Source organism: Bombus vancouverensis, chromosome 3 (assembly GCF_051014615.1).
Source record: "Bombus vancouverensis nearcticus chromosome 3, iyBomVanc1_principal, whole genome shotgun sequence".
In the NCBI taxonomy this organism is placed as follows: domain Eukaryota; kingdom Metazoa; phylum Arthropoda; class Insecta; order Hymenoptera; family Apidae; genus Bombus; species Bombus vancouverensis.
The window spans coordinates 13708168-13852346 of record NC_134913.1 but is presented as its reverse complement, the minus strand read 5'-3'; the positions used below and the strand labels follow the sequence as shown (position 1 = coordinate 13852346).

At 37.5% G+C, this 144179-nt stretch overlaps 1 protein-coding gene and 1 long non-coding RNA gene across 2 annotated transcripts; both read right to left on the bottom strand.

The window, feature by feature from the left end:
- Positions 1-26079: 26079 nt before the first annotated feature.
- LOC117153905 (uncharacterized) lies at positions 26080-27232 on the bottom strand. The gene is made up of 2 exons (XM_033328419.2): positions 26310-27232; positions 26080-26243 (listed from the first exon to the last, which is right to left on the bottom strand). The coding sequence occupies exon 1, from the start codon at positions 26973-26975 to the stop codon at positions 26331-26333; it is 645 nt and encodes a 214-aa protein (XP_033184310.2). The 5' UTR covers positions 26976-27232; the 3' UTR covers positions 26080-26243; positions 26310-26330.
- Positions 27233-43779: 16547 nt separating this feature from the next.
- LOC143302471 (uncharacterized) lies at positions 43780-115688 on the bottom strand. The gene is made up of 3 exons (XR_013058014.1): positions 115629-115688; positions 83388-83424; positions 43780-43819 (listed from the first exon to the last, which is right to left on the bottom strand). It is a non-coding gene; the product is annotated as an uncharacterized LOC143302471 (long non-coding RNA).
- Between the last annotated feature and the right edge of the window lie 28491 nt (positions 115689-144179).

The window sequence follows — 144179 nt, the reverse complement described above, 5'->3', positions numbered from 1 at the left end:
TCAATATACTCTGATTATATTATTATTATTCCAAATTATTACAACGTTTGTGTTCACAGAATGTTTCAAGGATAACAGACAACGTACTATATTGACCGACGAAAACGAGTTAACTCGGTCCTTGGAATAATAATTTCTTCATTTAGAGATCCCCTATCCTTCTAAGTAAGTTTCATGCTCGTTACAAACAAATTATATCGCGTTCATATTCGCAAAAATTAAAATTCGCCTAACTAAAATCGATCTGTCTTTGCTGTTAATTTTGAATTTCATAATTATAGAAATGTCCAGTTAGGGGATAATATGCTTCACAGTTTAAAACTGATGGAAATCAATAACGTTAAAGTTTGATTTTCCAAGGAAAACTACCGGGTACCTAAGTATCTTCGGACTTTGGAGTTGCATATCTCGGACACAGGAACCATCTGGCTCTTCGTAGGGCATGCATTTGCTCAAGGACGTTATCCAAGTGCTTGGTAAGCACACTGCCACTCCTATGAGGCTTTAATCGTACACAGTCATCGAGAATTCTCAGGGCACGTTTGCCAGGCTGCTAGAAATTAGCAGTAGCCAAGCCGAATCGTGTTTTGGAAAAACAGACCAGATCCTCAAAGACTTGGTTCGCTTAAAGAGTCAACTTTGCGTAAACCGCGTTGACGCGCGATTCTTTTCATTTGAATTTTCAAATAATAGAATAAGCCAAATTTATGTGCATATACGATGAGAGACAGAAATATTTGCAGTTGGTTTATTTATAGAAATAGGAAGAGAAGTATTTTCCATATCGTTAAATGTATTCAAATATATGTAACTGTACGTCATACATAGATGTGTATACGAAACGTTATGCAATGTGTATAGGAAAAATATACAAGGTTGAAAGTAGATCGTAAAGAAATTTTGAAAAAGGAATGATGAAATGTAGAACCAAATTTTGCCAAAGGATTACTATTGGGTCGACAACTAAGTGATTGCTAAGGTATTGACAAAATCCACACTTAGTTACCAACCCAATATTATCTACGTTCAAATAGAACGTAGGCAGTTATTTGTCAAAAAGGGGAGGTCCATTAAGTATAACACAGACATTTGTTGATAATACTGTACGAATATTTTTGTCTCAACAAGATGCTATCTTTTCTCATATAGGTTGCCAAATTGTTCAATTAATTGTTCTTTCATGTATATTTATTACTGCTTCTGTGCATTAATTCCGTAGTTACATACAGTTACATATATTTATTATTATTTATAAACAAAATATATATATATATATATCGTAGGAAACTGTGAGCTGTAAACGATAAAGTGATAATTCACTGGTAAACATTGTATCGTCTTTTCGCTTGATTTATTTCCTACCGAAATCGCTATAATCATTAACGTCTATGCACGAGAAAGTAGTTCGATTTTGAGTCTCTGGTAGCCCGCGTTTGCCACGATAATTGATTTAATTGATCTCACGCGTGTGCTACGTCGTTATTGATGCGTGGTAACGCAGACGAGCTGGACTGGCGACACATTAAAATTACCGATCCAATCAAGTTGGCAGGCAATGACGCGAGATGCCGAGACACGTAGGTCGACACCAATTGCGAGCAAGGTAGGCTAGCTTTGAGAATCAATCGCGCACGAACGAACATTCAAACGCCTCGAAATGTTTCACCACGACTGTAACGCGTCAACTGGCACCCTTTTTTCCAGGGATCTTATGGCAATTGTTAGGTTGCCATCCAGTTGATAGAATTTGAATGCTACTCGTAAGACACGACCGCGGATAACAGCAAGTTTAAATATAAATGGTAGAAAAAATAGCAGAATTTTGCAAAACAGGTTTGTATTTGAGAAGAGCTGTGAAATCCGAAACGCAAGAAACCAATTTCAGTTTTCTATTCTATTTTGTAATATGGAAAAAAGATATGGAAAAAAATTCGATCCAGAAATATGAAAGCAGAGGCTTCTCCCTTTAAAACGAGGCTGCTTCTGTCGCGCGATTTCTTTTCACGAAGTTACAGCAATTCAAGACGACAATTTTTTCGTCGGAATTTAGTGATAGTTTAATTTTGTGAAGTAGCGTTGTATCAAGCATCAAATATAAATATATGTAATTAGCAAAATTTGTGGTTTACCGAACGTTATAAAGAATTCTCTGTACAGTCACAGGTTAAAAGTTAACAGTTCTAAAAGATTTTCTTATAATAACGCGAATGTCAAAAAAGATTACATCGAACAGCACAACGATCATCTGGTTTGTAACTTGTAAAATTTATTTTACGACGTACAATTATAAAATTGTAGAAATCGTTTGCGCAATAGTAATTTAGTCTGTAACTTAGAATTTATCGCGCAGTAAATTATTGTGGAAAAATCTTCCATACTTTAAAAGCTTTTTTCTCGTAAATCTTCTTGAGTTCCATTCGTGCCAGAAAATAAAAATGTACAAGAGAAGCTGGACGCAAGAGAATCTATTTTTATTTCAATATACGACGCGCTGGAATAATTCCAGTCTTTTTTAACAACTTGCAACACGTAGAAAATAGTTTCTACAAGTGTATATCAATGCTGCATTGATATATATATCCGTGACATTAAACTAAAATATTCATTTTATACAAACCCCGTTTAATATTCGCATGTTTAGACGAGATAACGAATACTCCAAGGCAAAATCAATTTCTTCGCGATCTAATTTCGAGCTATTACGAACGATACAGTGATTTATGACATTAAAAATCGTGCGTATAGGGCGGCTAGGAAAATCATTAGGAATGATCAATGACGAGTAACGAAGCTCCAACCCGGACAAACATAATTCATCACTGATGAAATATATTTGCGTAAGGAATTCGCGTTCCACTTCAACGTATTTTTAATATCCTCACGATGATACATTAATTTTTCCTGGAAGTAATATTGACGCACCGGATATTGAGTTTCCTTGGAAAATGGATCGCATCGTAAATAAGATAATCCACGATGACTTCGACGATCTATTTAATGTCTTCTTGGTTAACAATTATTAATTTACTCTACTTTGGTATATTATAGCTACAGTGATGTTACTAAACTGTGGATCTTTGAGCGAATACAAATTTACATTAACAATTCTTCAAAATCGATCGTATGCGAATCATTCGTCGCATAAATGTGAAAATGAATGCAGATAGATCTAAAAATCAGTCCACACGATTTTTCAGACACTTCCGATAGTCGAACAAAGCGACTATTCAATCGACTACAGACTGCAATATCAAGAGCATTCAAAAATCTTCGACGAAAAGTTGAGCTCACCTCTTTTATCTTTCTTAAATGGAACGATACATTTTTGTCTACACCGTTCGATGCATTTTTTAATTCTCCGCGAAAAAGTATCGAGATACTTGGATCGAAAAATAATTAGTTTGGAAGATATTTTAACTTTAATATCGCCAAACTTATCGTACGAAGAAGAAGAAGAGACAGCGTAATACCTCCCCGTCCTCTTCGTTTTCCTTGTCTTTTATACGATAAGTTATCCTCGAACGTGTACCGGATACGTCTATCGCGATACACGTATCGCCGTGTGTAATATAAATCGAATACAAAGAAAGACAGAAGGAGGAATCAAAATGGAAGAGAAGATCGAAGACGGACAGTTTTGTCGTTAGAATCGAATGATTCTGAGAAATCTCGAAGCCCGATTTGTGGCTGTGCTTAATTCCACGTACGAGTAGCGCGTTCCGGCTGTTTCTTTCTTCCTGCTCGTTCTCGTTCACGTACATACATATACATATTGCAATGCCAGGTTTTACGGTCAGGCTCGTAATCGAACTGGTGGACCTCGACTCCTTTCATTGCCCGCGTAAAACGTTTCGATTTGCAATTTCGTCACTTAACTGCCGTGCTGTCTTCCGAAGCCGTTTAGATAAAGGAGGTCAGGTAGCTAAAGGGATCGTGCTTCTACTGGTGATCGTACACGTGCTGTCCTTTTCTTTTCCCAACCAACCGAAGTACGTTCGCCAATTCTAATGGATCTTCTTCCTTCTGCTTGCCCACGACGTCCGTCGTTCCTATTTTCCGGTATCGCAGCGGTAAAAGTGCATCACGAGGCCGTGAAGTCGCGAACGATTATGAGATTTCATGCTTGTTCAGCTGACAAGGTGGGAAATTTATCGTGATTCGATTCAAAGATACTTGGCGATCCGAGCGAATTTGGAAATTTGTTCATTTTGTCGTTTACCTTTTGTGGTGTAAATGAAGAAAAATTTCTATGTTTTTAGATAATTTCTAAGAGCAATAAGAGATCATATCTTTTTATGCAAAATCCTGTTCGTAAATATTACGGCATTTGCCAGTTTCGTATAAAATGTAGTAATTAGTTTAGGTAATTATCAAGCAAACGATTGATCGATTAGAATTTTGCATTTGTGCGAGGTTTCGATTCGTTTTAATGTATAAACGCAATTATCTGTTTGAATTGTTCGTTATTCGAAAAATGTTTCATAACGTAACAATTTAGCAAATTTCCGCTTTCTGTAGACGGACTCGTGAAGGAAATTGTGAAAATCGATATCCTTTTAAATGGAATCATATAGTTTCTGACGCAATAACCGATCCATCCCAGCGTTTCCTACGAGAAAGTATCGATCTATTTATGTCAAAAAATCATTACTTTGGCGAATATTTTAATTACTGCCTTGTAAAACCTATAGTACGAAAGACAAGAGAAACAAATACAGAAAGTAGCGTATTATGTCTTTTGTATAGTTTGATGAAATTAACGTGCTACAGCTACGAATCAATCAAGATGTCTGAATATTTATGAGCGATAAGATGTAATTAATAAGTATAACAGATTTAATAAGTTTCATACAGTTAAACGTAAACGTTTATTAAGAAACGGCACTTCGCACAATATAAACATTAATTAGACATCTTTCAATTAGATCTCACTGATTTATTAATGAAGCTCGACGTCATTTGTTCAAAGAATACTTCTGTAATTAATATAATTTGCAATCGTAATGCTCATTGTTAATTGTTCAATGAAAATGACGTAAAATCCATATTGTGCGAAATTAAAATGTTAAACGAATTGCTTTCAAAATGGTAACATTTTTCCGTGTCTCATTAAACGCGAGATTTCAAAATGTGCAACATTTTATGTAAAAAATTGACGTATCAATATCGAATATTTCGATGAAGCAAAATAATGATCGTGTGATTGGAATATTAATAACATTTTATTATAGCTTCAATCAAAATATCAAATGTTAAAGCGTAACGCAACGAAAGTTATACCTTTGATGGAAACGGTGTTTTTCATATTATAAAACGCGCCTTCGTGTTACGGGACGTATAATTTTATTGGCGCTTAATATTTCTCGTTAAATAAAACCGTTTAGCGTAAACATTGACCTAAAACAAGCTACGTGTGTAACATGAAAGGTTCGCTGACTCAACGTTTTTCAATTTAGTATATTTCTTGTACATGTAAATTGTACAAGACTCAGTAATATTTTACTTAAAGGGAACAGAAACTTTGTAACAACAAATTTATAAAAATACGAAACATGTAATCAAGTCGACGTTCGATGCTGAATTGATCTACGCGTGGGAAAATATTTTGGGTATCGTTTCCATTTCATACATCCGCTGTGATAGCCTCTCAGGATCATTGCATTTTCCCGAAAAGCCATTTTCCCTAATCATTGATAATTTTAGCCATCCGTTTCAACCTTCGATCGTCCGAACTTCGAACCTTCATCCTGACTCATCGGTTCCTCCAATTATTTTGCCATGTTATATATATCAATCTGAATTTTTCGAATTTTTAGATGGATTTTACAATGACAATTGTACATACATTGTCTTATGTTTCCTTTAGTGTGAGTTAACGTAAAGATTATGCAAATCGCTAATAAGAATTAATAGAATCCGTTATCCGTATATTACGTGTACGTGAATTTCAAGGGAATATAATCTGTTATTTTATATAAACGCGTCCCGATTTGTTCGAAACCTCGTGTTTACTCAGTGAATTGACAATTTTACAAAGAATACTCGAGCATACATTTAGCGTGGTAGACTGTAAACCGTTGAAGCTCGCTAGCCCTGAGGATGCAGCGAAGCAAACGACGTAATTCACAGCATTTTCTCAAGTGTCTTCTTCGCTATCTCTTGCTAGTAGAACCTTGCTAGGGATGACGAAATGCAGGCAGCGGCTCCGGGCGTTCGAAACTTCACATTTTCTCACGTATATATTTGTTACGGATGATTACGTTTAGAGTCTACTGCTTGCTACGTGCGAGATGGTTCAAGTGATGTCAGAATTTAGGTGCTTTAGAGAGCGTATGAAGCGTCTAATTGATAGGTTCAGCATGGTATCTTGTACTGTTGACGTAGCTGCCTGAGTAAGTACATATATTAGAGCAAAATAGCTCTTAGGATCAGCTTTCTCTCGCGGCAGCTTGAAGCGTGTGTATTTTGTAAATTTTGCAAATTTGTTATAATCTTTATATTGGGCATCCTTCTTGAAAATTCCGTGTCATTTGTAATAATCGCATAATATTGACAGAGCACTCGGGCGAACGTAACGATACGAAACTAATTTCTATTTCCTATGTACTTCTAATCTGATTGTCACATTGCACTTCTTTTTTATTCACATCTATATGTGTATATAGAACAATTAGTTTATTTACAATAAATGGATTAAACAGGTGTTGGTTAAACAAGAAACGATGTTGTTTAACGTGAACTAATCACAATAACGTATTATAATTAAGACAACTAGATAGTTAATTTGCAACTCTCGTCATCACAGATCCAAACGTTTTCTCTCACGCGGACCACACTCTCTCGAGAATGCTAGCAACACTATCTTCCTGACTTCTCGATTCACAGTCTCTGGCTTCTCAACTGACACTCTCTGACTTCTCAACTAACACTGACTGTTAATTCGTCTTTCTCCCTTAGCATCCCTTTGTCCTTGAGGTGTAGTTGTGTTGTCCGTAATGATTGTAGCTGCTTGGCTGAAGATGTCGCTGCTGGGGTAACTGCTATTCTTCTTCTAATTTAAATGCGTGGAAGAAAAATAGAACTACGGGCGCCGGAATTCCAACCCGAGTCCCGAACGTTCGTAACCTAAGGCGCTAACCACTGCGCTACCGTCGTCCGGTCGAAGTTAGTGTCGAGTGGCGGTATTTGTTATCGGGTGCCGCCACAGTCTTTTGTCTTAGCTCCACCATGCACGTGTTCCGCGACAGCTCGTGGCCAGGCTCACGCAGGCCTTTTCCGCGAAACTATTCGATCGAAGGACCGACGATACGTTGTTCGGCACTTCGGCTTTCTCGCGACATTGTTTATAGTTCGCTCGATATCTCTTAGGCCTTTCGTCCACGATACTACAATAATAAATGTACATTGTTACTTGAAAGCATTTCTTCAAAAATGAATTAATACTTTGCGTAATAAATGGTACATTACACTTGAAATTAATGCTGTAATTTACTTTTGGATTCAATAAGTAACTTTTGCCTCAATCCCTATAGTTATCAACCGGGTAAATACACGCGTGTTTAATTATTTGAACAGTTCGATTTTCCTCGACCACCTCGGTCCCAATTGGTTCGGATAATTGACGCTTTACCATACATCCACGTATAATAAAACGAGTATTTTACTACGTATAAACGGGAGTCGGGGGAGCTTGTGTAAAGCTCCGTGCACAACTGCATATGCGAGGCTGTAGGAAATGCCTGTTATAACTTAATTAAAAGCGAATATTATCAATGTACTGTGTTTCAGATTGGCATCGTTTTCTCGATCAAAATATTAACAAATCAATTACAATATTTTTAATAAATTCTATATACTACAACTGCTTTCCTTACGTTTATACCTAATCTAATATTACCCTTTACTTATCCTGATACTTAAAACTTTTGCCAAATTACTTCAACAATTATATTCGTAAAAATATGAATTCGCTTAAATATCCGCATTCTAATCAGTCACATCTATGAAAATACGTTAAACACAACAAGTTGCAAACCCCGGGGCGAATGAACCCCTAGAAGTTTCGGCAGAGCGTAAAACGTGCGAGCGGCATCGATCTGCAGCAAGAAATTTCTTCCGTAATTGCGATTGTCACCACAATCGTGCCGCCGGGCTTCTCTTTTTTCTCTTTCTTTCCTTTTCTCCCTTCTTACGTGGTCTCCTAAATTTCGGACGCAGAATTGCAGGGCGCGCACACGGCAGACAAATAGCTTTCTTACAAAAACTCGTAGTTCCATGCTGCTGCCGGCTGGGCCATTACGATTTAAATTAGTTTCCTCGCGGCCTGGCCAACGGAGAAAGACACCGGGCGGGGTGGGCACGAAGAGAATGATAATTGAGGGAGGGAAATAAAACGAGGGAAAAAGTGGAAGACAGAAGACGGCCGGCGTATTCAAAAGGTCTTTCGCCGTGAATATCAACTGGTAGATATACGCGGCTAGATATTTATCGAGCAAGTAGAATAATAACCCTTTTAATCATTCGCTTCTTGCCACTGCTCTCTTACCGGCGAAACAGATCGGCCAGAGGGAAGAAAAATCTGCGCGCTGTTGCGAGAAAATAGAGTTTATGATAGTGGAGAATTATTAGAGGTCGCTTCATCGTCCTGATAAAACTCGTTAAAGAATAGAACAGCGAATTAAGAGGACGATCCATAATTCGAAATTGTTTTGTTTCGTGCGCGTGTTCTGCGTGCATCGTTTACAGCTCTCATTCCGATCGAAAATCGTTAAGGCTTATTTGGAATGGTTCTTGGTACGGTACCAATGAAACTATACACAGAGACTTAAAAATACCAACAGTTAAAGAAGAAATTTCGAAATTTAATGAACGTTACAACACACGCTTGATTAAACATTTCAATCCTCTAGTCATACAGTTTCTAAACGGAGCAGATCACCGGAGAGGACTGAAAATGTATCATGCGGTGGATCTACAAAACAGATTTAAATAGCAACTGATACTTTAATCTAATTTATTAAGACACTTGTCAAAAGAAGTGTAGCATTACCGTAAGATTACATATTATGGCATGGTAATATCCTATCATAATTACTAAAAATTCTCTGTGAGAATTGATTGTAATATTCTACCGAATAAAAAAATAATTATATCTGTTGTAAGTTAAACATGCAGTTACATAAATATCTGGACACGGTACTGTCTCTGTATTTGTTGCTTCGTACAAGTGAGAGTGTTTTGAATATCGCGTTGTCTATTTTATGAAAATATGAGCCACTTATCGTAGCCTGAAAATATGTGACCAATGTCTTTCTAACGATAATATTTAATTTAATTTAATTTAATAACGAGTACTGTGTTGTAGATTAGTCGATCAAGAAAGACCAATTCGTTTTCTTGTTGTGTTTGTCTTTATTATATCGTTTACTCCGGCGTTTTACCTTTTACATTTTCTTCGTGCGTGTAATGCGTATCAATCTGTTTCCTTTCAAAAACAGGCGAACACAGCCCTCCAATTAGCCGAATATACTTCAATCAGTCACATTACTCGCGTCGAAATTAATGATACAACATTCGTCGCCGAAAAGGGAACCACCTGAGAATTTGAATTTCTTCCGAATTTACAAGCGACCATCTAAAACAGCACGTTCCCAGGGACTGATGATTTATTAAGGCGGCTCAGCTACCGGTGTGTTTCGGCCTTTTCGTCGGTGATATATCGTAGGAGCTGATTTAAAGTTCTCTGCCGAAAAAGGGCTAAGGGAGTAAAAGGGCGAGGAGACGACAGGATATAAATTAAGTCGCAATAAAACGGATCACGTCATTCTTTCGCATGTTTCTTCTCTAACGTTCTCTAGGGGATGGTGTTCAACTAGTGAAAATCACGCGGTTTCATCCGACAAACCGTCTCACAGTGTTTTAACGTGGCTCACAGCGAAGCAGTTTCAGTTGTGAGGCGGTAAAAATTCTTGTTTACCAGAGAAAAAATTCAATCAAAAAATTGTACGCGTATATTTGATTGAATATTTATTTTTAATCTTTTTTTCTGAGGTTCATTAAGTCATCGAGGACTAACGTTGCGTTAGCGCAATATTTGCAATTTCTTCTCAGTAAATTCGCATCTTAATTTTATCAAGTTCGAGGAAATCGAAGTATTTCACGGTATTTTTGTGCCTCTAATCTGCATAATGGGTTTCTGTAATGTATTTATTCTAATGAGCCTTAACAAGGCAAAAAATCATTTTATTCGACGGTGTTGCTTTCGCGTAACTTCGACGTGTTTTTCATTGCTTGGTCCTAAATGGACTAATTTAAAACACGACTATACCATCGTAAAAATGTGAACGTCGAAATCATGGCATATACAGAGAGCCGGAAATAATTAAAGAAGGAACCTTTCTTATGGCGTTTCTCGCGGCGAGAATTCGAATCCTACGTTGCATTTTCCCGTTGGCAAAGAGCAACGAGCATCGAAGAGAAAAGAAGCAGCGAGGAGAGAAAGGAAAAGAGAAGAGAAACGTTTCCGAAGCTTTTTCAAAGAAGATCAGAAAGTTCTTCGAACGTGTCCCTGTAAAGCCACGAACCGTCCCCCTCGAAAGTAAAAAGAGTCTTGCCACAGATAAGGCAGATCAAGATCCGAGGCTAAGAAGAAAAGCCAATTTAAGTCGTAATAGGACGCTTGTCGACGAGTTTTCTCGCCTTTTCGGAAGCGATCGCGTTTCTTGCGGATCTTTATAGAAAGGCGTAGTTACGACCGCCGTTAATTACCTTCCAATTAACTGCCACCTTCCCCACAAAGCCAAAAGCTTCGGAATATCTCGTGATTTTACGACGAATTATCATCGATACCACGAAACTTCATAAATAAGGTAGAAAATAGTCTTCAATTGGAACGATGCAAATATTGCAACGATAAATGTACATTTAAGGGGAAGCAATTTTTTGAAAAAGTCTGGTGTTAGGTATAGATCCTTTTCAATAGAGACTTTGACGTGATATCAAAGAGTCGTTAGTGGAATAATATTCTTGGTAATACAATTTACATTGGCTGCTTATTTCACAAAATGGTTTTTGTGGAGGAGACGATTTCGCGAGGAAAAATAAAAGAAAAATGTCACGTAAATAAGAGGTTGATAAACGCTTTATTAAGAAGTCATAACAAAAGTACGAAGTGGAAGATTTTCACGGGTTTTGTTCGTTTATCTCAAAGCGTTATCTGTTTTTGTTAATGTAAGGTCGACGTCTAAATAAAAATTGAATTGATTACAATACGAATTTCGTGATTTCTTTTAATTTCAGTGTCTTTCTGTACGAACGAAGAACCAATTACACGATGGCTAATGATTATGGAAATCAACTGGACTTTACTTGTTCCATGAATTTCGGTCCGAGCCCTATACATATGGTACTTCGTTCCATTCAAATAATTCTCGTTTAAATCATTGAGAAAACGCTCTACGTAATTATAACGTAATTTTTGTAACTGTCTTTATCTACATTTTTCCACGATAACTCGTCGAGATCGCCGATAGCTAGGCATCTATAACCTGCTACTTGAAAATTCCGCGTTGCTGCCGCGAATCACGGCGCCTCCGACTGGCAACTTAAACGTTTAGTCACGTTTAACGGACGTGATTTAAAAGTTTTTGACGCAACGACAACGAGAGATCTCGTGGCTGAAAATAGGTAGAAAATGTACGAGTTCTTCGTTATGTATAGAATATGCATGCAAAGTATTTAAAATCTAAAGTTGTAATATTCATATTTCAATCTTTTTCGTCTCCTAATCTCATAACATATTAGCAAGGAAACTATAAACATACGGGCACTTATGATACTCCTTCGTTTTTCATACGAAGACCAAGTTTTACAAAATGAAGGTTCCAAGGAAGTAATTGAAATGTCTTTTACGTTCTATATTGTAGGATCTTCACTACAATTAATTTATTTACAATAAATGTTGGTTAAACAGGATACGATGATTATTTAACGTGAACTAATCACACTAACGTATTATAATTAAGACAACTAGATAGTTAATTTGCAACTCTCGTCACCACGGATCCAACGCTCTCTTTCACGCAGACCACAATCTCTCGACAACGCTAGTGTGACATCAATCACATCTCAACCTACATCAGTGATAAGACATCGACCGCCGACCTTCGGACACTTTTCCACATCATAACCTACACCTAGCCCCTCAACATCCTAAAACCAAAACGGATATAAACCGAGACTTCACCCAGCTCGGGCAGTTCTTGTTCTTGTTCTAGTCGCTGTTCTCGTACAACCCCTTTCCTCCGTTTCTCCGGTGTTATTCTTGTAAGTGCTAAAATTTATAATAAAGTTTGATAAACGAAAATTAATAGTTGGGTTACGACTCAGCCTTTTTTCTCTTACAAACCAAGTATCAATTTTACGCGACACTAGCAACACACTCTCCACAACGCAATTCGCACCTCTTGACTTCTCGATTCACACTTTCTGACTTCTCCACTAACACTGACTGTTAATTCGTTTATCGTCCCTTATCAACCCCTTGTCTTTTGTCTTAGCCCCAGCACGCACATACTCAGCAACTGCTTGTTTATAATTCGCCCGACACCACCCAGGCCCCTCGTCCACGACACTACAATATATAAACATTTTTCGATACAAATATCATAATTTTAAATTCTAGACTTTTTCATAGAGAATAAAAAAGAACGTACCAATTAGTAAATGAAAGAATATAAAATTACGTTTAAAAATACAGCAACGAGCCTGAAATCTGATTAAAAAGAAGTACTTGAGAAAAAATTCCTCCCATTCCCCTTATCCTCTGAACGTGATCCTCGTTCCTTTTACGTGAAAGGAGACCTTTTCACGCGTCTCCTGAAAAATAGTATAACTTTGTCCTAAGTAGCTTTTTCATGCGACAATAGATACGGTAGATATTTAGGTGATTCCATTTAACTAGGCCATTCATGGACGGTACGAAAGAGAATTACACTGAACCCACAGAAAGGTACAAATATTTTCTTCGCGTTAGATCGCCAAGAACAAAAGGCGGTATATATAAACCAAACAATCGTATCACAGACAATGGAAACGAGATCCTTGGAAGTTGTGCTAGATAAAAGTTTAACGCGGGATCTTCGTATAAAACGTATAAGAAAGAAAATAGCATCGGCCATGAAACAACTGCATTGGTCGATCAGTTGGAAATAGAAATCCGAGATTATCAATAAAAGAGAAATATTTGTAACAATGATTAAATCAATATGGCCATACGGGGTACAGTTACAAAAAGCAACCGGAAGAGAATTAAAAATGCACGATCGAAATTATCGAGAATAATGATCGATGCACCGTGGTACGCGAGGAACGACGATATAAGGAAACACCCTAAAGATGCCATCGGTCGAACAAACTCCTCGAGCTTCGATACTTCTTCAATCAAAGGAAAGACATTGGACCAGAATCAACAAGCACCAAAACGCGATGGCAAAACACTGTGTTACCACTGTTACAGTAAAAGCTTAAAGCGTAGGAAATGTACACTTACTAGTCAGTATATACATTTATTACGCTTTCAGCTCTTACTGTAACATATATCCAACGCAAACCTAATCCTTGTGTCTTTTGTTTATAGCTTATACAGGTGGTGAGCGTATACATTTATCGAGTTGACGTTTCTACTGCAACACTACTGGCAAGCAGAGTACGTAGATTGCATCTGCTGGATAAATGTTCAGTGCGTTTTCGCTGCGACACTGGTGAAAGTCAGGAGAATACAATACGAAGGAAGAACAAGGCCCTTTTCCCACTTTTCCGTGCGACTACAAAGTCTACCGTAGAATACATGGAATATGTATCTATGTGCTGTAGTCACACGTGCGGCTGTCGCAAGTGGAAAAGAGACTCAATTGCGTAGGTGGAATGAATGAACGAATCGAGTGAATGATAGTAGAACAAGTACTGCAAATCATGCAAAATGCCTATTGACGGTAAGGCTGATGCGTGATTTATAAAACATTTAGCTGGACATTCTGTTTTCCTTCAACGATTATGCCAACAATTATACACATAGCCAACATTCGTGACAGCGCGCTCGTATCGAAAAATAAATACCAAGTCGATCACTGCACGGTAACTTGTTCGGATTCTCGTCAGGATTTTTCGCTTCTTTTCCTCGATCTCCACCGATTTTATCCCTTTCGCCTCGAAAGGGATGCCAACGAGGATCGTAAATAACGTTGTTTATTCGGGAATTTGTTTTTCCCGGAGCACACGTCAGTGGCGCACGATATGTCGGCCAACAACGGTGGAATACATAAAACAGCTTCCACACCGTTTTTCAACGTAAACGCGGTCTGGATGGCCGTACCTGAGGCAGGGAAATTTTCCAGTTGTTTGAACGGGAGATAGGGAACGTGCGATCCTGTGCGTGAATTTCCTTCGATAAGTTCGCTGCTGCTTTTTCGCGCACCGACTTGTCACGTTAAGCAGATATTTCCATTTGAAATTGTCGAAAAATCGATTTTCGTAATTACAGGTACGTGTCTCGATGTACGAATTCCCTGGTTTTACTAGTTTCTCGAATTATAATCATTTTCTAATTATTCGATTCATCGCGAGGAATTTCGTCATTGTCGTTATTGCTATCGATATTATTACTTTTATTTGAAAAAAAAAAGTATATTTCTTCGTCGTTTCGAAACATTTTAAGCTTCTTCTATTTCAACTAACAAAATTCTATTCAACGAAATATTATTTTGCGAATTGTTTGAGCTCGACTTGTTATTTCGGTAAACCTTGCAAAAAGCACAAGTAAAAGGAATCATTTGTATCGCGTTTAAGCGCCGATTAAATTAAAAACAAAAATGAAGTCGCGTGACAACGGTTGTCCAATTGTTAAGAATTCGTTATCTCACCAAAACAAAATAAATAGACAAACGGCTGGTTCCATCACAAAATCTCCGAATAAAATCCGTTTATTGTTGAAATTTCATTGTTACCACAATGAGATACCGCTGTCACGATTAAATCGATAAAATTTGAAAGAAATTTCAAGATGAACGTAGAAATAAACAAAGGATTATCAATTTATGAACAGAATATTCGAATTGTCATCCTTCGTATATTTCTTATTTTCGACGCGCAGATGCAAGTATTATGTGTTTTAAATAATTCTGCTATCCTCTTTGTCGTTTCATAAGTTAAACACCGTTCATCAAATCTCTTACAATAGAGAAACAACCCGTTCGTTCGTATGGCATCGGTAGTAACACGATAATTCGTTTTCGTGCACACTGGATTAACCAGCAAATCCGATTTTTTCCAAAACAACGCGCCGGAAGTCGTGCATCGTAAAGCCGCGTAGATCCTGCTGCGAAACAAAATGTGCAATCGACTATGTGTACCGGAGACGATGCATGGATCGTTTGTTCTATTAAATAACGATCACGTCGCCCGATAAAATCCTGATTTATGCTTTAATTAATAGACGTTTAGAAACATTCCGAGCGCTCGTATCGTAACGTCCGATCCTCGATAATGTTGCATCCTGTTTGCAATGAGCTATTTATACCGTTTACACCGACGGATTGATATTTCTTATTGAATATAAAATAATTTACTACGATCAAGGTATCCAATTGAATTTTTCGAAGAATAAACGTTACAAACTACGCTATCAGTCGAACCGAATGAAATTTTTTACTGTCGATATTTCTTGTAATTTATATGCCTTTTGTAACGTTATATATTTATAATATTTCATGTTTATTATGTTTCACGTAAGTATGTAACGTATTCATTTAAAGTATCGTAAAGAAACACGTTCTTGCGTTAAGATGATTTCCATTTCATCAAGTATCGTACGTATAATCGTTTCTTTTATTTTCAAAAAATAAATATGTATCTTTTTATGGTACACTCCGGTATATAAGTACGAAGAAGAAGAAAACTAGAGTAAATGATCCTGAATGTTGTTACCAGAATCATCGTGTAAGTCACGTAAAGGAAGATTATCTATACAAGGCGTGATATAATGGACATACGACAACTGCACTGTGGATCTGAACAACTCGATGGTTTTTAACATCACTCGCAGTTAGATCAAACGCGATGCTAATACTGCACTAGGTTTTAGCCACGTTGAAAAGAGGGAGAGATTCTGTTTTACTATTAATTTGAGCGAACTCTATTTTTGTTAAGTTTCAATTCTATTTTTGTTACTTTATATTTCTATTTTTGCTACTTACGAAGGCATTTAATAAATACAATTTCGATTACACAATTTCATCAATCAAAAAGTTATAAGTCTAGGAAACTGCAAGTACAAGATGTTCCTCGAGTGACGCCAAATTGAAGATAAAATTCGGCAAGGGAAAAAGGAAAGGCACAACCTAGTGAAGTATTGTAATATGGAACAAGAAAAATTAGAATACGAAAAGAAAGTGGAAACAGTTCGATTGTGTTAACGAACGAACGCACGAGTCGGTCCAAATGAAATTATTGATCGTGCATAGCTCAGGATCGGTTTGCAAGAGTGGCCACGTTAATTCGCAACACATGCGGAAGTTCTATGCTAGGGGGTTGCAGTCGCGCGGCCGGAACTGAATTTCGCGAGTGCAATCGACTGATCGGCCAGTGACTCGCCAACCGATCTATCCCCCTGATTCTGCTATTCCAGCTAATGCGCTTTTGGCGAGCGTGTGCAGTTTTGCCGGGTGCAGAGAACGTGGCAACGGACGACGACGGGTATCAATCTTAAGCGAAGCGAGGAGATAATCAGCTTGTGGCTCGTCACTCGCGACTACACCGCGTGGCGATTCCGTTTCAGCGGCCACGGACGTTACGAATCATCTTACCGTCTGATTTATCTTGCAGCCGCATCTCGCTATTCATCGAACAGGACCCGATGAACCACCGGACAACGAGATACGTAATGTTCGAATCGATCGTTTCGTGACGCTTAACCTAACCCGAATGACGCACGATCAAGCGCGTTGTTTGGACACGAGAAGGAATGATGCATACTCGACTCTTGAAAAATTAAAAACTTCTAACAATTGTAACTCTGTAGCATAACAACACGTTCAATGCGCAGTCGATGCATGTTTCCGGGTAGGCGGAGTAGTTCTTAAGCGGCGCTATTATTTTTTTTATGTTTAACAATCTTATCACTTTTTAGGTAAAAAGTTTTCAATTTTTTTCATCGCGAAAGGCAAACATCGTAGAAATTAACGCCTTAAAGACAAATTAGAAATCCTCTCTTGCAATCTTAGAGAATCTTACACTCAAGGTATCACGAGTGAGATACAACCGCGAGCTAACTTTTTTCTATTACGTTTTGTAATAAAGAATATGGCAGAATCGATCAATTTAATAATAACGTCGTCGTTACTGACAGTGTCAATATATGCTCATAAAGTTACTTTAGAGAGTGGTTGCCTCCTCTAAGATTAAAACAACATTTTCATGGGGCGAAGTTTCACCCATTGATAGCCTACAAGTTTTCAGATTGTAACAGACTGCACCATTCGTTTCGGAGAACTATAAATTGTACGTATAGTATGATACGTTCTCGAACATCAAGAAAAGGGTACCGATCTCGGCGGACCTCGCAAGCACAGATTCAACTTTTCTTTCGCATTGTTCCCTGTCGAATTACACTGCCTGGGTCGGATTTATTACATGTTTCGAGGCGTTGACGACGTGTCGATGGCACGCCACCCAGCAGCCGCTTGCTGAATCGACGAATCGGTTCCTAGTCGAGGGGCCATTCGCACAACGCTACGTTTTACGTTGACACGCCGGCTCGCGGCGACAGCTGCGGACGATCGTCCACGAAAATAGTAAAAGGAACGAATCGACAACGATCGAACGACCGGCCGGCCGGATGAGAGCGTTATGGGGCCTCATAAACTGTTGAACAATCTTGACATCGAATTCGACAGCGGTTCGTACGACGGTGACCGATCTGAAGAAGTATTGCCTAAATCCAGCAACTTTGCTATCGTTTCCCGGTCACCTTTCACTTCAGACTTCCTTTTTCTTCTCGTGGAAGTGTCATGGACAACACACGAAGCAGGACATATCGTATTTTGATTAGGCAAGATACGAAATGACGATAATTATATATCGATTGTTTCAACAGCTATCACAGAATCTGTTTTACGAGTGGGTTATGTGTATCTCGAGTAATTTTTTGAAATTTCATCGGCACCGCGGAGATACCCGATTGTAGCGATTCCAATAGAAAGAAAATTTGAAACGAATTTGAAAATGTGTATAGAAGTTACAAGATATTTGTTAAGACGTCAGATCACGATGATCATATTGGTCAAATTTGAAATCGGTGAATTTGAAAAAATATACAGTGGCTCGTTGCAATAATTATCAGAGAATTTTCTTATGAACGCATTATGTGTGTTCTATGTCAGTGCATATTAAGAAGAAAAACTAGCCAATCTAGTTTCATGGTAACCGCTTAATCAAACGGCAGCTCGTTCATTATTCAGGAACCGGGTTTCTTTGATGGTTGTTAACAGTCTCGGTACAAGGTCCGCACACGGTTTCACCTATGAAATAGTAGCTCTATTTCGCTTACCCCGCTTGAACTCCTTAGTCGGGAGTTGAAACTTCAATCTTGTCTCTGGCTCGAGTTTCACTCGACATTTTCCTCGTCGACCAACTTTGACTTTAACTTCAGATTTGACGTTCCTCAGCCTTATCTTTGTTAATATACACCACGGATCCGCACTTGGACGAAAGTTCCGTGAGAATCAGAAACGAATATCATCCTTGTATAATATTATAATGTGGGCAACTGGGAAAGCCACGAACACAGTTTCGAATCCTTTCCGTGCGCTTTTGCGATCCTCGATAATAGTTTCGAAAAATACGAAACTCAATAAAAGTGAAAATCATAAAAATAGAAGAGTGGAAATTAAAATTCAATAAAAAAATTATTCAACATATTCGGAAGTCGATACAAACATATATCGAGAAGCAGGGAGAGTCCTTTAACGAAATTACTTTTTCTTAATGTTTGTTACAATATCGTTAATTAACATTATTTCTCTAGGCACGTTTGAAGGAAAACCATGGAACAGAATTTTCTTCGATATTTTTCGTCGTCCTACCACCCCGAACGTGTTAATCAAATTAAGATTTAATCTAAATTAAAACATTTCTCTGGTAAGCTATCTTAGTAGTATCTGCCATTATACAAATCTAGAGAACAGCTTCCGGACACTTACGGATAGCAACGCAGATCTGATACTTAATACCATGAAATTATTTCACAAATCAACGTTACATCCCCTTCGACGTAACATGCTCACTGTGCCTCAGCAGGATACCGTCCTACGACATATTTCACGAAGGATTCCTTTGATCAATAGTTACCTAGCCATTCCGATCTGCGGCTTACTCTCGCAATTTCGCAGCTCGCGCAAGATTTACGTTCGCCGCAACTGACAATGCGAATCCCCTTTAATAACCGTGTCCGTCTTTATTGCTGCTCGGTTTGCACCATTTGTATCGTTGACTTGAGCCCGCCTACTTTACAATCCGTCGTAGATTCGTATTATTAGATAATGCGACAGCTATACGACGGAGTTTAACCATTCGTGCAGTTCGCGTTACCGCACGTGCGGCAGTTGACTTCAACAAACATAGCTGTTAGGCGACTAACGAGAGCGAATTGTAGAGATTAATCGTGTTAGGCCACTGTTCCTGTAAACGCGTGTGTTGTAACGGTAATCGTCTTTCGCAAATTGTATATGTTAATCCTGCTGCGGTTCTCAAATGTTCAGATTTCGATCTTGTTCTCTACGCGTGGTAAACAAAAAAAAGAAATATCTAATGTTTGAAGAAGATGTTTAACACGACACTGAAACGAAAGATCATGGATATCGATAACAATTTTCTGATATTTTCTTCAAATATATGTGTCTTTTAACGTTAAAGAGATCTCAGAAATTATATCACTCACGCACATCTTTATTTCATAATTTTTTAATTCTTTATAGTTGGATAATCTACAGAAACCTCCGTGGCTGCAATTCCAATGAATTCCAATGAAATTCCAATGACCTAATGAAACCTCAAAACGTTCTATACGTGCAACTAGTGATTGTATCGATACCTATATATTTGTATAGCACACGTGATATTATAATACACAACAATACGTAATAATACACAATAGTACATAATTCATAGAAACTTTCTGTAAATGTACAAATGTCTTCACTGTAGCTACCACGAATCTCCATATCGAGATCAGTATCGCTATCGATAAAGAGTGAAACTTATCATCGAAATGATTTTATCTTTGCCAGTTCGGATCAAACACCCCAAGTTAATCAAAATTCTATGCAAGAACATAGTCCTGGCGACATACGCCAGGTTGAGCGTGCCAGCATTGAGAATCGACTTGGACACACGTGTTACCTTTAAAACCTATCAGCGTGCGCGGTCACTATAGAAACCCTTTCGCCTCCCATTTCGTTTCCAGCACGATTCGTATATGTACATGCAAAAGGATAGGGAGACGGGCGAATAAACGGCTAGGGGACGAATTCGTGTTAGGTGTTAACGATGAGTTGTGGCCAGCCAGAGGATGAACCCCTCTTCTCAGCCACTGTGAGAAGATCAATGATGAAGCTGTAACCCCGTGGCTCGTACTTTTGCACGGCTCCTAATGGCTTTGAAATCGAGCCTCGTTCTATTCGTGAAAATTCGTCTGGCTTCGACCAAGGGAAGCGATGCTCTGTTTCCGTAGTTCGGTTCTCTTCCCATCTATCTTGCGGTATTTTAGCTTGTGTTTCGGGTTTCTCGGATAACTGTTTTTCAGCTATCAGCGTTCAGGTGTAAAAGGGATTATCACTGAGAAATATTATCAGGAATATTGTGTATGTCACGAACGAAAATAATTAAGTGCTATCGGACAAGGGCCTATGTGTCGAACGTTTCATACAGGATTTATTGGGTTGGCAACTAAGTGATTGCGGATTTTGCCATTATCACCTAATGATAAAATCCGCAATCACTTAGTTGCCAACACAATGCTTATTGTCTTGGTAGATTTAAATGTAAAATTTGAATAAAAAAGCGAAGCTTATGAAAAACTTTAATTACAATTTTTAAAGGAACTTTCCTATCAATATCAATTTCAGTTATTGGCGTTTAGGTATAAAAAGGGACCCATACAGTCTGTTCATAAGTATTTTCAAAAAAGTTCAATTATAATTTATGAATGAATTTTTCTGCCAATTCATGGTACTATGGATTTATTATTTAACTATAGATGTTAACTGTATTAGATCTTTCTTAGTAGAAACATTAGCTTCTTCAATAAAAACGAATAATAATATGCGAGGCGTGGTAGAACGACGAATAACTTACGAATTGGTTTAACGTCGGTATCGTTGACTTTAAAATAACGAAACACAGCATATATATCAGAGTCATAATTTTCAAGTGGTTTTATGATTTTTAAATAAATGAAACAACTTGTTAAATGCGCGTTAAATGACATTTAATGATATATTATGCTACGATCAGATAGTTTCATTTTCTGAAGATGATAATCACAGTCTCGGTGCATTTGCAACACTTAAAACTCTGTTGTATCATCGTTGATTATGTGAGAAAAGTGGAGGATGTTTAGAATTCCTGAACGTTTCGCGAGGGATGCATTCGAAGCCGCAGATCCAAAAGTTAAAAGCCACGATCAAATAGACGATTTCGAGAGCGAAACCGAAAATTACAGCGTAACGAAGAGAAGAATGCGTGCCATGAGATCGTGTGGTGCAATCGCGGAAAAAGGAGGGTGAATGTTTTCATTAAGAGCAAGCCGTTTAAAAATACGCGAAATTTTAATCACAGCCGAAGTCGCATTCGAAACGTTACCCCCGAAAAAAAGCCACAATTCCTCGGAGTCGGCCGTCACAAAAATATAAAAGGTACAGCGAATAGACCCGTCCATTGATAACGAACCAACCAAAAATATGTTTCGTAGCGTTTTCCCTATTGGAACAGCCATCTCGATGGGTTTTTGCCCTTGTCGGCCGAAAATTGCATGGTCAGAATTCATGCCTCGAAAAATACGACGAAGGTTGCGCCTTTGAAATTCCCTGCGGATCGATATGCAAACTTTCGACCAACCAAAGTCTAACTTGCCAGATTCATTCGCACGATTCTTAATCGGTTCCTCGGACCGAATTAATTACGTTACTCCGTAAACGATAAATGCAATGACGTGCAAATATTTTTTGTAGCAGCTGTATATATATATATTTTAGCAATCTGTAGGATTATCTCATAAGCTTTGCTTTTTATCGAATTTTATATGAACGACGTATCTTGTACAAAACCTTGCTCCTATATTTTTCAATTATACTCTGTTCAAAAAGTTCATAGAATTACATCTGAGCAAACCGTGGCACAATCCTAGCACTAAATGCTCGCATTTTTGAAAGAAGAAAAAAAAATTAGAATTAAGTGCGCACTTCCTAAACTGATAATACTTGGCAGTTCTTCAACGATCATCCGGACAGGGATTCGCCGATTTGATAATACAAGATTATGAACACGTTCAATGTTCTCATCGGTGTGCGAGGTAAAAGGTCGACCCTCACGAGCATCATCTTTCGCATCTTCTCTTCCTTCTGGAGACCTTTTCACCGATTTGTAAATGGTTGCTGGCTTCGTATCATTCTCCCCAAGTGCTTCTTCCAGCATATCAACCACTTCAGTTCCCCTTTTCCCGAGTTTCATAAGACATTTCGCATTAATGCGTTCTTCTTAAACATATCACCAGATATTTTCAAGACGCGTGGTGGCTGAAAGAAACACGGACAATATGGATATACTAAAAGGAAATTTCTTTTCTGTTTCTAGAAAATACTTTAATCTCCATTTTTCTGTCGATCGTCGCGTCGTTGCTGAACTAGCAGAAAAAGAATCATCTTTCGAACCTTCAGAGCCGAGGAACAGATATCCCCTTTCAACGAGTACGTATCTAAAACACGCATTCGAATCAATTAGAAGGATATTTTCAACGTTTAAAAAGATCGAAGAACGAGTATCAATGAAATTCATTTCCAGCATTGGATTGAATTAAGGTAAAAGGAAAAAGAGTAATGCAGCTACAGATGTCGTTAAAGATACCAGTGACGTGTATTCAGTACATGTTTTAAGCGTAACAAAAATGTCGAACGTGATTTTCCACCTTTCCGATAAATCAAGATCCAATCGACAGAAAACGTTTGATATCAAAGGGCTAGGAGCTGTAATTGAGACAGAACTTCGTTTAACAGTTAGAGAAGTACACAGAAAGATTAAACAGCAGCAGTAGCACTGTACATCGACATTTCAGCTGGAAAAAGCGACCCGGCTTATGGAATGGCCGTGATATGGACGTCAATACTCGAATTTCCAATTTTCCAATCATCCTCTGAATCGTCTAAAAAATATACGCCGTAGAATACGAGCAACGTTTTCCGCAGAAATCGCGGGACACAAAGTTTCCTTTCCCTTAACGGTAGAACGTTCCCTTTCTCCGTCATTGTTTCGTCGCACGTGACAACCATCGGGATGCGACGAAGATTAAAAACCGTGTCGTAAGAAATTACCAGAACTGCGTATTCCGATGGTATTCTTCGACCGCGAATAATCGGCGAGCTTTCTTCGCACGGAATTGTAACGCGATTTCACGGGATTTCAGGAAACGCCCTTTTTCCACGGACTGGGGCGGCAAGAATAACACAGACAAACAGAGAGAGAAAGCATAGGGTTCGCCTTAATGAACGTCTCTTGTCTTTGTCCCACATATTCGTCGGGACCACGTTGCTCTTCCTTATCAACATTAGCCAGTGAGACGCCAGGGAGAATAACATTGGCCTCTGGCGAGTAATATATCCATACTTCCCGTCATCCCTTAATGCATTATGCATAAGGGTTCGATATATCCAGGGCAATTGTATGTGTGTTCACGTACAGGGTGTTCCAGTAAGTTGCTGCCAAACTTCAGAAGAATGTGATATTTGTCAAAACAAGGAAAAATGTAGGAAACGTGGGTTCAAATGCCGTTAGTTTCGGCCGCAGAAATAACAAAGGACTACGACACACGAAGAAATAATTAAGATAGCTAGTAGCTAGTAAAAGAAGGATCGAAAGATATCCTAAACCTAAAGTTAAATAATATGTTAAATTGTTAGCGGTTAAGTAGTTTCCAGTTACGGTTTTGCTTCATTAAAAATATATCACAGTGTATTTCTAATGCCTCGAAGAATGAAATACGAATAAATTGCACGTTTGTAGATAATGCAATCCTTTATTCTAACAAAAACGTAAAATCTCACTTATGATAAAGTAATTGAATTATTAAAGTATTACGTATCAGGCATCTGTCAAGTCTTAGAGATAAATCGTAGAGATAAATCCAATTAAGTGGCATTTTTAATTTGCACGAAACTATCAACAGACAGCATAATCGAAATAATTGAGATCGCGAGTGGCACGAAAATTTCAAATTCGTCATCGACGTGAAACAGTAAAGAAAACTTCTAGAACGATCTAAGTTTATGTATCGACGAGCACGGTGGTAATTTTTCACGGTTTCGTGTCGCATAATGGCGCGTCTCCACGAAACAAATCCTATCGAAATTCGAAGCACTCTTCCATCGTCAATGGGATTTTCCAGGCGTGCTGCGTTTTGTTGAGAATACGGAGAAAGAAGGTACTTAAACGGCCTTAAAAAGGAAGGGCGAGAATGGTGATAAAAACGTGGAAAGTAAAGGAAGAGGTAAATTAAAAGAGGCAAAGTAAAGAAGAAACGAAAGAAACAAAAGTCGTTTGGATGAATGGGAAGCAAGTGATATTTTTGAAATTTTTCACTTGAGGGCAGGAACAGTTGATTTAATCGTTAAAAATAAGGTTGCTTGGACGATGGGATAGCAGTTACGATCCAATGGTACCAAGTACAATTCTGCACGAGAATTCTTTCTCTCGTTATGTACATAATTAGCACAGTTATAAAGAGTATCACTGTATCTGGATACTTACCACACAAAATTTTTACGAATACGTAACGTGTATCGTACGAGACTTTGGGAAATATCGTTAATACTATTATCGACTATATGTATGTAGATAATTTTGTAACTGTTACGAAGTGCAATGTTGTTATGAATATTTTCTGCATATTTTTATTTATTTCGTTATTTCTATATTTCCCTCCAACTTATCAATGTAATCATGATAGGTGTATCATGTCGTATGTAACAGAAAATCTTTTGTATAACACACATAATATTATTACCAAAGATTCAAGTGTCTAAACATTTTTACGTCACACTATAGATGTATTATATTCAGCTATTAAAATTTCGATAAAGTCTAAGCTATATTATACTACCGATATTAAGCTACCGAGTGTTTTCTTATTTTAATTATCAGTTGTGTTCGGTTCTCGACTTACTGCGAGTACAGCAGTATTTGCTGGTACGGAACCACGTAGCAGAACAAACTTATGGCGATTTTAACGCGCTGTAATGATCCCTGTGTAGAACTTGCGCGAACGTGTCCAGCAAATTCGGTGTAACATTTTGCACGAATCGAAACAAATGTTCCCGTATCCATATATTCATACGTGCGCGCGTACTATACGACGTTACTGTACTAAAATCTAATACACTCACGTTGTAATATGTGAATGATATGTTTCCGATATTAACGGTTACGTGGTGTGTAATCGGCAAACGGTTCTCTGTTGCATTCCCGAGATATAATTATGGCAAAATTATGACGAAAAACGTAAAAGAACAGCATTGCGATTGCTTGTGTTTGCAAACGGAACTTGAATCGCGTCGTGAGATTAAAAATATTTTATCGCTCGTTTTATCGCGTCACACGCGTTACACGAATGATACTAAAAGAAATTTTTCAGACGTATTTATAATATGAATGTTGCATGTTTGAATTTTCGATCGAGTTAAAAAATATAAAAATGGGAACTTCGGAAACGTTAGGATAATGTTTTTAATATGAAATAATTTATCGGTACAAGTATAAGTATTTTCTTTTATTTGATTTATTGACAGAAATCTCTTTGCTGATATACATTTACGTTAATTCTTGCAAAAATCACGAATAATATCATGCATAATAAAGTGTTTTAACTGTATGTAAGCATTCAAATAGTACAAAGCGTAAAGTCGTCTTAAGAATCCAAATGGCACCTGAAAAGTTATATGTGATAATATAAATATCATTAATTATATATATTATTATAAAGTCAAACTCACTTGGGGTAAACATGTTGAGCTTTATCTGATTTCTATTTTTTCATCGTAATGTTTTCTGAAACTATTAAAAAAAGTATCGATTCCTTTCACAAAAAATGCGACCTCTGTTTTTTCACAAAAGTCATCCATCGCTCTTATTATATCTCCATTATATTTTTTATGTTTATTTTGAATATGTCGATTAAAGGCTTTGAACAAATAAGATCTGGTTGGTGTGTCTTGTTCAGATCCCGGTGGCAACGAAACAATCGTGTAGTTTTTTGCTCTTATATATTTATATGTATCCACCGTGAACTGTGGGTTTGTATAGTCTACTATTAAATATAATTGTTTGGCAGAATATTGTGAATCGTCACAGAATTTACGCAGCTTTAAATTTGCGTTGTCAAATGATGTATGAAGCAGTGCGTTTGTGGAACTTGTAGGTGGTTTAACAAAATATTCGATAATCCCGGTTTTATTCCACCAAACTCCAAGTTGCTCCATTTTTACTTCAGACTTACAATTATCATTTGACCACTCGATCTGGTATGTACCGTCGTCATTATATGAGATCCATTCGTCATCGTAGAACATAATCGAATTCGGATCCATAGTATGTAATTTTAGTATATTTTCATACATAATGTAGTGGTGGATATTCCGCACTCGCGAACTTGACGCCATGGTTCCTTTCAAGCACTATATTATAATCTTCTAAGCTTTGACAGAATCTATGTATACTAATTGAACGTTGAACTAGTACTGTTTGATCCTTATGCGCGCCTACTATCATACTGAAACATTTGTTGCAAGGGAAACTTTTATATGTTCCTGCATTTTTCTTTATCAGCTTCTCTTCAAGGAAAAATAAACATTACATCCGCTATTTCTGTCTCTGTCTCTCTGTCTCTCATTTAACTCTTTTTGTTACGCCGCGAGGCTTACTATAGGCCGTGTTCATAACCGTCTCCCTTGGTACTACAGTGTCACAGACGGATCTTGTTACATTTTTTTTTTTATTTGGTAGACTTTTTACAATCAATTCTCATTGAGAATTATAAGTAAATTATTTTGGCGTGGTACTGTAACTTGGATTATTAGAGTATGTTTGATTCTAGTTGAATCTAATGCTCAAATCTAAAGGGTATCGTCTTTTTAATCTGCGGATCTGATCCGTCGTGTCAAGTAATTGGGTAACTAATGGGTTTTGGTGGTTGTTAACTCTTATATTATATCTGAATATATATGAATTTGGATTTTTCTTCTTTAACTGTGGGTATCTTAATGTCACGATGTATTGTTTCGTTGGTAACATGCCAAGATGCATCTATTAAGGATCTTGGAATCGTTGGAGAATTTCTATGTTGGAATTACTCGCTGTTCCCCATAGTTGGATTCCATAGGTCCAAACAGGTTTTAATATGGCTTTATATTCGTTTTACATGACCGGCGAAATATACACAGTGTGGCGATGGGCGCCATAGCTCTCTAGTCGCATAGTGTAGAGTTCTAGAAACATCGATTCGCCTTCGGTCCGTTATTTATCTACACAAAGAAGGTGGCATGCGTGATCATAGGCGCGAACGGTTGCGAGAGTCCAGCATGGTGGGGATCGTCTTCCAGAGAAGACAAAGGAAAAAATCGAAGGGCAGTCAGTATCATTTGAGGATTCAAACCGAATGCATGAAGAGGTTCAGAGGAATAAAATCCACGTCGCCTAGTCAAACGAATACGTCGAGAAATACCATAAAGTCGAGTCGAACTACAATAACAAATTAATCATTTGTGACATGTTAATTATAATTTTAAATATTGTTAAATATAGAAGCTTAGTGTTACGATCATTTGAACTAGCTCTATTATCCTAATCGAAACAGGAAAACGACTGATTCGCGGCATCCATTATCAGGATCGTAGCGAGAATTTACGCCTCTCGCTGACGCGTTTCCTCGCGATCGCGTCTCTTCGCGAACGATCGTAACACTTTTAGTTAGTAGAAGTTACGAGAACAGGTTGCAATCGTAAAGTATTTAATGCCTATGCGTAATATTAGATTAAAATAAACATAGTATGCACGAAAATAGTTCTGTAACATTGTAATTAAGCGAACCGCGGATATGCAGAAATGGTCACGATTAGGCAAGAAAGCAATACTGTTCTGTTAAGTATAATGTAAAAGGTCGCTATACTGTTTTATTGTTCTTGACATTCTCGTTGACACTAACGAGATATATTAAACGTGGTGCAGGCTCTGACATGCGACGATAGGCATCCTAACTAATTTCCAATTGTCTTTAAACATGTGGTCGTTGCGATTAATCAACAATTTTGAGTCTGTCTTAATGAAGACTGAGCAGAAATAAATGCATAGGAATAGTCCAAATTTGCATGAATTATAAGATACTTAATAGAAATATTATTTATTATGCACATATAATATGTTCGTATGAACGAACGACTGATCCTCTCGCTAATTAACTCAGAGGCTGTGCTGATAATCATATCGCAGAATATGGGCTTTCGTTTTACGTATACACATACGTATATCGTAAATGACGATGTATGTACAATTAAAATTTTGATAAACGTAAAATTAAAATTAGATTTATCGTTCTCGACTTCGGAGCATTACAAAGCCACCGGTGTTTGCCTAAAGTGACGTATTCACTGGTGGAACAAGTGGTTCACGAACCTTTGCAAACCGTTTAATTGGTTAACAAACTGTACAAAAGCATTTCTAAGCAAATTGCGAGAACGTCTCGTTACAGTATTAATGGAATTTTTAATGTTTAATGATTTTTGTAAACATCAGGATATTGGCTTTTCGAGAACAATCCTGTAACTGTTGCACTTGTATTTTGTACTTGCATTTTGTACCAACGTTCCGTAGACACTGCAGTGTATTTCTTCAGAGCAGACCTGAAGCTGAAGGTTTCCGTTGTTTCCATTTATACCGCGCGATGTTCTGGTTGGTTGATCAAACCGATAACTCAACTCGCAAGTTCTAACCGCATCTCCGTTTCAGGCCTGTCCTGAAGAAGTAGATCGCAGTGTTCACGAAATGTCGGCGCAAAGTGCAAGGACACAGCGCAACTACAAAATGCAAGTGCAAAGTACACGTGCAACAAGATTGAAATCTAAAATTTTTAGAAGTGTTCGATATGCGCGATTCGGGACGCAATAATGTCGAATGTGCAGCATGTTTTAATACACGATGACTTGAAGTTGACGATAAGGGAAGAAATCTGATTACAAGTTAAATATTACAACGGTAAGCGTATGAAGAGACCGCTGAAACACGATGAAGCTAAGGTTACTACGGTCGAGTCTGTAAATCAAGCGAAATGCTTTGGAATTGAATTGTGGTACTCGAGGGACCAACGCACCACCTTACCACTAACTATGCCTGTAGGGAAACGAGGCACTGGTTATACATACATACACATCGTGGAAGAACCAAGCAGAGATGAAAGGCCACTTGGGAACGAGCTATCGTCTTGTAGATGTTCGATCTGGGTCCAAATATCTTCGACAGTTTCACCAGCTCGATTAAACGTTCTAACAACTTATTTAATAGCACTGCATATGGAGACCTTTGGCCCGTAATCGTCGATTCAATGGAACGATTAAATTATATTATCGCGAGTTTCCTTTGAAAGTAGCGATTCTTTGCATTGTCCAAGTACTCTAGAGAATAATCCTTAAACTATTCTCACGTCAGGGTGAGGCTGGATCAGAGCGAGCCAAAGATCGTCTATTTTTCGACGAGATCCAAAGTACCTTTTTAATTATTTAGTTTGCACGTATATTGTACGATTTTGTCAAAAGCGTAACTGCGGCTTAGCCTGCCTCGCTTGTTTGCCTCGTGTACATTACGTCACGTGATGGCACAAGGAAACAAGGCAGCCATCGAGTGAGGCAGTCTCACGAGTCTGCCTCGCATTGTCTTTACGTGTATAGGTTTAAGATTACCCTTTGCGGTATTATGTCGAGTGTGACATCACATTTCGAATATAGTACGAAATCTTAATCGTATTTACAATTACGACGATTATGAAAGATAAACGTTGTAGCTCGATTTGTCGGTAATTTTGTAATTTTAAAACATATCTTGCCAGAAATGAGCAAATATTTGAATCAGCTTAGAAATCTTCATATACTTTCGAAGAAACACTTCATTTTATTTTGAAAAATTTTAGAAGTAATATATATATTAATTGTACTATAAGAATAAGGATATTGTCGTTTCTTAGTTTGATTAAGAAAATGTATTTACATCAGTAAGAGATACATCGCAAAAGCAAAGTTTTTAACAGAACGAACAACCTTCTATTTATTCCGAGATTTAAGCTTCTATTTATGCGTCTCGTGTACAGCGTACGTACGTATGTTTGGCTCGCCATACACCTTTATATTTTATTCTGCCGATAAGTTAGTTGCTTTGATACGACCACGTACTGAATTACCTGCTTTTAAATTATTCAGCAGTTCATGGCGCACCGTAGCCTATGGTATCCTACATTGCGACCATATTTTTTTTCTTTCGCGCGGTCGTAACGTGCTTTCGGGTTTTCATTAATTTCTAAAAGCAAGCGACCTTTCCCTATCAAATTAGAAACTGCTTCATTATTGTTCGTAGATTTTAACGATACGTATGTAGTCAACGATTAATTCAATTCACGCGGTATCATTTCAGTCGGTTCGAATACCTTGATATTTTCAAAACTATTTGTTCTCGGAATTTTGCCGCAGAGCTACGAAAATGTTCATGTAAAAACGAAGCTTTTCATCTTACTTTACAAGATTTCATACGTGTATACTACGATCTATAATTATGAAAAATAACGTTAGTTTTAAAACATTTATTCCACATTTATTCGATTGACATAATAACGATAATTTTCTATCGTCTAATGATTGTTATTATTCAACGTTGATACACAGTGGAATCTTGGTATTGTTTTGGTATAGTTTTTATCAAAATCTCAACAATACCGGTGGATAAAGGAAAGTAGATATTCTAAATATATTTATTTACACTGACTCATTAATATAATCATGATAGTCTCATAACAGCGCTAATAAAATTTCAAAATATCTCGTATAAGACACACTATAATTTTGTAAAAGGTATATGCAAGTGTTCAAATACTTTCGTGAGCCTGTACACGTCGTGTTACGCTACCACTTATTTATCAAACTTAATTATTTGCCTACATTAATATTAAATAAATTAATGATAAATAATAAATAAGCTGTTACCTTTATTAACCATTTTGACGATCCACGAGAAGAAAAAGAAGCTATTACTCTGGCAATTCACGTTCCCGTTACGAGGAACTGTATCGATGACAAATCATTCGAACGACTTCTTTTCCCGTATCACGCGAATCGGATTTGCCGCTGTTTTTTCGTTCGTGAAATGAGTAATGAGCGTTTCGTGAGACGAAACGATTGGGAATCGATTTGTCGCCAGGAACAAGGGGAAATTCTTTTCTTTTATCTGTCCCTCGCGAAATACGCCGAATCGTGACGAAACTCCTCGTCAAATCGAAATCGTGCCGATCAGAACACGCGCAAGTTTATCGCTCGGAACGATCGGTGACACAAAATGTTTTTTTTTTTTTGCGAGTAGAAATCGATCATCTCGGATCAAAATTATCTTGACGATCATTTAGTCAAGTTTATATGGCATGTTTATTTTCAATGAACGAAAAACGATATTTTCTATCGTATAGGAATAAATTTCACTCTTTGTATCGATTATTCCAACTTCGTGATAGATCGTAAACAGCGGAGAAGCTGGCAGAGGGAACCGAACGTAACGTGTTTTCACAAGCTCGTCGGGAAGCTGGGAAATATTCAGCTACTTCGGTACTGCAATTTCATAAATTGTCCAGTCTGGAAACGTCGTGGCACGACGCGCGATTTCTCCTTCCGCAATTCGAAATTTATGCCCGTGCATGTCGAAAACCGGACCGATGACAAATCATCTGGCTGCGAGGTGCGCGCTGTTTTACTTGCTGCATTTTGTTTGCGTAATGGTATCGGTAACTGCGCATATATTAATCGACTTGGATGACGATTATTTAAAAATAAATAGCGGAAAATACGGCAAGATTTCAACGGTAGAACTATCAATACCGTAAAAATGACGGATAGCAGATTTGGTGTTTTTGCGATGACTAAAAACTTGTAGATATTTTTGATAAGATTGAACCGCTCAAAAGAGTAATTAGTTGATTAACCCTATAAATCAGGAAACAAAGAAGAATATGTCGAATACTTGTTAAAAATTTCCTTGGAATTTATTCAAGTTATTTATGAAAATTTATTCAATTTATAATTTTAATACAATGTGATTAATATTTCAAATTTATTCAAAGTTATTTATGAAATCTTCTTGTAACAAGCGAATTTATTGAAACGGATAATTTGATTTTCGGAAAGTTCAATATTAATCATATGTCTGGACCATGAAACTGAGAAATTGATAAAAAGCGGAGCTTGTCAATCTGTATCGTCGTCGATACGATCATAATGACGGTATCTCGTTATAATGATAATGAAATTTCAGAATGTTTTACATAAACCACACAATGCACATTTAGAAATCGTCTGTGACAATTGTTGATGTACTTACACCACTGTCCATAAATCACCGGACTGTTACTCATTTTCAGTACAATGGTTATTATAACAATACAACATGAATCTAATTTTCCCGCTTTATTCTATTGTTTAATTTTGTGATATGTAGCCGCTTTACGATAATACTCGAATGCGAGATTAAACACGTGCATGTATAATCGGAATAAACATTAAAAAATTCACTGCATCCATAAGCATCTGTTTGAAAATTCCTGAGACAAATTATAATAAATGGCATATAATAAATAGAAGAGCAAGGCAAATGCATAAACTAGAGAAACACAGTTATGACAATTATTGGAGAAGGTTGAAAGATAATCACGGCGGAAATATTACAAAGAAATAATCGACAGAATGTTACAATTAGTTCAAGCGACGATATCGACACGCTGTTGATTGAAAAAAAAGAAAATATATTTCTTTAAAATTTTGTACGCACAATTTACATATTCTTTAAATTATAAACGATTAATAAACGCTATTTTATTTCATAATGTGCGACCTTTCGTAATAAGAAAGTCGCCTGTATCCATATTTTATCAAGTGTCTGGTGATTTATGGATATGGACAAGGTATATGTATATGAGCAAGCCAATGTACGTCCGATGAGAGAACACGAAGATTCGGAATTTGTGTGCAACCGATTCGCGCCCAGTTCTCCTGCGATAAACTGCGTCGTGTTTCATAAACTTCCAGCGACACGCTTCCTTTGTCGGCGCCACGGTAAACACACGAATGCTTCTTTCGCTCAGCGCCAACTTCCACTGTAAGTCACCATAGCCTGTCCTCGCGAATAGTGTTTACAAGCGCGTATCTAGCGAATAGTTTGCTGCGAACGGGCATAAATTGAGCAGAGAATGAAATTTCCCGCGGCGGATTCGACCTCGATTTATCGTCGGTGATAGTGACTTGGGAAGGAATGGAAAAGACAATATCTCGTGTCGATAAACATGGGTAAGGAATTCGTTAATAACGCGAAGATAAGAAGAATTACTACGTAAGTAACGCAACTACATACATATTCAAATAGAATCATAGAAAAGCAAATAATTTATTTGACGAGTAGATACGCTGTTTAATTAATTCCTTCTTATTATACAAAGAGAGAATATTGTACTTGAATTATAATTCGATTATAACGACAATCATTGATTTTCCTCTGCTTTTTTCTGTTTACAAAATTTGTCTTAATATTCACGTTATAAGATAATTCTTTAAGATTTATCGCGCACAATTTACATATTCTTTAAAGTATAAACGATTAATAAACGCTATTTTATTTCATAATGCACGACCTCCCGTAAAAAATCAAGAGCTGAAGATTTTTGAAAATTTTAACGTCGTCCCTATTTCTCAAATTGAAATATCAAATCGATCGTATACATCGATCGACGCGTCTCTTCATTCTCTTTAAAAAATAGTATTATAGTACACTTAGGTCGAAGAACGAGATTAGTTTAAAAGATATTCTAATTTTAATGTCGTCCGATTCATTTATCGTACGAAGAATATGAAACACGTAAAGCAGTGCGTTACGATGCTATATATACTTGCGAATAATTTTATTGTAAATTATAAAGCTTCCAGCTTTCTTTGCCTTTTTTATGATACAAATAACGGATGGTAATTAATTATAGGAATTATTTGGCCGAGCCAGTCAAACAAACGTTTGCGTTTAATTGACATAAAATAGCAATTAGGGAGCTTAAAATCGGCTTTGTCAGTCGCATGCCCAGGGATATACATAAAATTCGCTCGTTCAATATTCTTCTTTCATGTCGGATTTGCTTCGGCGATGAAATATCAATGACGGTCGGGCTTCCGTAATTCTTGTGCTAATTACAGGGCAAAGGACGAAGTAACCAAGGCATCCTTGAAATGACATGCTTTCCAGCGTGCTATCAATGCACGTTCGAAGAGGACGATAAGAAACCAAACAGAAGGAGGAGAGAGCACAAGAGAAAGAGAAAGAAAGAGGCAGCTGCACCCCGCAATGCGGCACAGTTCCTGATCCGATTGCAAGCTCAGTCAGCGTCCTCGAGAACAACCCAAGAATCCACCGATTTTCCAGCAATCTTTGCGTGAAATAGAAAATTCCAAAGTTTACGATACGGTCGAAAATGTTCGTTATTTTTTAGGGCTTAAATATTTGAAAGTTTTACGAAAGTGCACTTACTGCAGAAAGTTCTTACGAATGTACCTACTACATGCGCGTTATACGAAACTTTTTGAAATTTCGCTAGTAGTATAATTAAATACAGCTATCGTGAATATACTGGTAAAATCTGTTTCTACTTGGTTAAGCTTATTTAAGCTTCTAATAATTGTATCCAATCAGTGACTTCGTTATATACGTTGACTTGTTCTTTCTTCTCGACTTATTCTGTCGATGTTTGGCAACGAGCAATTGTTCGGCGCAAAAGGTAGTTGGTTTGATGAATGTTTAAGAGAAACGTGCCATTTGCGAACGCATTAGCGAATATTTATGGAGACGTTAAAAGGATGTACCTTAATGACTCAAAGCATTAGCTTTACATACCGAAGATGCGATTGCGAGCAAAGAAACAGTCAACTAAATTCTTTCGTTATCAATCTCCCGTATCTTAAAATAAAAGCACGAAACCAATTAGAATAGATTTATTCTGACATTTACGATTGAACTTTCGTAGAGTAAATCGTGTTGTATAGAATAAATCCCTATAATCCCGCGTAATTTTACTAGCGAAGAATAATCGATAGATCATAATCAACGATTACTACTTTCAACCGAAAGTGATAAATCATAATCAATCGTAATCCCTTCGAGCAAAAATATTTCTTCGCTTTCATTTTCTCAGAGACGAAGCCTTCAAAGCAAATTCGCCTTACTTTCGACCATAGAATCTCTCTGACTTCGTTTGTACCGCGAATTTACGCTCGCCATGTACAGCTGCATCAACGATCGAAATTCAAACAAAAGAACAGCCTTCGCGCTCGTTCGTGCACTTGGCTCCGGATGCGGTCACAGGACAGCCATAAAAGCTACAAAGAGACCGGTGGTCAGAGAACAGCATATTTCGGATTCTATCGTGTTCGAGCCGAACAAATATCGGCTGGTGATGGTTCTGCCGAAAAGTGGAACTTCGACGATGACTCGTTCCGATCATAGACAAAAGAGGAGAGATACAAAAGGACCGGTGACAGAGATCGTCACGATGGACAGGCACGCGACGAAGAGAAGGCCAAGGGTCAGGCGCGGGATAGCCAGCGAAAGAGGATGGGGTCGAGCGGATGATTCGCCACCGAGGCCAGGAATCCCGTAATTTCTGCAACAAAGCGAGCCGTCCATCTCGCCACTATGCACTGTACATGGCACACTGCCGCACTACCCTCCGTACAACAGGGTTATTAGATCGTCGTGATGAACGAGCTATCACGCTATCACGTTGGCTCACTCTTCACGGTGCATCGCGAGGATACGCGTAATACGCAAGCACTTGTATAGCACCGTTCCTCTTCCACGATGCTTCCCTTTATTCGCACTGACTATGTTTTTAGGTTTTGAAATTGGCCGAGTTAATCCTTTCGCCGATTATCGTACTTTCAGAAACGATTAATTTGCGATTTGCATACGAATAATTAATGAAACGTCGAGTTACTTGTTTTTCATGAAACTGATATCGAATTTTGGTACATTATATCTTAGTTACAAAACCAGTAAAGAGAAGTATGTTTCTACGACGTTAAATAGTACGAATAGTTTGATACTTTGATTTATCTTATGGAGCTTTTTCTAATACACGTCGTAAAATAACTTATTTCCATAACTTCTTTTTAAAAAAGTTCCCAAAGATAACATTGCTTTCCGTAAAAATTATGCAGATATTTTCTTAAACGAAACGCATAAGACGTATCAGAATTTTGTTCCTATTAGGTCGTCCGGAAAGTTTCTTTCGTTTTATAAGGAAATAATGGAAGCACAATACTTTTCGTTTTATATTATTTTATCGAATTACGTACGGTCCATTTTGTTCTATCAAAATAAATATCACACCGTTCGACAGATTAGGTTTCATGTTTGTATAAAAATGCACCGTTGTAAAAGACACGTTCGTAAAAGACACTTTTCGGACAACTTAATAAAACGAAGGATAACTGTTTACTGCAATCCATGCTCGATAGTATTCCATTCTACAACGAAGTAATCGGATCGAAATCTGGCAAATTTTCGTTTCTATCGAAAAATAAATTGATAACTGGAAGAACACGGTGCCAGGATACGTACAACGAGGAATCTCGATCTTCCGGAAGCTCGCTTCTATGTATAATTCGGATGAACGTTTAAAAAAATACCAGCCACAATGAACCGGTGCAATTAGATGAGAAAGTGAGGGGGGGGTCGTATTCATTACGAACGTCGGTAATTTTGTCCGCGAATTCGGAGACAAAGCGCACGTACCCTGGAACGGCCGCTCGTCTCTTTCACGTACCCTGTCCTCAGCCATGGCAGCTCGTTCATCATGCTGATCTAATAACTGACCGCGGCAACGAGCATCGCGGCGAATAAAATTAGCCGCCAGTGTATTTATTGCGAGCGCAATTATTTCGCCGCGAGTGACCACCGCCTGGAAACGCGAATTCGTATTCCGCGCTCGTGGCCGCTGGCGCGCGAGTAAACGGATTAAGTAATTACGCGAAACGATGCCACGCTGCTACGAAAACGTTGCCACCTGCGTACGTGCGCCTTGTAACACGCTAGGGACTTGCCCGTCCGCGCCTGTTTTCCCTTGTATCCCTCGATAACGTGATTAGGCTGCTGGAAAATTTTCGAGAACGATTGGACGTTAGGGACGAGTAGTTGCGAACAATTTATTCCCCTTCGAGATCGTGGGAACTTTGATAGATATCGATGATCGAATATAAGAAAATTGCAGTGGTTCGTGAAAATATTATGCAAATCTTCTGTAAATACGTGATGCGCGTTGTAGGCAAGATTTTGTATAATACGGTCGTCACGATCATATTGGTAAGGTTTGAAACGAGTATAAGAATATACAGGGAAGTTACGAAATAGTCGTAACAAACACATATTTTACAAAAATTACGATTAGAGATTCTTAGTTATGAAATTGCTATATGTAAATATGTGCTTAATTAAAAATTACTATACAGCGTGAATAGTGATTTTAAATATATAAATTAGTGATAGAGATCGGTCCGCTTTGGTAATCTTTGCGAAGCGTATGCTTATGACAAACGTCTTGCAATTTTTATGCTCGTACATTTTCCAACTATTTTCAGATTTTACAAATATCATCACGATCATCGTGCCCCGTTACAATATTAATACAAAGAGTTCCCTATAACGCATATAATGTGTCCATCGAAATTTTCTGTGGCAAGTGTCTCGACAGTTTTAGCGAATCGCTGTATATGAAACAAAAATCTTCCGATCATCGTGGCGTCTAAGTATCGATGCAAATCATTGCAGGTTTTAACCCATTTGCATCCAAGCGCGGATTAATCCGCGCGCTGCGACTATTTTCTATCACCAAGCGCGGATTATTACGCGCTATTATTATTATTACTTATTATTATTATTATTACGCGTGCTGCGACTGTTTCTTTTACTTCCATTTTAATCTAAATGATTTTTTTTTAAATAAATAATTTTTACTTTTTTCCTCTGTTATAAAGAATATAAGACGCGATGTTTGCGAAGTAACATCTACCAATCGTTTTGAACAGTAAATTTTCGATAAACTCCATGAAGAATTCCTCTTAAGTAAGGCCATGATGCAAATGGGTTAATAGACGGTTAAACGAGCGTATCAGAAGTCAAACAGATCCACATCAGTTTTCACGAAATTCTCCATCCACGTAGCAATTACGCATAGCGTAATCGTGGTTCTTCAAAAACCAAGCGATTTACTCTCACGAATTTCTTTACCGTGAAAAAGTAGCACGTCTATGTATACAAATAACCACACTTTGCAAGATCAATTTTAGAAAACAACGTTTGCAATCGGCATTTCTCTGCGCATTTTAATTGACGGAGAAGCTACGAGAAATTTAAGCAAGTTGATCGGCGTGGCTTCTGAGGACGCGTACGATCTTACCCGTCTTCGACTTGATCGTTTAATTTAATCGCGTGTAGCCGGAAATCGAGAGCGGCGGATGTTGGCGGAAAAATCGACGGCCGCGCGTTCGTAGTTTCCGCTTCCTGGTCGTTACGGTCTCGCCGCGATGCGCGTCCTGTGAAAGAGTCATGGACATCCGGTACGTGAATGACGTCCAATTTCATGGGACAATGGTTACGCGGTGGCTGCCACGATGAAGAGAGAGGGACAACGGCTCAGAATCCGGGGGATGAACGAACAGTCGGTGCTCGGGGAAATTCCACAGAAATACAGAGAGACTTGCTGTCTACGGTCGAGGAGGAAGAACTAGAATGCACAGTGTGCATTCGCCGGGCGAAACAAGGAAGAAGAACGAACGAATAAGAAACAGTGAGAGTCGGCAGAGACAAATAGTAGATACATAGATAGATAGAGAAATAGCGAGAAATAACGTACAAGGAAAGACAGAAAACAAGGAACGCAATGGACAGTAGAGAAGAAAGATGGCAAAGGGAGGGAGAGGAGGAGGAGAAGAGTGTTATCGGTGGCGGAATTTAGATGACAGAGTCATGGTCCCGTGAAATCGTTCGGCGATACGTGGGTTTCTGGGAGAAGAGGAAAAAAAACTGAAAAGGGCCATCGCTCGCTGCGATTCCGCTCGATTCTCGACGCGTCTAACGGCTGCGCCAAGACGATTCTCTGTTTCGTAATGGACAGTGATGGATACGCTGGTTCAACGGTGCGCCGAGCGTACAACTGTGAATTAATGTTGGGCCGTGCGAGTCAAGAAGTATGAACGTAATATAAATGTAAAAATACAGGGCCACGTAGATGGCACGCCCTGGCGAGCGTATATTTCAAAGGAATTCAGCAATGGTCGGTGAATTTGAACTCTTTGCCTCTGACAATCGTGTAATTTTATGCAACAACCGTTACCAATGCAAGTAGTTGATGTCCTAATCGATTGTGATAGTGGGAACTTGAGTGGAGTTTGATGATAAAGTTTAAAGGCGGAGGACAAGTACGTGATTGGAAAAATAATGAATTTTTGCCATATCCCCGATTTCCGTGAATTTACGCGTTCTTTTTTCTAGTTTCATGCAGGCCAACGTGGTTAAGTGTTCTTCGCTGCCTATTAAAAATGTTACATTAACGTTGGAAATAGAACGACCGATTTCCCTGGTGGTACTGGGAAAATTAACTTTCCTCTATTTTACAATCCATTTGAAGAGGACACGTTTAAATCTCTCGAGATTTTTAACGTGTTAAGCAGAGAGGGAGAAGGAGAGAGAGAGAGAGAGAGAGAGAGATTAATTTTTCTTTTTCAGACGCGTTTAGAATTAACACGAAATTTTTACATTTTTATTATATTTCAGAATTATATTTCTATCAGCGTCTTTGTGTAATTGTTAAACAGTTTAATCTACCGTAATAGAAATTTACAATGGTCTGAGAAGAAAATCTTATTAATAAAGAAACCTGCGACAATTAAAGAACTGCATTCAACGTGGAATTTAAAACAGAAATATTAAAAACTGTGACGGATATTAAATGCGAAGATCACATAGGAAAAATATGATAAATTGAGTTTCTCAACTTTTATATTACTCGATGGAAGAGAATTATTTTAACATGAAATATACATACAGTTTAAAAGTGTAAGATTTCTTGAAGTAGCTGATAAATCCACAAAGTTCTCTAAGAAACCAAATTAACTTTTTATTATTAAATTATTATTATTAAAGGTTAATTATACGTAACTAATATCATCAACGATTTCTTTTAATCTACATTTTTTTTAATTTTGCTCACCTGTAGCCCTCAATTCTACAATTTTGTATAAGAATTCGCTTATCAGACAAATAATTCGTCACTCGATCCTCATTTGGACATAAATTACTAACGCGAACAGGGGAATACAGGCATTGAAAAAGCGTATTATCATTTGAAATAGTAGAACGATTCAAGAGGCTTTTCTCCGAGTAATAAACAAGTCGTGGAACTTCGATCGCGTTCGCGGGGATCCACGGTTAAGGAGTTCAAAGAGAGGCTCGGCCAAGCGAGGGGAACTCATTAACATTTCAGCCGAGTCGTATTTTCTTTAATTCCGTTGCAAAGACTACGAAGAAACTTACCGTTTGACTACGTCGCTCGAATTCAACTCGAACGAACGAATCGAGGCCGAGGCTTTGCCCGCCTTCCATTTCTCGTTTCCCGAGGAATGATGTAGCCTTGGCAATCTCCCTTAATTCGTTTCGTTTCGATCGCGTTATTGTTTTCAACTTCTTTCAACAACTCCAGCTTTTTCGCAATTCGCCATAGATAGCATCGTCAAGAGTAGATAAAAACGAATGGAGTTCGACGAAGAATGCAAATGCTCCAGAAACACGCAATTAAATGCTTTTACTAAATATTGTTTCTCATAATTCGATCATTCCTTCTATAGTTTTCATTCCACCTTGTCGATTTACTTTCGAAATTTACGATTCACTCGAGAAACTCGTAATTCACTTCGTACGTTTTAATTTTGGTTGGCGGAGTCGAGCAAGTCGTGTTAATTTTCTCGAATGCAATGCCTTTTATTTTAAATAATTTTTTTAATACCTCCGGATGCTTGACGATGTATCTTCCTTGTTTCTTCGATCGGAAGTCACTTGTTTTTCAACAAATTGAACGCTAGTTACTTGGATACTCGATAGATTGGATAATAAAAATGAGAAATTTACAGAAAGTGGAGCTGATCGGTTTGTGAGTTATGAGAAGCTCACATATTCTAGGAATTGTAATAACTCTTTATCTTTATATTATAACCATGGATCAAATATACTTAGAATCTGTCTAACATTCGTATCTACGAGAAAGAGAATTCAGCATTTGCTTCGGGGGATGATTTCACCCCCCTTTAATTGTATTATGGCATCGAGAAAAAATAGGTTTGTCTTATGAATGATCTACTCTACTTCCATGCAAACATTTCACAATTTTCTGTAATTCCGGCTTTTCTAATCTCCCTTGTTGGAATATATTGTTATTTAAACGGTTTTCGAATACGTAGAATAAAAATTGTACTGAAAATGTCACAGCAATATGATCCAAAACTTAAAAGGCTAAACCAACGAAGTTGGGGTTCTCTTCTTGTTGGAACAGCGACGACGGGGGAAAAAAAGGAACGAAGCGTTACAATGGAGGGATGAGTGGAACAAATGACGGCTGACGGACCTCATAAATCACGGTAAAAAGTGACGTTGCCGCCGCGGTACATCGCGTCACAAATATTTGACGTTCGTTGTTTTGATAAAAATTTCGTCGCAGCTGCCTCTGGACACCGGTGTCCGCCATTATTTGCGAATTCGTGCGTTCGAAAGAATTCGATAGTCGCGTCATACTGCGGCATTTGAACGGAGATTCGGGACAAAAATAAAAAATATGTAATATAATTTGCAGTTTCTCCGAAACTTGTTATTAGGGCATTCGACGCGAGTAAAAGTCTGTTTATCGAACCTTTGTTGGTATTTTCCCTAATCCCTGGCTCGATCTCGAATATTTATTTCCTCGTTTAACGACACACGGCGACGCTTGAGCGAATAGCGTCTATGGTGGAAACAATCTTTCCATTTTTTCGTAAGCGCCGCGCAGAAATCATTTATCCAAATTTTAAAAAATTCGAGATAAAAATTATACGCACCTTTGTTCAAATTCTCCGGATTTAAGGCGTAACAAACGCTATTGGACGAGAATTAACAAACAAGAGCAACGAATGAGTGATTTTCATGTGCTATTCGTCTAATTTTTACTAATTCTCTACCGATCTTCGGGGAAATTGTTGTGACTGACTGATCATCGAATAACAAGATCGGAATCGAACAATGAATATTTTGATTCTTGTCCACTGCGTGTCGTCCTTGAAAACAGAGATCGAGGAAAAGAAGACACGTAGAAAAACACGGAGGAAAAAAGTCGTCGCGGAAACGCTTGCAAATTTATGTAACCAACCGGTTGTTGAAATATTGATGCAACGTAATTTGATCAGTTTATCGGGGGAGGTGGGGGTGAAGCGATTTCGAAATAAGAAGCAGCACCAAACGAACGGGAAGTTTCTTCCGGCTACGCTGGAAATGTAAACGGAAAGCTCCTCCTTTCGCCTTGCTCTAAGTATGTACAGAGGAGCGTAATTTGCATAACTTGAAACCTTAACTGATAGGCAAGCTTCTCGTAGATTGCTTGTAAAAGCGAGATTCCCTGTCGTTTTAGAAGATGGCGGCCAACCTCTCCCGGCGAAGCAGTTTTTCTTTGATATTTCGCGCGGTTACTCAGGCAAATTGTAGAATTTCTAATTACACGTACTTGACTCCATCCTTATTTGGCTGATTAATAATTCTCTGATGAGAAACTTGTTTTGTTATGGCCACAGCTATCGGAACGTTCCAAGTCCCGTTTGTACAAAGCGTAATTAAACGTAAGAATCGGATTTATCATCTTAAGAATACGTCCGGAATTATTATTTGCTTTTTGATTCTCAATTATTTATAGTTTAATTAGTTGCTTCATTTGTCTCGTATCGTATTTCAAGGAACGTCTCATGTCCCTTTTTCAAACTTCTTTCTTTCCGGAGTCTCATTAAAATAAATTTAAAGTATTTTCAGAATTATCAAGTTATCAGTTACAAAGTCGGTTAGAAACAAAAATTCTAATAAATTTTATTCGCGTAAAAAATTGCAAATAATAGTCGTTACTTACATCGAGTGACGGATAATGTGGTTCCCTAAGAAATGCACTTACCTGAAACAGAATAATTATGTATTTAATCGGACAGGCTATAGAAAAGGTACGTGAAACATAGAAAAAGAAAATGAATATTTCACATTGCTCCAATTAGTGTAGTATATATTTACAGAAAGAAATATGGTAGAATTAAACTATTCATAAGGTAAGTTATTTCAACGATGTCTAATTACAACAATTATACAACACGTTGATTATACTTGGTTTTGAACATTACCGATATAATCGTGATAGTCGAATCTTATAATAGTGTTAACAAAATTTTAAATTGTTTCATATATAGCGCGCAACGTATATTCGTAAAAGGAATATATGAAATTATGGTGGGCCGGACGATTTCTAACCAGAAGGATCCACGAGAGGACGAAATCCAACGGTCGGTGCATCAAAATGCATCGGCCGATGGAGTCCATTGTCCTACTTCCGTCGTTTTGATTTCTCGCGCGCGTTTGATGTTCCATTGGCTCGCATTCGCGCCGCCGCCGGACAAAATAAATCATTCGGCCGTCTCCACTTCGCGCGAAATCCGGCCGGGATCAATTCGATTTCACCGAATATAATATATTACAGGCTGTCGCTCGGCCGACAGTCGTTTCACATTCTCAACTTGTATGCTGCATTGATAGAAAAAATCCCACTGTCTAGCTAATCGGACGACATCGTTTCGCAAACGTTATGGAAAATGCTGTATTATCGATATGCATCAACGTGATGTCTGCTTTTGATAATAATTCATTTAAAATTCACAGGAAAAGATAGGACAAGTATATTTTTGATTCGATTTCGTTGAATTTTACGTTGCTTTATGACTAAAATCGAAATTATTTTATATAGAATGGCTAAAAGCGGAAAGAGTCTGTTAGCTTCAGGTATAATTGTATAATAAATTTTCAGGTATAATAGAAGATATAATTGTCGAGATAAAGGATATTTTAAATCGTTAACGAGCTTTTCTCTTGATCAAATCTTGTTTTTTTATATATTCCTTTCTTTTTTATTTTTCTTTTTTATTTTCCTCTCCATCACATTCTGTATTTTCATTTTTCTGAACCATTTCAGCAGAAAATCTTCTTAGGATTTTCTTGGTCTGTGTCACTGCACATTTTGGTAACCAAGCCAACGCAAACATAGCACGTGCTGTTTCCTATTTGCTATACTTACCGCTCGTTCTTCTTTACCTTTTCAGCGGTTCTTGTTTCTGGATCTCGCTTTTTCTTTATTTTCTCTCTTTCGCAGACTTACTCCTGTAGCGAGTGAAAATTCGCGCAAAATATTTATGTCGAGAGGAGCATCGCGTGAAAATGTCAAAGTCAGATAAAGAATTTTGCGTAAAGAGCCGATCTATATTGTACTGTATTTGCAGTAAATTTTTCACGAATATTATACGATCGTTATATTTTAAATATATTTTTCTTTAATATAATTATTTACTCAATATCGAAGCCACGTCTTTTCTTTATCCTTTCATCCATTTTTTTTTTCGCAAGGGCGAACTTGCGTCTTAAAGGACTTGCTGTTTTTTTAAGGATGCATCGTAATTCACATGCAACAATATAAAATTTATGGCCAATTTCTTCAAACGAAGGGATTCTGTGCAACATCTTCCGAGACTTTGGGACATACACATCAGCATTTTTGTAACGAGGAAACTGCACCAAATTCTCCATTAAATCTTCCTACGTGTCGTCTAGGTTTATAAAATTTCAGTAATTAGCTTCAAAAAGAGACAAATCTTTGAATTTGCAATATAAAGGCAAAAATATACAAAATATAAATTCCGAGTATAAGAACAAAAATACACGGAATACTTAATTCATGTGAGAATTTAAACAAATTAATTAATTATTTCTATATTAACTACGTTTTTCTTTATAATCAACTCGAACGAGAAAATGGGAAGCATAAAAGTTTGATTGCATGTACAACGAAACAAAATTTACTGTATTACAATGTTCCTGTGTTTTACAGATAGGTACTGTGCTTTGGCGACATCTATTGTAAAAAGAAACTTGTTAAAAATTTGTCAATTCACAAAGGTCCATTGTACTTCATCAATTTCATTTTCAGATTTTTTTATCAAGAGTTCTGAAAATATCGAGTGGTTCCTTCCACGTATTTGTATTTAAACATGTACATATTTTTCATTTTTTATTTTATTTATATCATCTGGTCGCTAGAAGAATTTCAAATACATCAATTAATAAAACAAACTTTTCGCAAGTATATCGTTTTAACATGGAAAATTATGTACAATACATATCCGTTGCAAGGGTTATTATTTGTGAATGTTTTATGGGAAATAAAAATACTGGAACATCCTGAAAAATTCGTGCAATATATGGAAATGACTCGACATACCATCATAAAAGTATTATAATATTTTAATGCTTGAAATTACAGGTTGATTTCATCGTCTGACATTATACTTTCTCGTACTACTTGTACATATGCCTAGCTATTGCATACGTATATATAATATATATTGGATGTTATATGAACAAGATACGCGTTATAAATATTTTAGAAATATTCGTGGAAGTGATAAACAGAACAATATTTACGAGACAAGAGTTTAATACTTGGAATTAAAAACTGATTCTATCGTCTGATATATTTGCTCGTATTACTCGCACATGTGTTTACCTCCTGTATATTTATACATAACACATATGTTGGATGTTTTATGAACATAATATCTACTACAAATACTTCAGAAATATTTACGGAAATGATAAACAGAGCGATATTTATGAGAAAATAGTTTAATACCTAATAGTTTAATTCGTTTGCCTGATATTATATTTATTCGTACTACTTTAAAATCTTTAATATTAAGTACTTTAAAAGTTTCATTAATAAAATTGATTTTACTATTTCGATGATCACGATCGCAATAAATCTCAGCGACGACGAATAACAAACTTTTATTTTTATATATATAAAATTTATATAATCAGGAACACTGTGGCAACCGCCGAAACTTATTCAGATGTTACGGCAGACAGATTAACTCTGATCGGGGCGGTTATCGATGAAAGCTGCCGTTGCCAGGGTTGTTTGTGTTATTGGACCATGTAGTTGTCCTAACCTGGTGCTGGTACAACCAGGTTGCGATAATAGATGTTCATTAGCATACTGCATAATATGATAGGTATCTAGGTCGAAGAATAACTAACGTGATGGATGAGCGTAGCCAATTCGTGCAACGGCAGTCTCTGCCAGATAACGTTATCTCGCTAACGATACTATCATGACGCTTAAGATTTCCGAAGTAATTTGCGAGTATACGTTAACCCTTCCAGTCTTCAACTACGTGACCGGAATTTTTTCCAAGTTAAATTATATTTCCTATAGAAAATGATCTGACAAAATGTCGTTAGTAATTGATAAGAAACAATTTTCATTCGTAAGTTAAACAGAAATTCGTCCCTAAGAGGGTTAATACAGGAGCTTCTCCACTAGATCGTGATAACGAGGTAAAAATTCGGGCAATAGTCGAGGATTAAATTCGTCCTCGATGCATCATAGTTCATTTAGATAAATTAGTTTCGATTGATAATCGATTTTCAGATTTTTAATTCTCACGATGGTCAGATGATATGTATCTGCGATTCTTCGAGTTTCAATCGCGTTTGGGTTAGGTTTTGGCTCACGTCTGAACATAGTTCGTCAGAATCGACAATTCTTCACGTCTGGAAACTGAAAATGTTCACGAAACTTTCGGAAGAAAGCTCAACTTACTAATAAAAGCACGAAGCCCGAGCGAACTAAGTGATTGCGGATTTTGTCATTAGGTGGTATTGACAAAATCCGCAATCAATTAGTTGCCAACCCAATACAAATACGTCAATAATCGACTTGTAATTACTAGATATACAGGGTGTGCTGGTATCAATATACAAATCGGTACAAACGAGAAGGATTCTACATAGAGAAAAATAAAAGTCGAAAATATAAAATTTTTTCCATTTGAGGCTTCGTTCTCGAGAAAATCGAATTTGAATGGGTTGTACGAGTTGCGTGAGAGTGCAAACAGAAACAACATTGTTCCTCGACAGCGAGAACAACTACAGAAACTCGAACGGTAAACGAGACAGCATAGTTGAGAAATATTATAATTAAAGATTCGCGAGTGTATTACAGGCCTCAAGGAAACTTCTTACGTGGCTAGTGTATTTTCGCGGTTGCGTTTCGCAGCTTCCGGAGGCCGCGTTAGCGTGACATTTGTAACGAAGTGTGCAAGTTGGACGAACTTGGGCTGAATGCAACCGCGTTGGTACCTGTTGTTACGAGCGTTTATTAACGTATTATACAACGTCGACAGATGCACAGAAAGGAGTGGTGGAGGTAGAAGGAAGGGCAGAATAGAACAGTCGGACGAACAGCTAGTTCCGGCAACAACACCTGCTACCGAGTACTTTCGTCCCCGCGGTGGACATAAATTATTCATACGCTGCGCCGCGAGAGCTGCATTAACGTTCGTCGAAACTTATTTTTACTCGTTAAGAAGTTCCTAGGTACAAGATGCTGCGACGTACAGGCTTCTCGGTTGTTTTCGAGGTTTCTTGAGATTAACAACCAACGCGTTTTCTCACCGAGAACTGTATACTATGTAGTAAGTATGTATATGATACATTTGTCGGTCTGGTTGAAATTATCAAACTCTGTGATGAATTCTATTTTGATAAATATTTCAAGTTCGGAGATTCTGATTTACTGGTCTTTAATTAGAAGATTTCTTTTAAATCAACAAAGACTATGGTCGAATAAATTGAAGTAAATTGAGTCTGTGATATGGAGGATGTTTTTTAATGGAAGTTTTTAATGCAAGAGACGCTTATCGATAAGTTTCTATTCATTGTCCCTACAACAATATCCGATCACTTTGACGAAATAAAACAACTGAAAAATATTTCAATTGAAAAAACAATAGAAACAAGTATTTTGAATTTTTTTGAAAGAAATAAATGCACAGTATCTCGTGATAGTATGGTACATATCTGCACATTACTAACCAGACACGACGATACTGATGTAAAATTGAAGATCAATCCGGAAATGTACATATATGTAGAGAAGATAAGAGTCGTTTATTGCATATACGTAGAAAGAAATTAGTATTCCTGCTATATATCGTGGGTTATTACTAACGAATAATTGATAACGAAGTATTAATCGTAATAGTTTGATGATTTAGCGAAATACATATATAAGTACTCGTCACTTCCATCTAAATTTTTCGTCTCGTTTCAAATTTTATAAATATATATCCATGTTAGATCTTCGACAATCTGGATCTCGGCTGAAGCTTGGGCTGTGGTGAGTTGGTAGGTGCTAAGCTTTTTATTCAGTCCTCTTGCCACAGGGTTCATCACCCTTCCCATTCCGTGGCCAGGTTCTTCTAGAAAAGCTTTGTCTCTTTTCACGTAGCAGGGAGGAACGTGACCTCGAGTCATCGGCCTTGTGCACGTGATTCTCGGCGATGGACAACAGAGAGCATCGTGCCCCTTGTTGATACTTCGAAAGTACAGCCACTCGTGACCGTACCGTGAACCGCGGCAGTTCTTAATTAAGAGTCTAAACCCTGAAGACACATTTATGGCTGCGGCTGTCGACGATACAATATTTTTGAAAATGGGTCGACATCGCGCGATGCATCGACCTTGGCACGTGCTCAGCCTTGACGCTAACAGCCACAGTAGTTGCGTTTCATTAATTACGGCGTTAATGAATTTCAAAAAATGGTTTATAAAACGTCTAATGAATATATTTGTAAAAAATATTTGTACGTATGGAAATACATTCACAGCGTTGCTATATCATTTCGTTCGTTACAAAGGAAAATCGCGATCGATGATAGTCGATTGATTGACGATTGCAACTGTAGAGAAACAAATAAACGAAATTCTATTTCTTCTGGATTTCGCCATTTATTAACTTATCGTAATACGCGTTTAATTTATCCTGTTAGTTGAAACCACGCGCTACGTTGGTTCTGACCCAGGGTGGAATATGTTGAATGATGGAAGACTCTCGGCAAGTGGTAAGGTGTTTCGCGTAGCGCCGAATGAATAATTTATGTTCGCCAACAGTGTAACGGGCGAAAGTGTTAAGTAGCAGGTGTTGCGGTTTGAATTCGCTGTTTACAGTAGCGTCGACCGAGTTTCGTTTTATTCGCGAACGTGGCCGCATTAAAAGCTAATCGCGCGATCATAAATGCGCGTACTGTCGCGTTAAATTGTGTTTATCTGTTCCTGTAGTGAAACAAACGTGTTATGAAGGGAAATGTTTTGCGAATGAAAGACAAGAAGTCAGCAGACAGTTAGTATTAAAAAGAGATCGGAGATGGTGATGTTTCATCATTGATGTCTCACGATTTGTATAATGTGAAATTATCGAGTAATACAGCAACGAAGGAAAATCAACATTTTTATCGTGATCGTGTTGTAAGTTATGTAGCAGAAACATACATATCGTATGTTTTAATAAAATTTTACCAACGAAATAATAGAAATAAATGCTTGTTTATTACATTGTTACGATTTTCGTTAGCGTATATAAAATTATGGTAGTTCATATTTAAAACGTTCACCACGATCCTGTGTGTGTCATTATGCATAGAAAAATATAGTATATTCCGTAATAAAAATTTATAGCGTCAGAATAATACAAATCACTTTGTCGTCAACAAAGGATGATACGTGAGATAACAGAATAATTTTTATTTAATACGGCGATAAATTGTTTTTGAAGTATTTGCGCGCGGCTAATTGATCACGAGATCGAAAATTCAAAATTAATGTAATATATCGAAGGTAATACATTTTAATAGATGACGATTAAAAGTAAATTAATTAAAATAATAGTATAATAAAAAATAAATAAATTAATCGTGTAAATAATAGTGGTGGAAATTTATGTTATAACATTAACTGATTTAACAAACTTTTGTTGCCATGCTGTTGGCAGAATATAAATTGTTCTTTTGGGACAACAAGCTGCACATTACACTCTAACTGAGAATCTTCCATCATTTAAGGCGTAACTTGAGGCAACAAGCTTGAACTTGATACTAACTAATCTAATAAATTACAATAAACTTTTCGCGTTAATGAAATCAGCACTCATGTAACCCGAGTGGTAAATGTTACTAAGGAACTTGCCTTCAGCACGATTTTTGTGATTCACATGTCAATCGATAACTTTTCGACATACATTAGAAACGCTGATATAAACAACACAACATTGTTAACGCATAGTTAAATGAAACATTAAACAAGCGTTTAATCGGCGATAGTAATAAGAATGTGTATTCGAAATTAATTTAAAGCGAATAATTTTTCAACATTAACGACTTTGTATCTTTTATAATTAATATACTGCTAATACTATACTTGTGATATCTCATATACAGGGTGGTTGCTAACTGGTGGTACAAGCGGAAAGGGGGTGATTCTAGGCGAAAAAAGAAGTCGAAAATATAGAATAAAAATTTTTTTTTAATTTTTCCATCGAGACAACGATCTACAGTGAGACCCGTTATAACGTACCGCACGCGTAACGAGCGAAATCACCCCCTTTCCGCTTGTACCACCAGTTACCAACCACCCTGTATATCAACCTGCATATTTTATCAAATTCGTGATCGGAACGTAAAAAAGTATGTTGTACCGTAATATTAAATATTCGTGTGATATCAACAATCAGAATTTGAGCATCTTCCAATTCTCGAATATTTACAAAGTATGTAAGACGAACGAGTAGACAAGCTCGGCCAATCTGTCGCGACAGTCCGGTTACAAGGCAAAAATTTCGATTTTCTTGCAAGCTGTGGCGAAGGATCGTTGCAAAGGGGGTAGAAAAGTTGGAGTTCCGCCAGCCCTGTTGAAACAACCCCTTGGTTTTTGGGTCAGACATGTTATTCCGGCGGCAAACCGAGTGACAAAGGACTTTGAATGCGGAACGAGAATACCGGCGTTGATATGAATTATTGGCAACGAAAAGTCAAATCTTTTAAACCATCGCCGATGTCGTTCCACTCGACGGGAATCCTCGATATATTACGAACGATCTACGCATGAATTATGACAAGGAGAATTTTTCTACGGGAAACTACGTTCGCCCAGCGTTTCCAATTTGTACGCCATAAAGTACGACACGGAAGCAAGTAGGACGTTAAAAATTTTGGAACCGAGCCATCTCGTTCTTTTATCATCGTTTTACTGGTGTGCTGGTCCCTGGGATTTTGTTGTAAATCGAGTAATGCTCCAGTGAAATGTGAACATGAGTTCTCATACGAAATGTAGCAGAGTAACGAGAAACTACGGATTGTCGCTCGATTCGGAGAGTCGTTCGATTTACTTTTACATCTGATAGTTTTCATTCGTATTCTTGTTGTAGTATTTTGAAACACATCGACACAGTGTTCAGGAAACAAAGGGATTTAAGCGTTGAATTAGTTACATTTTCGTTCTACAATATGTCGATATTATAACTTGCGGAAATATTAAATTCTATTACTGTTATTACTAATATTCTATTAAATGCTAATATTACAACTTTAAATAAACGCGAAACGCATGTTTCAAATAACAATAAGTGGCGTTAAGGTTGATTTAAAGAAATAATTACAAGAAGAATTTGTGCTTATAGAAAAGCATTTATAATTTAGGGACGAAAATATATATTGCAATATAAATTATTTGTTATACACGTATGGAGAGTATAGGAGAAGAAAGTATAATAAATACAATTTTGTTGATTTTCTGATTGTGATGTTCAGAAGTGTGAAACACAGTTCAGAAGAAAAACAGACTATCCATCTCAAAGGTGTAAGATTCTAGCAATAGATGAGTGGCAAATCCATGAGATTTTACGAGGAAGCTAACAGAAGACTTTTGTCTAAACTGCTCTAATACTTGTGCACGAGGGTGTACATCTTCGAAACGCATTTGTAAAGATTCGTTTGTGAGCCTACACTTCTGTGTTCAACATTCCATTGCTCAACATTCCATTCAACATACGCCAACATCAACAAAATTTCAACTGTAACCAGGATGTAAAAAGCTGGCGCACAGCCAGCATTTTAGACGGTGCTTGTGCCCGGATGCCGGATTTTATTACAAAAGCGTTCAAAGCGACAAACGTTCCAGGGCGTGGAACGCAGGAATTCGAACGAGCCTCTCGAAAATTCGTTTGTCTTAACGTCGACGATACCCGTAACTCAGAATTAGGATAGCCGAACAGCTATCAGAAGATTTTCTTCGACGGGAGGTTGAATCCTGTCGTGAACGGTTCAGCGACGTTTTGGCCGTACGCGACTATACTGCGATTTTACGATTCAATTTCCTTTAAAGTCTGCCGAGTCCCTCGGCTATTTTGTTATTTCTCGGCAGCTTGCTGTTTCTGTAATTGTGATACTCGGATGAATTTTTCTTTTTATTTGTAACACGCGAATGATCATCTGCATTGACAAGGTAAATAGTCGACGTGTATGTACGCTGTACAAATTCATACATTTAACCATTAATCATCTTAGATGAATGTTAAAGTTTACAACGTTGTTGCGTCGTGATTTTTATTCCGACTATGCTTGAGAGTAGTGTTTATAAATTAGATTGCAAATGTTTTATTTACTAAATACTGCAAGGGATACTGTACTTGAATACATATCTCTACTATCGTACGTATTTCTATATATTATGTGCATTATGTGAATTTTCGTATCTCCAAATTTCCCATAATCTCCGGATGTTTGACAGCGTGACAAAATTCCTCGATAGTCGTAAACGGGTTAGACACCTGTGTACGTGTGCTCGAGTTTAGGCAGCGCAAAAATGCGAGTCGTAGTCATGCGAATATTGTCTAGGTTCGAGTTCGACGATTGAAGCGAAGTGATAAAAACGGCGGTCGATAGTCGAACGCGGCGTAAAGTACAGTTTAAAGTTGAGGATGGTGAGTCATCGATAGAAGAAATGAATTCGTCGATAATTTCCAATTAAAAAAAAATTAGAAAAAGCGGAATTAATTTGCTCGTTCCATGGGAAAGATTGGCTAAATTTTATAATATATTGTTCAGAGGTATTGCACGAGACTTGGGCTATTTCATACTAAAATACGTCCTCTTAGTCATCGAGTAACATAAAAATTATACAATAAAAAAAAGTCAACAAAAATAAACTTCTGGTATTTCCTTCTATGATCCTGGAATATTTTCTGCGTCAAGAATCTTCGATGATTGTTATTCTTTGTAATGTTCGCACTATTCTCGATCTTTCATTCTCGTATAAAAGAAGGAACAGACAGTCAGTGTGAGATAGAGACTGTCGTTTCCTACTTCGTTTCGCTTCATATTCAAACAGATTGGGCCTTTTATGAGCGCGTAAAGAGCGAGATAGCGACTATAAAAGCACACTGCATCGAAATAGGCATTTACAGCAGTTGCTGTTGTTGCTTGTTTACTCGCTGATGCAAGGATTCTTGATTCAGACATCTCAGCGATCCAGTATTTTGTTGTATTAATTATAGTCGAGACAAGAAATTTTAGTATTTTTAAAGTCGATTGTTTATCCATCAGTTTCGCTGAAACAGTCGTCTCTCTTCTTTTACTTTTTACGTTTCCAAAGGATAAATGGATTGTATAAATGGATTTCTAAAAAAAACTCTACTTGTTTGAATAGTAGATATAGTAAAAATTGTAACATTTTGATTACTTTTCCTGAAAATGTTTCTTTCGATTTTTATGTTTCATCATTCTGATTTATTTATGATTTTACAAGTCTACGTATTATCGCACGTTTCTAACTTTTAAATTCACTTAGGTAACATCATCTGGAAAGATTACATGCAATACAGTTGAAATATTTAAAATAGCTTATGACAATTGGGAGTACGTTAACGTTTAATACATACATTCATAGTTAATGCGTGTACATGTACATCTACCAACACTTAGGACAATTATTATAATACGAGATTGAAATTCAGAACTAAATTTTTCTTTTCAAATTTTTCAAATGTCCAGCGTACTCCATCCTTCATTTCTTCCATCCTTGTGTACTCAAAAAATCAACTGAATTGATTAAATTGTTTCAGCAAACTACGCTTTTATGGTCAAAATATTGGTCTGCAAAATTTTGTGATAATACAAAAATATGATAATTTCGATGTTCTATACATTCACACACATATGGAAGAACTGGATTTGTGCCATCTGTAAATAGATAAAATTTATAAACGAGACCTTCCGTGTCAATCCGCAATGCACAAACAATTGTGTCATAAAAGTCATCCGCTGTATTTGCACTTTTGGATATTTTACGACAAATAATTCCTTCTATAGCCCACAAAACTGCAAGTAACCTATTGTTGTTTTTAGAAGCAGTATCTTCTTCATAGTGCCGTATAAGTTCACCCGGTTGCTCATCGTACGAGACCCATCTTTGTCACACGTCATCGTACGTCATAAATAATTCTCTTTAAAAAATCTTTGCAGCATAGATGATATGACGTAAATGTTTTACATATACTCTGTACACGAACAGAATTCAGATTGCCCCACAGAATTAGTTTATTTATCATTGGCTTCATATTCGTAAATGAATTAGTATCAGAATTCCGAAGTGATTCATTCTGCGAAAACCACGCAAACCACTGCTAAACGATGAATTCAGTTATGCTAGATTTACCAAATATTTCATTAATATTCTCACTTGTCAACGATGTGTTGTGGCCAGGATAGGAATTCGTAAAGCAGACACATGCAAATTCCTTTTCGTTGCGACGGCATGTTTGCTCACACTTATAAACACTGTTTACAAGCACTGGCAGTGAAAATGAGAAAACGTTTTCAAGATTTTCGTCTGTTACACTCTGACAGCGTCTTTCGACGAAAGCCAACTAAATATCGAAGAGCGAAATTCCCATTGAAAATCCTCGCTTTAGCGATTTAAATGATCAAAGTTACAATTTTTAATTATATTTCTTTCGGCGTGTGTCAGTATCTTCCCCTTTACTTTTTTCTTTTTTTAAGTCTGATATATTAGCTTGTCCCAAAAATGTCTTTCGCTATCTGCACGCAGCTACTTTGTCTGGCTATGTTCATACAAACATGGAACTTAATCTGTCAGATGTTGTAGTCTTTATCTTTGATCGTCTTCTAGCTGTCGTAGAACACGTTTCGTTTGCATTAAAACAAAAAAATGTTGTGCGTCTGTTATTTTCTTCTAAAACAAAATAAACTTTTAGGACAACCTGATATTACGATCAAACTGTTATGACATCCCGCTGGCAATTGTCATCCACATCCACTATCGTTATATCCGCTTCTATGGACGTAAACCAATCTAGCGTATAAGAATTTACTTAATGTCCGAGGGATAAATCGTACAGTTGCAATAAATTGAAGAAGAAGGAAATTACGGTCGAAGTTCGAAGCGCGTTCCGAAATCGCTGATTAATTGCATGAACAGGCAGTTGAATCTTTTAAATTGTCCGTGCTTTGGGGCGAGGTATCATAAAGGTGATTCTGTGATTCGATGTCGTTTTATGGTCACGGGGGATTTCTTTGATGAAAAACAGGTTTATTGAAAGTCAGTGGCTCGGAATAATGCATGACTCTGGAGATTTTTGTCGAGGAACTTTTTTTTACCCGGAAGAGGGTCAAAGAGGGAAGAGCAAAGGAATTCCCTTTGCTGGAACGCTATCCTGTTCGAAAATCGATCAGCTTTTGATTGGAAGGAATATAGAATAAAGCAACAAATCCAATTTCTCTTCTGTTACAACGTACTAATGTTAAATATTCGTTATAATGGGGTAAAAAGAAAGAAGTAATTATTAAAATTGTACATTGTTTCACAACAAATTAATCATCTGACTAAATTGTTTAAGTTGCTCGATTTTTCTCTATAATCGGTCAAAGCAAAACAGAAACAAGTAATCACTAAAACCGTGCATTATTTTTCAACAGATTGACCATTTAACTAAATCTCTCTCTATAATCGGTGAAATTTCGCACCAGTAACAACGAAACAAGATCCTCTTGAATACGAATCTAGCTGAATATTGCCAAGCGCATTCTGCTAGAATGTCTTGAGTTTTCAAGAAATCGATTCAAAACCAAAGCAAATTTCAAGATGAACTTCACCAACGAATCCATTCAACATATAACACAGTCTCCTAAGCCGCCTTGTAGCCAAATATCAATCAATGATCGCTAGTTACTCCTCTATCGTTAACGCGATCGCGTTTAAACTTTAAAATAAACCCATACGAAACGAAAAGAAGATAAAAGTAATTAATAAATATGTACATGATTTTCAAACCAAATGAATCACCTCAGACTTTTCCCTTAATTCCACCTTCCAAGAGAACCGCTCAAGAAATTCTCTCGTGGAACCTGCTTCGAAATTCCCGACGAATCGTTGCACAGCTGCGATCAAGGACCAACCCTAAAGCCGGACCATCGTAGAACCGGCGAAAAATCGCCGAGCAACAACACGTGCTCGGTCCATCAAGCGGAAAGTTTTCGTACGGGGCAGAGTTCGATGGACCGTAAACTGTTCTTCGGCCGAATCGACGACGAGGCCACGATCGGTATCCTGCAACAAAGTTTCGACGTGGCGACCTAATGCGGCCGGTGGTTATCTTTGCTAAATTTTCCACTCAGCTGCCGGCGTGATAAAGTAGCTAGCGGGCCCTTGACGACACTATAGAGACCGTATGCGAAAGTAGATACGTACTCAACTTTGGTTATACGCCTGGTTCACGAGTAGAGAAGCGTTGGGTTAGTATTCCGTCTAGTTTGGGAACCCGGTGTACACGTCTCGTGGCCCACAAAATCGCCACTTTCCAAGCTTATCCTGTTTCGGGAAGCACTCACGTGGCTCGCTATTTTACTCGGATCTACTACCCTTTTCCCTGGCCAGCTTCGTTGCAGCAAGAATATCGCGTAACTGCGCCATTTCGCCTGTATAATTTTGCAGGTCCGCCACACCACCAGCCACCGTAATGAGATCGCGCTCGACTTTTCCACGATCGTTAATAGGTCACGAAACGGTTTTGTGCTTTACTTAATTTGTTCGATAACGTACGGCCAGAAGTGGCTGACTGTTGTTCGCGAGATAGCTGGCTTTGTTATACGGCATCACCACGATTATCTGGATTAACGTTACGCGTAACACGTATGGAAATCGCAGCAGTAACAAAAAAAAAAAAAAAAAGGATCACATGTATCTTTTCTTATCGGTCCTCCGATTTTTATATTATCCTTTGACTAAATGGAAGAGTTTCGATATGACATATAATTAAAGATGAGAAGCTGTTTGGTTTAATGATGTAAATATTTTAAAAGTATAAGAGTTTTATATGGAAGCCGAAGGTATAGTTATTAAAACAAGTAACAATCTAATAATATTTTGAAAATTTTCAAGAGGATGGAAAAATATAGGCTTATCTGGAAAATCAAATAAAAAGGCATATGACCAGGTAATAGTAATTATTAAATAATTTCATTCTCTTGCCTGATTTAAATATCTTCAAGATATAATTTATTAACGCATGGAAACCTATTCTTTGTATATTATTGTACAATATTCGGCGAAATTATCATGCTGCGACAACTGAACTACAACCTATTAGCCTCGATGAGGTTAATTAAACCATCAATCAAATTACCTCAAGTTTATCAGCGCAGTGCGAACTCCATTACATATTCAAATTTACAACCGTAACAATCCAAGGATGACGATATTACGATACCATGGAAATGCGACTAGTTCGCGCTGTACAGACTAATTAAGTAGTTCATTAAGTTGTGCCAAGTACTGCCGTTCACCTGTCGGTTTATTGTAACTACAGTAATCTATTCTACTTTACATATATATGTATATATATATAGTATTCCGTGAGATGTTCAACAAACTTTTCCCTCATTTTGAATACCAAATTTACGTATTTAGCCAGATGTTATCTACACCATGGGTCTGTTTCATGTTGTTATCAAAATAAGCATACTCGCTATCATAATACTTTGCTCTGTAAAACTTCGTTCAAATTCAATAAGAATTCCTTCTAAAACGTAACCGCGGCAAATAATTTTCTATCGTTTGAATAAACCGAGATTAATTGAGAAGCAAATTCGTGGCAAATTTATCTTAAGAATCCACTGAACTAATTTCCAACACAAACAGCTAATACGCTCCATATTTAAACCGATTTCCTGACTTTAAACTTTCACGGTATATCAACGTATATCTCTACGGCCACTCTCGATCCAATTATTGTATATACTTCTAACGTTAACAAATATCTTCAGTTCCAACAGAATATGAAAATTATCCTGTTAGTATGCACGACATCTCGATTCGATTTTACGTTAAACATTTTCTCACAGCGTTATTCCTCCAGTTCCGTTATAATATCCGTTATCTTCAAATCCTCTTTGCTCGTTAAAATGAGAGCAAAATCGAAACACGAGCATCGAAATACCGTAGCAAGGCAGAGTTAAACTAAAGAAGCGTCATCGGGGCATTGATTCGTTAAGATGTACCATAACGCGGCTTCGCGTGTGCTAGGAAGATCGTCGAGTGCCTAATATGCTTTGAAATCGAAAGAGAAGCGATCCAAACGTGATTCAACTGCGTTCCAATTCGAGTGAAGCATCCGGTGAAGAGCATGCTCGAGCAGATCGGTAGCTAGGTGGATCGCTCTCCAAGTGCACCGGAAGAGCATACTCGATTGTGTCGCTACATCGAGGGTTCTCTTATTGAACGCTGGGAGGCGCGTTAACCGTTTGCTATCCAACGATTGGTAGCACTGGCCGCTGGGAGCATCATGCACCGTCACTGGCGATTATCTTCGATTTTATCACGGCGATTGTCGGACTTGAATCGCAGCTAGGTTCATTAGTCCCGATAAAGGATCACCTGCAGGAAATTACAGCAGGGCGACAGGGGATCCCGGCAATTAGCAGCTCCATGGAACCGAAGGAAGCCTAATTTACGACCACCTCGTCCGCCGACTCTTCTCTCTTCGTCCTAGCTTTCTTCGGGCTAGCTGCTGATAAAAGTCACGTTTCACGAATGAAGATTACAGGAGAAAATATGGGAAAATATGGGCGAGTAGAATTTTGTTGATTTTGACGTTATTCAATGTAGCCAAAAGATTATTATAGTTTCTAACTATAAGTTTATTATGTCAGTTACGTACTAATTAATCGCGTCCTAGTGTGTTATATTTCGTATCATTTAGTAGTATCTTTATGCGTGTAAATGCTTTATGTAGCTGCTGTAACATACGATCAGCCACGAAAGTCTACATATATTCGTCGAATATGTTAAAAATTTTGGCGTTGCAAATTTTTTTAACACGTATTCTCATAATGTAAGACGCGAGACAATTTATCCGCTTTCACCTTCGCTAAGGAAAAAGTAGTAAAGTAAGAAGTACAGTATAAAAATAGTAGCTTGATATTACATTAATATGATTCTGTACTAGCGAGCATCGCTAATGTTCTGTTATTTCTTCGACATTGAAAATATTTTAAAGATTCTGTAATTTCTGGTGTAATTGTATCGAATAAAATGCTAAATAAATTGTTAGTGTTGCAATTAAGCTTGGTTTGCCAGCTCGTGTTCGATTTTATCGGCCAATTGTCCGGATGAAATTGGTGCCAGCTTCATTAGACGCGATAAAGGATGCCATGCGAGGAAATTACACGCCAACGGCGGACGCGTGGGCCAGTAATTAGTGGTAAAGTGTCGCTGCTGGTTCGCTCACTTTCTTGTCACGTCACTTCCGGATTATGGTCTGGTCCTTCACACGACTTTCGTAGTTAGGGTCGGACAAGTTGACTATGGAGCCGTTTTATAGCCGGACAATTACTGGATATTCTAGCCACTAAAGCAGCAGTTCGCAGCGTGATCCTACCTACGCTTTTTATTTTAGATATTTTTCTTTAGCTACCTCTTTTTACGACCTTGGGTAGTATAAACCTATTATTAACTTGATATACAATAAACCGACAAGATGCATTTGGAATTAAAGTCTTCAGACGTAGAATTATCTTCTCTTTTCTCGTTTTGGACACTCTTAGCAACTCTTTATGTATAAATTGTGCAAAACAATTGGAAATTTCATTAGCACTGTAACGAGACACGAGTATCGTGATTGTATTGATCAAATTTGAAACGAATCTGTAAATGTGTGTAGAAGCTACAAAATATGTACTGGAATCATATACTTCACAGATGTTACCAAAGTATTTAAAGTCAATTATTCACTGTATCAATAATATCTATCGGGCCTATTTTCAACATTAAGTCCATGTTTAAGATTAATATTCACGTTACAAACTAGTTCCTTACAGAAGAGAAATAATTTTCATCTAAATGAATTATTCCACTTAACGTAATAAACTATCTAACTCGCTCTCTCCTTAGATATTCTTTAAATGCACAGCTCGAAGCCACTATTTGCTATAATCCATCGATTTTCAACCTTTCCATCTCACGTGAACTAATTACTAAAATTCATCAGAAAGTGTATTAACTTCGGTTCAAGACAGGCCATTACCACCTGACAATGACTATTGTACAGTATTATTTTCTATTTGACAATCTAATGGAAAACAGGTGAATGCTCCCAACTGAACAATTAGATATCGCATGTTTCAAACAACCTCACGACGTATCTGTGGATTCTTTCGTGACACACCGCTTGAAAATCGTTACTATTGAGTTGATAACTAAGTGATCGCGGATTTTATCGTTAGATGGTATCGACAAAATCCGCAATCACTTAGTTGCCAGCCCAATACAATCGAACTGGCTAAGTACCTGTCCCTGGAAGGTGGCGTTTGCCCCTTATCCGTAAGTCCATGCTTTGCTAGCGGTCATAATTCGATGAGCCCTGCGCCTGATGTAAATTACGAGCACCTTACACGTTCCTGATACAGGTTACCCCGTTATAGCTAGCTTCCTGCGAGGATCCTTGGGCGAGGGTGGAAGGATCGCACGAGGGTAGGTCTAAGTGCGTGTAACGAGATCCCGGGTAATGTGGGATAGGGCAAGGTGTTGTTACAGGCATAATCACCGTAACGTATGCCGCGGGGCTTGCGTCAATGTTGACTCTCGTGGTCACGCATACACTCGAGCCGAAATCCTTCAGCGAACGCCTTCGGTCGCGCAGGATTAAAGGGATCCTATCACGGGACGGCTGGCAAATTAAGGCGAAGCTACTTTGGCAACGGTGGTCTACTTTGGCCCTCTGACCACTCGATGCTTTAATGATCGCGATTACTTCGGGCGAGAGAACGTAATTCTCCGTTGGACAATTAACGCCACGTTGCAGGATTTTTTCACGCGAAGGTAAAACGTTGCGCAGTCGAACGGGCGTTTATTTTACGAGATATGCTCGAACGAGGATGGAAACGGCGTTCTGCGACTGAAATTTGCAAAAATGGGCAAATGTATTTTTCGTGTATTGGAAACCCGTGAAAAACGACGCGTTTCAGCCTCTAGATTTATAGATTTTTAATGTACGAAATAAATTGTGTAATCGAAATTATATTCGTTGAGTGCCTTTACGATGAGCATAAAGTAGGGAAAATTAAAATTCAAAAACGGTGCTCAAATTAATAACGAAGTGAAATTTCTTCTTTCTCCGATTTATATACCGCACGATATATTGTTTCTGGTCTAGGTGTAACTAGGTAACATCGAAAATCATCAAGTTCTTTGGATCCACAGACAGTGCAGCCATATGTCAATTCATGTTATGCACTGTATATAATTTTATTTGAATGGCATATACTACATTGTTAAATAATTTCTGTAACGTTTCTTTTGATGATATTTTGCCATCTATTAGATATTTTCATAAGTTATCTTTCGAAAAATTATTCGTCTTCTTTAGCAATGATTTTTTGCAGATGTCTGGAATATTCCATTTTTTGCTACCAAAAATGTCTCGTAAAGAATTAAAGATTCGACATTATCTTATTGAAAAAATTATGTTCTCCTGATAAATTCAAAATGATTCTGTTTAAATGCCACATTTAATATTCAACTATTAACAATGTCTGTTAGCACGGAAATGCAGCATTTAATTATTTGACAGAAATTCATAATAAATAATTCCCTTTCCAATCTCATTAAATGTGCAGCAGAATTTAATATCGATTGTCAGAAACGCTCTACGAACTTCCCAAACGATTCAATACTTTTTGGACGAGGAGTGATTATTTCGTAATTAGGGGAATAAATCAGTGTTCCTCAAAAGGCTTTAGCGAAGAAACGTAGTAATAAAAAATTTAATTGGATATTATTCGATTAAAAATCTTCTTTGTACGATGTTTGTTAAACAAAGTGATAAAGTTACATATGATCTAACTCTATTAATTTTTTATTAGATTTAATTACTAATTTCTCATTGTAATTGATTGCCATTTAAAAATGTTCGTTTATTCATTTCCAGAATAATATGCCCTATATATTGTTTAAAATTTATAATCGTTTTGAAGTGAAAAATAGCTCGCCATATTTTCAAATAAAAAATATTCAGCTCGCCAACAACAGTAGATGTTACCAAAGAGTACGTTTGTTACACAAACTTTTTACTATTATTTTATGCATTCTCTACTTTTTGCACGTCTCATTTTCATTAAAAAAAGGTATTTTTATAAACTCTAAGCAACACGGGGATTAAATTATTCAAAGTTCTCCTCTTCTCTAAGTTGAACAAGGAAATTTATTTTTACGACTATCATGAAACGATTTTACGAGATTTTATACTACCTAAGATACTTTTATACCATCAATTTATAAAGTACTTATTAAGTTTCGCCTAAAAGTTACTCACTATTCTTTATTACCGTTAGAATAATAAAACAATACGTAGTCCCATAAATATATTATCGAGTAAGTACACGAGAATTCATTTCCTTTATTTTTCTCGGCCCGCTCCGATTGCTTGCACCTGCACGCAATGCATACTTTATTATACCACGTGTTTCTTTTATTATATTAGGCGAAAATAAAAAGCCTGTAAAATATTCGTTGCATGCATATCGTGATTATTATTCAGGCGCAGATATAAGAATATCTTGCAATAAAATGTTATCGGAATTACTATTGCTCTCAATAATAATAAAACATTGAAGACATTCATGCATTTGTTCATCTTAAAAATTACGCTTTTAGCTTCCGCAAAACTTTGTCAATTATAATTTTAGATTTAATAGGTTCGTTTCGTCGTTAACTATTCTATATTAAGATATTCTTCTTCGGTCATAAGGCAATATTAAAATCAAAAAATCAAGAAAAATACGCTTATCATATCATCTTTCTTATGATTCTCATTCTCAGATAAAAAAATCTCCTATGCAAATAACTATTCTACGTATCCGATCATCCATTAAATATCCATAAACCTAAACTATTCGCACGTTACTCCTCGCAAGGTCCTTTCACGAACACGCGTCTCCATTAAATCATCGCTTACACACATTTCAACTATTCACACATTGCATCTGTCGTTGGATCCTTTTACGAGGACGCAGAGATCAGATTGAATCGTGAGATTTCTACGTAAGAACCTAAAATAAGACGTTTCCGAGATACGTATCGAACGGACGAGGAGTAAATCGTTGCCTGGAAAGTCCTGATCTCACTCTTCAACGTTATGCAAACAGTTTTTTCCTATGTGGTTATACGAACGACGACCAATGCGGCGTCAACAACGTCTACGACGACAACGACCACGACAACGACCACAACGACGACCACAACGACGACCACAACGACGACGACGAAGAAGAAGAAGGGGAGGAAGCAGAAGGAGGGCTGGGTAGAAATGCAAAAGATTTGGAAAGTGGTCGGGCGTTGCAGGCCAATGCGAGCTACTTGACGGACCGTGCTCGAGATACTAAGTCGACGGTGGTCCCGTAAAAGGGATCTCTGTAAAAGATTATGCTGACGTTCCGCGAGTGCCTTAGGTATATCCTTTCACAAGATGTGCCTCGAGTATGAATGTATCTTTACGAGTTGAACGTCACCCGTACACTAGCGCGCTTGCCTGGTAATATGGCCGGATTTCGTTTCGTCCATCCAACTGTCTCAAGAGGTGTACGCAACGTCAAGATACCGTAGTATCTCCTTTACCTCGTCGTATATCCAAATTTCGTGAAAGTCCGGATCACAGGTTTGTGAAACAGCCGGTCAGCTTTCAAGACGCATCAGGAAACCCTTTGTCAAGCGCAAAGCGAATTCCTGGCGACCACGAATTCCTCTAATTGTCCTATACACTTTTGGACTGTCTGTCGTCTCGTTTTAGACTGTCACTGTAGACGATGATTATCAAATTATGTCGTGGAATATAGAAGGAAATATAAGGATTTGGATGAAAGCACTTGCTACCGAGTGAGAGTCGAACGAGAGTATAGCTACGACTTACAGAAATGAGATATTCACTTAGTTACAGATTTATTTATTCTTTTGCTATTAATTTTTATATACCTTTGTAACCTCTCCAGTCAGTTTTTAATTTATGCAACGTATACGTAAGTGCTTTTGAATGAACATTGTGCCTTCGTTGTATACTCATTTTTGACTCTCAATGTTGAATGACGGTGAGTTGAAGTTATTGCATTATGGAGAATCCGTTCTGGAGAACGTCGTAAAAATTATCGAACGTAAATATTGTAAAGTACACGTGTCATCTCGAAAGATCAGTGTAGTATACACGGCGTTAAGAAAAAGGATTAAGAGCTTATGGTATTTAGTCACCAAGAGGAGGAAAAAATGTCGAATCAACGTAGGTCCTGCGATCAATCCTTCTGACGTAAAATCGATTTTTATCACTTACGAACATTCGATGTCGTGAGCGAGCTTTTTCGTTCAACGTAAACAGAAAGATTGATTCAGAAGTATGTTAGCTCAAAGTTGCCAATATCAATAGAGATTACTTCGCAAACGCAAACGAAGCATGTAAGAGTCTTCTTTGTGTAGTAAATGTCCGATATGTTTTCCTCCCATTGCAATACAAAACCCACGGTTAACAGATATTTTACGAAAGCTCGTTGCAATCACAAACGCAAGAATGATTTCCATGATCAAAAAAAAAAAAAAAAAAAAGTAATAATTGGTCGTAGTGTTATGATTATTTCAACTTCTATAAACATTATAGAATCGTATAATCTATAGAGAAGAATAAATATGTAACGATGAGAAACATATTAAAGAAATTCTCTGTATTTTCTTTTAAATCGATTGCAAAGGAAATTCGAAACAAAATGTTGCATTAACGTAACGTAAATGTAATCCCATTTATGTCCTCAACAATATCACCATTCTCTTATAAATGTATTCCCCTTGGATATACACCTATCAGAGGTTAAGTGTCTCCACGAGTGCTTTCATGTCACTAAATTTGCACCTGTTATATTTAATCTTGACGCCTACGTTGTATGAAGCTGGTAAATGCCGATACATATACGCCGCAAGTTCGTGCTGAATTTCCTTAAAAATTACGCGTGCTGTATATTCCAATTTGCTGGAAATTGTGTAAAAAATGGTGTGAAATAACGCTGTTAAAACGAATAGCGCTGCTATACCGACTTTAATCTCGAGAACATGAAATATTTCGATATACGCATTTTTCTTTGAAATATCCGAAATTTTCAATGTTCAAAATATAAGACGTAATATTACAAAAACATGATACGTGTTTCATTAGCTTTTGAAAAATTCTACATATATTCCAGCATAAAATATAGCGAACGTTGTTCATTGGGTTCTTTAATCTGTTATTGCTTCATTAGTTATTATAAATGGAAATATTATACAGAATTGTAATATAAATAAAGTGGTACGTATCTTTCGCTTCAGGCAACACATATATTTATAGCAATGACGAACAACCGGTTATATCTATTCTGGTTGGAAATGTTCATGCAAATGCATATTTCCATAGAAAATGAATAATAAAATGGAAGCTGGTTAGGAATTTCTTTTGTTTTCAGAGAATGTTAATTTTACGTATTATCATTTTTGCATGTTTGTTTCAAAACCGTGTACATATTGCATTATACATTTCATGCTTGTATGGCATGTTTATCTCATAAAATTTCTCATATGTACTTACGTATTTGAGGGTTACAGGAGAGGAAATACGATAAGTATAATTCTGTTGACTTCCTGAAGGATATACTTCAATATAGTTAAAAGGAGGACCGATCTATTCGGTTCAACGTTCAACGGTACAAGCCTTTTATTAATACAACGTGATAAATGCATGAAGTTTTGTGAGAATTTTATAATCAAATTTAACAATAAGCTTTGGTAATATGCGATTGATTAACAAGATTACATTTTCAAACTGATCTCATATATATACGAAAAAAGGAAAAACAGAAAACGTGGCTTATGTCTGTCTTGTGGCCTTTGTTCCTTATCGTTATAGTTTGCAATCTAACGTTAAAATTACCAACTTTTAACATATGTTAAAATATGTCATACATAGCTAATTAGTATTACAACGATATAAAAAACAAACAAATATATACAATCGTGTTTCCATTTCAATCGGAGTAAATATATCATAAGTATATACCAAAAAAACTTGCATGCTTTCAATAGTAGCGGCAACAAAAAATCTAATAGCAGCTATTTTGACTGATTTGATAATTTTGATGTTAACATACCGATACGAAAAGATATAAAGTGAAACCGGAAATCGTTTATAATTTATTTCGTTTCTAATGCACAATTGTATTTCGGTTGATTATGACGCGGTAATATCGTTCGCAGAGAGGTCATTACGAAGCACATTAGTAACAATTTGCACTTGCCTACACGTTTATGAACCCTTGTTATAGAACGGAATCGTAATAAATGTGCACTTACATTTCAATTAACGCCCATTTTACGTGCATCAAGGAAACAATGCAGCGCGAATATAACTACGAACCGTCTAAATTAACCCAGACTACCAGGGCACAATGTGCGCCCGACATTTGCATTGAAAAACAGACCTCTTGTACTCTTGACACGTTGATTTATACACGAAACATTTCTATGTATTTCGTATGAATAACTAACACGATTAATTGTAAGTCACGAGTGTACTCTCTTCTCTCTTCCTTCGTTATCCTTTCTCTCTTTCTCGTTGCTTTTACCCTTTATAAATGTTGTTTGAATTCTTAACACTTAATATTTTCGATTTTATTTTTATTTTGTTACTGCAAGAAGAAATTCGGTTGGATAATACGTTTATACGATATATCTCGTTGTGTAATTTTAGCTGAGGAAGACTTTCTATTTTTCCTAGCTATAAATGTTAAATAATGAATGTATGTTGATTACGGTCGCGTTAAAACTGTTCTTTTATCAGTTTATCATTCCCTTTGATCGGAGGAGCACGTTTGGAAAATCCTACCCAGAGAGTAATAATTTAGTAGCTGTAAGCAGAAAATTCTACGAAACTCATTTCGCGATACAAAATTTGAACATGAATATTCAGTTCTCCGATACATTAATTATGGTGGGCAACTGTTTACAAATTTGTTTAAAATAAATTCTAAAATGGAATAAACAATCTTTTGTATTTAAATAGATTTCGAAATATTATGTTTTTCTGCTGTGATCATCATTCATGAATAAAGCTACGTATCGCATAATTGAAATCGACGTTTATCAACGACAGCCAACAAACGGACACAATAATCCTTTTGAAATTATTAAACCGAAGTTCTACTAATTTTCGAGCATCGAACGCGTGATATATATAATCACAATAAGTATCGATTTTTTTCGTATCTAATATTTCGAATTATTATGTTTTTCTGCTGTGATCTTCATATATGAATAATGCTGTATATCGTATAATTAAAATCCACGTTCACGGACGCAATTTATCAACATTTATCATTTTATCAGTAAACAGATGGACACAATAATCCTTTTCAGATTATCAAACTGAGATTCTACTTAATTCCTGGCGAATGAACGTACGATGTGCATAACTGTAATAAGCGAATATCGATCCTCCCGAAGAATGGAGAACGACAGCAGGCCTGTCTTTTAAGAAGAATAAGTAAGCACTACTTCAAACATCGCAGGCAAGTAGGTATTTCATCTTCCCGTTTCTCTTCATCATCGACCCCGTTTTCATATTTTATTCTTATCCCTCTTTGCATCTGCGTTCACTTTTAGATGCAATCGTAAGAAATATTTCAATCGAAGGAAGCGCGTAATATTTTTCTGAATCGCCTAAGGCGGCCAATTCCACGTTCCCTCAAATCTCGTTCATTCGTTTCATGGATACGCGCTCTTTTCATTCAATATATGTACGCACGCATATCAATTATTGGGTTGGCAACTAAGTGATTGCGGATTTTGTCAATACCACCTAATGATAAAATGCGCAATCACTTAGTTGCCAACCCAATACTCGGTTGGCGCTCACGCGAGTATTAACTTTTAATTCGTTCAGGTCATGAATCCGAGTCTCGCGAATACTTTTATCGACAACAGAAAGAGAAATTTTAAGTTAAACGTTTCTGTAATTTCAAAAACTACTGAAATAATTTATTACTTGATAGGAAGGATCCAAATCTTAGAGATTTAAATCTACAGTTAGAAATTTTTATTTAAATCTTTTATTTTATCTTAAATTTTGTAATGCAGCAGTTCTTTGTAATAGTATTTTCGCGTTATTAGAATATTTATAATTATTGGATTTTATCGATATTGAATTGAACCATTGGATAAATAGCTACGATACGAATAGACAATTTACTTTCAACTGTATCGCGCGTAGAATGAAAACAAGGTCAGAGGGAAAATACGGAAAAAGTAAGCTGATGTAACAGTTTCGAAGGCAGAAGCATTAATACACTTTGCAATTCGCAAATTTCGCCGATTGAACGCTTTCTTCTTCAATTTCCATTTCAAGAAACACACACACAGGTTCGAATGAAAATCCGCAATTCGATACCAATATGTATACAGGGTGTTCATTTGAAAACTTCACGTCCAATTATCTCGAAAACTACGCATTCTAGGAAACAATGTTCGAAGCAAAACAACAATTTCGCGATTTCGAGTGGGAAATTCAGCTGTGTCGCTAGCTTTTTTATTCTTTTTTTTTTACCTTTTTCATGGTCATCTGAAGATAAATTTGGTCTTTATAAGATGGAAAACATATTTTTTTCTTACGAATTCTTATTCTACGGAGAAAAAGGAGAATCTGTTATAGGAGACATTTTGTATTTGACTTCACCTTAAAAACATATTTTTACTCAAATAAAAAATTTATATCAACTTTTGTTATTTCCAAAATAGCGGTAGGAAAATGAATAATAAGCGATAATTCCGCTTTTTCACGGAATTATTTTATTACAAGAAACCGACAATTCAAAAATTATAAAAATCCAAAGGTCATCAAATTTTTGCAAAATTTTAGGAACTTTAAGGAAAGTAGGAATTGAATTTGAAAACAGATTGTACTATTGTTTGGCACAGAACGCAGAACAGATTATTGACTTTCGTCTGAGACATTTTTGCCCAAAATGCCTATCTGATCTTCCAGATGATCGGACGTGAAGTTTTCAAGTGAACACCCTGTATATATACATGCACAAGTCGTTTGGTTCTGCAAGTTCGATAAGGATCCCACGAGTAAGGGACACGCAAACTGACAATACAGCGCGCTGCCACCGCTTTCAAGTACTCTCGATTCGTCGTAAAGCTTTACGATTATGGCGACTGCGAAAAGGTAACAGCTCTCTGAGACAATGTGGAGATCGCCAAACGATGGCAGCTGCTTGGATCGTTTGCCCTACGTACCTCTGACATTAGAATAAACACCGAATGTTGGCATTCTTAAGTTTCGTTCAGATTAGTCAAGTTACTCGGGCACAGGCTAAGCGCACAGATGAAAAACACGATGTTTTCGATCTTTTTGCCTCTGAAGTAGAAATTTATAGCGTTAAATAAATTAGAAATATAATTAACAAACATTATGCTATGTCACTAAAATTATTATTGTCACCATTTTTACCATAGTTAGTTGTTCCTCAGAATTTCTTTCATCTTTTGTACATAGAACTGTTCGACATTATGGCGTTAATTATTTGAACTTCCATTCGAAGGGAAGAAGAGAAAAGATTGCGACAAGTAACATTTCCCTATAGTTTTATAGAAGAGCAACTTTAAAATTCGATATGCCGTCAATTAATGTCACATCAAAATTACCTCTGTGTTTGATCTTCAGATTAAATATGTAGTTTTGTCATCTGCTTGAACATTTACAATATATTAATACAAATTAACGACACTCGCGATCCGATGTCAGTTGGATGATAATTCAGCGGAAAGGACAAGCTCGAGATTGATGCGCGGCCAGCATTACTACAGTCATTCCATAAAACGATGATCTTTCTGACTCGACCTCTACCGTATCAAACAGTTACTCGATGACGGAACAGATTTTTAAAACGTACTTAACGAATGATACCGTGTTAAACAGGCGAAACACGTTGTGAATCTATTCTGAAGTTTGCTAAAACGGTTATAATTAAAATTAGCTACATAATATTTTTCCAAGACAATTATATAACGTTTCACGGCTGAAAATTTATTTTGCAAACCCATACACCCGCAAAACTTGAATTTCCTTCGAAACGTGAAAAGAGTATAAACTGTGGCAAAACTTTGATGGTCCCTGTAGAGGACTTTAAACACTTTAGGCTAGCGCATCAACGTGTTGAAAAATTCGAAACGCATAAAACCGTACAATCGCCGTAAACATCAAAGCCTAAACCGGATGTTCAGCTAGGGGTTAGTGCTCGCGGTTGTCGGCCGTTTAGCAATTCCGCTTCGAATCCATCGACAGGCTGGCGAAACGCAATTACGCTACCGAAAACGATCTACCGGTAAATATAAAAACGGCTCTCGTACGGCTCGTTAGTCGGTGCTGTGGTGCTCGCGGCACGGTGTCGATGCGGTAATCCAATTTGCAACTCGCTGGCACCCACGGTCCAGGTACGTACTCGTGCTACGTGGCCGAATCGTCCTGCTAGAAGCAGTTTCACAATGTCGCCCGGAATTAGGAGTAGTTTGTCTCGTTACGGTCGGCCAACTACGTGGAGCGCGAACATCTCTTTGTGTACGATCGAACGATTCTGTGTCTATTCGAGATAATGTCGTTTTGCCGGTTACGCGTGTTTTTCATCGGCTTTCAGTTCCGTTATCGTTTCGTTGATGGATAGCTATGAATATTGTTCAAACGAATATTGAATATTTCGGTTATCTCTTGTAAATGAAATAAGAAAGAATTTTAGTGTTGGCAATTGAAGGTTACAGGAAAAGAAGACAAGCCAATTTGCATTTTGTATTCTTTACGAGAGAGCGATTATAAAATTCAATACGTTGTCGATCAATCGCGTGTTACCAAAATTCGAACTGCTATTTGCTTCGTTCTCTTCATAATTTCTAGGAATGTCGCTTGTCTTGATATTAATTTGATTTTTACAAATACTCAAATTAATAGCAGAATTCGAGTTATTTGTTATTTTAAAAGTTATTCGACGTACATTCGGTTGGACATTATTCATTTGTTGTTCGAACAAACTTCAACGTAAAATCTTTTACCGAGGGACAAGTCGATACTGTACTACTGAATCGAATAAATAAATACTGTATAAAGCAGCCGTTTCTAGCTTCCCTCCAGTATATCCTGAGAGGATATCCGTTAGAAAGCAAAACCAAGCCCCCGAACACGTAATCGTTCCGGGCTGCATTTTCAATAAGCCGAGCAACGCCCTCGGGAAACAGTCGTGCCGGTTCACGTGTGATGAAAGATTTCAGCCGATTCTCGGCTCTCTTTCTTCCGGCCGCTGGGTACGATAAATGTTTCACGCCACCGCCCCGGTCAATGGGACAGAATCCCAAAAGAAAATGGTTCCAAGGGCGAACGCCACTCGGAATTCCCCGGAATAAGGTTGGTAAGAGAGAAGAGCAGAGGCAAAAGCAGCAGCAGCAGCAGCAGCAACACGGCAATAGTTTAGCCGGTCGGTATCGCTAATGCAGTCCTCTGTCCAGTTGGAAGGAAATTGCATTGGGTCGAGCTGCACAGCTATATAGGCCAGCCAGAGGATGTGAACCCATTCTGGCTATCAATTATCTCAAATAGCGCGAGTTAAACCAACCCATTCCCTAACCTCCGTGCCCCTACCCTACTCTGTTCGTTCTCTAAACCCCATCTTTCTCGTTTCCAAGCTTCTCTCCTATCGTTTCTTCCTTCTATCAGTCGTTCCTCTTTCTCGAACTCCTGTAACCGGTCGTACCCTTAGTCGGAGGCTCTTTCTCCGACTGAATTCGACGATTCTCTCTCTCTCTCTCTCTCTTCGTCTCTTGCTTCCCTTCAGCTACCTTTCTCGACAGTCACCCACTCGAACCATCGTCGTCTCTTCTTCGTTGTCGGCAGACCAGCCTCATTCCCCGGCACGAGCTTCCTCCTGACTTCTGATTGCTTCTGTCCCCGGCCAGCTGCTCCGTGACCAAATCGATTCGCTGTTTCGTTGAATTTTCCAGACCACCCTTACTCCTGCTAGACGTCGGCCAAGTCGTCGTCGTCTTCGGGGGCTAGTTCCGGGTAACGAGCATGCCAACGAGGAACGGCTGCGCGATTCTAAACGGCCCGACCGAGCTAACTCTCGCTCTTTGTTCACCAGCTTTTGTCCTCGTTGCGGTGTCCTTTGAACTATTGTTCTTTCTCTTTCTTCCGTTTTTCCCTTGTCCTTTTTTGTTTCCCTTCGGTTGGCTTCTGTCCGCTTTGATTCCGTACCATTCGCGTGCCTCGCCGTACGGGTAAATCCGAGACTGCTCGGGATTTCTAATGACTCTGACCAACTGCTGGATTCTAGGGCTATCAGATTCTCTTTCGATTCGAGATGCGCGTGTCTTCGTAGTCTTGTCCAGAGCTTGTTCAGATGTATAGTTGGTCGTGTATGATCCACTGCTGACTTATGTTTGGTCGCTCGATAAATTTGGATAGGATATTGAAAATGACAAATTTAGCATAACGCTTTCCATTGTTTTCATCTTCCAGTTATTTCATTGAATAATCCGCTACCATCTAACCGTTGTTATATGTGTGGCTTTTAAGCTTGGCGCGATTGAGTGTGAAAGGGACGAGCGAGAAGGTATAACTATGAACGACTCGATGAGGAAAGCGAAGTGTGAAGCGATCGCAGGAACGAGGATGACAGGAGAGGCAGTACGAGGTATGAAAACAAGTTATCTAACGAACGAAGAGCAAAGCGACTTTGAGTTCGAAGTTTCATTTTCCATGTTTTATTAAAAGAACAAAGTCCCCAATATCGGTGACCTATCAAACGTGTGCATTAATTTTAGTAACAGTAACAGAAAAGGATTAATAAGATCTTTTCAACATCTTTGTGTATACCGCGTAAAACACATACAGTGTGTGTGTGTGTTCGCGCAGGCGAGATTGTGTGTGTGTGTGTGTGTGTGTGTGAGGAGAAGTAGCAAGTCGGTTACACGAGAACGACATATTGGATTTACATGTACCAGAGCGCGGTAGGGCCGCGGCTCGAATTAATGGCAGGGGCTATTACGACGCCGAATGAATATGCATAAAACTGCACAAAGTGAATTGGTGGTGGCGTTATAGCAAAGGGTTGAGAGAGACAGGGTGAGACGGTTGGTCTGGTAGGGTAACTCGGGGGTGGATGGGCAAGGTGGGCTGCTGGTAGGCGTGGTTACACGTGACGTCACCGGCTCGTTGTTCTATTTTACCGAGGACAGTCGTGACTGGGATGGGCGAGCGCGGGAGTTGTTGTGTTTTGTGTCCCCGCCATGCTTCATAAATCAACGAAACAAACAGAAACGCCGGCATGCATCGCGGCCAACGCCGGGCCAAACTCGATTCTGATGGCGAATGTATAATTTAATTCCGTCGCAGCGCGCGACCATCGCTCTGCCCGGATTCGTAAAATCCAACCCGGGCCGACAAAAGAATATCGGGACCAGGGAAATGTCGACGATTCCGAACGTTTTGTTCGCAACGACGTCCAACGACCGACCTGTTATACCTGTTACCCTAACGCTAACAGCCACTATCCTTTGTCCGGGATAACGAAATCAACGTATGCTCAAGGGTCGGCTCAACGTCTGCGACATCGATCTCGTATCAAACGATCGACGATAAAGCTCGATCGATTATATATATATTCGATTGAAACGATTTTATATTTAGGTGGATTGGATGGGTGGTTATTTAAACTACGAATGTTTATGCAAGTTAAATACCCGGGGGGCGTACGCGTATGACATTTACGTATATAAAATATGCAGATATACGTATCGAAGAACACGCAAAATGTGTCAGCAATACGATTGTCGATCGATACGAGTTTAATTATCTACGATATGATATTTAACGATACTTTTGCGATGGCTTTGGTACGCGTAGTGATACCGTGTGACGATAAATTCGAAGCGTTCTATCCAAATTTGCAGTTGTTAACTGGTGACGTTTGTATGTAGATTTTCGTGCGTTACGTTCATGTTTGATAGATATAAATATAGGTATATCAATCTCATTAAAAGGAGAAATAAATGAAAAATAGGAAGAAAATAACTAAAAAATATCTACTAAAACATTGTCGAATTATCTCGAAAAAATACTTCGACTATTTTAATAATCGCGATTGAGACTCGGTTTCTATCAACCGTAGCAACACGATATCGACAGAAGCAAGCAAAAACAAGCGCGAGGAGGAATTAAAACCGTGCAAATGTACCGTCGATGTTCCAGGAACGCTTTAATTCACAATTAGAATCGTAATTGACGTTCGTAATTTGCTGGCGAGGCACCGAAATTGTAATTTGGAAATATCGATGCGCATTCCAACGCCATGATCGAGATAAATTGGATTCTGGTGGTGACCTTTTTCCCGATGGTGCGTAATCTAATTTCATGCGATTCAGGGGTCAAGGGATCCCGCGCTACAGAAGCGACTTAATTTTGATATTGCGGAGGCTTCGATGATTGATCAAACATCAATTTGCTGCAAACGAACAAACATAAACGTTGTATTGCACTTTCACGTGATATTATATCGTTAATATTACGTTACATACTATTTATAAATTTGCAATTATCTCCGTTATGAAAACTATTTTTCCTCCATCCATATATCCTTGAATTTTCTTTTATCGATATATCTACCAGTTTATCACGTAATATAGCTTTCTTGCACTGGAAAAAACGCTTGTAACCTATGATCGACTGGTAATTTTAGCAAACATGCATAGCGATATTCGTTGAAATTGTAGGATGTATTTTAAGGCGGAAAAGATTGTGAATAATTATAAATTTTTTTATACAGTAACTCTTTCGTCTTTCAATTTTGTTCCTTGTCAAATGTTTTATTTAAACATCAAATACTGTAACTGGTGGTTACTTGCGAAGTATCTTTTATTTGCGCGAGTCTAAAATGCAAATTGCATTTAGCAACGTGTAAAGAAAGAAAGAAAGGTATCTTTTAACGTGTCACGCAATAACCGCTTTCTTTTAATAAATTCGTTTCACCTTCTATTATTCCGTCCGCAGTGAAGCGGAGTTCGAGAATCGAGAATTACGAAGCAGCTAGATTTCCACTGTGAATGTAGTGACACTGAAAAATTGATGAGTGCAAACATAACTATCACACAGGACATTTTTACGGTAAGAATATTCGATTCCTGTGAATTTCAATGGAACGGGACAATTATTCGTAAAAGAAAAGAAGGATAAAGTGAAAACAGACAATCAAATAATTCCTAGGAATTAGTGCATACGTTTCAAAATCGATACTATATTTAGAAATTAAATGAAAATTGCATTTCAGTTTTAATAATATAAATTATTTAAATTACTTTCGTTCCATTTCTAACTTTAAAACATCGTTTCAAATTTCTTTTTCTCTAATTCTTATTTGGGATATTTGCATCAGTACTTTGTGCGAATAAAAATTTTGCACTATTTTAATTGTCTTCACATTATTGCACATTTCATGATATGGTAAAAGATAGTTTTACAATATTTATACTGTAAACTATATAATAATATAGTACATTCGTCTAAATAAATTCATCAGAGAATTCTAGTAAACACGTGAATATAGTATAATAATCCGAGAAGTTTATGATCATCAAGTGTAATTACTTTTTGTAAAATGTGTCTCCATTTAACTGTGGAATTCCTTCAGGTCTAAATATAGCTTAAAATAATTCCTGGAAATACTTAGATAAGAGCGTACCAACTCTGTGTCTGACTAATATTGGACGACACTACTGCGACGTCTTTCATTACTTTTATTCCAACAGCAACGCGATATTTCATTTTTGTAGCGATATTAAAATATAACAGCATGTAAGATATAAAGAAGAAAAAATAGAATAAAATATTTAACAGTTCCTACCATCTTCAAATTTCAAGGTAAAAAGCAGTTTTATTAAAAAATTTTTAATAAAATTCCAGCCTTAAATAAAACACGTGATGACGAATGGGTATAAAATTTATTCCTTATCCACTGATTTATTTCAATTTTTCATAGAGTAAAGGGAATATTATTGCTCTCTCAGAAGAAGAAGGAAGGAGGACCTTTTTTCCCTCCATATATAAATTTCAGTATTTCATAATCGCCTGTTTACAAATTTGTTTCAAACAATTTTCATTATGACGAAAAGTTAAAAATTACATAATCGTCGTCTAATCTAATATTAATCTCTTTTTTAATTCGATTTGCTATCTCACGATTAATATTTCATTTGCAAGCGCAGTACACTGGAACAATTTATACGGATCACTTTGTGTTTTACGTATTGGCTGCAATTAATTGCTTTAAATATTCATATCTCGGTATTTACGTAAGCAAATACGGGATGCGATAAGTCAGTGAATTTCGAAACTCGGTTTAATTGGCAAATTATTTTGCGCTCCTGACGAAATTAAAGGCAGCTCGCAATTAAAGTACTCCTCATTTATTCGATGACATTTGTCACTTTATACTGGCGTGAATTTAAATTAAAACGAAAACACAGAAAACTCCATGATTTATCGATACGGAGGTATAAATTGTGAAACTTTCGAATATTTATTCTTATGAAAAATCGACGCTATTGCCAACGTGAAAACTGTCATGGCTCGTATTCGGTCAACAAATGTTTGCCCTGACTTCCTGTCAACTGTCTATTGAAAGGCTGTTTCGTAAACACGATCAATCGCGAGTATCGAACATCATTGCGAACTATGCAAATATGCAAACCTTCTGCAACTTCCGCTATCGATCTTGCGACTAAAAGTATAAATTCGAAATTGTCTTTGAAACTGACATACCAAACAACTATTTCTATCGCTGACAATCTCGAAACTATCTTTTCATTTTATACTATTGACGATTGATTTCTTAAGATGCATAAAATTATTGTTCGATTATTACACGTTTATTGCACTTATCAACGATACGTTATCGATGAGATATCCCGTTGTAATGATAATTTTAAACCTCCTCTACATTTTTTATACATCGTTTGAAAATAATTTTCGCGTTATCAAGTTTAACAGATACGTTCAAATGTTTAAAAATATCAATTGCTCGAATAAAAATGATATACGTATTATCGTGGCGAATATTTCAAATTTTCTTACAGGCGCTAGAAAAATATTTCCAGAAAGATATTTTTACGATATTAGAGAGATATGAGAAGAAACTATTGGTTGGAAATTATCTATCCAAATATCAATCTTTATAGAGTTGAATATTCCTAAAGAATTAGCATATTTCCAATTTCCAATTCTTATAACGAAGTTCAAATTTTTATGTAAAATACGTAGAATTTATGAAAGCGATAATATGCATACATTAAAATTAAAAAGAAAACTTTTTCGCAGAGCAAGCAGCTTTTTACTTTCAAATTGCCACGTATAGAAAATAAATGCGATGTAATATTTAATCGACAGTGAAAAAGCATATTGAGGAAACAGCAATCAGAAGAGTGTCGACGGCTAATAGGATTTTATTTTACATGAAAATAGCATTTGGCGTATCGATGCTCGCCAGAAATAGCGGAAATATGTCAACGGAATTTTAGAATTTCGATTTGGCCAAATGCTATAATCGCTGAGACAATATTTTAACGACGCGATGTGAAGTCTGGATGAATAAAACGACAAATTAATTTCATACAAATCCTTTAAAGAAGATAATATATGTACATACACATATGTATATGCGTATTAGTAAATACTTCATAATTTGTTTCAATTCTTTTTACACTCTACCATAATACGTATCTGTTGTCTGTGTGGATATATTTTTTTTTATACACGTTATGTGTTATATACTACGTATAAAATAAAATAAGAGGCAAAGATAAAATTCTCCTTTTCCCCTCCAAATTTAAAATCGTTTTAACAATTTTTCTCGGTTTCTAAATTAAACGTCTGTAGAAATTTATTTAGTACAACATATGTGTACAAAGTAAATAAAATTAACATACAGATGTACGTTTGGTTATGACTATATCATGAAAGGAAATATCTCTTCCAAGAATAAGGAGCTTATTTTGCTATAGAAAATAGATACGTACGCTTTTACTTATTTCCCCTCGGGCCTCGCTTTTATCCGGGCTATTTGTCTTTCGATTGAGCCGGTTAATCGAGGATCTACTGTATAAAATTTCTACAACCTTATGATAAATAAATTTCAACAGCTGTGACGTATTTGTAAATCCTTTGCAACCAATTGCTGCACAGATCAAGAACAAAAAGCGACCAAAAGAAACGGATCTTCCAGCGAGTTGTCCATTTAATAGAGCGTATCTACATGAAAGGAAAAAAGGGACAGAGAATTAAAATGTCTTTGTTTCTTTCCTTTCAGACGTAAAGAATAATAATATCTCTCCTTCTCTAAATTACGATCTGTGCGAATGGAAAATCGTTTCCTCGCCATTCGTCGAATCGACCTCATCAATATCCTATGATGATTATACACGGTCACCGCTTCAATTAAATTTTCATGATACGATTGACATTATTCGTGGACAGAACCGTTAAAAGCAGCAGGAAACGCGCGGCACCGGAGCTTTTTGCTCTCGAATAAAATCGAATCAGACTCCAGGGACGAGTAATTGTAAGGTCGAAGAGCGAAAAACGCCGAAAACAAGTTGCTAAGTAATCGACGATAGAGATAAAGTGTTCGACGTGTTTCGTTTTGTCTTTTTTCGTTATCGTCAGCAGATCGAGGATTTTGATACATTTCGGAGAAATTTCAGATTACCAAAATGAGGACGCACATAACACGTGAAAATATATAAAATAGATAAAAAGTACAGTTACGATATTTTACGGATAAAACAATTTTCTAAATTGCATTTTGAGAATTATATTTCCGAGAATATACATTTGCATAAATTTCTTGTTAGACCGCGAAGTTTTACGAGTTTTTAAAAAATTGGAACACGAAAAAATGCACGGAACGCACATAACATGGGGAAATATATAAAATATCCAAGGTGCGACGACATTTGCGATATTTAACAGATAAAATAATTTTCGAAGTTTCATTTTGTAAATCATATTTGCTGGAAATACAAATTTGCATATATATCCGCGATCAACTTACCGTTGTCTTTTGTAGACTAATTCTTCGAGGAAGAATGTTTCGTTCTACGTCCATGAAACATCGTGAATTCACAGAAAACGCAAATAGAAAAAAGCTACTTAAACTTCTTCATCCTGCCTCTACTCTGTTCACCATTCGCAGACTATCGTTTGAGATTACAATCACATTACGAGCAACATTTCAAGCGAATTGAAAAGTTCCCTTACACCTTCCTTATCAGCAAACATTCGACGGTGTATTGAGATTTCGCGAAGAAAACCAACACAACCCACTTTCACTTAACTCCCATCTGATATTATACTTGCTATCGCGGAACCAGATGTAGAAGTGACTTTATCGTTGAAAGAGGTTTTCTTTGACCAGGTTGTCGAATAACGATAGTTCTCCAGGGAGGAAAAAGAAACATCGTTAATTGCGACTAATCGAAACATATATCTGTCTATGTATACATGGCGTCCTTTAATTAATGATACGATCAAGACAAGGATTTTACATGAAAAATTTTACCGATTTTAAGAAAACTACCTCTTAAACTAATCGTTTTTATAATCGAATATCCTCGTTCTTTCTTTATCTTTATTTAAAAATTACTTTAAAAATTTAAATTTAAAAATTACTTTAAAAATACAGAAATCTGAGGCGAAAAAGAGAAAAGCTACACTAAAATTAATGTACAGTGACTCGCATAATTACATTACAAGCATGCGATAACATGCTTGCGTTCTATAATTTAACTTGACCAATGTTAGCTTCGATGTGATTCGAAAAATGAAAAAAATCGCTTTCTATTTCTGAAGTTTATTTGTTATTTAAAAAATATTGCCAGAATAGCCGTTACGGTGTAATACAGCGGAGATGTAAAGTGCTCGTTATTGAATTGGTCCGAAGACAACTATAGGAACGAGTAATTGGATGCAATTGTAACTGTGATGGTCTGCGGGCAAAAGATCTCATGACCTTTCAGCCGTGATAAGGATTACTGTCTCCTTTGTGAGGAGAATTTACGCTGTTCCACTTCCGCCTTTTGTGAAATTTCTCAATTGCCTCTAGCGAACTTGATACAAGTTTTATAATATCGTATTTCATCGTGTCATAATGTTCCGTTATTTTATTACACGGTTTGTCAGTGAATTAAGAACTCGTCGAAAGACGCAACATGGTTTGAGATGAAAAGGTGAGTAAATAAGGAATGAGTAATCAGACACGTGAATTCTTTATAGGTTCTAACGAGATCGTTAAATTTTCCGTAATATAGAATACGCGAATAAAATCATAGGGAAGTTTTCTCAAGAAAAATTTAAAAGTAAATTCTCCATTACCGTAAGAAAGTATCTCGTGCATATTCACTATGTATGAGACTGCATATTACGTACAACCCAGGTATGAGACGAGATTTTCTAGCGAAAGTACAAGACGTAGTCTCGCAAAATCTTATTAAAACTGAAAAAACGAAAGGAAAGTTTAATTTAACATAATAAAAATATTTATATTAGAACAACGCCAGGAAGACTTTTCTCAAGTAAAATTTTATTTTCTCAATAAAATAAATAAATCAAATTGTTCAAGCAATTGTTTTCTAAACCCTAAAAGGCTAAGCTGACTGAACGAATATCAACACGCAATTATTCAGTAAAACTATCCGTTCGAAACGAGTGAAACTATCGCATTCACACAAAATAGTACTAACGGAAAAACTTAATTATAATTACATTTAAACGTCGTTTAAGTAAAACAACTTGACCTCGCTTTAATCTGCTCTAAAGAAAGGACACGAAATTAAGCTTTCATTATGCTCTTAATTTTCGAAATTAACCTTTATACTGTAATCTTCTCTACATGACGATTCATTATAAAAATATAAAATACTTGTAAAAACTTATTAATGCAGTACATTTTCAGGAAGGTACACGTTGCAAAGAAAATAACAAGAAAGTTCTATTTACTCGGTTCGTGTTGCCTTGTTACGTGTCTAAAACACGTTTCCTTGGAAAGAGATGCTCGTTTTATATTATTATAAACGCGCTTTCTATTCTAGTCGGAGGTGAAAAGGGCTTCGCGCCGCTACGTACAAAGAACGCAAAATCATTTATTTCAGTTCAAGGGAACAGGCCGACAATGCAAGTGAATGCAATAGTTCATCTCGAAGGAACGTCACCCGACACTTTCTGTTCCCGCTGCCCGGATAAAGAGTGTCATCTGAGTTAATGGCCCCTAATGCATCTTTCATTCGCATAGAAAATGAGAAGCGCGTACATCACTGATTACTGCGACGCAGAAGGATACCGCGCGTCTTTCGGTTCGTAGGCTTAATGCAAAGACTTTTCCCGATGAATTGCAAAAAGAAGCAGGCGCGTCAATCTCTTTTCTTCTCTTTCGCCGACCCCATTGTTCATTTAGGTCAGAGTTTTGGCCTTCGCGTCTGACCAATTTACTCAGAGTTTCCATTACGTGGTTCAATCTCTTCGCCAAGGAATTTTTTTACGTTTGCTTATCGTTTGTGATTGATGGTGGTTTTTGGTTTCGTTTCTGACGAGTTTACCGACAATTTTCGTTACGTGGTTCGATCTCTTCAGGAAAGAAGCTTTTTAGCACTGGTTACTGTTCGCGATTAATGGCACACGAATTACATCGATAAAGTAGATCGTTTCTTTACGAAGTATCGATTTATCTAATGCAAAAGGCTATCGACCTGGTAACCTGATTAGTCATTAATTACGCATCCTTTATTTAGATTTGTTTCTCAGTAACGAAAGGTAGAAAAATCGCATGATCGCGGTACGCGAGCTTCGACGTGGGTAGTAGCAATTTAGCGATGAAGCTGTTTTATTATTGTACAGGAAGTACCATTAATTTTATCAAAATTGCTCGACTCACCCATAACGTTACTCGTGGTATCGCTGCAAATGCTCACCTGTAACAAACAAAGAAGCAAGATAAATTTTATTGTTGAACGTACTTACCGACGATGTACTTATAATAATTTAAAGAAATGTAGGTTGTATCACTCGTTATTACTAAATCAACCTTCCGAATGCAAGGTAACGTAGCCAATTCGTCTAATTCGTGGAAGAAAAGTGACGAAGAAAATTCTTATACTTCTACACAATTACACAATTGTGTACGTTACCTCCAAATGATCGAGTCAGTTCTCGAATGATAGATAACACGGTCAACCCTTTTGATTCGACGTTGAAAGAAAAAGAGACTTCTACGTTCTTCGTTCTTGTATCATACGTTGCCACTAAATCATCGAGCCAAACTTTCGAACGCAGGTCAACTTGGTCAGATGGCTGACCTGCTTGTCAGGGTAGTCGCGAGCGAAAGAAAAGCATAGCCATTCATCTGATGAAAATTTCCAGTCGAATGCCAATTACACCGATAATAACAGTCGCGGATTATTGGCATGCGGCAACGTTTCCGTATTCGGATACCGTCCGCCAGCCGTCTATCTGCAGATGATCTCGAGCAGAATCTATACGCGCTACGAATCAATATAATACCATACACACGAGTGCAGGTGCACACGCAGCCGTGCATGAACAACCGTAAAGACACGCACCGAATGCGATTGAATTCGGATCGAACGATGCAGCGCGCTCGTACGTGCACCCAAACGATCGATGGATCGATCGATATGTACACACATACGTATGCATGCATGTATTTTTCGAGAGGCCATTAGAAAGTCGAATATGAAACGTGGATGGAAACGGAGTCCGAGACTCGTTCTTAACCCATTAACGTTCGAGGCGCTGCGTCGAGAACGCTTCAACGTTTTCAACGAAAGAGTTTCGGAGCTCGTTAAACACTCTTGGCGTCCGTAGCCGCGAATTTGTTTAATAGAAAGTTTTTAAAAGAAAAATCGTCTGCGATCGGACAATCGATTCGAAATTTTCGATTCTTTAAATTTTGAAACTTAATAAATGGCACGTGCTGATATTGTAGTATCATGAACGAGGGGTCTTGGGGGGGGGGGGTATCGGACGAATTATAAACAAGCGGTTGCGGAAAAAGACACGAGGCTAAGACAAAAGACAAGGGGTTGCTAAGGGACGATAAATGAATTAACAGTCATTGTGAGTTGAGAAGTCAGAGAGCGCGAATTGCGTTGTCGAGAGAGTGTAGTCCGCGTGAGAGAGAGAGAGAGAGAGAGAGAGAGAGAAAGAGCGTTGGATCCGTGGTGACGAGAGTTGCAAATTAACTATCTAGTTGTCTTAATTATAACACGTTATTGCGATTAGTTCACGTTAAACGACCATCGTTTCCTGTTTAACCAACATTTATTGTAAATAAATTAATTGTAGTGAAGATTCTACAATATCGACTGTTAATTTATTGTTAATTTAAATGAATTTGGATCTTAGCTGAAATATGTGACGGTGCAAAGCAGAGTCAGTGGAAGTCGTTTTAAAAGACTGGTCTATATGTAATGAACTTATACTAGAAACATACACGAATAAACATAGTAGGAAAATTATGAAATGGCATACTGAAGGAGATGTACAAAGATTCCGCTACATTATACAGAGTGCAATGAAAATTAGAGTAATTTGCCCGGAGAGTACCAAGTCAGCGTACCTTCATTTAGGACAATGTAACGTTAGTTACGAGCAATAATGATAGAAATAAGACTCAAGTGGGTGGTACAAACCAGTACTATATCAAGGAAATATCGTTACTTATATATCGATTTATATACTTTTATAATATTATTGCTTTCTTACTTATATTTGTAACCCGTTTGGTATCTAAGATTGTAATAGGCAAATTTTATTATTCATTTTTAGCATAATAATTTATTTAAAAGATATTATGATTATACTCACGGTATTTATTTATGAAAATATAAATTGACGTTATGTATGGTACGATATGATACGATATGATATGATATGATATGATGTGATGTGATGTGATGTGATGTGATGTGATGTGAATTGACATAATACGATATGATATGATATTGATATCTGCTAGATATTAGATACTCTGGATTCCTGGTTTCCAATCTCTGGTCATATCACGATCTATCATAAAGAGTATCGGTTTCAATTGAATTTCGGTCAACGATATATTTTTCATCGTTTAACACTCGTTCGATCCGAAAAATTCAAGCTACGAGTTATTAACAGGCTTCGTGGCTGACTAAAGACCAGGATTTGTTGGAAGGCCTAGACATTAGACCATTAGATGCTTGCACAGTAGACTGTTTCTCGTCAAAAACACGAACAATAACATGGGATTTGTTATAAAATCTACATTCAGTTTAAAAGTAATTTCTAACAACCAACAAATCTTTTTATACATAGATAAAAATTAAAACATTGATAGATTTTATAACTGAATCAAATAAATCAGAGAAATCTTGAAACGTTTGAAATAAAGAAACAACTGAAGCTGAGAAAGAAAATCGTAGAATAATCTTGGGATATTTGTCGAGAAATTCAATTACTACTAAAGAGCAGATTTTAACGACAGACTTCTTTACGTTTCATAGTTATTAAAAAATCTGTCTTTTTATTGCAATTACATCAACGAACACTCTTAAGGCGAATGCTGCGTCAATACGTTCGTTTCCTGTTCTTTTTTTTTTTTTTTTGTTTAGGTTTCCCTTTTTCTACATCGATTGACTCCTTTCATATTTCCTTTAGACTCGTTTTCTCAATCATGAACTAGTTCCTTGAAAGCATTTCAGAAACCTTTCAATGAACGGATCTTCGGCTGGTTTTGACGTTCCTTCGTCGTGGAAACGAAAATACCTATTTCGTTTCACCTTTCAGCGTCGTTATTCAATCAATTCTTGATAATGAAAATGAAACAACATTCATATACGGTGTCTAACGTAAATATTCTTATTTCTCCAATTTTGATCAGAGGCACGATAAAAGGAGATCCTTTTGTATTTTTATTTGATAAAACAGTTAATTTTGGGTGGAATTTATTTTAATACGGAGAATAGCTAGCGCCGCTATTGAGAGAGACACGGCAAATAGAAGAAGAAAATTCTTTGAAATTGCTCTCTGCATTCTTTAAAAGCGTTTGAATGATAAACACGCGGAAACCCGATTTCAATTTCCTTGCTTATTAGGGACTGAAACGTAATTAATTCTCAGCTACTTAACGAACACGTATAGTAGGTTTCAGTGGTGTTGTGCGATTTCGCCGCGATATAAACACAGCGTTCGTTCGTTTGACTTCCTTTCTCCTCTTCCCTTTCAATTACCCTCTCGTGTTTCTCATCCATTCGTTTCTTTTCCGGTGAACTAGTTTCCGGAGTAATGGTACGCCCGGCTCTTACTAAACAGACCCTGAAACTGACCCTTGCCTTTTTATTCGATGCAGCCTTAAGTATTTATTTCATTCCATTTCCTTAATGATTCGAAGCGTGCGAGCTGCCATTGATTAAAAACAGTATCGGTATTTCAAGGATTTCTGTCTTATTTCAATAAAAACACACTTCTCAAGTTGCTGTTGGCCGAAGCATAATTATGTAAACAGTATAGAACATCGATCAAAGAAAATTTTACATAAAATTTATGATCGTAGTTGTTCGAATAACGAGGGTCTTCCTTTCATTACGGTTTCGAGTTTTGAAATTGTTCGTGTTTATTCATTTCCTCTTCGTACAATATTCTTATAGACATCTTTCATCTGCCATCAGTTTTAACCTCGAAACCAATCAATTTCTTAAAATATAGGTCAATTCATATTCCAATCTTTCTTTTCTTCCAACTTTCTGTATTCGGCGTCCCAAATTTTGGTTACGTTTTACAATGCGTCTGTATTATTCTAAAATTGAAATACAATAGGTCCAGACGATATTCGCATAAAATCACATAATTCTTTGGATGTACGAGGGAAGGCAACAATCTGTTTCTCTATTGATCTCCGGCACAGAAAATCATATATTAATCGATCTCAAATAAAACGAAAGACGTGGCCGCGGAAAAAATTCACGAAACTGAAATATAGCAAATTAAAAGAAAAAAATATAGTAAAACTAAACATAGCAAAGAACAGATTTCGAGTATTTGAGAGAAGAAAAATTTCTGTACGACGCGAGAGAGAGAGAGAGAGAGAGAGCAATTTAAAAATAAGAAACCAATTTTATGAATTTAAAATAAATACAAGAACTTTGAAAATAGGACAACAACGTTTAATACGGGACAACAATTTTAAAATAGAATAACAATCTTTTAAATAGAACGACAGTCTTAAGATAAAAATAACTTTCTTCGTCTGATATCTGCGTTAAATTTTCCCCCTCTTTATCCTCATTTCTTGCGGTCTCATTGTCCTCGCAGTCGTCAACCTATTAATAGGCGAGATTTATCACGAAATAATCCCCGCGATTTCGCATGGAGGGAAAAACTGGCTGAACCCGATACGTTTGCCAAAGTGCCCTTAATTCTCAACTAGTCCACGGAGGCAGCGAAAGTGGAGGAGGTTTCGTGAATCAAGAGGAAGCCGTAAAAACGTACGCGGCGATGTTCGGAGGCTGAAAACAACCCTAGATTCCAGAGGGTGAATCGAGATGGCAGAAAGAAAGGGGAAATGTGTGCGATAGAGGAACGAAGGAGAAAGATAGCTGGCGAAAGGGTGGGACGAGAACGGACGCAAAGAAAGCGAGATGGAGGCTCATGATACTTCTCTGGTCGTATCGATCGGCGAATAAAGCCGCGACAGACCTATTTCCTCTGCCGGGCATGTTTGCTAGCTGCCTACACAGTGTTTTGTGACGAGGATTTTGGCCGAAGGCCAAGCTCATTTCAAATGGACGTATTACATCATGAGTTTAGCGAATCAATGTTTTGTTGGTACATAACATCCCTTTCGCGCTGCTGATATACGCGACCGTAGCCCGTGTGTCGTGGCTGACGTACTTAACCCCTCGAATATGTACATATCGTTCGCATACTGGTTGCTTGGACACATCTGCCTGATTATTTATTTCAGATATTTCCTGGGAAGACGTAGAAGCGGTAATGAGACTGTAAGGCTATAAGAAACGAGGATGGGAAGGATATAAACTTGGTACGAAAATCAGATAGAAAATCTCCTTTATATTTTCAAAGCGTTGTTCAATTTTAAAACACTGCTGTCTCATAACGTTGATACGGATTTCATCTAATTCTTATTGTGTAATTTACTGTCTTAATTAACGCTGTAAAAGTGTAAACGCGCGTCTGTCGGGTTTACCGTGTTCATTAGTAGGTAATAGTCTTTAAAGAAGTTCGAGAAGAGCTACAGAATGTCGAAGCTCGACTATCGTCAACTATGAGCGCAAACAAACATTTTAATATATAACAAGGAAAAACATTTGAATCTACTTATTTCTTTATTGAAGTAATGTAACCAACAAGCGCATTAAAACAGTAACATCGCCAGCATTCGGAGGCAATGAAGAGGTTTTCAAACAGCGATATAAAAGTAGTACGAAATGCGAGAAAATATAAACTCGCAGTTCGTTAAACAGTTCGATGAATGACACGTGAAACGTCTTCGTTGACGGATTAAAGAAAGTTTCTGATTTTTAATAAAAATTCGAAAATTCATTTTACTCGTATTTCAAAACGATCTTTTCAAGTCTCCGGTTCTCCAACGACAGAGACAGGTAACTCACTCTCGCCATTGGAAATTTGAGACAGTCACGCGTTGAGTACACGAAAAGGTTGTAAATTTCAAATTGCATGTATCTCGTCCGAAAGTTTCAAGATCTCTCTGACCGTTTACCTTGAGGAGAAGCTTAAATCTAGCTACTTTTTATTGGAGAGAAACTAGAAAGAAATCAAACTTAAGACTCTCTGAAATCTTATCGAAATCGTTCGAAAGAGAAGGAAGCAAACATGAGAAATACCGATCGCCGACGTTACGAGGAGGAGTCCTTCTTCGTTCCTTTTATCCTACCACTCTTGCTTTGCATCCGGCAAAAGTTCGATGCTTATTCCCTTTTCAAAGGCTTAAGCCATTGATCGGCTTTTTCTGTTCCGTTGTGAAGGTAGAATCGTGTGCGTACGAAAGATCGATAGTTCGATGCCGGTATATCATCGTTTATGGGATTTACGAGGCCTGTACTATCGCGCTGAATTACTAAAGGCGATTTACGTACGCGTACGTATGCTGTATCGTCGAAATATTTTCATCGAAGTTCCTACGCGGCGACACAATCGCGTATCGAGTAAAAGATAGAAAGGGAAATGAACAAGAGAAAAAAAAAAGAAAGGAAAAAGGAGAAAAAACAGAACGGAGGGAAAGAAGGGAAAACTATGTCACTGTGTTATTTCCGGTGGATGTACAAATAGGTTGATCCCGTGCCGTTGATTAAAACGCGACGTTATACACACAAGGGGAAAAGTAAATACGCTTCGTTTGATACACTCCGACGATGCTTTAATAAATTTTCGTCTATCGTTTCTTACGTTTCCGCGTATTTCCCTGCCAACTTGCTTCCACGCGATCAACGAATAGCAGCGTTCTGTGATTGACAGAAATGGAGCAAATCTGACGACGATTCAGGTAAAAACTGGTCGTTCGTGATTCGGTTCGGTTATTCATGATCAGGGCAAGATGATTTGTAGAGTGCAGATTTTTATGGAAATGTATATCTTTATAAATGTAATTAAAAAGAACATGCGAAATTATGGTAGAGAATGAAACTTTTAGTAATTTGAAATTCATTTTATGCTTTCAAGAAACGTGATATTTCTTGTTTGGAAATTCGCGATGAAACAGTTCGTGAGAGAAAAGAACAATGCGTATTTCATTGCAATGTTTGAAATCATTGGATTGCTGGAAATTAATTCAAGGAAATCAATATGTAAAATAAATAATGAAGCAATATGAATAATTATTTATTATATGAATAGTATTATTCGTATAACAATATGAATAAATTCTTTTAATAATAATATAGAAAGTGGAAAAAGAGTCAATTTAATAAAAGGATAGAAAATAAAAATTACTCTAATGAAGTTCACAAACAGTCCTTTTTGAGAAATGTAATGGATATGGTAACACGAGTGGATGAATATTTATCGGGGGACACCGATTGATTTATTTAACGAAATTCAAGTTGAAAGAATAGCCCGGAAACTGCGATCAATTCGTAACAGTAATGCATTAGGTCAAAGTTTAATTAACTTGATTTAATTCTGACGTAAGCAATGCTGGAGTGTGAAAACCGTGTGAAATAATCACACCTGTGAAATAAATATTAAACGCCGATACAATCCCTAACACTCGTGAATTATTCAATAAACTTTCGGCGCAACATTTCAACATATCGCCTCGCAGAAATAACAATCATTTAAACTTCAAACTTTATTTCATAAATTTATATGTCTTATGTTTCTCTAAAAAAATTAAACTGAAGGAAATGAAGAGGGAAAATTTTACGCTAAATACCATTTCTTAATTTCTATCACATAGCTACACGATTAACATTCCATCTTCAAGAAACCAACGTCTTACGTCCAGAAGTACATTCATATTAAAATGACATAAACAATGGTCAATTCTAAAGTAAATTTAAAAAACATTGTTTGCAATGTCATCGCGGTTTTATATTTTTCAATGTATGGAGCTGATCAGTGTAACTTTTGAAATTCTCATCCCTTTCGTACGCGAAACAAATTACAACGTAGGTAGAACTTCTTTAATCCTCTTCACAAAAATATCAAAGCGCATAAGAATTCACAATCTACTTATAGGTACGTAATATATAACCCTTCGCAGGATTAACGCGACTCAGCGAAGTTAGTGATACACCAGCTCAGTCAAAAATTAAATGATTCTTTTTGTGGCTAAATCTGACTATATGACGTTTAGCTAAGTTGAGAAACAATCCGTTGTCGCAACACCACCACCAAAATATTATATCTATCGACTGTGATCGTAATCATAACCGGAGAAAAGGAGATATAGTCGGCGGAATGCTGAAGACGTTCGATTTTCCAGCAACCTGTTGTAGGATATCCAAGCGAAACGTCTACCTTTCCCCTACCATTGGACGTCGTACACCTGTGCCGGTTTCGCTAGTAGTCGAAACGTAGGCGAGAGGACAATCTGAACGTACCGGGAATAGCGTGAAAGCGCTATCGCCGATAGAAGCGGTTCCGGGATTCTGCTAATTCCAGGAATTACGGGAGCACCGGGCTTCGACATGCACGCGATGCCAGTTACCGCGAGGCCTCAGCATCCCTGGCACGGGTAGAGCCTCGTTTGCGGTGCACTCGGAGGAAACTTAACTCGACGTAGCACTCGAGGCCCGGGTCCCTTCCTCCTTCGGAGGAGCATCCACGGAGACTGCGCATCTGCTCTTGTTACAACTGAATGGCCCATTGCTCTTATACGAGAGTTTCGTACACAGTAATTCGACGAAATTTCGCCCAACTTAATATGTTGCTCCGGCGACAATAACGCCCGGCCAATAATTAATCCTGATAATGAGGTAGACGCCGAGCGGTGATCAAAGTTGCCAGCCACAACGATCCACTCACATTGCACTGTTATTTCTCGGTATTTTGTTATTCGTTAATCGATAGTATGAGCTTTTGACGAATTAATGCGACTTCCTTCGACGATAAACTTGGATGTGTGTTTTGAGGAATTTTGTAAGAAGCAAGTTTTACCTTGTGTGAAAAGTGGTTGTACACACACAAAAAAAAAAAAAAGAAAACAGTGAAAAAAGTTCATATAAACAAACGGTCTATCTGTTTTCGTTTACGAAACATAGCGAATTTTTTGTTTTGATTCTGCGGTATCTAATTACATTTACAGGAACTGCAGTAAACGACTACCTTGGATCTCAAGGTAAACACGTAGACGTGTTGTCATGCGGATCAGGTTACACTCTGAATGGTTTCTGGTGTTTCTCGAATCTGTTGATACGCTTGTTCTATTCTGGGCCATTCTGTGCTATTCTATTCTATCCTTAAGTATTTCGATATTTTCAACAGGTGTTGCGTACACACAAAATTCGTTGTATCTCATAAACGACGACAGACAAAGTATATGCTTACATGAACTTTTTTCTTATTGTTCTCAGACGTGCGATTAGCTTTCGAAGTGGATCTCCCATATGTTCTGTTACACCCTGTACTATATACATGTATAGTATAATATAAGAGTAATAGTAGTGGTATATATATTCTTACATTCATAATATATATTCTTACACTAATAATAACGTTTACATATTTATACATATACAATGTAAGAATATAGTAGCCTTAAAAAAAGTAGTCCTTGTACAAATGTGCTTCCTCCATTTTCAGATTTTTTGAGCATTCAATGACATAAAAACAACTCCTATACAACAAAATGAATTTAATATTCATTACAGTCGTATCCATGAAAAGAAATTCTTAAAAACAGTATCGCGGACACGAAAATGTTAAACGTGAAAGGTTCTGATACGAGATGTCGATTCAACTTTGTCGTTGAAACGAAGTACATGTATATATCTATGTTGTTGGTAAATGGAGTACATATCTTCTTATTGAGATATATTCTGATGTGTTACAGTTCGTTGAATGAAGTGAGTTTGTGGAACGTAAATCGAGTTCGGTGACGTGCATTTTAAACAAGGTACGTTTAATAGTATGTAGGAAATAGCGTAAGTTGAACACAGTTATATTAAAGGTAGTTGTTAAATATAAGATTGATTCGAAGGATATGTAGTACAAAATTTCGAAGTATATAATTACATATTGTTTTACAGATTGTTTTTAACCATGCAGACATTCTGCAATTCCAAAGCCATACTTGGACATTTAAGTGGAAAATTGTACGTTCAAATGCACCTGATATTTAAAATGCGAACACACCAAGTTTAATTGGAAACAAAAGGTTATTTAATTAATAGAATTGTCAAGAACATTTAAATGTAGTATTTTTGTGAATTATGTAAAATTGCAAACATACTTTTGTAAACCATTTGTAAGTGTGGAATTTTTAATGACGCAAAACATTCTTATCTTCATTTTAAAACATTGAAATATTTTTAATCATTTTATAGTATGTACATATTAATTTAATAATAAATTAAATTAAAAATGGGGAAAATGAACCTTTTAATTTACAATAAATAAACCGATCTTTCCTTGTCTATTATCATAATTCCTTTGTATTAAAAATTTATTATACCTGTATAATATTCGTTAGTAATATATGTTTTATACTGTTCTTTTATATTCTTGATTTAATTTCACAAGAAATATAAAAATTTCCAGCGATTTTCTGTTAATATATCTTTACTTCTATCAGACGATCAAAATCCAAGTATAATTAATATTTACATGAAATATTACAGAAATTATAACAGTAGCTATCGATTCAATATTATTTATTCTTACCTTTCGTTGTTGAATCTTAGCTTCGCTGATCCTCGCACAATACATTTTTCAGGTTTCTTGATTCACTCGACACAATAGTTAATTAAATGCTGTGTCAGACGTCCTAATAATTTTTTCATGCTATTCAATAGCGTTTATTGCTTTCTACTATTTTTTATGCAAAATTTATTAACCGATTTGCAAGCACTCGAATATAATAAAACTAGGGAACAGTTTGAAATATCTACTAAAAAATATTACAAATAATTTACTAACTACGTGGTAAAAAATAGGACACAGCGAAACCTGTCATCATATTTACTCTTATATTACAAAAATTGTGAATACCATGAAATATTAATTATATTTAACAAGAAAACGAAATTCTATAGAGCACTTACGATGTATTAAAATAGTTTTAAATTGGAAAATATTGTAACCCAACAAAACTGGTCGAGGTACATCGATTAAACGAAAAAGTAATCAAATATTATTTATGATAAAAACAGACGAGCGAAACAGTAATAATGAAAAACAACCGTAATCTTCTTAAAAATAAGAAGTTAACTACAGTATTGCCATTTTGTTTCATTTTATGAACTATGATCGTTAAAAACGATTCGAAAGTAAATTCGAACGAGATTCGAAAGCATTAAAACGGCTATAAATACAGCATTAACGCGACGAAATACGTTGAAATAGAAACCGATCACTTCGTAAATACCACGCACTATGTTCAACCAGTAACGATCGCACTATATCATTTTTACCGAGTTTTATGTGGCACGTTAACGCGTTGCTATAGCTGTAACGATGTTACCGAGACGAGAAGCGGAGCACAACTAACACGCTTAATACACAAGCGAGGACACGGTTTGATATACGAAGTTAAAACAACAAGAAATATAAACATCGCCCTACACAACATTGGAATTTCCCCTTTAATATTGTTTCCATTTTAGAAACATCAATAATATTAAGAAAAGAATAGAGTTCGTTGGCAAAGATTTGCGTAGTAATATTGGTATATCGCGTGAAATAATATTCTTTAAATTTTCTACAATATCCCGTACATTTTTTATAATCTTTAATATATTGTTCTTTAAATAAAACATGCTACTGTTCCATATTTTTTTTACAAACAAAATACGAACAAAATAAAAATAATAACATAAAACAATTCTTAATTTTTAATTTCTAAACGATACTTTCACGTAGCTTTCGGTTATTGATATTATTTCACAACATTATTTTCAAGAATCTGTAGAACTAACTATCATTGCTCTCAATTAAAAAGTCTCAAGGATGTCACTTGCATCTCTTTGGTTCTCAATTCAGATTCCATTGTCTCAATTCGGATTACGTGTATCGCGATAAGCTTTAACCTGCACGGATGAAACGCAATGTTCATCCGATTAAATCGCTGGTTGGTAATTCGCTGGTCCAGCAACAATTTCTTGGAAAATTTACCACGCGTTAGCATCGCGAACCACAGGATTATCATGGCCGCGGATTGTAAAAGGGTTTCGATGTTAGCATGGATTCGCAATGTGCGGAGGAAGTTGCGAACGCCGCGGTCTTTGTGTACGCGGAGACGTGTACCGGCATCGCTTAGGGAATATTCCATGAATCATAACGAGACCGGTATAATTCGCAATTTGTTACGCGTGGAAGCGCGGATTTTACAGTCACCGCTGACTTGCAGCGAACGACGTATTGAAATTAGACACGAAGTGGTGATATCCTAATTATTTCAACGACTGTATGGTATTCGAGCTGTCTATTAATAAATATGCCACGTTCACATGCATAGTAATTCACGAAAATATTCGAACATTTATGGAAATCTTTTATGAATATTATACGTATTATGTTGTACGTATTACATATGAATACGAAACGTTTTGAAATTTCATCGGTACTATAACGAGATTGGACTATCATAATTTGTGGTAAAGTTTACATTTATCACGGGTAAATGTTTAAAACAAAGTTACAACGTGTATTTTACCGAATAAATTCTCTCGGTAATCATCTAACATTATTATTTCCTTGTAATTTGATCGTTTACTATGCATGGAATTTCGAATAAAACACGTTAATTACTTCAAACCTTTAAAAATTATTTATGGAACGACTATTATCTCGCCAATGTCACATCGCGATATTTTAATAACACGAAAGAATAAATGCTATATAAAAATATACTTTATATCTATACGAAATACAAATTTTCTATAAAATATTCCGCGGAATTTGGTGGTCTTTCTCAATTTTAGTAAAATGGCCATCAAATACTGAAGTATATACCTATAAATCTGTAATACTTAAATATGAACTAGAATCCACGGCAGTTTGCATTAACGACTATGGGGGATTTTAAACAGGGGAAGAGCAACGAAAATGTGTCGTACTTTTACAGCCCCTCTGGGTATAAAAAACCGCTAAGGAATCAACTTTGGACCATAGCCGTTGCAATCATTTTGCATATTTCATATTTCCTGTAGAACTTCCTCACATTTATATTCGTAATCATAGTTGCTTTCGTCCAATAAAACGTTAACGTCTCGTCGTTTTGTAATTACGTTTTCAGAAGTCTCATAACATTGAACATTTCACGGTATCGCTAATTTCCTATAGATTAGTTTCTATTCGCAGAATTACAAAATATTTGCACGTATAAAAGATGTAAGCATACATATATAATAATGTTTAATAACGATGAACATATTACGGATATCATGTTACGATATCATTAAATTAATCTTCAAATTCAAACTGATCCATTTCATAAATTCTGTGTAAAATTTTAAATTGACAGGTGGAAAATATTCGTATAAACAAATAGAATACAATACAATGAAGAGAATGAATTATTCAAACGATCCAAAACGTCGAAAATCTTTACCGATGCTTCATTGCACCGAATGCTTCGTTTATCTTCGCGTCATTAATCCTTTTAATTATTTCCATCAACACGTACATATAGTACAAAACTTTCGTCGTGGAACAGAGAGAAAACAGCCTTCGAAAAAAGACAGATACGTATTACGTTTATCTCAGTTCTTTTAGCGAACGACCATTCACAGGACATTTTCTCGAACTCGAAGAAAGAGGAAAAGCTTCGTCGTTTTCATATTCCACAGGAAGCCGACCGAAACTTTCGAAACCGTTTTGAGAAGTTTTGTAACATCGGCACTTCTCTGCAATCTCAATATATTGTACTTTACCGTGCGAAGATATTATTTTATAGACGATGTTTTCTTTTTTCCTAACAAAAAATCGCATGAAAGCCACGCTTTTATATTTTCCAAGTCTTCGAGATATTTTCTTCTTTGACGTTGCACGTATTGTATGTGAGATTTGCGGATTCACTTTTCATTATTAGAAGTGATTTTGCATAATATATAATTATCAACTTCTGTAAAGAAACGAAGGTATCGAACAGAATTTAAAAAGCCACCGAGTATAAAAATATGCACTCGATAACAACCATAGTAGTCGATGCAACTTTAAATGAAATAAATGCCAATAATAGTAGATAATTACGCATAGATATTTGAATATTTCTGATAGTACAAAAAATGTTTATATTCCAACCGTACGAATACTTTCGTCTGTCATCGTAAACGGCAGTATCAGAATAGCCGATAGTTTGATCGGTCGTGTTAGAAGTTCTTTGAGAATGTTCACGGAGAACGCAACGCCTCGTTCCAATTTTTGTTTAATATCGGCGATTAATCCCTGATAAAAGGCTGGATAAATTACTGGAAGTGATTCTGCATACTATATAATTATCAACTTCTGTAAAGAAACGAAGGTATCGAACAGAATTTAAAAAGCCACCGAGTATAAAAATATGCACTCGATAACAACCATAGTAGTCGATGCAACTTTAAATGAAATAAATGCCAATAATAGTAGATAATTACGCATAGATATTTGAATATTTCTAATAGTACAAAAAATGTTTATATTCCAACCGTACGAATACTTTCGTCTGTCATCGTAAACGGCAGTATCAGAATAGCCGATAGTTTGATCGGTCGTGTTAGAAGTTCTTTGAGAATGTTCACGGAGAACGCAACGCCTCGTTCCAATTTTTATTTAATATCGGCGATTAATCCCTGATAAAAGGCTGGATAAATTACTGGAAGTGATTCTGCATAGTATATAATTGTCAACTTCTGTAAAGAAACGAAGGTATTGAGCAGAATTTAAAAAGCCACCGAATATAGAAATATGCACTCGATAACAACCATAGTAGTCGATGCAACTTTAAATGAAATAAATGCCAATAATAGTAGATAATTACGCATAGATATTTGAATATTTCTGATAGTACAAAAAATGTTTATATTCCAACCGTACGAATACTTTCGTCTGTCATCGTAAACGGCAGTATCAGAATAGCCGATAGTTTGATCGGTCGTGTTAGAAGTTCTTTGAGAATGTTCACGGAGAACGCAACGCCTCGTTCCAATTTTTGTTTAATATCGGCGATTAATCCCTGATAAAAGGCTGGATAAATTACTGGAAGTGATTCTGCATACTATATAATTGTCAACTTCTGTAAAGAAACGAAGGTATTGAGCAGAATTTAAAAAGCCACCGAATATAGAAATATGCACTCGATAACAACCATAGTAGTCGATGCAACTTTAAATGAAATAAATGCCAATAATAGTAGATAATTACGCATAGATATTTGAATATTTCTGATAGTACAAAAAATGTTTATATTCCAACCGTACGAATACTTTCGTCTGTCACCGTAAACGGCAGTATCAGAATAGCCGATAGTTTGATCGGTCGTGTTAGAAGTTCTTTGAGAATGTTCACGGAGAACGCAACGCCTCGTTCCAATTTTTGTTTAATATCGGCGATCGATTCCTGATAAAAGGCTCGTCGCTGTACTCCGTGCCACTGTATTAAATCGATAATTTGCCGTTGGCGCGTTTCCCGGTCGACTAGCCGGTGTAATTAATTTCGCCGTTTTACCAAGCGCGAAACTTCCCTGCAACCGCTGTCCCCGCCACCCGAAAACTTGCGACCCTGCATCAAAGTGTCACTCCGCTGCTAGCAGCGATGTTGCCTTTAAGTAAAAAACATGCGACTTCGCGAGAAAACCCAGGGACCAAAGTGAAGTTTATTATGGGCCGGCTGTAACTTAAGATCTATAGAAATTGCGCGCGAAACTTGCCGCATTTTATCGCAAAACTGCTTAAACAAAGTCGGATGATGAACGCGAGCGTTAATTCCGAGCTACGTTTCTTGATACTTCACGGCTGATTATTTCATACTGTACGTACAATATTCAGGAATTAATTTTTACGCTTTTCTCTCGAGCATTCTGTATTTGTACCACGCAAAACGTTCTCAATGTGGATGCTTATACAGAGTGTTTGAAAAAGTTGCGGTGAAACTTCAACAACGACGGATAACAACATTATCTCTGGGTTCGAACAACATTAATTTCCGAGTTATAATTCGACATTTTCAGCTACGATCACGTAATAGTTTAAGAAACTGTATTGCGTGAGGCAACTTGTCCAAACGGCGGTCAACCAATCAGTGAAACGTTCGACGTCAAAGTGTTCAAAATCAACGAGTAAAAAACACTGAAATATCGAAGAGTAATTTTCGAGGCTGTGAAAGATGCGAATCGGTGCGTATCTTGAATTTAAAAGGACGAATTTTCTGAAGAGTTTTCGGGAATCCTGATACAAGTTCTTAAAAAGCAATTAATTAATATTTATTGCCACTTACAATTTTTCTACACAGACGATACTGTGACACCATTCTCTGGTATCGTTAACAACTACTTAGAAAGGGAAATTGCATTTAAATTCAATACAAAGTATTCTCGTTGGTACGTAGAACATTCTCCAATAATAATATGCCTAAGTAAGTAATAATTGATCGATAAAAGCATTTTGTAACTCCGAAACCGATATTTCGAGTCATGTTTGTACAAACCTTTTTTTACTCTTTTCAACGAGTACCATTGAATTGCAATCGCTTAGTTTCCAACCCAATACATGGGCCCTGAAGTTTGACCACTCCATTTTCCACGATTTCCGTGGAACATTCTCAAACATTCGTCATCGCGATACAGCCGAACAGTCCCGACGAAGTTGAAATTAGAGGCGCACAAAGGAGCAGACAGAGTAGAAAATGGCAGGGCGACAGTACAAAAGCAACGAAGGAAACCGAATTCCCAACCGAAGCGTCGCTTAATGAAATTCGTCTACCACTTATTCCGGTTCTTTTATCGGATCTCTAATTCTAACTTCCTTATCTCTACCTTGTAGCGCGAGCCTTTACGCTTTTTCACAGAATCGCCCGTATCGAACAATTCGCTCGCCCCATTCCTAGGCGAATTCTGGCAGAAGTTACGAGGAAAAACTTCCGTTCCTCCGGTTTCGTCCTCTCTCTGCCCTTCTTTCTTCGCTATCCGCGGCCCTCCAGCAGCCCAAAGGCAGCTGGCGTGCAAGTTTCCGGCCGACGCGACGGTCGGTAAGTTGGCGCTGACGCAAACTACGAAAGAATGCAATCAATGAGAAACGCGGTCGAAGGCATCTCTCGCGGAATTTCCGCCGACATCGATGGCGAAAGCTGCGAGTTGCGAATTGAGAACAAACACGAGCAACGGCCCGAAATTACGGACGTCCAGCGGCGCCAACGTTACAGGGTTTACGTCGGTAAGTTTCTCCGTGTCGCTCGCTTTTGCTCCTCCGACTTTCTATTCATTATCCTCCCCTCTTACCTACCCTCCGTCGTTAAATTTTGGATAACGAAGCAAGGAAAATGGTGGGAATTTTCGCAAATTTTTAAGCGTCTTTCGTAGTTTGAAGCCTTGCTGCGATGGGTTTCGGTTTAATGAAGATGTTGAAGAGTAGATTGCGAATGTCCATGGAAATTCGTATTTTTACGAGAACAGCAAAAAGAATGCGATCTAAACAGAGACTTTTATCGTTTGTAAAATATTATAACGAGTGCTACAGCGTGGATATTTTATATATTTTTTATATATTACATATACTTATCGCACACATTTTTAGGTAAATATATAAATATGCGTTAGTCTAATGGTATATAATTAAGAAATAAATAATTATGATGTATAATTTTTGAAGCGTTCGAAAGAACGAAATTATTAGATTATTTAACGAGAAAGAGAATGGAGAATTGTTAAGACAGTGAGATCGATATCGAGTTCAAACGTATTATATCGTGAAAGAAGTTATTAAAATGCCGACGTCAATATTGGTTCTGTCGCAAAGTCGTGGACTTTACGTGGTATTGTTTTTGTACAGTGGGTAATGTCGTATTATTTTTTCATAAAACAAAGAATCGGTTTCATAACGCGTGTCTGTTATAAAAGAACGAGTCTTTGTGGATCAGGGGCCATGATCACAAAGGTACTCGAGCTGTTTCATATCTAACTGTTTCAAATATCAGAAGCAACAAGGTAGAAACAAAAAGCTCCGCGCTTGTATCTGTTGCGTACATATAAAGAATATTCCTTGTTATCCTTCAAAATCTTTCGAGCTCGTTTCAGCAAAACGACACCGTTAATATTCAAATATAGTTACCAATTTCAATAAATCAAATAATAAAGAAGCGTTTTTCCAAAATAGTCGAAATGTTGCTCGTTATAATAATAAAAAGATATTAAAATAAACATATTGAAATACTGCTTACTTTAATTATGCTTTTGTCCGCCACAAATCCTCCTCTACTCATCAGCTACTTGTAAAAAGCCTACATCTTTGAACCTGGCGAGTTAATTCCATTTTCAATTACGTCGTATTAAAAATTTCTCCCTTTAATCACAGAGTGGCATTAAAATTAGAAAATCGACAAAATTGTACCCTCTACCTTTAGGTGGTAAGTCCGCTAATTTTATTAGATAAATTAAATTATTGCGCGAGAGGGTCCAGGTTTGCCAGTTTCAGCGGCCAGTTTCCGTATCACAGGATTCAACGTAGATCGATCCCCGGGGCATTAGGATGTCCCAGGTAGGAGCATAATAAACTTCAACTAAGCAACAACTTTCACTTGAATGGTATCGTTGTAGCTCAGACGAGCAAGTTACCCAACCTAACTCGGCTTCTACAACCCAGCTGGCACGTAAGTAGCCGCGCCCAGCCATCAATAACGCTCCGACTAACGAGAGACGTTGCAGCCTCGTAAATCAGCTTCCGAATTCACCAGTCCCGCTGCTCTTCCTCCAAAAATCTTGCGTCACTGGCCGGCAATCTTGACGTCATCGCGTGGACATTAATCATCGACCAGCGGTAGGTTGGTTTTTCCAGCTAGATCTTCGCAGCCTTCAAAAGGGATGATCGGCAGCGAGTTTTCGGCGTGAACGATCGTCGAAAGAAAGAAAGACAAGCACGGCGAGGTGGGGGCGAGGAGGAAGAAATATCGGTAGGAGGTTGCGAAGGAGTTGAGAAAAGAGAAAAAAAATGTTGGAAGAGCAAGAAACGACAGGCGAAACTTTTCGACGGTAACCGGCGCGGGTAAACATTAATTAGTAAAATTCGGTGGTAGTTCGTCTTCGGTCATTGACAGGTCGACTCGAAAACACGGTAATTTGCAGACCGGGCCGGGTCCCTGGGAAGAATAGGGCATCGGCTACGTGCCAGTGGCCTGCTACGCCACGAAGAAATTGACAAATTGTACTTTTAAATGATCAGAGTCGAGCGAGGCCTGGCTTCCACTTCGACCAAGAGTTGCCGAGCTAGCCCGAACCCTAGGGTAGGAGGACTTTAAATAAGGCTCGCTAAGCTTGGCAAGAAAGTAAGAGAACCGGCAGGATAGAGGGCAGAAAAGGTGGAAGAAGAACTAGCCGCGTGACGAAAAGCGCCACGAACCATCGCCACACCTTCTCTTGCTTTTCGTGGAGGGCGCGAGACTCGAAGAAAATTAAATGACAGCAGGGGGAAAACACCGGTGAACTTTCAACGGACAAGTTTTAGATTAATATTGTTACGTGGTCCGGTAATCGTGATAAGCTGCTCCTCTGGCAGTATGGTTGAGAGCAACTCGTCCTCGACAAGTGGCTAGAGGCTGTTACGACTACGACCGGGATCCTTTCTCACCCGGCGGCGTTCCGCCGAATGAATCTTGCGGAACTGCGGAGACGAAGATAAGTTCCGGCTTCAGGTCCTTTATTTCACTCGGTGCTTCGAACTCGAGCCAGTCCTCTTGTACGACGATTTAGTATTTCTACCCCTTGGAACTGCATTCCAACGAGACTGGTCGCCGCCCTCCCCCCTTGCTTCTTGCACTGCCGCGTGGCGAGCTTTTTGGCGCGTTCTGGAGTTCGCGCTCGATCGAACTTTAACGCGCTAACTTCCGTTCTCTACTCCGGCGGAGTTATCCGTGTGACTGCGAGTACCGTGGGAGGGCGAGGTTTTGCTCGATCGTCAAAGTAGATTGTTTGCGTGCAATTTCTGTGTTCTTTATCTGCTTGATTCGAACAGGATATGGAACGACGGAAGCGAGCAACTTTGTCGATTTCAATCGCTTTTCTTCCACGAAACGTTGATAAAAGAAAATTTCTCCGAAGACTACTACAGCGGTGTATATGAAAATTCGTCTCTCGGAAGTTTGAATGTTGAGACAGAAATGAAATATTACAGCAAGAAATAGAAATTTGCTATAAATCTTCATATATATAAACGACGTTAAGAAGCGAAATAACCTTGTCGATGGTTCTCACGAATGCACAGAATTTCATTTATTATTCGCGGTTCATTTGTTGCAAGAAGATGACGCAAATTCAAGCAAATTCCATGGCTTTAAAAGATAACATCTGCAACACCATCCCTTTTTCGTTTCTCGATTTATGAATTTAATCAACGCCACCATTGATTGTTTTATACGATATAACTACCTACGAACAGAATTTTAATTATTTACCTTTCCATTAATCGCGTCCGTATTCGCATGCACGGCTTTGTAGTTTAAACAGGGCAAACGTTAGACGATGCCCCTAACGTTGATTCAACGATGTTCCATAAGCTGGTTGCACGATAAAGCAATTAATCATCATGATATCTGACTGTTTTCGGTGGCGTGTACGCGCACGAAATAGTAGCATAAACTAATACCGCCGTAAATTCAATCGTATCTGCACACGTGCCGAATGATTTCGGTTACACACTATATGAACGGGTTGCAGTTCGTATTCGATTAAAACTAAAAACTACCGTCAGCATTTCGACGAGCATCAAATTTACGAAAATGATGTATACCGTTGCCAGTAGGCGGGATTAATGGGAAATCGATATAAACATTTTATCATACCGTTAATGAACGGCGGTGAAAAAGGATTGAAGTTTCCATTAGAATGATCACGAATCGTTCTACGGTGATTTGAAAGCTGATAATGTCTACCGTTCCACGGATAATGAATCACGCGAGATTGTTTCCAATTACACTACGTTTGTTGCGTACGAAAAATTGAATTCTCTTGCCTTGCTATTTGTCACAAATTTTTACCGCGTACTTCCTCTGTTTTTAATAGGATCGTGTGAAATGTTTTCGAACATCAACGAGGAACATTGAAATTCTCGATAATTTTTTAATGCCACGTAGCGCGAAATAAAATGAAAGTATGAAGCACCGTTTAGTAGCGAGAATCAGCAGCAGAATTATGCGCGATAAATATAAATTCATGGAGAGCTTCTTGCTAAAACGTTTGAAAAATGATTTTAGAGTATATAGATGTTTTAATAGTATGTATCACATGTTCTTTAAAACGTCGTCTTTAATTATGTCGTTTTTAATTTTCGATTCTCGGATAATGCAAATTAATTGGATCAAATTTATCCGTTTAGCTTTCTACAATCGAATATGATAAAATCAGTGTTCTAAAACGTGATCTATATCTTGTGTTACGGTTGGATAAGAATTAAGCGATTCTATAAAAATGTTAGTCATCAGGCGTTTAAACTTCACGCTTTAATTAGATATAGTCTTTCTGAGATATAATCGCAAATGCATTTTTCAAAATTGTGCAAAATAATAAATATTCCGTTTATAGAAACTCAGATATATCGAGCAGAAATGAAAAATGCCAGAGTATTGCGTGTTGCTCTGCCGAAGAAAGGCGAACACGAACAAGGATCATCCTTGTCATGCGCTTTTCAAACAAACGCTACAGCTAATCTATACTATACACTGTATATTTAAACGAACTACGATTAAACCAAGATCAAATTTCAACAAATAATCGCAATCTTGCTTTCTTCTTTCTTCATTCTCTTTCGACCGTCATCGATCGAACTCAATCATCTTCTAACGATGGAACAAGACCGTCCCTGAACGCAAACAATTAACCGCTCGAAAATACGTAGAACAAGCAGGAGGTAACGAGTGCAGGGTCTCGCGAAAGGATCAAAGGAAATCCGATTATCCGAAAGAGGTAGGTGGAGACGAAGATGGTGGAGGAGGTTGGGAGCGGTGATGGAGGCAACTATATCCAACCGGAGGCACGGAAATTGGAGCGGCGCTGAAACGAATACCGGAACAAAGTTTCCAGGTCAAACACGTTGGACAAACGCGGATTAAAGGGCCAGCGGTTCGGAGATCGGGAAAGCGGGTCCGAGCAAATGGAGATCCGATTGTTGGGTCGGAGTTAAAATAGTTGCAGAGACTGGGATCTCGATTCAGCCTCGCTTCTTCGCCATCGAAGTACGATCCTGAAGTTGCAGTTCCACCTCGATTTGGAATTAGTGAGCCGATCCGCGCGTATTAGCCTCATCGTTCGGCCTGATACGACACCGCTGGACACCGCTTGCGTCGCTAATTATAACAAACTATTCGAACTCTGCCAGCCACTCCAGAATTTCAAGTACTCCAATCTGTTTCCCTCTCTGTTCCTCTCTTTGTCTTTCACCTTGCCGGTTCTCTTCTCCGACCAGCAACCAAGCTACCTACGATTTTACGCGCACGCCGAGCGTTCCGCTCCGGCTAACAATTAGCCGCCATCCTATTCGCCGTTGGAGGAAGTTTCGACTCGGTTTCCGCAGCCGCGATTAACTAGGTCTTCCGCGAGGAAGGGCTTGCCGAAACCGGTGGATGCACGGCCTTTTTACAAACTTTGTGTCTCACGCGGTTGTCTTCGACTGGATTTACCTGCGAGCGGGCCAGAGCTTTCCTTTCCGCTGTTGCTGGCGTTAATTGGTTACAACGCCCTATCCCTCGCGAATGGCTCGACTTCAACGACGCTCCGGTTGCTGGTAAATATCGCGCGTTTTAGATCCTCGACTACTGCAGAGAGAAAGAGAGAGTTTCGTTCCCGGATGGAACAATTGTTTGCTCGTTTCCCGGCACTGTCCGACGTTTCGTTTGTTCGTTCTTTGGATTAAAACTGCTACTGAGTTTGAGCAAGAAATTCTCTTTGTTTGGACGAGTATTGTGTACGTTCTTAGTTTCGACAATTTTGTAAGGACGAAGTAAGAAATCGGCCTCTTGCCTCGGGTAAATCGATTTCAACTTTATATTAGACTTGAATTCGATTATTTCCTTCTTGTTTACTTGTGTTCAGTATCCTATTTATTGAAGTTTCTAGCTCAGGGATGGCGAAACCTTTTCATTTCTTCAAATTCTATTATCAATTGAATTTGAACGTTCAGTTGTCTCTGCTGTACGCGAGTTTTTATGTCCAGTTTGTTTGGTTAACATCGGTGAAACTATAGATGAAAAAATTCCAGACCCGCGATCCCCGCGGAATTTCTTGATTCGGAACAAGCCACTGACTTTTAAATATAGCTTTCATTCCAAACAAGTTTCAGTTCCTTTTGTTGCCGAGTTTCCTTTGTCAAAGGAAGAAATAGCAGGAACCGGGGTTTTCGGTTTTGTCGCGCATCCCAGCTTTTTCGAAACTTTCCATTCAATAAAGTTATCGAGAAGTAGGTGACGCTTTTGAAAAGTTTCAGGTTAGCTAGGTCGACGTCAGCTTCGGCTATTGAATGAATTTAAGGGCGCAGAGACGCTTCTGAATTTATTATAATGTTCATATCGATGTTTAAAACATTAATTACTATCGTAAATTTTACGCGTATATTAACGTAATCGTAAATAGTTAACATTGCAAATACGAGCGAAGAAATGTTACTCGAACAAGCATTATCACGAAACTTAGCGAAAAGGAAACGTAAAATTGGTCTAATTACGTGGAATATTAAAGAATTATTTATAAAATACAAATATGAGTAAAAGCAAGATCTTCCTTATAAATGACCCCATAAAATATCAAACTGAATCAAGACTCTACAAAAATTAAGTACTTACTTTAAGATGATATAAAAGTATATAAAACGAATATCGAGCAACAAACATTCTATGATTCGTTAATCGCGTTAATTGACTGACTGGTTGCTCAAATTCGAGGAATTTGCTTAATTCGTACACAGCCGTTGATTGATCGAGAAAGTTTGTCGGCGTGTCAGCGAATCTACTTTAATCGGTTTCAGTTCAGTGCGAGCTAATCTAATTCATGATGATCGGTTTGGTATTTATAATTAAGGGAAAAGTGACTAACTACCTGACGATACGCCGCCCGCTTACGCAGCCCGACCTAAGTGAGTCAATCAATCAAGAAGATTACATTCTTCCCGGCGAAAGTTTCAACTCGGCCGTAAATTTTAAACGAGGCTAGCTGCTGCAACACTTTCCGCTTGCAATCGATACACGTTACTTCATCTTCTAAGGCACTTTCCACGGAATTCAAGCGTTCAGGGCTATTACGTTTCCGTATAGTAAATAGCAAGCGAATTACACGCAGGCACTAGCTCTTGATCGAAGATTCGTATCGTAGGAACAGCAACGATAGTTATCAATAGCAGCAATGTTAAGTTAAAAATTCCGAGGGAAGACAATATTATTTATTATTATCAGTAATATCGTCAAATATACAAAATAAGGAAAATGTTCAAAAATTGTATCGTAAATATTCGAAATGTTCAAAGTTTTATTGTAACATTTTGACAAAGAACTGAAAGCAGGAATAGCGAAGCTAGACGAACTCATCGTCGAAAGACGGAGCCTTAAATCTCCAGGAGAATCGAAAGAAGACCGTAAGAAGATGAAAATCCATCGAAGAGAAAGAACAGTTTACTTCGGTTCGCTGCGAATCGATGACATCGCGGCGAAATTGGAAAGGATGTTGAAGAATTATGAGACGTGGAGAAAGCGGGCATCGAAGCCTGTCCAAACGTCGATGACAAATTTGCTTTTGCCTATGGTAGGGCGAGGGAGATAGAGAATAGGACAAGGACCGAGTTTCCGAAGCTCCATTCCGTTTCTTGCAGGTCTGGAACGTTGCCACATGGAAATCAATTATATTATTCCGTTCTCGAAACATTGTTAAGCGCGAAGGTTCTCCAACGCGAGAGAATTGAGCAGCTAACGCCGAATGATCTCGCTTATGTGTGTTCCAATCGAGGTCTCTAGCCTCAAACACTTTTAGACTCTAGAATTTCTAGATCGATCGACTCTAGACAAGAATTTTAAATAATACGAAGAATGTACGATATTGTTAAAAAATTATTTTCTTATTTTCGGTAAAATGTGGGATTATGTACCAACTTCTTCTGAGTTCTTTAATTCTTCTCTCGAACAGTTATGAAGATTTTCTTCTAAAATATTCGGTTAATGATGTCAGATTTATTGTTCTTCGAGGATATACTTTTACGAAATAAATGAAAATGTACTCACATTGAGTTCAAAGAATAGAACAGATAGAATAATAATTTCCAATCGTATACAAAATATATTTGTATATTAATTATGTATCTAGGTAATGTTCTATTTTTATCTTTTAATTAAAGAATTGGAAAAACGGAAGTTTCCTTTTCGATCATTGCAATCGTACTTATTCGTTTCGTAAAAATTGCAACCTAATGGTATAAAAAAATTATCTGTTGTAAATGTAATTGTAATCTGTTTGATAATGTACAATGTACAATGGAGAATAATTTCCTTATGGAGATTTTAATTGCTTCAATAAAGAAAATCTCCATTTTATCTCTGTATTCGTAAAAACATGAATTTTATATTAAGATAAATATCCGCAGTTTAATTATCACACGACAGTGGCAATAATTAACGGCCTTTAATGTCCATTAATCGCGACTGATTTTTATATTTCGATCTAAAAAAATTGCTAACTGGATCCTTCGCAAGGAAAATTATCTGCAGTTATAAAATTATATATGAAGCGATCGTTGCCATAGAATTTTTTCATCGATCCGAAAAGAACTTGTGAAAGACCGATGTTCCTTCTAAAAGGAGAAGCCTTTTGAAAGATCTCTCTTTTAAAACGTCTAGACCGCTTTTACTTCGGAATTTATGCGCAGGTTGCTTCGAGTTTAGATGAATTACGGCCTCGATCGATTACGCGAAATTATCTTGGCAATGAAACTATTTCGGATCGAAACGGCACGTACGTCCACTTTAGAAACAGGTATCGGAACGACGTAACGATATTGTTCCGGTCGTGAGAAACGACAGCGAACGCTCACACGTCGCATTAAATTACAGAGTTCATTTAGGAAAAACTTCACGTAGTTGCACTTTACTTATACACGCTGCACTCTGACGCGGCCAGTGAATTACGTGGGCCGCGCTAACGTTCTTCTCAACTTGAGAAAGAGCACACGAATTTTACATGCGTGCTGTGACCGAGCGTATAAAATGTGGTTAGACTTGTGGAATAACGGAGGAATAACAGCGATTCGTTTGGTAAAATGTAAATCAAACTCGCAGTATAATTTTTTTGATGTAATGTACCAGAAACATGCCGGGTAAAACATGGTAAGCCCTCTTTTATTGATTTTTCGATTTTTATGCTATTCGATGATTAAAGGGTAGTGCTTTAATATAACGTAGTTGAAATGGACAACAACCTGTTAGAGCTACGGACATAAACTTTTTCAAAATAAATGATAAATCCAGGAAATTTGTTTGTTTGAAGACTCATGTTTCTTAGTCCAATAAGGTAGCTAGTGTTGCGACGATTAATTTTCAATGTTGAAGAGAATCGTAAAATCCAGTATGTAATTTTAAAATCTAATAAGAAAAGGAGATTCAGTCTTCGTATAAGATCATATTTTATCATGCAGAATGAAAATTGTTACTCAAACTTAAAATGAATCAACCCTAATATTCAACGATTTAGGAAACTTAACTAGTAACAAAAGGTAGTAGAAACGTCTGTTTTATTTCTTAAATCTTTAACGCAATAGCGAACAATGCTGAGCCGGGTAATGTTGAACAAAGTAACATCGATTGGAATAATATTATTTAAACCAACGTTGGCCAATGCTATGATAACTTTACTTGGAACAATAAACTAAATTAAAATAATATCGATTGAAATAGCGTTATTTGGGACAATACCAAGAATAACAATTTTCAGACTAAACAATTTCAATCAGTATGATTGATCATCAAAATCTCGAAGATCGTATACCCCATTCTACTGCCATACACGAAACACGAAAATACGAAATTATTTATCTAAAATACGAAAGCTCGATCAATCTTTCTTGCGGGAAAGACACTGAAACGGCAAGATTACCGAACAAAATAGCTACGTTGATGATAGTTATATGGTTTATCGTGTTGTTTAAAGTTCTAATAACTTTCTTTTTAAGCCGGTCAAACTATTTCCCGCACGCCAGTACCTATCCTATTCCTGGTAACAACGTGTCCTTGTAAGGATATCAAGAAGGATCACGCGAACCAGTGGTTTTAAGGCAAGAAATAGCGCACAGTGTTATGTGAACACGTCTTTCTGCCCGTAAAGACGGCTCTGCATGCTTCTAAACACGTCTTTTCAGTCTTCAGAATTTATTTTTACGCCACCATAAAGCCTGCCTCAAAGAAATTATGCTATTCTGAATTTAGGCAGAAAATTTCCCTAGCAAATGGAAATAATATACATCTGTCGTTGTGCAGTAGACATATATGAATATCGTTATAGTTCTTTGGCATTTTATATGTTACCTTTCGAATTTAAATGTACGCGTTTTAACATACGCGCAAATTTATTATGGAAAATTATAATATTTCTGAATTTTTGATACCACGCTATCGACATTTTTATGCATTATATCGATGTTATCTTTTATAAATTACGTATAATTTTACAGATTGCCATGCTTTTCTTATCGAAAATAATTTTATACCGCTATCCAATGGAGATATGGAACATTGTTATTTACTATTTTTATCTATGAAACCTTCAAGATTCTATCGCTGGAATTGTGTTTCTGTTCCACTTTTTTATGCGACGAAGCATCACGGATTACAAAAGCAGCCGGTTTCAAAAGATCTTAATTCTTCCATACCAGAATATCTTAATGGAAGTTTGTTATATCGTATCACAGATTAAGAAATTGTTTTAATACTATACAGAATACCAGAAAATAAAAGAGGGGGTAAAAGTAAATAAAAAGAATCGTTTACATTATATCAAATAAACCATACTATCGTTTAATCGCTGGTCAGATAAAAGTGTGTCTCTTTTATGTAAAATTCTTGTACTTTGAAATTGTATCTTATACAAATTTCCATAATATAAGTTAACCGCGTACGAAATGAAGTAAAAAATTGTCTAATATGTTAATTTCAACTTCTCAGCGATTTCTAGCTCAATTCTTCGTTCCATATTTACTGTTGTACGCTAAACTTCTCTTTTTTCCTGTTAAATGAACAGACAGATAAATAAAATACGACCGTGCAAGAATTAACCTGAGCTCGCGAGATGCATTCAGTTACGAGGTCTTAGGTGGATCAATAAATCTCCCAAGTACAAGGAGAAAAAAAAAAAAAAAAGAAAAGCAACAAAGAAGAGAAGAAATGAAATGCACGAGCAATTTCATCGATTCCCGCAGGATCCGTTAGGAGTTAAACGCGCCCTTAAAAGCATCCGCCATGAACTGGTGCAATCTCTGATGATCTTAGCGGCAGAATGGTGCCACGCGAAGTCGTTTTCTACGCTTCTGGTGAACGCCTCTTCTCACCGACGATTTCTAACCACCGTTGGTCAGGTCGAGGCGCGTTTTAACCTTTTTTATAGCTTCTTTTTTACGACTTGTTACGACAATACATCCTTTGACTCTCGTCACCACCTACTCGCCTTTTTCACTCGCTCGCCTCTTGACACGCACTCACCCGCGATAGCATCCATCTCCACCGTCGCCCACGCGCGCCAACTTTTGTAAATATCCACAAGCACAGCGCCATCCATCTGTCAAGCGCATACTCTGCTATTTTCATGTAGTAGTTTCGTTAACTGGGCCATCTTCTAACGTCTCGCGTAATATCGTACGTTTCGACGAGAAACGAGAGACGTTAACAAAAGATAGATCTTTGATTCGATCAGCATTCACAGATAACAGTTCGGGATAAAGTTCTTGAAATTAGAACGTAACAACGAAGTTAGTTCTTCTTTTTTTTAATTGTACGAGCAAATGTCGTTATACTCTTCGATATATTATTCGAAGCAATTATTCGTTGTTACTGTTTCGGTGAAAATTGTAACTTTCTTTTGGATGTATGAATTTTTATAACGATTTCCTGAGTATTATGTCATTTGATGGTTAAGAAGAAGATTTGAATTAATACGAAAACTTGAGAGATTCGAAGATATAAGTTTCTTCAATTACTTTCGAAGATATTTTTTTTAAGGAGAATAATATTATTTTATAATATGATATTTTTATAACGATATTTCTTAGATGCCTTGCCCGATGATAAAAATATATATTTAATTTCAGAATCAGATGTAAAGATAGCATCGACGTGTGATTGGTCGATGGCATGTCGAATTTTAAAATTGTTCTTTCACAAAACAAGAGAAATCTAACTTATATTTTTCACCTGCGAACCTCGTATTATCGTATACATTAATTGCACTGTAACGTTATATTACGTTACATAAAGAACGTCAGAGCGTTTCCAAATTTTTCATCCACGACGTATCTTACAATACTTGTGCGATTTTTATCGACTCTCTTCCAACTATCAATAACTGAGAACGTTATAAAGGCGGTGTATAAAAATATCATTTAATAATAATCGTCCTCCACCTTTTCTTCCGGTGAGACGTGTTCAGACTTCGATTAAGGAACACAATCGAAGAAGATAGGTTCAATCGAGTATGATTTCAGCCTCGGCAGGGATAGAACGAAGAAAAGGAGTGCGGGATGAGCGCGATGAGAAACACCGATACCGTGAACGCTTGCAAACATAGCCGTGTACACGTGACTAGACAACGTGAGTAGAGAACGTGAGTGGCGCAAGGAAAAGCTGCCGAGAATGTGAAGCGAAGGCTCTAGATTAAATACCGATATGACGAGCATCTATTCTCTAGGGAACCTTTCGCTGTAGCCTGCGCGTGGCCAGAAACGGCCAGGAAAGCGAAACAAAGGGGTTGCTTCAAAGAATTTCTTGTCGCAACGCGAAATAGCCGCCCTGCAATTTTGCGATATTGTTTCCTACCCTTCAGACTCTTGCTGCACCTTTCTTCTGGTAGATGTGAAACTATATATATATATATATATATTTTATTTAACAGGTTTCTTAATAAATAAATAACAAGTAAATATTTGACGAAATTAGTATTCAATCTTTTGGTGATCTTCTTTCTCATTGTCAGTTGGAATTATAATTATCTTATAATCTTCTGTCGCAACTAGCTGCCCTGTAATTTTACTGTTCTTTATCTCTCAGACTCTTGCTGCATTTTTTACTACGTACTACGTAACGTACTGTGTGATGAATGGATGTAATGCAAAGTTACTTATACTAATTAACAAGATTAATAATAAATAAACAACGAGTCAGTGTTTGATTAAATTAGTATTAAATTGCTTGCTGATCCTCTTACTCGTTGTCAGTTGGAAATGAATCATGTTACGTAGAAAGGATGCAGCCTATAAAAATGAAGAATTTTTCAGGTGCAACCACAGTTAGATTTTAGCATATTTTGATAAAAGCAGAATCATCTACTGATACTGTGTTAAGCAGCGGTATAAAATAAATTCGAGTAGGATTTTCAGCTTCTCAGCTGAATGCCATCAAGACACGACTTCGCATGAGAAAGAAATTGGAAAACAATGGTGCTGGAAAATTGTATTTTCAAATCATATTGCCTAAGGAACGAAATATTACGTTTTCACAATTCTGCATGCTTAATTAAATATGCAGATTGCCTTACAGATTCTGAAAAACGTATAGAAACGGCGAATGTTGTGGAAATATGCGTGTATGTTTTCTTCTGTGTTCTTGGAATGTCAGGAACGTATTTACAAAAATGCTGACAGTTTGACAGATTGAGTGGATGTAATCGGCAGTGTGGAAGCACTGATATACAAGCACGAGTGTACGATGCATAAACTTCTTTGAATATCGGAAAGCGGGACTTGAAACCTTTTACATAGAATTGGATGCGTGTCATGTTAGGTTGTCACCAGCAGATAATCATTTGTTAACTTTGAAACGGTTCCTCGAAGATGAGACGTACTTCAAAGTGCAATTACCATTCTAAACGATTTCTCTTGAAATGAAAACGCTCTGAAAATATTTCAATAATCGCGATATATCATCCTTTACGTTCTAAACTACTCAATTTTAGTTCTAAGATACTAATTGCGAGTGGTATAAAAATAAACGTGGTCACGTCAATGTTTATAACGATTCGTAACAATTCAAAATATTCCTCGGAAAAATAAAGTATTGGTAAAAATTAGCAAGTATAGAAAGCTTGGTCCGAATCCAAAGTTTTGTTAAATCGTAACTTTTACGAATACTTTCATCTGTGACTTTTTATTTTAAAATGCGCAAAATGTTTCAAACTTCGTTAATTGAAAAACAAAAAAAATGTGATTCTTAACGATTAGTAGGAATACCAGAGCAAACTTCTAAAACTCGTTGATTCAACGAAATCGGTAAATTCCTGCGCAAGAGGATATAAAATGTTCAAGTACAAACCATTTAAAGAACGAACACGAAATCTTCGCTTGAAGCGGGGAAGAAAATTGCCTGAAAATGTTCCCAGCCATTAATTGCAACGAGCGGATAACTCGGCCTGCCGTTTTAACCCAGTTATCAAACAGTTCCACGGTATTTGTACTGCGAGTGAAATTACATTCGTTAACCTACTATTTTTCTTGCCAAGGTATTTATTCTCGGCGCGTTAACAATCTCGGGATATATTTTTCGAAATTGTTCACGTGCTTCGTGCCGTTTGAAACAGCACGGCAACGTTCAAAGAGTAGAATTCATACGAGGGGAAATCTTACGCAAGGTCGAGCCAAAGAAACGTGTCGTTAATTGAAAAGGAACCGATTGCTTTTTAATTAACTCGTTACTTTGTATCAAGCGTACGTCGATAGACGAGTATAATCGAGCCTTTTGTACGCGCCCGTTATCCTCCACATTCACGATAGTTTATTTAACAAGCTACGTGCCTCTTCCTTTCTCTCGTTAATACCCTCTCACGTTCTTCCTTCTCCTCTGTTCCCGCCACGTTCTGACGTTCCGCTCCACGACAATGGCATTTCTATTGTCGCTTTGTGAACGGTCCCGCGATTCCGTAATTATAATTGAAGCGACAACGCGGCGAGGGACGAGCACGAAAAGGGAGGTTAATCGTCAAAGCGCATCGACCACTCGTTTTTTAATAATGAGATTTCGCGAGGAACGACCACCTTCCTTGGCGCGACAATTTCAAAAACAGAAAGCATTGTCTTACCAGTCAAAGCGTATACCTCGCCGTCGATTTTCTGCTCGGCGATTAGTTGCATCGTCTCACTTACCTGAAACAGAGATGAAAGACTATCGTTAGAGAGAAATTTACAGACACGACAATCGTTTCGTTTGGAAATTTCGAACAGATTATGGTTACGTTATTACGTGTATACCTTATGCAGCGTATTTGCATTTGTCAGTTTTGTCACTTTATTATGCATATAAAAGCAAGTTTTTTGTTTTTTAAATAAGGTACGATATAAAGCGCGTTATCGATATCGAAGTAGTAAAATAATTTGTAAGATGAAGATAAAGGAAATTTTTTAATCAATCGTATACCATTTGCTTTCCCATTTTGTTCGTTGTTAGTTCAATGCAAGCGTAGAGTGAAAAAAGTTAAAACACGAAATAATTCATCGATCGTTAGAATTTTAGAGGATATTAAGAGGAAAAGAGTAACTATACGGCAGAAACTAATCCTAAATAAAAAATCCTATATAGAATAGAAATCTGCGTATGAAGAACAATTTCAATTCTATACAATTTGAAAAATCGATTTCAGATTCCAACAAAAGTGTACAAGCTATATCATCAATTACGCTTCGAATTTTTCATATTCGTTTTCCTCTTACATTTTTTTTTCACAATTTTATATTTCTGAAAAAGATAAACGCAAATCACGTTATTTTTCATACATGATGGACAAATACAGGCGTAATGAATCAGAAACAGTAAATTTCAAAAAACCTTTATTTACAAGCAATTTTTTCACATTTTCACCATCGCACTCTCGTTGGCTACAAGGAAATTGATGTTTGTAGAGGAATAAAAGGTATAATAGCGTTAATCTTTTATTAAGCTTTTACAATATAAAAGTATCATTGGACGCTTTCAAAATGTTTATTGTATCCAATGGAAGATGCTTAAGGGATTATTTGAGCCTGTAAGAAGACTCGAAGTAAAAGGATTCTTCTGGATGGTCCTTCGTTTGCCACAGCCATTAGATTCTCGCGGAAGTGAAACGCTATGTCTCTGCTATGTCGTAACATCCAAGCGTTTATGCTGCTGCACACCGCTCGAACGCGTCTAAATACACGCTGGTTCATGAACACAGGTGGAATAGCACGTAAATTGGATGCAGGGCCAGGGAACTCCAGCTAGTGGTTAAAGGGAGCAAGGTAGATGGAATGACACGGACGAAAGGAAAGAAATGGGGAAACGAATTGGAAGAAGGGAAAAAGTGAGTGGAGAGAAGGACGATGAAGCAGATGACCTGGCGTAGTTACCGCTGCACCTGAAACAACTTAGTTCTTGTTACAAAAGAAAACTCGATGAACGAATATTTAAATTTTCTAGATTCTTATTTTATTATTTTCCTACAAATAATACGTTTACAGTAGAAACAATTGAATATCACGTATTACTGGTCTATTTATTATTAACAATAGGAAAGAAAATAATAAATAACGTGCAGTAATAAAACTGCTAAAATTGAAAAACTGAACTAAAATTGGAAAATAAAGCAGCACCAAGAAGAAGATACAGTGTTAATTAAAGAACATGGAAGTTGATAAAGAAATATGTTCCACATAAATTAGGAATAATCGTTGAACGAATAAAATGAAACGTAATTATTGAAATTTGAATCGACGAACGTATCATTGTCAATATTTTAATAGTAAAATTCTATCATTTAAAAAAAAAGGATGTAATTGCTAATAACGATTTCTCATGAAATTATCTTTCAGTTTCTTTCACAATCCTTGCAGCTAAACAGTATAAAACAGAATCACATTCAGGCAATAGAAAGAAGCACAAAAGAACGGCAATGAACAGCAACATTCAACGAAGGAATGGAAACGATCAGTGGAAAGTAGGTTAAGTAACCGAGAGCGGAAGTGGGAAGACAGCATCAGTCGAATCTCGAGATTACCGTGCAGATCAACACCGAGGGATGATAGTCCGCGCAACACGGGGCAGTTTAAATTTAACCGTCAGAGTGTTTAAGTGCTCTTCTGCTGGCCCTTTTCCTTCCACCCTCTCTGTCCTTCTTATCCCTCTCTCTACTTGAGGAACTAAGTGACTGTGAAAGCGGTCGAGCTTCCCACCCGTTTCAACGGCTGCAACGTGCCGTGGATTAAAATGGGTCTGCTGGAAACGCCTGAAAAAACCTCTGCCAGCGGAATTTTTTACGTTTTGGAAAATTAAAAACAACGGGTGCCACGTCCAGGATACGACTTGAAATAGAATTTGATCTGCAGCTGTAAGCTGTTCCACAAAACACTCTGAAAATGCGAAAAACATGCAGCCCTGTAAATGGATCGTTGTTCATGCTGAGATCGAATCGATGTTTGATTCACTTAGAAATATATTTACTAGAGACGGAAGATACAAATGAATAATTATCAGCTATATGATGGTAGAAGAATATGCTATGAAATTAATTATTACCAACTCGTCGTTCAAATTTTTAATCACTTAGAAATAATAATTCTCCTATTTGAAGAATTATTATCCATCGTTTTATTCCCGTTAAAAATATGTTTGCTCGTGTCATAATTTATAAAAATCCATTTATCTTTATTATCTTTTAATTCCGTAAGTATGAAAGTTTCAATTTGACAGGTTAAAGAATCAGTAATTAATAAAAATCACGAGTAGACACACTTGTCTCAATTTCAAATGCATCGGACAAGGAACGAAGCGAACCGGGCAATATCTTTATTTTAAACAATTCAAGTAAAGCATTTTACTTAGCAACCGTTAAAACTAACGATCTTCATAACCAAATAAATCACACCTTGCATTTCAACGTATTTTTTTCAAATAACCATCTACTAACACGCATGCTAGTAAGTCCACAAGAAAGTAACTGTAAAAGCGAAAATAATAATCGTAACGTTGCAACCTTATTTAATCCTCCGACCCATCGAACAGATCTGAGGTCCAACATCCTGCAGGCACAAATATCGACCAAAAGCTCAAGGCACACTAAACATGGTACAAAACTACGTGTCGCTCTGGACCAACAAATACCATCTGTTCCCCGTAACACGTGTCAATTTCTAGATTCCACCCCCGCCGTTTTGCAATCAACAGCCAGCGGGCGCAGCCCTCAAGCTGCACGGAGCAACGTAGTTCGACGAATTACGGCGGCAGGTCGGAATCACGAAGGAATGTTTGTCAGGTTCTCGTACAGATAACACGAGACCGATATCCTAGCAGTCTACAAAACGGCGGCACGTTTCCAGCATGGTTGAGAAGGTACGAGAAGGAACGAGCAACATCCCGCGGGCTGCGCGAGCTTATCCTTTTTACCGTAGGATTCGCCGTTTTCCCAGACAGCCTCGTACCATTTCGTAAAGTCATCTATTTGCGGGATTAACGTACCGCGGATACCAAGCAACTTCCTGCTAGGTAAGCAGGGGAAACTTTTCGAACCAACCCAGGGAACAGGGAAAGAAGAGAAAAAGAGTGAGTGAGAGAGAGAGAGAGAGAGAGAGAGAGAGAGCTCAGGCTCGAACGAAAATTAGTTTCACTTTTTTCCCCGAGCCCTTCCACCCCTTCGCTAGTTCTTCCTCCTCCCTGTTAGTCGACGATCCACCCCCACGCCGGCTCTTGCGGCATCCAGCCACTCTCATTCGCCTCTGTCCGCGGAAACATAATCTTTTCTTTGAAATTGCTTAGAACCCTCCGGGCGTTCCGCTACTCTTCTTCCTTTCGCGATGACTCTACATGAATATTTAGTGGCCTCGTAAGAGAGCTTTCGAATTGCTGTGTGTGTAGATGGATAAATTAGAAATGCCAGCGTTCTACCGTTGCCTGGATGGACCACACGAGAAATCTTCAATCGTTAAACACCCGGTGAACCGATCGTGATTGTTGAAATTCTCAGGGGTGGTCACCTTTGGTGGCTAAAAAGTTAGAGGATGTTAAGGTTGAGGTTAATGCGTTTGGAGAATTGCAAGAGTAGGTTGGAGAGTTGTTCCTACTGATGTCCGGACATAGTAACATTAACGTTGCTGACGGTACGTTGTGAAACAAATGTTACCGCAGTTGCGACATATTTTTGGAAAATGCGTCAATGTTTATGAAATGAGAAACGTCGATTCACGTTTCACGTATTCAACGTTCATAAAATGAAAACGTCGATTCACGTTTCACGTCTTCAACGATCATAAAATGAAAACGTCGATTCACGTCTACCATCAATAATGTATTAACTTATAGCGCGTAATAAATTTGGTATAATCTAAATTTTATAACAAATTGTAGGGCGAGATTGCAGGATATTGTAGCGTGAAATGTTTAATGCAGTTCGAGAGGAATGTCGAAGTAGTTTCAGTTGATGCGATTCAATTGATATAATGTTTTCATATTTTGATGTTATAATTTAAGCATCACTCTGAATCATCAACTACTAGCTACGCTTTTAGGTAACTAAAGTGTGATTATCTTTATTTTCTCCCTTTATATTTTTCACACTTTAAACGTTAATTTAAAATGTCGTTTTAAGAGAATAATTGCAATAACTGCACATTATAATTTATATATATATATTAGGATATTTTAACTCGACCAGTGAATATGTTTACTGTATCATAATAAATAATTATAGAAAAAATTTGCAAGAAGAACCATAATGCACGGAGATTACAGTATGCTTCACAGGATTAACTTGTAAAGCTATTTGATATTATGAATTCTTTTCTCTTTGGGATGGGCGTACAGTGTTGACCAATGGTCAACTATATGTTCGTCCATTACAGTACAATTATTCTACACATAAAATCGCATTTAATAAGGATTAACATAGTTTAAACTCAAAACCTAGTACCACAGAACAGGAAATATAGTTTTACCTTGTAAAAAATATAAAAATTATAAAAATAATTATTGTAACAAATTACCAAAGACGTCAATTTACAATAAATATTACAAAATTATTTAATTTGATTGTGTTATAATAGAAAAAACACTTTTCATGATTTTCATTCGTTGCATACGTTACAAAACACCAGTCATCCGGAATGTCACCGGATAGTATATAAGAAACATCCGACTCGCGCGCGAGCGCATTTTCGCTCAAACTCTCGTGTGGAGAACATCGACAACTTTCAAGAACTTTTGTTGACATATTGGTAAGTTTTTCTACCATTACAATTAAGCTATTAAATTGTAACGTCTAAACTATTAATTTAGAACATTTATACTATTAATTTATAATAATTGAGCTATTGATTTATAGCATTTAAGCTAATATGTTATAACATTTTAACTAATAATTTATTAAATTTAAATTAATACTATATAACATTTAAACTATTAATTTAGAGCATTTATGCTATTAATTTATAACAATTAAACTATTCGTTTATAGTATTTAAGCTAATATGTTATAACATTTTAACTAATAATTTATTAAATTTAAATTAGTACTTTATAACATTTAAGCTATTATATCATTTAAACTATTAATTTAGTGCATTTATGCTATTAATTTATAACAATTAAACTATTCATTTATAGCATTAAAATTTGCAAGAAGAACCATAATGCACGGAGATTACAGTATGCTTCACAGGACTAACTTGTAAAGCTATTTGATATTAATGATTCTGCGGCAAAGTAGATTAAATACATCATCTTAATAGAGAAACTTTTAAATAGGTTCAGAGGACAAATTACAAGTTCCCAAACTTTTTTAAAGAACTTTTGTCGTGTATTTTCGCCCCCTTATGATAGTGACGTTAGAATTTATGTATAAACTCTTTCACTGTTTAGTAACGTGTACGTATTGTATTTCTATATACACGTATTTTCTATATATCTTAGCATTTAAATCTCCCATAACTGCAAAAGCAGCTGATATCTAACAACGAATACATATATTCTTTACAAATTCGAGGAAATCTTCGTAAGCCAATATAACAATAAAAATAAACCCTGTGATAGGTGAATATATAATTATAATTCAAAATTTTCTAAATTTCTTATTAGTTTGAAATCGCAAAGTTGTTATATTATAAACTACCATTACATTACCCAACAGTCGTTCTTATTAACAATATAACAAACCGGAGAGATACGTCAAAGTCTATCATATGTACCGATCCATTTGCTACACGAAAACAATGTACCGCATTAAAACTCCATCGAAATCCACCTAACACACGCAGTCCATTGGGAACGAAAAATCATTCCTATCGAACTTTCACCGTTACCTTATTCCCCTTCTTGGGAAAATCTTTCAAAAAATCGAAACAGTAAGAAATCACAATTTCCTGGTTGAAGAAATGAGAGAGGGTCAGATAGACAAAGCGGGGGAAAAAGGGAGAGTGGTAAGAGGTTGTACGGAAAAGCGTCTAGCAAAGATGACGAAGACGTTCGAGACACGAAAATGCGGAAGAAAGCGGAGAAAGGCGCGGAGGGATGGGTGGCTCGAATCTGTCGACCTTGCGGCCAGGCCACAATGCACTGTGCTTCGTCCCAATAAAGCCCGCCAGTTTATACACGATCTCTGGCAAATACGTTGCAATTATCATATAAAAGGATCAGTCTAGGGAAGAAGACAGCCCGCTTCTATGGCGCTCCATTATAGGGGAGAGCGCACGAAAGGAATTGCAGTAAGGGCGGAAGATTCTCCGCGGACGAGGAGCAGCAGCAAGGGAAAGGAGAATAGAAGGATGGGGCGTGTATTGATCTGTCATCGTCCGCCCGGTCCTTTTCGAATTTTAGATCAGCGAGAATCCTATGCAAACCCGTCCCGTTCTACTCTGATTCGCCAGCAGCCGCTAGAATTCGAAGCTCAGTGCTCGATGAGTTCGATCGATTCAGACCGACAGGATTTGTCTTTAATGGGCGCCATGTAGCGAATGGAAAATGCCGCACGCTATTTCCAGGGTCTGACATTAGCCGCGTATTAATTAGACGTTGCATAAATCGATGGTTTAAGCGTCGAGATTTTTATTTTCTATAAAATGTAGATATTTATATCGTAGATTTGAAACTTTCACGACGATTAGATGACGTATTTTTCAGGTCTGCCCTGATGAAGCAAAGCGAAAATCACGATTTTCGAGTTATGACCGCGAAAATGTTGCAGGGTCACTCGTCGTCCGATTATGAAAATCTTATTTATCTTCGTAATTCGACCGGCTAGGAGTCGAAATATCGATTATTGTGCTGCATCCTACAAATGCATCTCATTGTTAATTGTGTACTGATACGAAGGTTGATTTTCCAGGGTTAAGAATTAAAAATGAGAAACAAAGAACACTTGAAGCTGTTTTATGAGCGTTATTTTCCTTGTTCGGAAATTTGATTTGATTATATCCAAAATCAGTGTTTCTCATTTTCTGGAAAACATACTTTTTCCAGTTGAGTCATGTACATATAATAGAAATTCCATTTACGATGTCCATTCAAGATGACCGGCGAAAATATTTCAACACTAACCATAGAAAACTTTTGTGTGTACATCGTACATGTTATACCAAACATTTTGAAATTTCATTAAAAATTTAATTACTGTAGCGAGATGGTAAAATTATGATGGTACGATTTTTGGGATAGTAAACTTTCATAAAAATCTTCGAAGCTGTCATTTAAAAAAAAAAGAACTTATTGCATCCCTTCGGTCTTATTATTTAGCGTCTTCGGTTTGAAAATCTTCTGACATCAAATCTGTCATTATAAAAACCATTCTTAACGCTTGATCATTAGGAGATTAATGGAAATATCTTCTTTCGCCTCCACTCAATTTTAAAACCACGCTTTATATCGACTTATATAATGAGAATGTATGCAGCAACCTAATTATGTCTTTCGGCGTCAACAATTTTTAGTTTATGCTTCAACAAACCGGGTATACGTAGAATATTCTATTTCAGGAGGAGAATAATAACGTCATTTAGTACAACTCCACTTATTCGAACTTCATTTATGAAAAGGAAATTTTAGTTAGCGCCCGATTAATTGAAGTTCTGCCGATTGAATTCACTCATCTGAACTTCTATTATTCGAACGAGAAATCGTAGATATTGGAGAGAACGAGTGAACTTCCATTATATGTACAGTTAATTATACGCATTTCAGTTATATGGATTATTCGTTCCATACAAAAATAGTATCACGTGAATATATTACACGAATATATCATATGAACGTATAATAATTAATTGTATATTAATTTATTGATGTATAACAATGATGCCATTCCCGTCTTTTGATTATTAACGTTCATTATTAGTTAAACGTTTAATTATTGTTTTAGAAATAAACAAAAATAGAAATAAAAAAAAATAGAAATAAACAAACTTCCTGGAAGCAAACTTCTAGTGACGCAGTACTTCATACAGAAAAATCGTGGAATTTTTAATAGAACTTAACGGTATTGTATATTTCATGAATTATCTAATGAATTATTAGGTATGCAAGGAAAAGAATAAACAAGAGTATGATCGAAGAAGAAACACCGTTAAGTAATAAGCATCAAGAGCTGCATAAAATTACCATGCCAACAGCATTATGGAAAAGCATGGCCCAATAATATTTTTACAAAAAGTCACAGTACCATTTCTTTGAACATACAATATTACCCTTTATTACGATTAATTAAAAAACGACAAATTTGATAGGAGAGAGAAAAGAAAGACGAATGGTTTCGAGTGCAACGATAGATCCAGTTAAATAAACGAGATCTGCTCTCGGGAACATAGATAAGGGTCAATGGGGGTCACCACGGACCAGAGAGATGTGATCTTAAAGGCTCGTTCGAAGGGAAGTAGGGTGAGATTGGCTAGGAATCACGTGGGGTTAAAACTTTAATCAATGCGGGGATGGAACATGGTTGTCTCTCGTTGAAATAGGAATTCGACTTGCGAGATTACACAGTAGGGAAGTAAAGTGGATTTATGTTACGAGATATGGTCACGTTAAGTCTCCTAACGTAGCTCGCGTTAACATAGTGAAACAAGGAAGAGTATCGAGAGATTTCAAGATTAAATTCCCAAGAACGAAGAAGAAAAGTCAAATAGCGGAAAATAAAGAACGATCTATCGTAAAATAAGATCAACAGAGTTCCTAGTTATCTCGTTTGAAATTAGATAAAATGAAGTTCGAACAAACGTTTCAGCATTCATTAGGCTTCGCCAAACTACCTGAATTACAATAGTTTCGCCAAAGCAAAAACTTTTCGCCATAGTTTCAACTTCGTTTGGAAATACGTCAAGATAAGTTATCGCGTTGTTCGACCAGACTCGTCCGTGTTACACGTCAGAAATTTAGATGTGCGCGTAATATAAAACATCGAGATTGTAGGGATTATCGCGTGTAAATAAACTAGTAATCATGTTCCACGCAATCGAAGAAGAATGACTAAGTATGACAAGTAAAACTTAATTTCTCAGCCTATTCCACAAGCGATATTATCTCTTGGCTCGCATTCTGAATATCAAATTGTTCACAGAATTATAAATGATATTAATACAGAAATGATTAATGCTAACGGGCCTAATTTTGGAAAATAGCAGAAATATTCATTACTAAATACGGTAACGTTTTTATATTTTAAAGTTACATATACAAACACGATATTTACGACGACATGAATGGATATAATATTAACTGTTGTAACGACGATGAACGGTAAGTACAGAATTTTTGTACTTTTTTAATAAAATTGAGAAACTTACAGAAACTGAAATCGATCCGTTTGGCTTGTGATTCGTGTAAGCTGTCATTTAATTTTATAAATAAATAAAGCCGAGTTTGTTTCTGTCTTAGTCTCTACAATTTGAAAAATATTAATTTAATAAAGTTAATAGGATGTTAACTTTATGCTATAAATCCTCTTTCGGTCGATTTCGTTTGTTAAATCTATCTTACTGGAAAAATTGAAAAACCACCATAGCTCGACTCCCCTCCTTTGAAATACGAGTTACCAAAGTTTAACTATATTTATAGAAATAACCGAGCTTGTTTCGCATTCGACTGTGAAACAATCGATTCAACAAACGCAACTGTGACGACGGACGCAGACATATGACGCCGCAAATCAACCCAGTCGAGGGAACCCGAATAAAAATCTCCGTCGAGATAACGCCCAACTGAAAAATTCGATTCGTTATCACAGATTCGGTAAACAGGAATCAGTGAAAAAGATCCGATCCCTGTGAACGGGCGCAGAGAAACTTCGAAACGAGTTGAAAATTTCGGTTTGTAACAAATTATCCGCCTTAGTGCGACAACGAGTTGTTTCCACGCCGAAGAATATCGCGTACAATTCCACAAGCAGTCGGCAAAATGTGACAGATTTATCCGCGATTACGATAAATCTTCGTGACGTCTAGTTAGAAGGAGGACTAACTGGATGGCTGTTCGAACAGATATTCTACCTTTTATCGATGAGAACGGATATATCTATTCCTGTTAATCGTTTGTTCACTGGACTGGCCGAATATATCCGTACTTTCTAATATTTAAAAATATTTATTTATATTATATCGAAATGTGTCAAAATATTTCCTCTATACTTGAAAACAATACTTCTAACCGAACGAATGACTTGCAAAAATTTTTTTCCCACTTAAGGATTTCGAAAATCCTATACCTGTGTCTATCAATTAAAAACCTATTTTACCTATTCAAAATGACGAGAAACACCGTACTATATTTTATATAATATTCGTATATTCTATGAACTCTACAAATCAATTTTTACACCTTTAAACATCGTATAAATCCATAGAAATCCGCAGTCTAACGATCGAAGTGCTCAGGCATTCCACTCATCTTATTCCATTACATCGGATGTGTAGATGATAATTTTACTATCACGCATTACCGGAATTTTCAAATTGTCCTTTCCTGTAACATTCTAAATATTGTATTACACGAACCGAGTTAACAGATCTCCTGAAACCATAACATAATCCCCCCCCCCCATATTAAAGTCGATCGACCATGTTAGTCACTTGTATCGAAAAAAGCAAACTGTTAAGTCCTTAATCGGCGTGTAACGATGTTTGCGTGCCCATTAGAAATTATGAAGCCACCGGATACATCGTGGGCGAATGGTTAACGCCGCGAAGCATAATTCAACCGGCTTTCTCGCCCCCTTATGGATGTGTTGGGGAGGTGTTGGTACAGTAAACTTCCACGAACTCTAATATAGCACGCCGTATTCAGAGAGTCCAGAGTTCGCGGCTATCTTAAATTGAATCTGCCAGCAATGCCAATACGGCTCGTGTCGGGGCTCTTGGGGTTGACTCTCCTTATTTCGTGCTTGCTGCTATCATTTTCTCTCGTCAGGCGTTATCCCCAGCTCCAAGAACAGCCGGGAATACCGATGTGCCCCTCGCGCTTAATCGATTCCGCTGTAATTACGCCCTGCTAACGAACGCTCGTTAATTATCATTCGTTGATATTCGTTTTCTCGGCTTTTCACGTAAATTGCGCAAGAACACGCTCCGATGCTCTGGTGATTCGTTGATTTCGTTTATCGCGACCGTGTCTTGGTTACATGATTGATTATGCTAGTCCAAATTCGTGTCAATCCTAGTTATCGATGATTAGCGATGTAAGACAGACAAGTGATGAGAAGATCTATACGTATAGCGAGATGTTTTGTTCACGTTCGTGAGTTTATTTCGTTGACAAGTTATTGAGAGGTGGATCAAAAAATTATTCACTGAAAAATTGAATCTGCGAAGAAAGATTTATACGGAAATTGTGATTGGATGTTAAAAGTAACGTTGGGTATCGAAGATTTCTTTGGCTGTCAAAGGATTTGGAGATTCCTTGGATGTATATTACACATTCATTTTGTTTATGGTCAGATTATACCAGAACTTAGTATTGTGAAATACCTCATTTTCCATTTAATGAAACGTTTTTCGTTTTTAGTAAATAATTACCAAGACAGTATTAAAAAAATTCCACGGACAAACATATAAAAATCTTTCATTTGTTACAATAAATATTTATAGAGAATTATATTATGATTATATATTATAATATAATTATAATTATATATTATGATTTAATTATATGAACTACGTAATTGTCCTGCGACAGGTAGAAATAAATGGATTTTAAGTATAAACCAAATTTGTTAAATAAAATAATGCGAGCAATTAAATCAATGAAGCAAAACATTAATATAACGCTATATTAAAAAGTAAAGCAGAATTGCGCGGGTGTGAAAATATGTTAAATTTATATATTTAATAGATAATTACGGAATAACGATACTTATATGCAAAGAATTACGAAATTGTATGCATATACAATTCAGTTGCGGAAATTTATAAATTGTTATAAAACATCGTGGTAGGTGGGAAAAATAAAAAATCTTATGGAGGAAATTTAAAAAAAATATTGTAATCACGTATTACATATTAAAATATTGTATGAATTCTTTTTTCTTTGGGATGGGCGTACAGTGTTGACCAATGGTCAACTATATGTTCGTCCATTACAGTACAATTATTCTACACATAAAATCGCATTTAATAAGGATTAACATAGTTTAAACTCAAAACCTAGTACCACAGAACAGGAAATATAGTTTTACCTTGTAAAAAATATAAAAATTATAAAAATAATTATTGTAACAAATTACCAAAGACGTCAATTTACAATAAATATTACAAAATTATTTAATTTGATTGTGTTATAATAGAAAAAACACTTTTCATGATTTTCATTCGTTGCATACGTTACAAAACACCAGTCATCCGGAATGTCACCGGATAGTATATAAGAAACATCCGACTCGCGCGCGAGCGCATTTTCGCTTAAACTCTCGTGTGGAGAACATCGACAACTTTCAAGAACTTTTGTTGACATATTGGTAAGTTTTTCTACCATTACAATTAAGCTATTAAATTGTAACGTCTAAACTATTAATTTAGAACATTTATGCTATTAATTTATAACAATTAAACTATTAATTTATAGCATTTAAGCTAATAAGTTATAACATTTTAACTAATAATTTATTAAATTTAAATTAGTACTTTATAACATTTAAGCTATTAATTTACAACATCTAAGCCATTAATTTATAACATTTAAACTATTAATTTATATCATCTAAGCCATTAATTTATAACATTTGTGCCATTAATCTAAAACAATTACTCCATTAATTCTTAACAGTTATACCAATAATTTATAACCACATTCTCCTATGAATTCAAAGTAATTATGCACTTAATTTATAACAGTTGTACCGTTAATCGGAAGTAACTCTATATTCATTGATTTAAATCATTACCATCAATTCGTAGTGAGTGAATCAATGATTTACTTTGATTTATTTTATTAACGAAATCTATCAAGTCTTTGAAGTGCTATTTTATTTCTATATAGCATTATTTTTTAATTTTAAATACAGTATTTAATTTCTCATTTCACTATTTCGTATAAAACCTGTGGTAACACAGAGTGCAATTTTAAGATGTAATTTTCCATGTCTGCTCAAAACCAAGGACACAACACCATATTCATGGAATCAAGGAAGCAAGTGCAATTTAACCGAAGGCAACGACATCTTATTTGTAGCTGCACATGAGTCAGAGGACATTTCAATCATGTTGTTGTTTTGCCTCGGAGTATCAAGACCGTTAGATTACAAGCAATGTAAGAACAAATACACTCCGGGCAAAACAATATCGCCGCTACAATGTTGCTTTATTATAAAATAATTTTACATGTCTGCTTCCAATGCTTAAAAACTGTTTATGTAAATGGGACCCGAGCGTAGTTACCTCCTCGTGGTGGGTCCCGGTAATTGGTATCGTTTCCCAAATAATAATACAGCAAGTACTATTTTGAATATTAGTATTAGTATTTGAGAGACGATATCAAGCTAAAAACTACTTCAATATAGTCTGGTCTTGATCATCCAAAATAGTTTTGGTGATCTAGACCGGACTAAGACCCCCCCGCGGGGGCGCCGTGGGACACCGTGGGACATCGTGGGACACCGTGGGACACCGTGGGACATCGCGGGACACCGTGGGATGCGAGCGTTTTAGCCTTAATTAATCATAAGATAGATGCCTATGTTATGTGCATTGTAAGCTCATTCTGTACAAAGATACTTATCTATCTTGGAACGAAAAATAAAAATCTCGTCTCTCGTGATGCCCTCGGTTACCACATTGGAAAAATTGTTCCCACGATTTATCGGTTCACGGTCGCTCAGTTCTTTCAAACCGTAGCGTGACGTACTCGCTCGCGCGTATTCCGGGTACGTGCGGGTCAACGTGCACTGGACAACTCTTTGGATTCGTAAGTCGCCCCAAGCACACCTCTGTCTTGATGACTACTCGACGACTGCTCGTCGTTTGCCTCGAATCACGGGAGTTGTCATCGCACTGTTGATGCCTGCGATTCGCAATACTGTCCGATTGGTACTTCGGTACTCGGGCAGAGACCTGCATTTCACGTCCTCCGTAATCCTGTTCAAGTGACGAACCCGCGGGGGTGGACCCCACTGTTCAGTTGGGGCCTTGCCTTTGTAATCCTGTTCAGCGGTCCCTCCCCGGGCCTTCATTTGTTCAGTTGGAGTGTGTTAAATCGCAGGCCTATTTGCTAGATCGCTAGTATCATCGGTAGGTGACATCAACCGTGATAAGATCCAGACGACGTGACAGGAATCGGGCGAAGGTCAATGCTTGGGCTTTCCGCTGAACCTTAGGGTTATCTGGTGCACGGGGGTACGTCATGTAGGTTTGTTAGTTCTTTCGAGAGATCGTGATTTTGTTCGTTCTGGGCGCGCCGCGGTTTTTCTTTCACCGTCTGATTGTTGGGGCTCCTTTTCCGTAGTAGCCCCACTTTTTTTCTTTCGTTCCAAGTTAGACAAATGTGTCTTTGATACGGAATGTGCGGATAGGGTTGCGAATTATTGTACGATGTTTGTACTGATCGATGTAATCGTTGCATGGGAGATGAACTTTGCGTTGTGTGGGAGATAGATATTGCGTTGTTTTACGCTTGTGAAGATTCATGTAAGCGCTGCGTTGGAGATAGGTATTTCGCGGTTAGACTACGAAATAACTATCTCTCTACGCAGGCCCATGAAGTGGAGTCAGAACTCGACATTCTTGCCAATAGGTTGAATGTCGAGACCGATGCATAATGTTGAATAACTCATGGGCGGGTCTCGTGCGTAGTCACCTCCTCGTGGTGAGACCTGGTAATTGGCATCCTTTTCCAAAAATTAATCAGTTGATTAATCTTTGGAAAACGATGCCAAGCTAAGAACTACGCACCAGTCCAGTTTGGATCTCCAAATGCCGCCAAAAGAATTTTGGATGATCTAGACTGGACTGCACCGTGGGACACCGTGGGATACCGTCGGTCCAGTTTGGGTCTCCAAAAGCCTCCAACAGAATTTTGGATGATCTAGACTGGACTGCACCGTGGGACACCGTGGGATACCGTCGGTCCAGTTTGGGTCTCCAAAAGCCTCCAACAGAATTTTGGATGATCTAGACTGGACTGCAACGTGGGACACCGTGGGATACCGTCGGTCCAGTTTGGGTCTCCAAAAGCCTCCAACAGAATTTTGGATGATCTAGACTGGACTGCAACGTGGGACACCGTGGGATACCGTCGGTCCAGTTTGGGTCTCCAAAAGCCTCCAACAGAATTTTGGATGATCTAGACTGGACTGCAACGTGGGACACCGTGGGATACCGTCGGTCCAGTTTGGGTCTCCAAAAGCCTCCAACAGAATTTTGGATGATCTAGACTGGACTGCACCGTGGGACACCGTGGGATACCGTCGGTCCAGTTTGGGTCTCCAAAAGCCTCCAACAGAATTTTGGATGATCTAGACTGGACTGCAACGTGGGACACCGTGGGATACCGTCGGTCCAGTTTGGGTCTCCAAAAGCCTCCAACAGAATTTTGGATGATCTAGACTGGACTGCAACGTGGGACACCGTGGGATACCGTCGGTCCAGTTTGGGTCTCCAAAAGCCTCCAACAGAATTTTGGAAGATCTAGACTGGACTGCACCGTGGGACACCGTGGGATACCGTCGGTCCAGTTTGGGTCTCCAAAAGCCTCCAACAGAATTTTGGATGATCTAGACTGGACTGCAACGTGGGACACCGTGGGATACCGTCGGTCCAGTTTGGGTCTCCAAAAGCCTCCAACAGAATTTTGGATGATCTAGACTGGACTGCAACGTGGGACACCGTGGGATACCGTCGGTCCAGTTTGGGTCTCCAAAAGCCTCCAACAGAATTTTGGATGATCTAGACTGGACTGCAACGTGGGACATCGTTGGACACCGTTGGACACCGTTGGACACCGTTGGACACCGTTGGACACCGTTGGACACCGTTGGACACCGTTGGACACCGTTGGACACCGTTGGACACCGTTGGACACCGTTGGACACCGTTGGACACCGTTGGACACCGTTGGACACCGTTGGACACCGTTGGACACCGTTGGACACCGTTGGACACCGTTGGACACCGTTGGACACCGTTGGACACCGTTGGACACCGTTGGACACCGTTGGACACCGTTGGACACCGTTGGACACCGTTGGACACCGTTGGACATCGTGGGATATGTCTTGGCTATGTCGAATCCATTCTGAGCCCATTCTGTACAATGATACTTATCTGACTTGGAACGAGATATAAAAATCTATTCTTTTTTTCCACTGAATCTTGCGGTTATTTTGTGCACAGGAGTGCGTCGCGTGAGTCCATTGATTCTTCTGAAAGATCCCGATGTATGAAATCATTCTCTTATCCCAAACCAATTTTTACCGAATTATCTTATTGTTTCAAATTGAGTTATAACGTCATAAACTTGCAAATTAGTAACAGGTAGATTCACATACCTCGAAACAAGGTTTCGCGCGCGTTTGCACAGTATTCTTTAAACATATTTAGTAGCGAACTTTTGAATTCTTGCAAATATTTTCCATTATTTAAAACACGCGTTTGTAGTGTATTATTGGAATGTATATTTCGTATTCTAATAACGAAAATTCACAGTATACATTCTAATTGCGAACAATATAATTCTTGCAAACGATTGCATTGCATTCACGTTATTCATGAGCATTTGTTTGCTATCGAAAAATATCTCACAATTTTCAATTAAATAATAGTTTTCAAACTTGTTTCAATTTCTTAATAATAATTTTTAAACGTAAAAAAATAGCAGTATTTTCTAAATAAACGTTCGATAGGAAAAAGAAAAAAATTGTCGAAACGACGTTTCGCTTCTTCCTCACCCCCCTCCCCCCACCCCCACCCGCCCTTAAACAACCGCCATTTCCACCACTGGACTTTACACGGTTCCTGCCTGATGTTAGTCTCCCTGATGATATTCGCTGGGATACCGCAGCATCCAGGGTAACGTCCTCTGTTTCTCCGCATCGAACGGTGAGTCGCATGCATTTTTGTTCCTCCGGTCACTCAATCATGTCGTAGGATGAAAGGTCCGAATCGGCACGGGTGACCGGTTGTATTACGTAGAATTTTGTTGCGAGCATAGTGACCGCGGGTATTTTTATACCCGTGAGTAGTAACATTCTTTTTTTAAATTTATTAGTTTAGGATAGGTCTTCTTGCACAGCGCGATTATAATAATTAGTTTAAATACATACACTTGAGAATATATTCGTGTTATTTATAAATATGCATGTTAACATTCCGTATAAATATTTGCAAATGGCAAATATGTACACGAATATACCTGTTTAACATAAACATACTTGATCTTAAGCAATGAATTAATCGTGACACTATTAAGTCACGTTCGTTTATTTCACTTGGCTAGAATTTAAAATATAAGTTAAAATTAATTTTTCCCGTACAAGAATGTGTGAAATTTTACGTGCAAGAAGACACTTCGCGACAGGCAGATTTTTGAATCAAAGCAATAATTTTGAACACTGCTTCTGCATTTTCGAGTATGTGCTTTGATAAAGAGATCGCCTGAGATTATTTCTTTCTTACTAATATATTTAGAGTCAATTATTCCATTTGATCGAGATTCAGTCTTTTTCAATTAACGCTACTTTTTTTGCAATATTAAAATTTTGTTCTAATTTGTTAAATTAATAAAGTAGAGTTACTTAGTTGCTATTAAATTAATGAAGTAGATTTAATCAGATACGAAGTAGTAAAATATAAAATCAAAGAACGTCAGTCCGTTAAATAAAAATTACACAAACTAATCATCTTTTTAGATCAGGATTTTCAGATTTAACCCTTTCCGTGCCCATTGTCAGGATCTCATTCACGTGCCCAGGTGCTACTTGAATGGGAGAAAGACATTGGGCACGATGAGCTAGAATTAAGTAATGTAATAATTTCTCAGCGACTGACGATGTGTTAGTGTATCGTGCACGACGTATTTTCCACGTTATGTGTGTGTGTTGGTAGGCCGTGGAACTGCGTCGCTTTTTCTCATTCGTTAAAACTTCAAATATTAAAAATGTCGAGACATATATCGATTTAATTTACGTCTCATTACAATCACAATTTCTGATAATATCATCCACGCGGTTAAGTGTAACCACGCTTTTAATATTGCCGTAAAATACAATTACAATTCCAAGTTTACCTACATTTATTTTAACGATATCATTTCCTCAGACGTGTTTTATCACGTCTTACGCAATGGTCACTAGCCTTCGTCAGTCGATTTCAGGGAAACGGTACGTACCTTAGAGTGTGCATGCTGTGTGTTAAGCTCGGGTGGCGGAGGCGTCCCGGGACGTCCTCTCTAGTGTAGGACCTTTGCGCCCGAGCGTTTGTGTGAGAACCGTGGAGCGAGTGTGTTGGTGTGCCTGTTTTGCCATTTTTAAATATAGGGCTAGGTAGGATAGGTAGTATACTTTCTGGTATGTCTGTTAATTATAAGTAGGTAGGGCCGGGCAGGTTGGCACAGTCTCTGGTCGGGTAGGCGCGTTTTCGTGTGACCAACCTGTTTCTGGAAACTTATTTGAAAAATCGACGGCGAAACTGGCACGAGTAGAGCATGCTCTCGTCTCTGGTTTTGCCTATCGATTTTTTGAATTTCGCGGTCGCGGTCGCGAGTGGGCTCGAAACGAACGTATATTGCTCGAGCACGCACATGCGAGTGGGCAACGATCACTGCTGTGATCGTTGGTCAGTCCATGTGTACTTCAATCAGCTTCCGCGGTTTATATTTTTATTTTCAAGTTTTTTTTTTGTTTGCGATTTAGAAGACTCGAGCTTAGAATTAAGTTTCAGCGGGCATTGCGCCCGAAGAAAGAAGAGGCTATAAGCCGAAGAGGCCCGGCAAACTGCCACTCAAGAGGGCAACTACTAATGGCTCCCCATCCTCTGGGTCATCCAGAGCATGGGAAGTCATTATTGTTACTACTTTGTCACTATGCTCGCTTTTACTATTTGTAGTAGTAGTAGTAGTAGTAGTAGTCTTTTCTTTTTTGACCGATGTATATATCGGTCCATCGTCCCTTTGGGCAAATCGCGATTTTTCTTATTAGTGTTGCGACAGATTAATTACGGGTTGAATTAGCGTTGCGACATAATATCGCGGCTTTTCATTAGTGTCGCGAGAGAATGATTACGGTTTGAATTAGAATTGCGATAAAATGATAATCGCGTTTGTTTCAGAGTTGCGAATTACGATATCGCGATTGTCTTTTGCAAATTTTATTATGAATTTTTTGAATTTCTTATAGAACTATACATATCAGAATTTATCCTATTTTCTATTGTATAAAATTAGATCGTAAAAGAGTTAGTTTTCAATTAATTTTATAGTATTGTAAGTAGCAATACCAGAATATTTAAAGTAACTTTTTCATATAGCAAATAGTAATTTTCATTAAATTCACTTTAAGAGTTAGCGTTGCGATAATGAATGATCGCGTCTTCTTAAGTAGAGTTGCGTTTACAAAATGCCCAAACCCTCCGACTGTATTTGTCGGACACTGTTCCTGGATCACACGTACAGTTACAAGAGCTGTACAAGTGTGATCGTTCATCGGCAACCTCCTAAATGGTTGCACTTCGATATGTCAACCCTCCACTCGCGATTTTTCTTATTAGTGTTGCGATGAATTAATTACGGGTTGTATTAGAGTTGCGAAATAACATCGCGGTTTTTCATTAGTGTGGCGAGAGAATGATTACGGTTTGAATTAGAGTTGCGATAAAATGATAATCGCGTTTGCTTTAGAGTTGCGAATTACGATATCGCGATTGTCTTTTGCAATTTTTAGAATTTTTCCTGTTTTCTATTGTTTAAAATTGGATTATAAAAATGTTAGTTTTCAATTAGTTTTATAGTATTGCAAGCAGCAATAGCATATAGTTTCATATAGTAAATAATAATTTTCATTAAATTCACTTTAAGAGGTAGCGTTGCGATAATGAATGATCGCGTCTTCTTAAGTAGAGTTGCGTTTACAAAATGCCCAAAACCTCCGACTGTATTTGTCGGACACTGTTCCTGGATCACACGTACAGTTACAAGAACTGTACAAGTGTGATCGTTCATCGGCAACCTCCTAAATGGTTGCACTTCGATCTCTCGCTATTAGTGTTGCGTATTGCTTAAATACGAGTGCATAGATTTATACTTATTAGCGTTGCGTATCAAATTTCGGGTATTTTCAGAATTTCTTTCTTTTTTTTTAATGGTAGATTAATTGATATTGCAGATATAACAAAGCACTCGTCGTGTTTGATTTTGAGAATTTTCTGCTTCATAAATATTAGTAGTAAATTAGCGTTGCGAAACAAGAATATTCAGTTCCACTCTCGGCTTGTTGATCGGGTTTATATAGAGTGGAACACGATCGAATTTTAGTAGCCCTTCTGGCTACTGCTATGTTTCTTTTTCAGCGCCCCTTATTAATGCGCCCCTTATTACTACGTTTATTACTGAAAATACTGCTATAAGACATATTCTTAAAAGTTAAAAGTTAAAAGATAAGGCAGGTGATTTTATAATAATCGGGGTTTCCCTCATCTTAGTTATTCCAAATGAACTTTTCCATTTTTAATTCAGATTAAATTCAATTACTTAAAATACTTGTTTTCAACGTAACCCTAGTTTCGATTAAAAAGATACAAATGATTCTCTATATCTGCTAAAATTTAATCAATAGTAATTTGATCTATAATTAACCATTATTAGTAGTTTATTTTTCATGTATAAAATGTTCTCGTTTTAAAGATACCTGTTTCTTTCATATACCAAATCAAGTAAATGAGTTTGTTTCAAATTTATCAATTAGCAGAAAGTAGATTTCAATTACATACATGAACATTTCATAGCATATTAAATATGTATGCTAGATACCGAAATGATTTTTCTTCCATTGTCTGATTGTTCAGGCTTCTTCCCGTTTCTCCATTTTTAAAAGAAGCATATTGCGGTAACGTTGGAGTATATAACTTTTCGATATTTTCATAAGTTTAGTACAACGAGTCGTATGTCTCTTCTGCAAGATTCTAAATTGTATATGCAGTGTCAATTCCATTTTCATTTCCATTCTTTCGTTCCAAGTTAGACAAATGTATCATTGATACCGAATGTTGCCAGTACGGTTGAGAATTATTGTACAATGCTTGTACTGATGGATGTAATCGTTTTCGCAGATTCATCAGTCGATTAACTTTTGGAAAACCACTACATCGATAAGTACAAACATTGCACAACAATTCGATACCAAGCTAAGAACCACGCTAATACAGTCCAGTTTGGATTACGAAAAGCCACGAAGAGAATTTTGGATAATCTAAACTGGACTGCAACGTGGGACGCCGTTGGACGCCGTTGGACGCCGTTGGACGCCGTTGGACGCTGTTGGACGCCGTTGGACGCCGTTGGACGCCGTGGGACGCCGTTGGACGCCGTTGGACGCCGTTGGACGCCGTTGGACGCCGTTGGACGCCGTTGGACGCCGTTGGACGCCGTTGGACGCCGTTGGACGCCGTTGGACGCCGTTGGACGCCGTTGGACGCCGTTGGACGCCGTTGGACGCCGTTGGACGCCGTTGGACGCCGTTGGACGCCGTTGGACGCCGTTGGACGCCGTTGGACGCCGTTGGACGCCGTTGGACGCCGTTGGACGCCGTTGGACGCCGTTGGACGCCGTTGGACGCCGTTGGACGCCGTGGGACGCCGTGGGACGCCGTGGGACGCCGTGGGACGCCGTGGGACGCCGTGGGACGCCGTGGGACATCGTGGGACACCGTGGGACACCGTGGGACACCGTGGGACACCGTTGGACGTCGTTGGACACCGTGGGACATCGTGGGACATCGTGGGACACCGTGGGATGCGTACGTTTTAGTCTTAATTAATCGTAAGGTAGATACCTATGTTAAGTGCATTGTGAGCTCATTCTGTACAACGACATTTATCCACCTTAGAACGAAAAAAAGAAAAATCTCGTCTCCCTTCACTCGCTTACCACACAGTACTTATTGTACTCGCGATTTATCGGTTCGCGATCACTCAGTTCTTTCAAACCGTAGCGTGACGTACTCGCTCGCGCCTATTCCGCGTACGTGCGGGTCAACGTGCACTGGACAACTCTTTGGATTCGTAAGTCGCCCCAAGGACACCTCTGTCTTGGTGACTGCTCGACGACTGCTCGACGTTCGCATCGGATCGCGGGAGTTGTCGTCGCGCCGGTGATGCTAGCGAATCTGTTGGGGATTCAGTCGTGGATCTGCAGTCCTGTCCGATTGGTACTTTGGTACTCGGTCAGGGACCTGCAATTTCACGTCCTCCGTAATTCTGTTCGGGCCCGCGGGAGTGGACCCCACTGTTCAGTTGAGGTCAATGCCTTCGTAATCCTGTTCAGCGGTCCCTCCCCGTGAGTGGACCCCACTGTTCAGTTGAGGCCTCTTGCCTTCGTAATCCTGTTCAGCGGTCCATCCCCGGGTTCCACATGTTCAGTTGGAGTGTGTTAAGTTGCTGGCCTATGTGCTGGATCCACGGCTGAATTACCCGTGGATCACTAGCATCATCGGTCGGCGCCATCGACCGCGACTCGTGTAAGTTTCGAACGGCGAAACAGGAATCGAGTTACGGTCAATTCTTGGGCTTTCCGCTGAACCTCGGGGTTATCTGGTGTACGGGGGTACGTCGTGTAGGTTTGTTAGTTCTTTCGAGAGATCGCGATCTCGTTCGTTTCGGGCGCGCCGCGATTTTTTCCTTTATCATCTGATTCATCGGGCATTTTCTTGTTTACCCATTTTTAAGGGATACTTATTGAGATCACGTTAGAGTTTTTAACTTTTCAGTATCTTCAATATCTTACAGTGTCGCAAAAATAGAACGATAACTAGTTTAGTACAGCGACTGGTATGTCCCTTCTGCGAGACACGAAATGGTATATACAGTGTCAGTAGCTACATTTTCTTCCTTTCATTCCAAGTTAGATAAATGTGTGTTTGATACCGAATGATGCCAGTAGGAATGCGAATTATTGTACGATATTTGTACTGATCGATGTAATCGTTGTGTGGGAGATGGATGGTGCGTTACGTAGGCTTTGTTCTGCGTTTGTAAAGATTCATGTAAGCGCTGCGTTGGAGATATGTGTTTCGCAGTTAGGCTACGAAACAACTATCTCTTTACGCAGGCCCATGATCAAGTAGAGTCAGAACTCGACATTCTTGCCAATAGGTTGAATGTCGAGACCGATGCATAATGTTAAATAACTCATGGGCGGGTCTCGTGCGTAGTCACCTCCTCGTGGTGAGACCTGGTAATTGGTATCGTTTTCCAAAAATTTATCAGTTGATTAATCTTTGGAAAACGATACCAAGCCAAGAACTACGCAACAGTCCAGTTTGGATCATCAAAAGCCTCTAAGAGAATTCTGTCCAAACTAATTGATAGTCGAAAAGTAGTATTAAGGAAGTGTGAATTTAGTCTTAGTTTGCAGGAACTATTAAAATGATAAAAATGGATATCGCATTAAATCGGCAAAACAATATCGCCGCTACAATGTCGCTTTATTATAAAATAATTTTGCATCTCTGCTTCCAATGCTTAAAAACTGTTTATGTAAATGGGACCCGAGCGTAGTTACCTCCTCGTGGTGGGTCCCGGTAATTGGTATCGTTTCCCAAATAATAATACACCAAGTACTATTTTGAATATTAGTATTATTATTTGAGAAACGATATCAAGCTAAAAACTACTTCAATATAGTCTGGTCTTGATCATCCAAAATAGTTTTGGTGATCTAGACCGGACTAAGACCCCCCCGCGGGGGCGCCGTGGGACATCGTGGGACACCGTGGGACATCGCGGGACACCGTGGGATGCAAGCGTTTTAGCCTTAATTAATCTTAAGATAGATACCTATGTTATGTGCATTGTAAGCTCATTCTGTACGAAGATACTTATCTATCTTGGAACGAAAAATAAAAATCTCGTCTCTCGTGATGCCCTCGGTTACCACATTGGAAAAATTGTTCCCACGATTTATCGGTTCACGGTCGCTCAGTTCTTTCAAACCGTAGCGTGACGTACTCGCTCGCGCGTATTCCGGGTACGTGCGGGTCAACGTGCACTGGACAACTCTTTGGATTCGTAAGTCGCCCCAAGCACACCTCTGTCTTGATGACTACTCGACGACTGCTCGTCGTTTGCCTCGAATCACGGGAGTTGTCATCGCATTGTTGATGCCTGCGATTCGCAATACTGTCCGATTGGTACTTCGGTACTCGGGCAGAGACCTGCATTTCACGTCCTCCGTAATCCTGTTCAAGTGACGAACCCGCGGGGGTGGACCCCACTGTTCAGTTGGGGCCTTGCCTTTGTAATCCTGTTCAGCGGTCCCTCCCCGGGCCTTCATTTGTTCAGTTGGAGTGTGTTAAATCGCAGGCCTATTTGCTAGATCGCTAGTATCATCGGTAGGTGACATCGACCGTGATAAGATCCAGACGACGTGACAGGAATCGGGCGAAGGTCAATGCTTGGGCTTTCCGCTGAACCTTAGGGTTATCCGGTGCACGGGGGTACGTCATGTAGGTTTGTTAGTTCTTTCGAGAGATCGTGATTTCGTTCGTTCCGGGCGCGCCGCGGTTTTTCTTTCACCGTCTGATTGTTGGGGCTCCTTTTCCGTAGTAGCCCCATATTGTTTCTTTCGTTCCAAGTTAGACAAATGTGTCTTTGATACGGAATGTGCGGATAGGGTTGCGAATTATTGTACGATGTTTGTACTGATCGATGTAATCGTTGTATGGGAGATGAATTTTGCGTTGTGTGGGAGATAGATATTGCGTTGTTTTACGCTTGTGAAGATTCATGTAAGCGCTGCGTTGGAGATAGGTATTTCGCGGTTAGACTACGAAATAACTATCTCTCTACGCAGGCCCATGAAGTAGAGTCAGAACTCGACATTCTTGCCAATAGATTGAATGTCGAGACCGATGCATAATGTTGAATAACTCATGGGCGGGTCTCGTGCGTAGTCACCTCCTCGTGGTGAGACCTGGTAATTGGTATCGTTTTCCAACGATTAATCAACTGATTAATTTTTGGAAAACGGTACCAAGCGAAGAACTACGCTACAGTCCAGTTTGGATCACCAAAAGCTTCTAAGAGAATTTTGGGTGATCTAAACTGGACTAATACCCCCCTACGGGCGCACCGTTGGACACTGTGGGACACCGTGGAACACCGTGGAACACCGTGTGACACAGTGGAACACCGTGTGACACAGTGGAACACCGTGGGACACCGTGGAACACCGTGGGACACCGTGGAACACCGTGGGACACCGTGGAACACCGTGGGACACCATGGGACACCATGGGACACCATTGGAGACCATGGGACACCATTGGAGACCATGGGACACCATGGGACACCATGGGACACCATGAGACGCCATGGGACACCATGGAACACCATGGGACACCATGGGACACCATGAGATGCTTGATCCTTTATTTTAATTAATTATATAGTAGAGATCTGTTGGCTCTAATTTACGATTTATTGTATGATCTTTGTAATGATCCATGTAATTATTCTGTGGGAGATGGATGATGTGTGATGCACGCTCTCTTTTAACTTGTAGATTGAAGTATTGGGTTTAACTCTCAATTTAGATAGTCAACATGGGATCTAGTGTGTTTTAGTTGTAATTAATCAGTAGACAAGTATTATCTTCATAAATTATTATTGTTATGCTTTTAATTAATTTTAAGATGAATATATCTGGGCTAAAGCCAATGTCCGCCTTGTTTGCAGGAAAATACATTTTCACATTTACAGCAAAAAGTTAAATGTTGCGTCGTGTAATTGTTTCAAATAGTGTACTATTAGGTAGAATAATTAATTTGACAAAGTATTATTTTTAAATTTTCGCTGGAAGTTAAGGGCTTTGACGCGAAAGGCTGCCAGTAACCTGCGATTTAATCTGCGATGTATTCTGGTTTAAGTAGATTGTAGTTCGGAGATAGTGATTAAGTCAGTATTATGCCTCATTGTTTGGCCAACGAGGGACGCCGAGGGATGACGAGAGACGATGAGGGATTTATTCTTTATTTTAAGTTCTACGTTTGAACCTTACTCCTAACCCTTAATTTTAAGTCGTCGTGTTAAACCTTACTTTTAAATCTCCCTTTAGAGTTACGTCATTATTGTTAAGCCTTATTTTTAAGTCTTAGTTTCTACTTGCGTCGTTAATTTTAAGTTTTACTTTTAAGTTACGTCGCTAGTTTCACCCTTTAATTTTAGTATATTTGTGAAAATCGATGTAGATACTTGGTCAATATATTTATCCGCAGAAAGAGATGTTTTTAGTCCAGGAAATCTATCATTTATTTACAAAATAAGCTACATAACAAACAACTAACGAAACGATCACACTGAATTTCTGAATTCTGAACAGAAAATATTTTACGTCTAGCCACGACCCATCATCGTATAGAATTAATTACTACATGAAAGGCTGAAGATCTAATCTAACTCTGGTATACGAAACTGCGTTATACGCAAACGGTATACAAGTATCCAGCCCTATCGGCCACGAAATTTCAAAGTGACAAGCTGTACCGTGCTATCCGTATCAAAGTCGTGACGCAACTTAGACTATCTCTATCTGAATGATCACCTTAAACAGGCATGGCGAGTTCAGCAAAATTGGACGCTATCGTCAAAAGCAGAGACAACCGATACATTCTTGGAAAATTAATTATTTAAACTAATAACTACACGGTACATCAATGCGTAGATTGTCGATTTTTATGCATTTTCGCAATATTAAGAACTGTAGAAATATGTAAAATGCATATACACGACATATCCAAAATAGTATGTTCATATTGCTGTATTCTTCTATAAAGTGAATGAAGAATTTTGTAGGTGTATACAATATGAGATATACGTATATTATATATCTATTTTTATTACATATGTATTCTTTAATTACCTATATGTACGTATTGAATATATCAGTAACCTAACATTTGGAATTGTTTAAAAAATGTTACATTTATACCAAGCCGATATTTTCATACAAACTATTTCTAATGAAAGTTGAAATTAACTTTAAGTGTAAATTGCACGTTTGCCGCATTGCCATTACATCTAAGAAACTTAACTAGACTTTAGATAACATACTGTATAGCAAGCGAATAAGCCTTGAAATGCAAGCTCGACAGATTCTTCGGCTACCGAACGGCTTACGAATCAACGAAATCAGCAAATTCGTGGCACACGATCGAAACTCGGAAAACTCAGGCTTAGTTTCGCCGTGGCTTTTCAAACTTCGGCCGGCTAAAGGGATAACGATGGTCGTATATACCATACATGTATACGTAGAAATCGAGAGGAGAAAAGAAGCGAGAAAAGAAGCGAGAAAAGAAGCGAGAAAAGATTGGTGTGACCCCCTTTCCGAGCGAGTTTTCAAGATGAACGAGTCATGCGAACCAACCAGCGTCACCGTCAGCCTGTCATCCAAGGAACTGAAAGAGCCAGACGGAAGAATTGCAGGAATGAGAAGGTGCCTAGCTAGATAAGACGTGAGTCACATACATAAGTCACTGCGACAGAGTAGCTCTCGCAGTCAGAAATTTTTAGTTCGTGCTTGGATAACTCGCGTATATATACGTGGAATATTTCAGTCACGAGGAAAGAGAATTTTTCGTATAATAATCGATTGCATTTTGATGCATCGATGCATAATAATGAAGCAGTTTATGCGCGTTAATTATTAACACCGATCTGTGGCCCACGGGCAATTTCTGATCAATAGCGATCATTAATATTTAAGTCTTGGAAGGTATTTGAACCATGGATAATGCTAGATGATATTTTTAACGTTTACACGCGAAAACGTTGTTTCTTGGTTCAAAGGTACGAATGTTGTTAATTTACAGATGCTCAATAGATATTAACGGAAATTAATAATGTTTAAGCGTTTAATTGTTTAAATATCGTCTAATTAGATGAAAGATACGGTCTTTTAAAAGCTCGAAATTACATATTAAATATAGGAGAACCTTTTCTTAAGGCTTTATGAGTTAACA

Coding starts and splice junctions, on each gene's coding strand:
- LOC117153905 (XM_033328419.2), bottom strand. CDS start 26,975: ATGGCGTCAAGTTCGCGAGTGCGGAATATCCACCACTACATTATGTAT.